This window comes from Drosophila persimilis, unplaced genomic scaffold (genome assembly GCF_003286085.1).
Source record: "Drosophila persimilis strain 14011-0111.01,24,50 unplaced genomic scaffold, DperRS2 tig00000606-arrow-arrow-pilon, whole genome shotgun sequence".
Classification (NCBI taxonomy): Eukaryota; Metazoa; Arthropoda; class Insecta; order Diptera; family Drosophilidae; genus Drosophila; species Drosophila persimilis.
Genome location: NW_020825324.1, coordinates 380699 through 517417, shown reverse-complemented (window position 1 = coordinate 517417; position 136719 = coordinate 380699). Strand labels below are relative to the sequence as shown.

General features: G+C 42.9%; 9 protein-coding genes and 2 long non-coding RNA genes across 19 annotated transcripts; 6 read left to right on the top strand and 5 right to left on the bottom strand.

Moving 5' to 3' along the window:
• Positions 1 to 22325: 22325 nt before the first annotated feature.
• On the top strand, positions 22326 to 23781 carry LOC113566199. The gene is made up of 3 exons (XR_003408981.1): positions 22326 to 22378; positions 22440 to 22748; positions 23745 to 23781. It is a non-coding gene; the product is annotated as an uncharacterized LOC113566199 (long non-coding RNA).
• A 30135-nt stretch (positions 23782 to 53916) lies between these two features.
• On the top strand, positions 53917 to 61463 carry LOC6597302 (zinc finger CCCH domain-containing protein 13). Its single transcript, XM_002022407.2, has 5 exons — positions 53917 to 54168; positions 56405 to 56712; positions 56782 to 57008; positions 58258 to 58946; positions 59019 to 61463. Exons 2-5 carry the CDS (start codon positions 56518 to 56520, stop codon positions 60911 to 60913), a joined length of 3006 nt encoding a protein of 1001 aa, XP_002022443.1. The 5' UTR covers positions 53917 to 54168; positions 56405 to 56517; the 3' UTR covers positions 60914 to 61463.
• On the bottom strand, positions 54872 to 56276 carry LOC113566186. Its single transcript, XR_003408975.1, has 3 exons — positions 55683 to 56276; positions 55097 to 55139; positions 54872 to 55027 (listed from the first exon to the last, which is right to left on the bottom strand). It is a non-coding gene; the product is annotated as an uncharacterized LOC113566186 (long non-coding RNA).
• A 1946-nt stretch (positions 61464 to 63409) lies between the features above and the next one.
• On the bottom strand, positions 63410 to 91507 carry LOC6597301 (moesin/ezrin/radixin homolog 1). 9 transcript variants are annotated; one of them, XM_026990803.1, is made up of 10 exons: positions 91400 to 91507; positions 84620 to 84711; positions 71637 to 71780; positions 67111 to 67290; positions 66440 to 66574; positions 66216 to 66242; positions 65338 to 66104; positions 64877 to 65264; positions 64168 to 64380; positions 63410 to 64106 (listed from the first exon to the last, which is right to left on the bottom strand). In XM_026990803.1, exons 3-10 carry the CDS (start codon positions 71649 to 71651, stop codon positions 63942 to 63944), a joined length of 1890 nt encoding a protein of 629 aa, XP_026846604.1. In that variant the 5' UTR covers positions 71652 to 71780; positions 84620 to 84711; positions 91400 to 91507; the 3' UTR covers positions 63410 to 63941. The 9 variants fall into 9 exon arrangements, with proteins under 9 accessions (XP_026846604.1, XP_026846603.1, XP_026846605.1 ...); XM_026990802.1 differs by lacking the exon at positions 91400 to 91507 and adding an exon at positions 84836 to 84926; XM_026990804.1 differs by lacking the exon at positions 84620 to 84711.
• A 544-nt stretch (positions 91508 to 92051) lies between these two features.
• LOC6597300 (uroporphyrinogen-III synthase) lies at positions 92052 to 93369 on the bottom strand. The gene has a single exon (XM_026990609.1). It carries the CDS (start codon positions 93083 to 93085, stop codon positions 92222 to 92224), a length of 864 nt encoding a protein of 287 aa, XP_026846410.1. The 5' UTR covers positions 93086 to 93369; the 3' UTR covers positions 92052 to 92221.
• Positions 93370 to 94592: 1223 nt separating this feature from the next.
• LOC6597299 (calumenin) lies at positions 94593 to 95584 on the top strand. The gene is made up of 2 exons (XM_002022404.2): positions 94593 to 95003; positions 95067 to 95584. The coding sequence occupies exons 1-2, from the start codon at positions 94628 to 94630 to the stop codon at positions 95582 to 95584; spliced, it is 894 nt and encodes a 297-aa protein (XP_002022440.2). The 5' UTR covers positions 94593 to 94627.
• Positions 95585 to 95654: 70 nt separating this feature from the next.
• Positions 95655 to 98294, bottom strand: LOC6597298. Its single transcript, XM_026990638.1, has 4 exons — positions 98107 to 98294; positions 97669 to 98046; positions 96946 to 97606; positions 95655 to 96877 (listed from the first exon to the last, which is right to left on the bottom strand). The coding sequence occupies exons 1-4, from the start codon at positions 98196 to 98198 to the stop codon at positions 95924 to 95926; spliced, it is 2085 nt and encodes a 694-aa protein (XP_026846439.1). The 5' UTR covers positions 98199 to 98294; the 3' UTR covers positions 95655 to 95923.
• A 367-nt stretch (positions 98295 to 98661) lies between these two features.
• Positions 98662 to 100531, top strand: LOC6597297 (protein MAK16 homolog B). The gene is made up of 4 exons (XM_002022402.2): positions 98662 to 98745; positions 98803 to 98849; positions 98914 to 99688; positions 100010 to 100531. Exons 1-4 carry the CDS (start codon positions 98731 to 98733, stop codon positions 100175 to 100177), a joined length of 1005 nt encoding a protein of 334 aa, XP_002022438.1. The 5' UTR covers positions 98662 to 98730; the 3' UTR covers positions 100178 to 100531.
• Positions 100532 to 102659: 2128 nt separating this feature from the next.
• LOC6597296 (protein enhancer of rudimentary) lies at positions 102660 to 104359 on the bottom strand. The gene is made up of 3 exons (XM_026990630.1): positions 104290 to 104359; positions 103558 to 103663; positions 102660 to 103505 (listed from the first exon to the last, which is right to left on the bottom strand). The coding sequence occupies exon 3, from the start codon at positions 103494 to 103496 to the stop codon at positions 103182 to 103184; it is 315 nt and encodes a 104-aa protein (XP_026846431.1). The 5' UTR covers positions 103497 to 103505; positions 103558 to 103663; positions 104290 to 104359; the 3' UTR covers positions 102660 to 103181.
• Positions 104360 to 106963: 2604 nt separating this feature from the next.
• LOC6597295 lies at positions 106964 to 114443 on the top strand. The gene is made up of 3 exons (XM_002022400.2): positions 106964 to 107028; positions 107157 to 107416; positions 114352 to 114443. Exons 1-3 carry the CDS (start codon positions 106999 to 107001, stop codon positions 114359 to 114361), a joined length of 300 nt encoding a protein of 99 aa, XP_002022436.2. The 5' UTR covers positions 106964 to 106998; the 3' UTR covers positions 114362 to 114443.
• A 6387-nt stretch (positions 114444 to 120830) lies between these two features.
• LOC6597292 lies at positions 120831 to 121238 on the top strand. Its single transcript, XM_002022397.1, has one exon. It carries the CDS (start codon positions 120831 to 120833, stop codon positions 121236 to 121238), a length of 408 nt encoding a protein of 135 aa, XP_002022433.1.
• The last annotated feature ends 15481 nt before the right edge of the window (positions 121239 to 136719 follow it).

Genomic DNA, 136719 nt, shown 5'->3' with positions numbered 1-136719 from the left:
CGGCGACGGCACTGCAGAGGCAGAGCAGTGCTACGCGCTGCTGCTGCTGCCAGGCGAAACGCACGCAGGTCGTCGTCGGCTCTTCAGACGACCGACTCGGCCCTCGCATCGGACGAGCGAAACGAGCGACGAAGCAACGACGAATGGCAGTCCAACCGAAGAGTGAGATCGCATGCGCGCAATCACACGCGCGCTCTCGCTCTCCAAGGCAAACACTCGCGCCAGAGTGGGACAACTAGCTGGTGCCGCCTGTCTGCTGCCATCTGCTGACAGCGCGCTCTGCTGCGCTGCTCTGCTCTGCCGTGCTCTGGCGCTGCTGCTGCCACTCAATGCCGCTGCCTACACGAAATAGCAATGGAGTCAGAAGAGCAGTTGCTGACATTTGTCGCAGTCGCAGTTGACTTTGGGCTGCGGTTAGAGGGGGCGTTGCTAAGCAACTGGTTTTTCGGTCGCATCGACGAGACGATGCGCAGCGGCGGCGGCGGCGGCGGCGGCGGCGGCGACGACGGTAGAGAACTTTTTTACTTCGGGGGTCGGGCTCTGGCAGGAGGAACCAATGGCATTTTTCAAAGTGACATTTGTCCGCTTTTTGCTTTTGCTTTTTCTGTGTGTTTTCTGTTTTTCTTTTTTTTGTTTATGTTGTTTTTGTTACAGTTTCTATCTCGCTCTCGGCTCTCTCTCGCTCCCTTCACCCCTCTCTCTCACACTCTCTCAAGGTAAAATGTCAAATGCTTTTCGACTGTCAACTGTTGGTCGCAAAAAAAAGTTTTCTTTTTTTTTGGTGTTGTTATCTTTAGAAAAACTTTTGCTGCCCGCCACTGCTGATGCTGCCCAGCCTCTGCTGACAGCCTGCAATTGTTGCTGGGGCCACTTGTCGTTAGCAGCGTCGTTGGCAGAGCGTCGACACGGCTGCGAGGGACGCACGCCCCTTTGGCGATTTTGAGCCTCTGCTCTGTTACGGCCTCTGCTGCTGCTGCTGCTGCTGGTGCTGCTGCCTACTGCTCTGCTTTTATGTGTGCATTTTGTATGCCGGCTGCGTCGTTCGCATTTCGCATTCAAACGGGACATGGTAATAAGCCAAAGATCAAGCGCAATAAAAATGAACGAAGGAACGAAAGGAAAGAAAGAAAGAAGGCGAACAAAACAGAAGGAGTGAGCAGCTGAGAGAGAGAGAGAGAGATAGATAGCGCGAGAGACAGAGTGTGGGCAGTGGGTGGCGCCCTCTCAATGCTTTCGACTTCTGTCTCTCTCACGCTCTCTCTCGCTGGCAGCATCTTCTGCCGACAAGGGTGTGCTTTGGAGGGGCTGAGGGGGTTGTATCGGTGGATGGCGGGGGGGTGGGGTCCAAAAGTATTGCACATTAGGGTGTTAAGCTGTGAAGTGCTTGTGGCCCCCCTCCCCCCACGCACACACACACACACACACACACACACACACACCCTCTACGGCACTGTCTCTCCTCCTGTCTGTCGTTCTGTGTGGCTGTGTGGGGGAGGGCCCTCTCATTTGTCTGACGTTTCACTTGTCACTGTCTCTGCCGCTGCCTCCCCCTCGTGTCCCACTACGCCCCTGTGACACGTGCTGTCTATGTTTGTTATCGAAAGGCTATCGAAATCAGTTGATCTACGCCATTCTGTGGGGTGGTGGCGCACGGGGCTACGTGGGAGGAAGGGTGTAGCCCTGTGGCCTTGAAAACAGTTTGCCCCAAATTCAAACAGAGTCAGTGTGAGAGAGCGAGAGACACAGAGGTGGCAAACATTTTGAAGGAAACTTTTTATTTTTGTGAAACAAACTTTTATGAGGATGCAATTTTTTGGGCTTCATTATTCCAAGGGGTTTTCGGGGGGTTGACTTTCTGGAGTGTGCAAAGTGCAAAGTTCACCGAAATCATCGCAGAAGGGGGTCCGAAAACTCTTTACTCTTTCAATGGAAATATACACATTTTAATAGTGTAAATCTTAAGAAGTTTCATCAACCAAGCAACGGAACTATTGACCAAGTGATGGATCCTCTTCTGAAAGGGTGTTTACCACAAAAATTGCCAAAATTGTGGGTAAACTAATGATAATTCTTCAAAGCTTTTAGGAAAAACTAATTTTTAGAGGTCTTAATCAGCACTTCAGCATCAGCACAATGTATCACACATCATGAAGAGCCTATCGTCACGTCAAATTGGAATAATTCTTCAGAAAACAGAAGTTTGGAAATACTAGTCAGGTCCGTTACCGTTCACCAGCACTATCGTTAGAGATCCACCACTAATCCTTGACTAAGTGATACACGAGGACGTCCTCCAGGATATTCTCAATACAAAACGAGATATAAAAACCCACAAAATGTCAAAATGTTTGAATTTTAAAACTTTCTTTAATAACATTTAATTTGTCAACAATTTTCATCAACTTTCATCAACATTTAATTTTTATTGGCTCGGTTGTGATACTGGTTATCGGGTTTTAATGATGTGCGGTCATTGATATCGAAAGGCAATCGAATTGCCTGGTAGAACCAGTTTCTGAGCGGTGTGTGCACACCATCAAAAGGGGAATAAATAATAATTGACACCAAATGCAAGAAAAAGTACAGTCAGATCAGAAACCGCACTCGAAGGGCACTATGTAGTCGTCAAGAATGCCCACTATGCGCAGCTTTCCCTCGGTATCGACACTCACTTGGGCCTCAAGCGCCTCAGCGGCAGCCGCATCCGCAGCCATTGCCGCCGCCTTGTGCTCCGACGACTGTTCCTCCTGGCGACGCACCACCATCATGCAACCGGCGGACGCCGCCTCGTGACGCAACCATCCGGTCATGATCCAGATCTGACGAATGCGCGTTAGGAAAGGGGATGGCTTCATCTTGAGTTTGTTTTTCTGCTATTGATGGATCAATATCTACATGTAGGGGTTATGCATTGCCAGTGAAATTCCAATACGCACCGCTGAAATATTTCGTGGATAAGTACTTAATAATATTTTCCAGACTCCTGCTCGTATCTAGCGTATCAATGTGACTGAATTTTGAATATAATGACTGATTTTACATTGACTTTGATGTTGCGTATTTTTCCAGGACTAGTATTTACGGGGGAATTTGTTGTAGCGAGTCAAAAGTATGCTGTGGGAATGTGAGAAACAAATTTCAATTGTCATTAGAATGTCATTACAGGAATGGTGCTTTCGACAAAAGATATATTCCAAAAACAAAACAGAATGGTAGCCATATCATTTAAGATAAATTTAAGATGATCGGGGTTCGTTTTCTATATCTTCTATGTCAACGAAACCCCGCAATACCCTTCTTCGACAGGGTATTTGCAGACACACAAGTGGGGGAAAGTGCCACGCCCACTGTCTCAGTATTTGGGAGCGGCGAGATGGGGTGCAAAGGTGTTGTTAGGGGTTGGGGCTTCGATGGCCACAATAGCAACAAAAACAAACACAAAGAGAAAAGCGCGACGAGTTTGCGACGCGCCATAAACTTTTGGCAGGCACTATGGAGGTTTCAGATGTGGGGATGTGGTAGGGAGCTGTATGGCCTCCTTCCACCAAAACAAAGGATATTCGGGAGTCCTTGGGAGTCAAGTGGTTGTACAGACACCCCCCAGCCCCCTACTACACTACACCCCGCCCCATGTACAGTCCTGAAGGGGAGGGGGAGGCGATGGCGATGGACCCCCCCTTGCGACCAGTCACGAACTGAACAAACAGCAAACGGACGTCGCCAACATGCCACAAGGAGGGGCACAAGAGACAGAGGAAGAGAGAGATGTGGGAAGTGGGGTCGATCGCAGGGCTCTGATATGCAAACACACGCGTTAGCAAAACCCCCATATCCCCACCTCCTCTTACCACTACAACCAATGAAAACAAAAAAAAAGGGGAAAAAACCCAAGAAAACAACGAAAGGAAAAAAAATGCTATGCCGCCATGTGGGCGGTCGATGCTCGCTGGGCGGCCACGCCTTAATGCGGGCGGTGGTGCTGCATGCAACACTAACAACAAAAACAACTGCTGCATGCAACAACAACACGGGGGTTGAGGAGGAGTGGCACGAAGCCAAAGCACAGCACAGAAATCTCTGCTGTGTTTCGGTGTCACTTTTGCTTGTTTGTTGCTGCTGGGAGAATACTTTTTGCAAGCAGTGTGTGTCTGTGTGTAGAAAGTGCACACACAGCAGGTTGGAGGGAGTACAGGGTGTCAGGCGGGGAAATACGTTGTATCAAGAGGGTAGAATGAGAGGAAAAATGGGTCTTAAGAGAAGACTTTTGAAAGAAAGAAAGAATCAACAATTAATCGACTGGAAAACCGATAGAAAAATCGATATCGATACTGATTACCTTCAGTTTTCAAACGATTTAAGTGGACTGTAGTTTTACAAGTGTTTTCCATTCCCTATCCCCTGCGATTCCTAGACCGAGGGGCAGTGCTGCATGACGTGCTGGCATTATTCATGCCTTTTTGGTATATTCCTCATTTTCAGCCCCTCTTTTAGATTACCTTTTCATCCTTCCCAGTCCCTACCTATAACATGTGCACTTATGCACATACCCATAATGATACCCTGCTCTACCATCTAGAAAAACTTTTTCCCCATTGCATTGTTGAAAGAAATTTTTCGTGATTTCCTTTTCTTATTTGTTTGTTTTCCCGTTTAAGGGGGCTACACGAGAGAGAAAGAGCTCTTGGGGCCCTTCTACCTCTCTTTCTCTCTCTCTCACTTAGTAGTCCCCCCTACTTTCTGGTGGGAAAACTAATTTTTTCCTTTACATTTATTCAAATATTATGCGATTTCTGATTTAACCAAAAAAATGGAGGCCACCCCCAATGCAGAAGCCCTCTACAACGCTACCGTTTCGTGCACTCTCTCACCCTCTGTGCAGCCCCTTCTTCTGCCTGCTTGTACCCGTTATTTTCCCCTCATTCTTCTCTTCTCTTTTCTGTTGCTTGTTTGCTTTGGCAACATGAATGTTTTGTCACTTGGTTTTTGCCAACGTTTCTTCTTTCTTCTGTCTATCGCCAACCTCCTACCCTTGCCCCTCCTCTGCCAACCATCCAATCCAATCTTTCAGGGATATCTTTTCTATTTCTGACATGTTGTCAACTTCACGGAATGTCAGAAGCAAGTTTCAAGTTTTTCTCGTTGTCTCTTTGTGACATGCATGTGAAGACCCCCCCCACCGCCCTCCCCTTTACCATGTCACTGTTCCCTTTTCAGACCCTATTTTATAGAGCACACAGGGAGGATGCATTCTGTGTTAGTGGCCACAATTTCAAAGCTAAGCAACTCTTTTTTTGTGACAATATATATGACAGCATTATCTATCGATTTACCAAAAATCATGGGGAATCTAATGAAAATTCGAAACAGTGTCCTTTGATTCCTTATAAACATTTGCGGAGTTTTCAAAGCATAAGAACTCCAGCAACAACTCCAAAGAACTTCAAAACCAGAAATCATATGAATCGGTGATATATTATCCTTTAATTCCTTAGATATTTCCCAAGGTATCTTTTAGTCGAGATTCATGATTGGTTTTCGTATGATTTTCCGTTTTTCCAGTTAGATTTTTTTTGCCCCTGATTTGCGTTGCAACCGCAAGAGAAAATAGTATCTGAAAAAGTTTCAGAGCTTTGGGATTGTGTGCCGGAACTGTTGTTTCTGGACATTTAAGATAGTTATGACATGACACATGCACATGCATACCCAAAAGATACCAAAATGCACTTGTATCTTGTTGTATCTTTTGTGCTATGTACGAGGTTTACATAAGAGAATATATGCATTTCTGGTTTCGAGTAGCTGTCTTGAGTATCTTTCTCATCTTTCATATCATTTACATTCGCAAACTGCTGCTGTTGCTCCTCCGCCTCCGCCTCGACCTTCAGCCGCAACGCCACCTCCTCCTCCTCCTTCTGCTCATATGTATGTGTATCTGTATCGTTGTATCTTTTGGTTTTGCATCTGCTTTGTTGAAATTAAACTGCGAACATGCCTCCTGCATCCCTGCCGGTGCTCTGCCACTGCCACTGCCTCGTGATTTGTGGTTCCATCCAGATTTTAAATGAAAATATGAAATGTGGTAAATGATTTTCCCAAAAGGTCCTCCTACTTTGTATCTCTTTGCATCTCCGGATACACATACACACACATCGCATTACTAGATCTATCTTCTGCTTAAATATTCCATAAAATTCCCCTCTTGACGACGGCAAACCGCTTACTTCTGGTCTTTAGGGATGTGTGTACATATGTTTATTTCGATTAATAATTTGAAATACTTTCCAGGAGCAAAGGAAGCCTCTTTTACAGCGTGGCTTAGCAGCAAAGGGTGCGTAAAGAAGAAGAGGCGCTAAGCTTGTAACTTTTTTATACCACGAAAACAATGTCCAGCGGTGGCACCTTCTATCGATAATCCCTCTGAAATCCCAATTGATTTGTTTCCACACAATGTACGAGTATGGTCATATTCCACGTTTATTTTCACATACAGAGTTACGAAAAAGTTGTGTCCGAATTTCACATAATTTTCGTTTTATTTCAATTCATTTTTTGCAAAATTTTCTTCGTTGTTTTGTTTTGTCGGTTGTTTTCAACTTTTCTGACCAACACAAAAAATAATGTAAAAAGTTTAATATGCATAAAGTTTCATTGGGTTTTACGCTGGGGACGGACTCCCGGACTCCCGACCAACATACCAACAGCAAATGGGGCTAAAACAACACCGTAACAGGGCTAAGGGGGGCACAGAGACGGTGGAGCCCCGTCTGAATAGTGGAATGGAAGGTGTTACAGCCGGAGAGCATAAATGTGGCCAAGATTTATGTTTTGCTGCTGGTTTTTGTCTGCTTGTTAGCCTAAAAGTTGTCTAAAGAGAGAAAAACAGAATGTAAATAACTGAAATATTTTGTCAAATATTTCGTCCTTTCATCCTTACGCCACTGTGCCTGCCGTTCGGGTTTTTTGTTTCATAAATTTCGGCTGTCCCAATGCAAATCCCTTCCAAAAAACTTGACAACATCCTCGGAGTCGCACCAGGAGCTGGATACCGAAGCACGAATCGAGTAGAGCCCACAAGTACCTCTTGAAAAATAAAGGAAAATCTGCGAAAACAGAGCAAAACTATGGCAATGGAAAATGGCAAGAGCGAGAGATGTCCGAAAAGTTCTTCCATGACGAAAATGGTCTCCCACTTCTGTTGTGAATCATACGAATTGTAATGAATTTTGATACTTTTCTTTTGAACAGTGTTAGATAGATATTGGTTCTGCTAGAACTCATTGATCGAACCCCTCACCACTTGGCATGTTATAGAAAATTGCCGGACGTTATCTGAGCTTATCCAAATCCCTGCCTACCCCTCTTGGTCTCCACTGCTTCTCGGTCTTTTGGCAAACAGAAAAATGCTTGAAATTTATGCTTCAGGAAAAATACAGAGAGAAAGAAGTGGATGCAACGGCGGGGAGAGTTGTGGGGCGAGTACGTGGGAATTATTGTGGCAGGCGGAATGGCGCTCTAGGAATGGATGAGCGCCAAAGGATAACACACGTACCGCACAGAGGGAAACAGGACACACTGGACACAAAGGGGGGACCGGGCAGGACGCTGGAGTGGCTGCATTCCATAAATAAAAACGGCAAAATGGCGCACAAAATGCCACACAGATACTGTGAGAGTGAGATGAAAGAAGACAGAAGGACCTGGACCCGGACCCAGACCCGGACCCGGACCCGGACCTCTGAGCGTGTGCAAGCGAGAGGAGCACACAAAGACCGAAAGAGCAAAGGAGAGGGAGAGGGAGAGGCAGAGGCAGAGGCAGAGACACGAAGCGAATGAAACCGAACAAAACGCAAACGAGGAATCATCATGAATGGCGAACGTGACACAAATGACAAAATATCAAGCAGAGACCAAAGGCAATGGCAACTGTCGTCTCTCGTTCTGCTGCTGCCTCTTGCCGCACAGGCAGCAGAGCGGCAGCCGAGGGGCCGCCGGGGGCGGGCGGGCATTGGGGGCATTGGGGATTTGTGGGATTCACAGACACAGAAAACGAAGGCCGATGGACGACTGGCAGCCAGGAGGTAGAAACGGAGCCACAGAGAATGGGAGGCATAAATGGGGGCCACAGAGCAGGGCAGCAGTAGAGAGGGGGCCATCAAAGGAATACAGGAGCGGGGGGTGAAAGGCAACTCCATTGGGAGGCTCCAGGCGGTTGAAAGAGAGAGGATCTGCTCCCTATTCGGTACGTACGTATGTAGGTCCGCCTGGCGGGGGTTGTAGGGGTCCTGTAGTCAACATGCTGAGTGCGGATTGTCTGTCAGTTTTGTCCCCTTGCCCCGAACATCACCCCCATCCGTACCACGGTGTGCGTCGGTTTCGGTATTAAGTGGCAACAACTCTGTGCAGCGTCAGCATTGTTCTTTCTTTTTTGTGGTTGCGTATCATGCCACAGTTTTCGGACGGGAAACACACACATAATATTTCCGATTTACAAAGCGTTTCGAAGTCGAGAAATCAAACTATATTGGAAAAACTAAAAAATACAACGAAAATTCCGAAGATTACAACAGAAATATACAAAAAAAAATAATTTTAAAACCGCAAAAATACTTTTGGATATAACAAAAATACAGAAAAAATACTCTAATGGATAATGGCAATGAAGAAACTATTGATTTTTAGGAATTGTTACCCAGTTGATAACCCAGTTGATAAATCTCAGAAAATACTGGAAAATACTAAAATCATTATGGAAGTAACGAATGGAAGGATGTACATACATATCTTCATCAATTTTATATAAAAACGTGCCATACAAACCTAAGTGCAAATGATTTTCATGCTTATATTAATCCAATTAGAAAAAAAGAAACATTCTTACCCTTACTTTAGAGATATTATTGAGAATCGTTTATGTCAGGGCTCTTTTTTTAGAGCTTGAGATACTTTAAAAATTGAGGCACAACCAACAATTTTGTAATACACCTTAAGAGGGAATCTTTTCTCACATTTATCAATATTCTACAGGGTCCTGACTCTAATATGTTTGCTCTCTTTTTTTAAGAACATAAGATGCCATATACACAACATCTGCTATGGACACTATTCGGCGTGATCTATAGGCTTATTATCCCCAATCCCCAACCGAAAGGAAGTCTTTGTCCCAGAAATAATGGTAATCCAACCGAAAATTCAGTTGAATATATTTATATGTATAGATTCGTTTTGTTTTCTGCCCGCAGATAAACGGCCTGACTAACTATTTCTGCTTTTCTGCTGGCCTTTTACAGCTCCACCTTTTGTTGCATCAATGGGGACAGTGGAATGCATTTTGGGAATTGTAGAAAAAAAGTTTATGAAGAGCCAGCTCTTATTTCACCATGAAAAATGTTAAAATTTGTATCTGCACCTTTGAGACGCTTTCAGATATATTAATACGCGTCAGGACCTATTGTTTATTTTAAAAATTCTCAAAAATATGAAGGAATGCAGTATTTTCGGGCTATTTAATGTATTTTTCACTGGTTTGGGAGTTTCCCAGTGCCCGTTAAACGTTATTGCATGCTGGTCCTGGTCCTGGTCCTGGTCCTGGTACTAGTCTCTACTTTATACTCCCTCTCCACAGCCAAATGTCACATCTCTCTCTCTCTCTCTCTGGAACCAAAGGACCCACCTCTTACTGGCGCTGGCTCTGTGGCTCAGTGTGGCTTTTATGGGATTTGATTTCTAATAAGCGGCAAGCGAGGCACGTACGACACACACCCAGCAGCACGTAGAGAGGGGCACACACACAGGGAGAGAAAGTGGCAGAGGCATGTGTGTGGGGGCAATGCAGTCCATTTCTAGTCAAAAGAATTCTCTCCATTTTTGGAGGCTCTTGTTTTTTTTTTGTACATACCCTTTCTAAAAGTTTGCTCCATTTGAGGCTGAAGCGAATAAATGTAAATGAAATGAAATGAAATCACAAAAAAAAAATAATAAAAAAAATACCAAAAAATACTATCAAATACCTATTTGCAAATACAAAAAAAAAACACCAATTCGAAAAAAGCTTGAAAGAAAAACCAATATAATAATCAAATTCGTTGGAAAAAATACCAAAAAATACTATCAAATACCTATTTACAAATACAAAAAAAAAACCAATTCGAAAAAAGCTTGAAAGAAAAACCAATATAATAATCAAATTCGTTGGAAAAAAATACCAAAAAATACTAAATTTGAGAAAAATGGGTAAATTTTGCAAAAAATATTGACTAAGTATAAAAACCCAAAAACTGAATGAAGAGAACCAAAGAAAGCTTACAAAAAAAAAATGAAAAATATCTTTAAGCGTATCACCTGCCTCGACTATGAAAGAAAGCCCCTGTCTCTCTCTTTCTATCTCTCTATCTCTCTCGTTGTGTCCCTGTCTCTGGTTTCTCGAATGGTGTGCCAAAAGAGGGGTTGCTGATGCTCCCCCCAGCCAGCCCAAACGTTGACAGGGGGCCTTGATGGCGATGTTGTTGTTGTGTTCGCATGCATGGAAGGTATCGCATCCCCATCTCCCTTTGTGTGTGTGTGTGTGTGTGTGTATATATATGTGCGAGTATTCAAGAGTATGTGCCTCCTGGATCCAAGTGGATTTTTCTCGTTTTTGGCGTGGAAAAGCAAGGAAAACTCCAACTAAAATGACATGGTGGGAAAAAGGGAAGGAGACAGAGACAGAGAGAGAGAAAAATACGATTTTCGCTTCATTTTTTCCTTCATCTTTGGCTCTATTTTTTTTCTTCTTCTGCTGGTGCTGCTGCTGTGGCTCCCATTTCCCTTTATTTTCCACATTCGTGTGTGTGTGTGAAGGTTGCAAAAAGCTAAATTGAGTTTTCCCAACAACAACGATCCTCTTCCATGTGTGTGTGTGTGTATGCGGGAAAGAGATAAAATACCAAAAAGCTGAAACTGCGATGGCAACGCGTCGTACGTGTTTATGGCCACGAAAAGTTGCCAAACAAAACGGAACGGAACACAGCGGACAAATGCAACAGAAGCAACCAAAAAGGAGTCAAAAAATACCGCAAAATAAAAAGCAAAAAATAGCCAACATTAAAAAAAAATGCCAACAAAATTTTTGATTCTGAGTATCCCGCATGGTAGGCACTCAGTAGCAGGCCCCAGCCGCAGGAGAGTTTGAAAAGGAAATATGTGAGCCAGGATGAAACGGAGCCAAGCATCAGGAAGCATAAGGAGCACAGGACACAGTCGCTCGACAGGACATTCCACTGAAATGCAACGCTTTCCAAAATAAGAGCACAAGTCATGGGAGAGCCAAGGATGTTCGAGGAGAGAAACAGGGGCCTAGCGAGAGCCAAAGAGAAGGAGATAGGTGCACTGATAGAGAAAGAGCATAAGAGAGTGCATCGTTCTGCCAGAGGGTCCAAGATCCATATCTCCGATTTTGGTAGAAAGTATACAAAACTACTATTAAAATTCAAACTTTTTTACTGAAAAAATACCATTAAAAATTAAGAAAACTCCTGCAAATTAAACTGAATTTAAGTAGAAAAATATATTTGTCAAGTCTGAGCAAGAATTCCCTAAAAATTATGTAACAATATTTACACCAAATCGAATATTTGACGAAATTGTTCAGTTGAAGTAGACCGAGAATTTTAATGTCATGGGATCTACTGGAAAACATTCAGTCATATCTCACACTTGGCCGCAACAACATCAAAATTATTTTCTCTAAATTGTTCTGTCTAAAACAATAACCGAAAATCTCTACATTTACTATGTAAATTCAAATACAACAGTCTCAAGATGTACATTAACTATTCGAAGGTTCAATATCTGTTAGTATTTGTCTATAATTTATGGCCATGTTAATGTTTTTCTTAATTTTTTTTTTTGCCAAGGTTCAAACCAAACCAAGCATCCAGCAATACCATGATTGAATCGTAGATCATGATTGTAATAGCCCACATTTGAGGAAAAACATAGCCTGTTCTTTGGAGGGAAAGAAGGATCTGACACAGCCCAAAGATGCTCATATATTTGATAAGTTCCTGGCCTTACATTCGTGTCTTTACTATGGCCATGGGGATTGTTGCCAAACAGCGATGGCGCACCGGAGGAGGATGACAGGAGGACAACTAAATAGAAATATAAATACATTATCTAAAAATAAAGACATCAAAGAATACGTCTATATTGAACTCATTCCCAGGCTCTTAGGCAAATAAAAAGGCCTAGATAAGGTCCTTCAAAAGAAGACCAACATTGCATTCGATTGAACTTCAAAGGTCACATACGTTTCCCAGATATCGTTGACAAACGCCGATATACCTCAAGAAAAAGTTGCTCTGCAGGGTACCAAAGAGAGAGACAGCAACACGGAGCCATCACTTGTGGCAGCGAGAAAGAGATGGTGCCAGCAGGAGAAGGAGGAGACACCGAAAAGTGTTTACTTTGTGCGCTTGGGGGCATAAAGTCGGTTGCATGGACTCCGTTGCCACAAAAAAAAAACATATGGATTTTTCTCTCTCTCGATTTATTTACTTACTTGTCTTGGAACTTTAACAAGTTTTTATGAAAATTATTTATGGAAAAATGCAGTAAAGAGAGGAGAGAGGAGGAGTCTCAAAGATACCCAGATACATATGTACGTATCTACGTGGATATTGTATCTGTATCTTTTGGTCTTTGGTTTTCGAATTTGCAATTTGTCTTTTGGCCATTATGAAAAGCATTCCTGCGTAAGAGATAAGCAGGCCAGAAGAAATTGTTGCCGACAGGCAAGAGGCAGAGGCAGAAGCAGAGGGGGCAAAGGCTACACACAGATACACCGTAAATGTGTCTGCATCTGTATTTGTACGGAATGTATCTCTACATCTGTCAATGAGAGCGCAAAACTGTAAGTACTTTGGGCAGCTAAATATAATTAAATATTTAAAAGCAACAAGCTCACACACACACAAACACACACACAGGATACGCAGCAGGACGAGAGTATTTTACCGCCAGAGGGGCCTTCAGGGTTCCAGGGTTCCGGGGTTCAGAAGCCTGCTCTTAATAATGTTTTAATGCGTTTGACAAAATTTTCCGGGCGGCAGGCAGCGCCAGGCCCAGGCGGACAGTATTCATTAAATGCAGCTGGAAAACGGGGGGATGCAGCAGGAGCATGGAGCATGGACCAAGGAGCAGCAGCAGCGGCGGTGGCAAGGAGCAAGGAGATGCAACAGAATCAACAACAAACAACCCACGCGGCAAGGACAAGGACAATGCTTGATGCTTGCCATGGCCCCGGGGCTATTGTTTTTCGGGAGATGAAGCGAAGATGGGATGCCCTTTAATTGGGGAGCTAATTTGGAGCCGTAGTGTCGGAAAAAGGGAAGATTATATAACGGGAAATCCAAGCGCTCACATTCGCGGATCTCAGGCAGAAACCGAGAGGAGCTGCTGTATAACGCGCTCTTTGCCTACCAGTGTTAAGTAGGATAGGAAAAAGCGGTACTAGCCCTTGAAGAAGATGCTTTCTTAGGGGATCTTTAGAGGAGGTGCAAGCAATTGCAGAGAAGTTTGTGGTTCCAAAACGTATGCAAGTCCCCAAATGTCCTGCCTTTATAGCTGGGGACAGGGTATGTATAACCAAATAGCAACAACGAGACGGAGGAGGAGCTTTAAGTGGCCCAAAAGTGCAATGTGATTGAAGTTTGGGGTCCACAGAGGGGGCCCCAAAGGATTGTCAAGAGTCAAAAGGAAGCACACAGCTCTCTCCCTCTCTCCCTCTCTCTCTCTCTCTCTCTCTCTGGGTCTCTATCTCTCTCTCGGTCTTTCTGGAAGTCCAGTGGAACCACACAGAAGTCGAAACATGACAGAAAATTACCTGGAGGAAATTTTATGAGTATCGGTGGAGCGGTAGAGAGGCGGCGGCACTTGAAAGTTAAACAGACGCTTCCATGGCCGAAAGGGCTTGTTGCTGTTGCTGTGGCTGTTGCTGCTCTGTGGCATGTGTGTGGCAAGCTGTGTGGCAAGTACATACATATACATACATATATCCCACTCGTTGTATCCCTGTGCTAATTGTGTATGCAACTTGTTGCACACAAACCGCTTCGTCCAGTCGTCCTTCCTTCTCGGCTCCTTCAACATTGTAAATGTTAGTTTTGTAATTAGAAAATGTAGCTTGCCACTGAAACCAGAGAGGGAGCGAACGAGGAGAGAGAGGGCGGCGGAGGCATGTGGCATGGCGCATGGGGTTATGGGGTGTAAAGTTTAGGGTCCAGGATCCAAGGGGCCACACACGGGATAGACCAAAGTTTATGTTGACATTTATTGGCTGCAACTTTTTCTATAAATCAAGCGGCAAACCATACACGGATCGGGGGCACGGACATTAATAGCGTTACGTGCCATTAAAAATCTCAGCAAGTCCATAAATCAACTTAGATATCGGATCTGTAGGGGTCATTGAGTCGAGGAAATACCCTTTTTTTCCTTCAAGAGCATTCGCATAATCCATTCGAATCGGTAGCTCCAGAAATTGGTTTCCCCGCTTAGGTGCCTCCGCCCAACTCCCTCGTCCCTCCTCGATTTCATTACACTATGAAAAGATGCCACAAAGGGGCATGAAAACAGGGTATAGAAGCAATCTATAATCCCAGGAGGTAGACAGAGAGATGAAGGCTCCAAGAGCTGCTGGATAGCCCCATAATTCATCAACGTGGGGGCCGCCTGACGAGCAGAAGCTGCCTACGTGTGATTGACTGCCACAAATGCTAGGGGGGAGGGGGAGTGTTAGTGAAACAAGAGCGCATCCAGGAGTGCACTGTGGTTTCCACTGTGTAGTTGAGGGGGCAAAAGGTTGAGGCTGCAACAACAAGATGGGGCGGCTACCGAGAGGATTCAGAGATGCAGAGAATGAGATTCTGAAACCGAAACCAGAACCAGTACCAGTACCAGAAAAAATCCCAGATCCAGACCCAGACACCCAGACCTCTCTCTAGGTTCTGCAGCTGCCTGCAATTTAACGGAAGTTGCAATTTGCATTTGCAACTTGACCAAAAGCTGCGCCCCAATCTCTTGGTCACGTGCGGCTGCGATGTGATGTTGTCTGCCTCTCTTTCTGTCTTTCTTTCTTTCATTTCTTACCCAACTCTCTCCCTCTTATCCTGTCTCTCTCTCTCTCTCTCTCTCTCTGAGAACAGCTGCTGCTGTGTCGGACTGGCGCCATTTGTGATTTGATGCCGACGCCTCATCGTCATCGTCGTGGCATCAGCAGCAGAAGCCGAAGCAACACCAGAAACAACACTTGCAACAACAACAACAATAACACCATGGCGTATGCGTAATAAGGGGAAACAACAATGTGACGCAGAAAAAACCATCTGTTAATCCCAAACCGGAAGGTTGGGGTGGATACATTCGCTACAGAGAGAGTTATACCATACCATCATTTCTACTGGTATGTCATTTTATTATTTAGTATTTTCTGGTATTTTTAGTATATTCTAGTATTTTATGTATAGTATTTTATAGCTAGTTTTTATTTAAGTTTTGTTTTAAATTAATTATGTTTTTGTTTTTGGTATTTTCTAGTATTTTAGATATGTTTTTAGTATTTATTTTACTAGTATTTTACTAATAATTATAGTTAAGTGTTTAATATTTTCTAGTATTTTTCGTAGTTTAGTAATTTTTATAAATAATCAAGAGCATTCCTGTAGCAAGCACATATTCGATATATTGTTTAGACGATCATTTGTTGATAAACAATAAACTTGAAAAGCTTGAAAAAACTATAGAGTATATGGCAGTTCGTTGTACATCAGATGGTTGAGGAGATTTCCCTGAATGTTTGAGTTTTTGGTTTTTATGATGGAACTGCTGCGCGACTGTCGATCGCCCGTGGGTTTTTCAATTTTCCGCTAATGTTCTACAGTCCGTTGTGCCCCTACCTCCTCCCACTCCCACTCCCCCCGCTCACGCTCTCGTCCCGGTGCCCTGTTGCCCCGTTGCCCCATGCCTCACCCGGTTTCCTTGCGCTGATATTGCATGTCGCATTGGCGGCAACGTTTTGCGTAATGCGCTCCAATGGCTACCGTTTTTATGGGCCATTTCGGAGCGTTTTGGCCATTTGTGATTTGTAATTAGAGTTCTGTCCCTCCACAGCCATCGAACGAGCGGAGGAGAGAGGGCCGTCGTTGCGCAACAAAGTGCTCGTCGACGCGACGGGACACCTCGTAAACGAGGCATTAACAATTGAAAATTCATTAGACGACCAAACGGCAGTAAGAAATATAAAAGAGAACCTACTGCTACTTGCAACCTGCTGCTGCTTTTGCTGCTGCCACCGAACGGCGCACGCACCGAAAAGCTAATTAGGCAAAACGCTCAAAGCCCAGGACTTACGACTGAAGACTGACGACCGACGACCGACGACAGACCAAAAAAGGCAATGAAAAGAGGTACCCCAGAGGCAGGAACACGGAGAGAGAGGGTTCCCCTTTTGTTCCCCTTCCCATAAAGAACGAAGCAAACTAATTGAAGATTCGAAACGCACTGCTCTTTCGTTCGGTTATCGTTTTTTGGAGAAGAAGCTTAACACGACATAAGAACTTAATTGTGGAAACAGCACCAAAGGATTGAGAGCTACGCATACGTATACGCATAGTAATAGAAACAGGAGATCTTCTCAGAGGAAGAACTTGCAATGGAGTCAACGAATATACCTTCAAGAACATCTAAGGCAACCAAAGCAGTCGTCGAGGCAGATGAAGGGCTGAGGATGGGCGGAGGATGGGGAGTGGAGTGCCATTGCCAATGCCAGAGCCAGAGCCAGAGCCAAAGCCACAGCCAATCTTGTATGCCCAATGCTCCAATGTCCAGAGAGGAGCTCCACTGGAGGGATAGAAAAAAAAGCAAACTTCCAGAAGTTATTCAGTTCGCATAACGATAAACGCCCATCGTTTTATTTTGATTTCGCGCCACTCCCCCCACCAGCCACTGGAGGATACGCAAGAGGTTGAATCAGGTATATACAGATATATATATATATATATATAGTTTATATGCTGCCCGGTTTGCCAGAATTATGTTTATGGCTGTGATGCTGGTTGCCGCCTCAATGGGGCTGAGGCTGAGCCTGTGGCTGTGCCACCAAGTGGGGCACAAAGGACTTTGCCAGGAGTTGCAGGAGGGGAAATTTGAATGGCACTTCTTCTATCCGCGCCACAAAAAGTTGCAATTGCTGCAGTTGCACGGGGCACAAGCTTCAACTCAATCTCCATTCCGAGCCAATCGAAGGGTATATCAGTTTGGGGATTGAACCCAAGGGATGTCCTCGGTTGGAGAGTGACTTTATTTGATTTAGTAATTGGAATGTTGAGGGCACCAACATCCACATTCAGTTATAGTTGAAAATAGTGCATTTAAAAAATACTTATTTAAAAAAAATAAATAAAAAGCATATATAGAAAAATCTGCAAATAATAAAATAGTCAACCATTTAAAAATTCTAACTTATAAAAAATTAATATGAATATACTAAATAATACTAATTTGCAAAAAACTAAAAATACTGAAATAATCAACCAGTTAAAAAATACCAAACAAATACTAAATGCTAAAGAGGAAAATACTGTAAGTAGATATTTAAAAAAAATGTACACCAAACCAATTAAAAAAAACACAATTAAAATTAAAAAATACTAAAATAAAATATAATTGAAAATACTAAAAATACAAAATACAAAAAAAAAATAGTTAAAAATAACAAATAAATAATAAAGAAAATAAAAAAGCTAAAAATACCTAACATGTAAGTACATAAAGATTAAAAATAAATCAAATTTATGCACCAAAAAAACGGACTTTTGAAAACAAGTTTCGTGCACAAATTTATAGGTAATCCCACCGGTCGATACGTCTTCGAGTTGGGCAGCTAAAAACCATTTGAAAATTTGTGCTCTGCCACAGCTTGAGTTTCAGATTTTAGTTACGAGTATTTGTACCTTTGTTTCTCCGTTGCTGCTTTTTGTATCTCTTGTTTTTAGTTTATTTTTTTTTTGTTTTTTGCTGTTCAAGCTTTCAGCATTTCAGGTGTAACCGCAACCGCCGCCCGGTCGCCGCTGGTAATCACACCGCTGCCGCCACCGCGTGTGCTGCTCACGTAGCAGCAGCAGCAGCAGCATTCGCGGTCGGAAAGGGAGGTGGGAGATGGGAGATGGGGCATGGGGCATGGGGCATGGCGATGGCAGGTCGAGCTGCAGGCTGAGGCGCTGGCGGAGGTGGAGGTGCAGGCAAAAGGCAAGCAGCAGCACCAGACGGAGACTCGGTCGGAGAGGTCCAGGTCCAGGTCCAATCCAAGAGGCACGTTGCCGTTTGGCTGCCGTTGTTGCCGTTGTTGCCGTTGTTGCCGTTGCCGTGGCCATTGCCATTTGTTGTTGTTGTTTTCTTCTGTTGCATTTTCATGCTGTTGCTGTTGTATTTCCTCTGTCTCCCTATCTCTCTCTGTTTTACCATCACTTCAATGAGGACATTCAGGCGCACGTTAAGTTCAAGCTTTGGGTTCGCTTCGAAAACTGGTAATACTGTGGATTGTTGCTGCTGCTGGTTGCTGCTGCTTGTTGCTGCTGCTTGTTGTTGTTGTTTTTGTTGTTGTTGTGATTATCATTATATCTGCAAGATTACCAATTATTTGTTGTTGCCGGTTGCACTATGCGGCACAACCTCCTTGGCCTCCACTGCTGCTGCTGCTGCTGCTGCTGTTGCTGCTGCCACTGACGCTGCTACGTTTTCAAGTTATTTTTTATAATTCACGTTAATTTTTCTTTTAAAATGAAATTGCAATGGAGCATCATCCAGCAAAGGCAGGAGCTGGAGCTGTAGCCGTTGTTGGAGCCAACTCCTGGCATGGCCTGGCCTGCTCTGGCCTGTGTTGTTGTCTCTCGATTATGTCAGTCGAGGAGTGTTGCCTCCTCTTTGATGTTGAGATGCTGCTGCTGCTGCTGCTGCTGTAGAAACATGATCCATTCATTCATGCAATGGGGCAGAGACCTGTTCCGCTCGATGTGGGAATTGTGGGGAGGAAGTCAACTGCCATTTGTACAAATCGAGCGACAATCCCCACCCCTTCGTAAATTCGAAATTGATGGAGGCATCAAGGGATAGATTGAGATCGAAGATTGAGGACTGAAGATTAGAAGAACGATAGTAAATTATATCTAAATTCTATCTTTAATGATTACCTAGTGGAGGTGCTCCCACCTATTGCTCTTTCCTTCAGTTATCCATTTCCATATCCTCATCAAAAAAACATAAATAATTGCAATAATTATTTGTGGCATGTTTACTTTTTTGCTGTATAAAATATTTACATTTTCCTCATATCCATTGGATCCATTCTGTCGATTATATGCAATATTTATGATGTTCCATCCATACATAGATTTTCCCATACATCCCACTGCCCCCCTACCCCTCTTTTTTTCGCCATCGTGTCGATGGGCAAAAAGTGTATTTTGTCATTATTCCCATAAAAAAAAACACACACACACACAACACAGCAAAAAAAAAAAAGAAAAGCAATATGAAAATATTTGAATTAACGACAACTGGCGACAATGGGGAGGACACTCGTTGTTGATGGGAGACCCAGACCCGACGACAACTACAACAACAATTACGAGTATTATAATAATAATAATAATAATACGAGTACTGTGTGTGTGTGTGTGTGTGGTGGGGTAGGGTAGGGGCAAAGAAAAACATATTTATGCATGTTACATGTTTTTTTGTGCCATGTTTTTTCAATGCAATCTTGTTGCTGTTGTTGTTACCCTGGACTACAAGCTACGTGGCTGTAACAGCCACGAGGATAAGCACGAATTGGCCATAGATATGGCCTCATTCACTCACTGAACGGCTTCATCCATCGGGATTCCCTTCACTCCAATCGCCATACCGTGAACATTTTGCTCGGTAACACCGATGTCGAGCCATTCATTTTGTTCCCATTTTTGCAATTACTTTTTATTCAGCGTTTTTTTTTTTCCAGCTGCAATTGTTTTTTTACATTTACAATAATAATAATAATATAAATATTTTGCGCCGCCTTTCCTCTCCGTTCAGTAAATATTTGAATTTTTAAGCATATGCCATATACGAAAACATCTGAACATTCCCTCTTTAGGAGGTTAAGCATATGTACACACATATGGATTTTCCACACTTTTCCCAGTCTTTTTCTACCTTGAATTAAGGCTTTGACTTGACTTTTGAATACCTCAAACAAAAGATCGTATGAATCTCGAAAAAGCCGAAATTTGTAAGCTCTTTTGGGTATATGCCATATCCGAGTACTCATGCCTGAAGACATTATTTATCGATCCATTATTCCAATAAGGCAATGCTGGCTAAAAGCCTTTTTGGCTGTGTGATTTCCTTTAAAGAGCATAGAATCTATTGAGCACTCCTCTGTAGATCTAAACATCCTCTAAAGATCAAAGCATTCTTTTTTCATACAACTATCTGCCTAGGATTATGCCCTATTTGCCCTTAAAAGCTGCTTCTCTACGGACGCGATTATGTGATGCGATTTCCATATGCGATTGCAGTTCGGATCGGGAGGAGGCTCTGGGCCATGTAAATGTGGTATGTGGCAATGCACACACACAACCCAATAATATATCTAGAACGTTCACATACTGGTATATACTGGTATATACTGGTACATACATACATACATACATACTCGTAATATGGCTGCTGTAGCTGGTAGTTTCATGCGCTTTTGGGATTAAATTGTAATTACTTTATTACTTAATAACAAAACCATTCATGCTGCTAAAGTTATTAAGTGTTTCATTTTTATTTTGTTTTTGCTGTTGTTGCCCTTACTTTAATTTCGAATATGATTTTCCATATTTACATTATTCCCGATTATAAATGAAGCGGAATGGCAATTGCAAATCGATTCGTTGTGGAAAGTTCTATGGAAAATACGTCAATCAAATTTCAAAAAGTGTTTCCGAATGAGGGTAAGACGGCCTACATTCCAGTTATACATTTTCCCATTAATTTTTTGCCTTGGGCAGGCTATCATCTGTCTGTTTTTGCCAGTCACATGTCAGCGTTGCATCATGAATGATTCATTATTCATTATTCGACTGTGAGAGAGATAGAACAGTGAAAAAATGGTGTCTAAATCATTGCATTCCATTAAAATTTTCATTTTTAACAAATGGGACAATATTTCATTTATAAATCATTCAAAATATTCCACTTCAAGGAAAGGTCTGTCAAACAGCATTGAAACATCACTCGTGATGTGACGGCGTTCAATCGATATATGCCGATAGATGGGCCTATCTGCCAATCGATTGGTTCCATAAATTAAACGCCTAAGCAACAAAATGTCAAAACACAACGCAACAAAGCGCCAAAGCAACGACAATATCTAAATGGAAGGCCATTTAAAATGCAATAATTTATGAGATTTATGACTTTTGCATTTTAATTGAATAGATTTCGGATAGCGGGGACCTATCCCCCAACCCCCTCGATTCCCCCAGTGCCCCCCGTTGGGGGGGCGTTAACAAGCAGCCGTACAACAATGGGGCGTGTCATGTGTTGTGGCATATGCATACGGGATGGCCATGCATACATATATGTATGTATACCTCTCTCGGACTCTGGCAATCAGTTAATGGAATCTAATAAACGTGCGCGTATCTTTTGGCCACATCTAATCGCTGGCTGGGGCACGCGAACGCGAATGCTAACGCGACCGATGCCAGGCAGCAGGATCAGCAGCAGCATACCGTATAGGGTACCCTGTAATTAAATGCCAGAGAGGCGCAGGCGAAAGAGCAAGCGAAGAGACGAAAAACAGAAGCCAAACACTGCCAGACGTAACAGCGGCACCGAGGAGGCGTTTCACTTCACCATGAAATATGTCAAATGGGGAGTAAAAAACCACTAAATATACAGACATATAAAATGGAAAACCAAAGAGTGGAAAGACAGGCTTTCGATGAAGATGCACAATCACAATCCATGCAGCATATTACCATAGAAGTATCCCTACTCCAAATCGCTGTGGCTCTGCCTTTAATAGTGTTTGAAGGCCAGGTGTTCAAAGAGCCGATCGCCACGAGTTTCTCCAATCTGTTAGATAAGATACATCTCTGATGCTCAGTCGTAAAAAGCACAAAATAAATAAAATACCCACGATCGCATTGTCATTATAGAACTGTACACATTCGTCAGTCTACAAAAACGTTGCCTTTTGGAAACTCCTCTAAATTTTTGAACCAAAAATATGACTAAATTTTATAAATTAGTTTCATTTGTGTGCGATGTGGGTTCCTTCTTGAAGCGCTTAAATTTGAGCATTGCTCGGGTATGCACAGCACTGTTAGGTCTTTACTTCTCCTTCTAATTTGATTTCCCCATGTGGCCAGCTGATTTTCCTGGAGCTTCCAAGTGCCACAAAGCAGTTTCGAATGTGATTCATGAATCATGAATGAAGGCCCCACCATAGACCCAACGGATGAACAGCAGGATCTCCACTTACCAGAAGACTTCGGCAGACACTTCTAATATGCGACCAAAATAAAGGAATTTTCTTATCAAATTAGTTTTGAACCATTTTAGTCCGCAAATTTTTAGTCCCTAAAGCCCAAAATCGTATGCTTCTGCAAGTATAGGATGCCATTGATTCTAGAATGATTATGGAATAAGATTCGCTGCGGGACTGCAATGGACATTCGGTAATAATACAAATTCCGAAATTTTTTACCGAAACATATTCCAAAAATATCAAACACATAATTTGTGTGCCTGTCAAATTAGTTGAATGTCAGATGGCGCTTGATTAGGCGGCTCTTCCTAGGAAAATTCAATTATCCACCGAAATATTCTAGTATTCCCAAAAATGAGGCAGCAAAATGACAGGAAAGAATGTGTGGCAGCTTGGCCATCGTTTTGACTTTTGGTTTGAGTTTTGAATTTGGATTTGATTTTGATTTTGATTTTGATGAGTTTTTCCGCTTCATTTTCTCTCTGGGTTTTTACCCATTTTCCAATGCTGCTGCCACAGCTGCCACTGCCTCCACTGCCTCCACTGCTGCTGTCGTTTGAAGTGTCAGTTTAGTTTCGTGTCCGTGTCACTCAAGCAGCGCCATCAGTTGGCCCTGTACTTCGGTCTTTTTTCAGTGTGTTTCTGTGTGGAGGGCATTGCGATTGGGGATTGCGATCTAAAACAAACACAAAAAGCGGGCCCTGGCATAACCGTTGACACTCTCCCCCACTGGGACTCCGCACTACTGCCATGTCTGTCCTGTCTCCTCGACATTTGTTTGCCGGGGCTGTCCATCTTTTTGTCACGAGAGCAAAGGCAATGCCTCCTGTGACACGCCCACAATGTCGCGAAATTGGTTTCGTCGGTCGTCGGTCGTTGCGGAAATGCGCACAGTGCACAGTGGGACAAACCGAACAAAAAGAGGGCGCAATCGACAGTACTTGGTGTGGCAGTACAGCTGTGACAGTACAGCTATGGTGTGGTTCCACTGCTCCACTGTTCTTGTTGTTGTTTTTGTTGCGTTTTCCGCTTGTTAATTAGCCTTGGCAACAAAACGTGGCCCTAAAAACGGTACCAACCAAAATCACAAGAAAAATCTATTGCCGTTTATTTTTTGTATATATATATATATTTTTTTTTTTGGCTGTCTCTCGTTTTTTACCATTTGTTTTTCGTGAACCTGAAGATGCAGCAGAGGCGATAACAGGCCCCAAAAGGAGGCAACATCATCGTCATCGTCATCATGAAACATGCAACAACAGAAACAACAACCACAATAGCAATTTACAAGCATGACAACAACAAGGAGCAAGAAAGTGGAGATAGTTCTTGGAGAGGGGCCAGATGCCGAAGTTTTGGATACCCTAGATATCAAAGTGGAGGGACTCAAAGAGCTGTCAACGGAAGCTGCTTGCATGAGGGATATCTGAGAGAAGAAGGAGGGAAGATTGGAATTGGTATATATTTTATGGTGGACTCAAGACATACATATACTCGTACTTGATGGTGGACTAAATGACTTGAAGGTACGTCATATCGTACTTTCCGATGGAAATGGTGGTGCCATATGGGGAGTAAGGGTAAAGATGGTGACTTCAATAGAACGATCATGAACGAGACTAATTAAGACTCGTACACCTGTCCGAAAATGTTCAAGTGTTCAAAGGCTTGGTCCTCTTTGGTCGTATGACCAACACGTAATGAAAACCAAGCGACTCGCTCTGCCAGATAGAGAGAGAGGGGGTGTACAAGAACAGAAGATAGAAATGGTTAGGGGCTTATCGAGGACGAGACCATCTCAATGACTTACTTAATCACATAGGGCAAATCTGGTTACAGGATATCCGCCCCATCCACAGGGACCACCTCAAGGAACGGAAGGTACATGGGTGTGGGTGTGGGTGGATAGGTAGGGACAGGGATGGATGGATGGATGGCTGGATGGTTGGATGGAAGGAGGAACGGGAGGCACACACAAATTGAAGCTCATCTACTTAACGCGCTTGCTCGCGGCGGCTGGCAGGCAGGCAGGCAACATCGTATCGTTGTCGTCGTCCTTGTCGTTGTCGTTGTCGTTGTCCTGCGGCACAAACAGTCGCCGCCCTCACACCTCTGCCTTCCTCCTGCTGTGCTGTGTATGTGTGTATGTGTGTGGGTGGGTGTGTGTGTGTGAAGGAGGGTCGCAGGGTCTAAGGATAATCTTTGGCATAATTATTACAATGTCACCATGTTTCGCCTGTCGTCGTCGTCGTTGTCCTGGTCGTTGTCCTGTCTATCGCTCTCTCTCTCTCTCTCTCTCTCTCTCTATATATCTCTGTGGCAATTTTTCTGTTGCTGCTGCTGTTGCGGTGTGTGTGTGTGCGTGTGGCACGTTCCCTTGTGGTTTTGCAGCGTGAAATAAGATTTTCCTAGTGGCAAGAGAGGTCCTCTCTGGTCCTTTATTATGATTACTTGCGCTCGTGTGCGTGCGTTGCCATGGTCAGTAGCCAAGGAGGAGCCGCAGGACTCCAGCCCTCCCATCACCCTTCCCCCGCCCGGGAGTGGGCGGTGACCTGTAACATCGCCAGGAGACAGGAGAAACAGCAAAGTGGAAATCAGAAGACGCTTCAGACGACGACATTTGCCCTTCCTCTACAGAATGGCTGACACTTGCGTCCGTCAGATGTCGACACTTGACACTTGACACTGGCTCCACCCGGGAGCCCGGACTCGCCATCCCCCGTTGCCACAGCCACAGCCACAGCCACTGCCAAAGGTCCTGGGTCCTCTGTCTCGCTTCCGGCGGCAACACTCCCAAGTGCATTGATGCGCGGCTCTGGCTCTTGCAACACACTTTCTTGAGCGAGATAATTACAGATAGACGGGATATACCTACATACATACATACCTACGAGATACAGCGCGCTCCCCCCCTTCAGATATCTCCGGCATATGGAATATTCGAAATGTGATTAGCTTCTCAGAGAGATTTCGGCGATAGAAGGTCTGCATCTGCCAACTAAAGATTGGGCTTGAAATGGAGGGAATTCTTCAAGATATTATATCATTTCCTTGTGAATGGAAGGCCTACGTAATGAGCCGAAAGCCTTGAATATAAATAAATATTTTAGCAATGGGAAAGAAGACCAAATAAAAAGCTCAAACTCGCACGTCTCTCAGAAAAAAATACCCATTGAAGGCACCTGCCAAAAATGATCTATTATTTATAGGAATTTGAATGCCACATGCCACCAGTTGGGTGTCACTGTGGCAGCCCAAGAGTCAAAATGAGAAGAGTCCCCCGCTGAAAAACATAATGAAAGTGACGGCGAGGGCGGCATCAGTTGTGATTTAAGATACCCATCGGATCGGATCGGATCGGATCCGTTTTGCCTGACGACAAATGATGATGACCGACCGACGACCGCACGCGCACCTTCAGAATCAACAACAATAAAGGGGACACACTGTGTCGTTCACACTTTCAGTTGTCGCTGCTGTTGCAGTTGCACCTACAGTCGTCACCGTGGCACAGGTACAAAGTGCAACATCTGGGCCTATAAGCTGTCGGCTTTGCCACCCAAAATCCACTCTGGCGCGGATTCAGCGTTTTCTTTGTCCCCGTTTCGGCTTCAGTTCTGTCTTTCATCTACGGCTTTGGCTTACGCCCTTTGTTCATGCCTTTTTTTGGATCGTACGAGTCGTACCTATACGCATGTGTTTCAGGGAGGAGGAGGAGGAGGAGTACTTAAAAGTCCCCTTTTGCAGCCTTATTTTTGCAGGTCAATGAAATGTACTGTCAGGTGCTTTTCAGATACAGATGCAGATACAGATATGCAATTTTTTGAACACTTTTATTGGCTTAAACGTAAACTAATAATTCTCTTTAGGAATTCTTTCAAAGCCAATGATATTCCTTGGCATCTGTCATCGGAAATCTTTAAGGTATGATTTTTAATAGATTAACAAAAGCTGTACCATCGATTCCTTGGTCATTTCAATGCTCTTACTGTCTGATCTGTTTGTAATTTACATATATCTTTTCAATATATGTATATGCATATCCCTCGGGGGTCAAAGGCAGAGGCCACAATGGAATATAATTCCATTTAAATGTATTTTTTCATAAAAATATCCTCTTATTTTCTTTTAACGATTTTTGTTCGTTTCCGTTTCCGCTTTTGTTTTTCCTTTGCGTGTTTTTCTTGGCATTTAATTGAAAATTGCATTTTGATAATTTCCTGTATGTATGTTCGAACATCCCGTCCCAAAATGCCTGAAAGCCTCGTCGAAACCCTGCAAAAAACTGCAGTTGACAGTTTAGACCGCGTTCAAAATCTCACAATCCCCCAAGGCCCTACAAAGCCGAACCCCGAACCAAACCGATTCACAGGTCAAAAATATTTATACACACATCAAATGCATTTTATTGGACAGATGAAAGAGTGCTCTACACCGGATCCGGGGATAGATGACTTTTCAATGCTCTCGAAACGTTTGAAGTCGAGCCGCGAAACGTGCCGCGACACTACGATTCTCTGTACCAAAGGAATAACAGATACAAGCACTTCCAATCCCAATTCAAAAGGAGCAAACAAGTCGAGTTTCGAAACAAATATTATCCTAGTTCATTAGTAATTACTAATTAGATAGCCCTATGTTCATCCTAAAAGTTACAATAATACCACCTTTTATAAGACAAAATTTGACCTGATAAAAAACAGAAGTGGTTTCTATGGTTGCGTTACAAGATTGCAAAACTCTGCGAATTGGTTAGGACTATCCGTAATACATTTTTCGTGATAATATCTTAAGTATTGAGCCTTAATTTTTCTAAGTTATTAAATGCGAAAACATTTTCTGTTTTCTTCCTAATTCCGTGGTAATTAAAGTTTAAAAATCTACCATTAGCCGAGACTGTGCCAATTATCTGGGTTTGTTTTTAGAAGGTGCAATATCTTCTAAAGACTAAAAGGAAAAACTTTAATCAAGTATCAACATTCTTATAGAAGATACTAGTAAAGGAAAACATGACCATGAAAGGGACAAAAAAAAAACCGAAATAGCAAACTTTTGCTTATTTTAAAAGGTTTTTAGATTAAAGTTAAGGAAATTATATGTCATTTGGTGAAATTAGTTAACTCTCAATAATAGAGAAGAAATGTATGATGGCATGGTGGACCTTTTCGCTGGAAATGCCCCTATTAGGTAGTTCCTTGAATATATTTCCTGTTTATAGCTAAAAAATGTATGTACTGCCAAAAAACAGATATAACCGATAACCAAAGAACGCCCCCGTTCGATTGACAGCCCACATTCGATCCCCATGCCATCCAGCCATGACCCATGACCCGTGCAAATATGTTAAACTAGGCGGCTGCAAGTCAGGGGTGGGGGCTTCTGTTTCGTCAGTTTGTCAGTTTGTCAGTTTGACGGCTTGTCAGTTCCTATATACAGCTCTTTTTTTTTTGCCACCTTCTCCTCCGATGGGTTTCTGCTGTAATGCCCCCCGCAGCACGGCAGTAGCCGTCAAATTGTCGCCACATCAAATATTTTGTAACCCAATGAACAGTTGCCACACGCCAATGCCATATGTGGCAGATGTGGCAGATACGACAAAATGTTCTTTGGGTTGTACATATATCGTATACATATATCTATTCTATGAGTAGGATGTGTGGGTGTGGGTGTGTGTTTTTTTTTTGTGCACAAAAATTATAAATAAAATATTTGCATTTTTATTGAAAATTAAAATAATTTCTGCATGCGCATCATGAGAGATTTTTGCTGTACAGAAAAAATATTCCAAATACATATACATATATCAAACATAAATGAAAATATATACAAAATGTAATAAAATGTATGTGTGTGGATATGTATGTATATTCTGGAAATTATAGAACTTGAAAGGACTGCAAATATGCACGGAGCAGGCCAGGTGTTCAAAGAGCCAGAGGACAGGCGCAGATTCGAGGACTGTTTTTCGGCATTTAATTTGTCCCAAATTTCTGGCACTTTCCTTCCGCAATCAAAATAGATGTTCAGTGGAAATGAAATATCAAACGGAAACAGGAAAGCGACAGATAGAGCCTCATGGATGCACAGATGCGCAGATACACAGATACATTTGCAGACGCAGACGCAGATGCAGATACAGGTACTCTGGTTGTGTCGTGTCCAACATTCAGCCAATTAATATTTTTGTTAATTTTAATTTCAGGCTCTCGGACTGTGGCTCGTGTTATGGTCACAACAGAAGAGGATTTTTCAGAGTCTTGCTCTCATTTAAATGTAGACAGAGAACAGAGACAGGGACAGAGAACAGACAGAGACGTAGACAGAGAGACAGAGAACTAAGCAAACGTCAAAACTTTTAAAATTTCAATTTCCGGTGCGGCGGCAAACGAAGGCAACGATGGGAAGGAGGAAGGGACTGAAGACGAGGATGAGGACGAGGACGAAGACGAAACCCGATTTCATTCATGAAATGGGATCGCTGAAAAAGGTATCGCGGCGATCGCAAGTGCCAAATGCTCCTCCGAGAGCGAGAAAAAAAAAAGAAATTAATTTTATTTTGATATTTGCGCAACAAATTCGCCAACGAAATTATCACAACAAGTTATTTTTCAGCGCTCGAGAGCCACAGCACACAAAAAGCATCAGATTTATCAAAAGCGACAGGCGTATGAAAGGAATCAAGGATCGGGATAGCTATTGGGCTCGCTGGGGGGATCGCTGGGTTTCGTTGGGCTCCTCCATGGGGCCAGCCTCTCGCTGGACCCTTTATCCATCTGTCAGTCAGGGGGATAACCTTGGCGAAATGTGTGCATATCCGTACGAGTATTCATATTCATATTCATATTCATATTCGTTATTCGCATTTGCATTTATTCAAAATTAATCAGAAAAGTCAGGTTCTTCTCTCTGTCTCTGGACCATCTTTGTGATTTGTGATTTCCTGCTGTGCGGCCTGAAAGGCGCTCTGGGGATGTGTTGATGCCTCCAGCCCCATCCAGCCCCCCGTTTGTTGCCCCCCATTAGCCGAGTATACTCGCAGGGACACTCATCCTTCGACCAGTCTCAATGGACACTTTCTAGCCTCTCCTCTACCTGTTCACATTTCCCTGAATATTGTATCAGAACTTTCAACGATTTCCATACCGGGGTGGCCCCGACCCCCGATCAATCGTTGACTAGAGACAAAAGCCTGAGAAAGAAAAGAGAAACGCACCCACTCGATGGCTGGCAACTGATTTGAACGCCCACAAAAAACTACATGGCAGGAGCACAGTAGTGCCTCCGAGTCTCCACGGTGCCACAATAGAGTTTCATTCATGGCATGACTCTGTCCGTCGATCCATTCCATTCATTTGGGAGCGAAAAACCTAATGTACCATGATCACGAGAGATCGAAATCGGACGAAACGCGAGAATGGTTATGGGAGCAGTCGATTCAGTCGATTCAGTCGCTCCAAAAATGAGTCACTGACTCAATGATGATGATGCTTGGCGCTCGATAAGACCATCGCTGAATGCATCGCTGGCAGCGAAGCACAAATAACCTTTTTGGGGAGGTACTACTACTACTACTTGATTTAAGAGACATTCCATCATATTTGTACAGGTCTCCCTGTGGCTTCTATACATCAATGGAGTGCCATTCATGTATCCAACGCAAAATTCAAGTTCAGAACGATGTACACCTACACCCTCCCACCTGGAATGGCGGTCCGTGTCCGTCCACATACAAAACTCCCGGCGGCGGCATCGATGGCGAAGGCTTTGGCCTAACTTTCTGGCCTGTGGACTGTGGACTGTGGTCCATACTCCTCCTCATACCGCCTGGGCCCATGAAAAAGCGACAAAGATAAACAAAATGGCGCCCGAGCGGAGCCATTGGCTAAGTTATGGCACAGGAGGACAGGGCGGACAGGAAGGGCACATGCATGCTGCATGCAAATGCAGTACTCCATCCGCTCGTCGGAGTCGGAGTCGGAGTCGGAGAGGAGTCGTTGCGTCTCTGGAGCTGACATGATATACGCTTTGATGTCTCGTTTTTTTGATAAAGTACTCAATCTATAAACGCCAAGAGCAAAAAACCCGAAGAGAGGCCCAGTCACAGTCGACAGTTCCATTCCCATTCTTAATCCCATTCCCCAATCCAGGCCTCTCTTTCGCCCCGCTTCGGTTCGGTTCGGTTCGGTTTCGGGGCTTGGGTCCGTGTCCATGGGTCAATGCGAAAATATGATACCCAGGACCCAGGGACGGAACTCGATTGGACCACTAAAAAAACGACAGACAGCCGGACAGGCAGACAGACAGTGAAACAGAGAAACACAACAGACGAGAGGCGAGAGGCCGAAATCTGAAAGAATGAAACCAACAAAAAAATGGCGAGTGCCTGCAACGCTTTAAAGGTAAACACCACTCCCATGGCATTGGGGCAAGGGCACGGGCACGGGCACGGGCATCGACATCGACTTTTGGCTAATTCGCGCTGCTCTGCTCCGCACACAGAGAGCACAGAGAAGGAAAAGGAAAACCCAAGGGACCAAAAGTTGCAAGTCGAGGCGAACCGAACACTCGAATACCCTCTAAATTGCTTAAGAGAACCATCGAATACCCATTTATTGGGTGAAATATATGCAACATATATTTTTTGTGGTAAGAATCGTTTGGAAGTGGATTTTTTTTTTACTTTATAAATATCTGAAAATATATGAGGAAAAAATACCAGAGAAATATCACCAAATTACTGTTAAACTTTAGAAAATACCAGAAACGCCTATTAAATACTAGAAAATATAAACAGACATACCGAAAAACCAAAACTTGGCCCACACTTCAGGAAAAAACCAAACTGGTCATAAAAAAATACTAAAAAAACAAAAACAAAAACGACATAATACCAGAAAAATACTACTACGTCTTGGGCGTACTAGAACACAAGATAAAACTATCTTTTAAAAAATACCACACTATAAACCCATAAAATACCGCAACACTCTAATAGCTGACTGTCTCCCATGTTGATGGCATGTGCCAGCATACCCCTCATACACAGGCCGTGTTCCACATTACAGGGTAAGTGAATGAGGCTGAAATGTCATTCATAAATCATACGCAACGACTACGTTTGCTCCGCCGCTGCTCTACGTTCTTCTGCTTTACGTTTTTTGTTTTTTTTTTTTTTTGTACGAATGCAGAGTATCTGTTGGTTTTTTTTTTTTTTTTTTTTGGTTCGTTTGTTTGTGTGTGTGCCCTACGTTTTCCGCTTGCGCTTTAAATCGATTCGCAAGCAAATTAAAACATTTCAAGATTTATACGCACAACTGTCAAAAATGTGTTCAAGTTCGTTTATCCGTGAGCGTATCGTATCCTTTTTGGCCTTTTGCAAAGCCACTTCCGGCATTCATTTGGCATAAGCGTAAGCGAGTGAATGTATCTCTATCTCTGGCATGTACATCTACAATATAATATACATACTACATATATATTCTCCGATCCCACATAGATATTTCATAGTTTTGCGGTTTTTTCGTGCTGCGCCAAGCCGCGGGTTATGTGTGTGTGTCCCCCTCTCCCCCTCTCTCTGGGTGGAAACTTTTGTGCGTGGCTCCCTCGTCCCTCCACCCACCAGCCTCAACCCGTGCCACCACAGAATCCAATCCTGGGGGCATCCAATCCGTGCTGCAATCGCGAGCGCCACACAAAAATTGACTAAAACTTTTATTATTTTCATGGCGAAAGTTTAAAAATTGTGCTCGGTGCGTAGCTATGAAAATGTTTTTCCAACGAGAACATGGCGAAAAACTCGAAATGAAATCATAATTTCATTTCAAAAATACAACAGGAACGGAAACTCTACTTATTTCGAATATACGGATCCATCTATCTGCCTTTGCTATCTTTCAAGAGCAAAATAACCCAAAAACAAATAACTTTCAAGGCACAAAAATCAGGAGAAAGGATCCCTAAGATGTCCCTTATAATGGCTCAGTCGACATCAAATCGGTAGCTCGCTCTTAGATATATTCTTTGTGCTCCAAGTGGCTGCAAGACCATCTAATTGGAGGGAAACAGCAGCCTTTTACCTCTAGTTTTCAAGGATCGTCCTTAGAGACTTTCTTCTCCCTCTTACACTTGAATAAAATGTAACACTTTGATTTCACAAAAGTCGAATTATTTAGATAGTAATATTATATTATTATATTCTTATCACTACATCACTATTTGTCTTCATAGCCTATGGAATGGTTGAGATATCGACTTTTAGAACATCTTGGTACCAATGGCAAGAGCTTTTTAACGATAGGTTGATGTCCAAGCTGAGTTGATGTCTTGGCTTCCCAGGCGGCGAATTCGACATTTTTCAAATGGTTGAAAGCTTGACTAACCCGAGCGAGTGTCTCGGCTAGCAGCTAGTGGAGACACCCACCGGCAGTCAGACCAAATACCGGTTTCTCTTCTGAGTCTCCTCTTTCTGCTTTACCATACTTTCGCACGTTTGTTTTGCGTTCTGCGCCGTTTGTTTTTGTTTATGCATTTCTTTTGTTAGTTGTTCGCGGCTCGAAGACATCGTAACCCGTGCACCCGCAACACTTCCAAAACAATCAAACGCATTCGTTCCTTTTTAAGATACTTTTTTTTTGTGTGCTGTGTTTTTATTAAAGATTTCAACAGTGGGTAAGTTTGAGACCCATATTTTCATATATATTTTATGAAATTAAATCAAAACCAAGAACCGCTCAACTCTGCAGGAAATTAAGTATATTTTACTCTTTGTGGAGCAGAGTAGAGTGTTCTCCGTCATCTAATTGGTAAGCACTCTGCAGAACGATCAGAAAGGCCAACATTAAGTTGGGTTTTGGCCTAAATTCGGGCTTGAATGTTTGTCAAGAAGCTCCCAAGAGAAGATTAGAAGAGCAGATGGAAAGATGTGGGCTGGGGAGAGCAGAGATGGAGGAAAATGTTGCCAAAGAGTCGCCCATTAGGCGTGCTCATAAGACATTACACATCGCAGGTTCTTTTCTTTGTCTGAAGTGCCACCACAAGGGTAATTAAAGCTACAACATCTGCGAAATGTTGCAAGAGAATATCTTTTATTTATGACTTTGACCGTTCACCTGAGGCCCAGAGCCCCAACATCGGCTCCAGGTGCAGGCCCATTTCCAGGCCTCTCCAAAATGATGCTGTGGCTGTGGCTGCGGCCGCGGCTGTGGCTACTGCCTGATGGCCCAACAAATTCATAAACAACATAGAAATCAAGTATACCAGCGGCTCCTTCATCTGAGGGATGCAGCACTGGGGGGAGCGGTGGGGCACACAATCAAGATGTTGGCTAGGAAAATTCTTTGCCTTCTCATCCGCAGAAAAATCCTCTAAAAGCCTCTGAAAAAAACACTGTCTTTGGGCAGAGGGTTTACCCTGTATTAATAGTATTTTCTGGTATTCTTCTGAACATTTTGGCAAGCACTTGCTCACCCTTTATTATTTAGGGTATATCCCATTCGTCGTGGCTCCTTTGATAAAATCATTTCTTGTTTAGTTTTCGTTTTCGTTATTTATTTTTATCTACAATTTTCTTTTAGCCTGAGACGAAACGAGTTTTCCAACATTTTGAGATTTTCTGTGGTCCCATCTCAGCTCCCCATCCATCCCCCTCTATTCCCCCCGCAAGCCATCTTTGCGCTTCGTTGCAGTCGCTTGGAATTTTATGCCACTTTGGAAACACTGCCGTCTACAGAGAGTGCTGTTGTTGCTGTTGCTGTTGCTGGTGCTGCTGCCATTTCCATTATTATTTGCATACTCGAAACATGGGGCATGGTGCACGGTGCATGGGTGCATGAATGGGATGGATAATGCCTGGTAAATCATTCGGTCAGCTGATTTCTATCTCTGGCGATCTGATCTTCCAACTTGTTTGATCTGCAAAAGGGATCTACAGTGAGTGAAGTAAGGAAAACATTTTATCCTATACATATGTAGGTTCTCCTAGTCTCCTGTTCTCTGCAAGTTCTGCCGTGGATTCTAGTAGTGTGGGGCTTTTGGTGTGGCTGTTGCCACCCCTGTTTCGTGTTGCTGGTCTGGTGTCTTCGGGAATGTTGCCTCACACGCGCCTTAATTCAATTTGAATGCCTCCGGGCGACTGCCAGCTTGGGGCTCATTTTCGGACGCTTGTGCGTGAGCGTAAGTTTTTAAGTTTTAAGTATTTCTCATGTCGGAGATGTCGAGAGATTCTTTTCACTTTTCTCTCTGTCGAGAGTGTGAAATCACAACAATGGCACAGCACCTGTGCAGCACGCAGCAGCCAGAGGTTCCACCAGGTGTGAGTGACAGACAGCTCCATGGGTGGAGTGTGGACTGTGGAGTGTGGAGTGTAGAGCAGGGAAGAGTGAGGGAACATCCATTGTTCGATTTAACTTTCACTGATTGCCCGTTGACAATGCGATGGGGCGGCCAGACAGACACTCTGTTGCTCGTTCATTCGTTGCAAGGTGTAGGTCGAGAGAGACAGAGACAGAGAGTGAGAGTGAGAGTGAGAGAGAGATAACACACTGGCAGATATGTGGGTCTTGGCAAAGCACTCCCCACTCCCCCCTTTGGGGATGCGAGATTCCATTTACTTTCTATATGGAAATATATTTTGCACACACACGAAATGAAGGCTAGACGTATCCAAGTCGACGGTTTGTATACCCCATACATGTTACTCATTACAAAATAAAGGGTATACCAGTGGTCGACTCTATGGACATTTGGTGAGAGTTGAGAGTGTCCTCTGCCAGGGCTCGCATATGGCAGAGGGTCAGTCCCGGGAAATGGTTTCCTTTCGAACATCTTTTCTTAAGGAAAATACCATTAGAAAGGGTATATAGAAAGTTTACACCCAGAATAAAAAACATCTAACACGACAACTAATTTCGAAAAATTATGGTTTATAGCGTGTACGGAAGTTGTTTGCTAATTAAATGATTTCCCGACGTGAATCTTTGAGAAAAACAGAGGGCGAAGGCCCAAGCTAATAATTGTTAGTTTTAAGAGAAGGAATATTGTGCAAGGATTTGTGCCATACACTCCAGCTCATTCTTTTCGTTTTCAAAAAGAGGTATTACCCCACGTGCAGTCGGAAAACCCATGGGGCCTGACCTCCCCCCCTCAGGCGCCGTTCAAGAGTTGAAATCTTGAGCTTGAGGCCCGCAGATCCAGAGATCTGTTTGCCGTCTCTAATTTATTGAAGGTGAACGGAAATGTGCGCTAATTTTTCAATGATTAATGGATGTCTACGGCTCGCTGTGCAGGCCCCCCACCCAAAAAAGGCGATTTACTTTAATTAATTAAATACCAGCCGCAGTGGCAACATTGAGAGGGTTACCAGTTTCTTGACCTTCACACGGGGGGCATGGATTTTCTTTCGTGTGTGCCGCGACGGCAACAGCAACAGCAACAGCAACAACTGATTCATACATAACTCACGACTTTCGCGACAATTTTCACCTATAACTCATCCAAATGATAAGGCAAAAAACCAACAAAAACGAAGAAGAAAAAAACCAACTTCTCAACCAGTTTTCCCCTTGGCAAGCTGCTGTATCAATCGTGGCTAAAACCCCAACAGGAAGGCTGTTTTTGGGTGGCTGAAAGGCAGTGCACTACTTGGGCGAGCGTCGGGGTTTTCCATTCCATTGATTTTCATTCCACAGAACAGGGCTCCCTTTGTCAGAGTCGCGTGTGAATTTCCATTTTAGTGTTTTTCTTTCGCCAAATCCTTAACGATTGACCTTTCTTGAACTCCTCTTCCTTCCAGAGCTCCCCCTCCCAGGCACCCTTTCGCTTTTATTTATGTTTTTGCGGTGAAAATCGTTTGTTAATTTGCATTTAATTTTGCTTTTGGAAGAAATATTGACCATAAAAATGCTCAAAGTTGGGAGGCAACAGCATCCAGACAGGCAGGTCCCCCGTGTCCGTGTCTCAGGTGCCCCTCATAAATTGTCCATTGCTACCGTTGCCGCTGGGCATCGTCTCTCTCTCTCTCTCTCTCTATTTGTGGCAGCAACACCGCACTAAATTGATTTGAGCTGCGATTTTGTTAACCATTCCTCGAAGTCTCTCGCTCTCTCGTTAAGAGAAAGGCGATGGCTGGTGGAACCAGTATCGAAGATGGAGAAGAGCGTGAAAGCCCACACGAAGCAGCAGATACTCTTTCGGATTATACATATGAGTGTATGTAGAAGGAATATAAAAGAAGAGCAGAGGAAAAGGTATGATTTTTGCAAGAATTCAATATTCTCTTTCACAAATTAGATACGATTTTTCAATACCTGTCCATACATATTATCAGAATCATAAGACCCTTGGCTGTACAGGGTATGCATACAGCCACACACTTTACTTTCTAATGATGCACGTTCAAAGAGTAACGAAAATAAAAATACAAAACCCTCAAAATAAAATATTGCCAGTCCTCTAAAATCCGTTTTTCATTTGCAATAATTCAAAAAAATACAAAAATGTCAAACGGAACACTAGTAGATGGAAGGGGGTCTGTGATCTGAATATAATGCAGTATTTTTATTATATCCTTTATTGTATGCATTTCATGGATGAACTGGCACAAGGAATTGGTTTCTCATTGAAGAATTTTTATTTAAAACAGTCGAAAAAATACCTAAAATAAAAAACGCTGATAAATACTAGAAAAAAGTCCAAAAAGACCAGAAAAATACCAGAAAAATACTAGAAAATGTACCAAAAAACGGGAAACATTTTCAACAAATAAATAAAAATGATAGAAATACAAGAAATAAACTACGATACATACTAGATAAATACCAGAAAAAGGGCGAAATATACAACAAGAAAAATTCCAGAAACACTAGAAAATACCAGTAAAATTATAGATAACATACCAAGAAAATAAATATTAGTCAAATATACAAAAACACAAATTTGAATAAATTCCAGACAAAGGTTCTATTTGTTGGCTTGCAAAAAATGCAGCACACCCCACAGACAGACATTTTTCATTTCATTTAAACGATTCCAACAGTTCACGTGGTATTTTTGGTCGTTGCTGAAATGGAAACCTGTTTCACATTTGCAAGTGGAGGGAAAAAAAGCAAAAGAAAAGTTGAAATGAAAATGAAAACGACAACGACAACCACCGCGAAAATGTAATCAAAAGATATCTGGGGTGCTGTAGGGAGATCTTGGGCTCAACCTCAACACTGGTTATGTGCCACACCCCGTGCCAAGACAGCCCCAAAAAGACAACGCGACTGACCGCCAAAATGAAGTACTACTCGTATACGAGTATCGTTAAACAAAACAAAAGGCACTGGGACTGGGACTGGCACTGGCACTGGCGAAATAATAATCATAATACTCGTAATGATACCAGAGAGACCTGCTCTGCTCCAAAAAAAAAAAAAAAAAAAACACACCAAACGAGACAGAGATTAATGTCGCATGACAATCATGACGGAAATCTGAGACCCGCGGAGTGGACAACATTTTCGTTTTCATGAAAAGTGAAAAGTCGTCGCTTGGTCGCAAGAGTCGCAGAGTCCCAGAGCCGCAGAGTCGCGAAAAAAATTGACAGCACTTTCAATTGTCGCATGTTGCTCCCCAAATGAAATTTCAGCTATTTAATGAAATCAAAAGTGAAAAACAACAAAGAAAGGTGGAGCCATTTTTAAGGGTCGAAGCTGTAGATACCCTGCCACTGGTGACAATCGCAATGGAAGAAACTCTCTAAAAAATACTAGAATAAAATACCAGACCTTTGGCCTTAACAATATATTTTTCCCCACTCTGTTTCTTCTCAAAATCGGTACAACTTTTGCTTTAGGGCATCAAAAAGAAGAATGAAAAAGAGATGGCATTAAAAATTAATTAAGGCACAATGGTTCACAGAATTAAAATGGATATTTTTAACACTAATACGTCTGGTTTTGGATATTAGTCGCTCTGGCAGTGGGCCATGGAGCGGTAGAGGCGGGGGCTCTGTGTACTACTTTTCCCTGGACTTTGTAGATTTTCTTCCGGAAAAGTCAAGCTTCGGATTGTGCTTGTTCATAGTTAAAAAACTTTTCCTCAAACTCTCATGGGCATCACTTTCCAAACAATATCGCTGCCTTTCCATTGAGTGCATACATTTTCACACACAATTTTCATGCCAAGAATATCCAACAATCCCACAATCCAAAATGCATTTGGGTTGGCCCAGAAGTTTTCCACGTGGGAAACCGCAACGACCTTGCAGCCAGCCAAGAAAAATCTGGTTTTCATAAAATAAATAAAAAATAGATTAGCGGCAGAGATGAGCAGTGTAATTATTCTTTTCATCGAGATGACCCTCGGTATTAAACCAAAGATCGATTTGCTCTTGGGCTCTGAATTTGAATCCGCATTTGAGGCATTCATTGTATTCGTATTTGTCTGAGTTATGGCTCCAATGACCCACTGACTCGTTGGAAGTCGATTTTGCATTTTGCATGCTCCATATATTGGCTGTGGATATTTGTAAGAGTACACGACAGACAGAGCCATTAATAATTTATTTGTTTGGCTGGCGCTTTTCATGAAATGATTTCCTACTTCCGCCATTCGAAAAATCTACGGCCAAAAAGCCAAAAAGCCAGAGAGTCATGATTCATGGGCGAGCGGTAGTTGCAGATCCATACAACATATTTAATAAACGTGTTTAGCGTTTTTGCTGCCACAACAAGTGCCACTAATTGTGTGGCAAACAAGAAACACAATGAGCAAAAATAAATTAAATATATTGTGGCTTTTACATGACGAATTTAATTTAAATTCAAATGGAAATGAAAATGAAAATGAAAATGTAAAGTGGGAAGTGGGAAGGATTCCTTGATACAATTTTTACACTTTGCCTGAGACAAGACAATCTCAAAATCGAATGAAATCCGCCAACATTCAACTTTGACTTTTGCTTTTGAGCAGCAACAAAAATTTAATTATTGAAACAAAAGAAAAAAAAATTTTAATAATGATGATTTATAGAACTTGTTTTCAGAGGTTTGTTTTTGTTGTTGTTGTTGTTGCTTGTGCGACCTTGGCCCCAGCCACAACAGACGATCGTCGTAATCGAAAAAGTTCCCAGAGAAACCCAAAAAAAAAAAAGAAACATTACTCGTAAAATCATTTCCCCGTTTCGAATGCACTCCCAAGGCTAAAACCTTTCAATGGCTTCTGAAGGGTGTATGATATTTTGTCAAGAAATCGGTATCAACAATCCCCACAAGCCACCGAAAAAGAGACTGCATGAAGGTCATGCAGCAGCAGCAGCAGCAGCAGCAGCAGCGTCGAAGCATCGTTGAAATCCACCAAAAGGCAAACAAAAATAAATAAATGAAAATAAAGCGTGATAAATAATTGGAATAAGTGGAGATATACTCGTACTCGAATCGAATCTGTGTGTATGTGTGTAGGCCCATGATATGACAGAAATAAAAGCACCGAAAATTATAATAATTTTATAATAATTATTATTAATCATTTGGTTATTAAGAGAAGCACTCTTTACACATTCGGTGCCCATTTTCATGCTTCGTTTCAATTGTTGTGTGTGCACAGCTCTTAATAGAAACCCCAAGAATATTTGGAGAAGCACAAGAGGTGCCATAGGGGGTGCCATAGAAGGTGCCATAAGAGGTGCCATAGGAGATGCTAGTCAGAGGGGAAGATATGTTAAGAAGATGTGTAAGATATGTAAAAATATATGTAATAAAAGAAGCAGCAGAAGAGACCAGGAAGAACCGCAAGAGGAAGAAGAAGGTGCCATAGGTGGTGCCATAGATGGTACCATAGAAGGTGCCATACGAGGTGCCAGCCAGAGGGGAAGGCATTCGAGTATGTACCCTCAGAAAACATTCTACTCTTTTGGCGTACCTTTCTGCCTTCTTTGTACTCTTCCTGCTGCTCCTGCTGCTCCTCCTCTTCGCCCTTTCCCAAGATTGTGTTTTGGGTAAAAATAAACTTGAAAATCGTTTAAGGCAAAGGATAACAGCACCTATCAATGCCATATTCGATCATATTCGATTGTCACTTCGGAAGCAGTAGCAAAAAAGAGATTCAATTGGAAAAAAAAACTCTACGGAAAGACTTTAATGGCGGGGTTTTTTTATGAGCCCTAACAAATTGATTTTACTAGTAAATGCGACTAACATTCGTTAGCGATGAGGGGGGGTATGGTGTTGGTTTTTTTTATTGCTAAAAAGCGCGTTTGATGGCATGACATAAAATTGAGCAAAAATTAAAAGGAAGCCCAATGCGCCGCCCTGATGTCTGGGACGGGCTGGGGTTGGGGTGGGGGTTGGTTACGTGGCAGTGGCAAAAGTTGCATCATCGTCATTATAATCGAAGACCCACAAGAGACAATGGGCACTGTCTATAGGGTCGGGTCGGTCTCTGTCTCTGTCTCTGGCTCTGTGCCTCGACACCTCTTGCTGCAGAGGGTTGCACGAATGGAAACGCTTGAATGGGAATGGAAACGGAGTCATGTGATAGCCCATGAGCTTGCAACTGGAACTGCCTGCCCGATGACTGACTGACTGACTGAGTGAGTGAGTGAGGAGTGGGGATTGAGTGGATCAAACTGATGATGACTGGGTCTGGGGTTTTGCTTGACTTCATATCTGCCTCTGACTCTGCCACCGATTGCTGTTGCTGTTGCTGAGATTGCAATTAAGGTTTTGCTGCCGCCTCGACTCGAATCGACTCGCTTCACTGCACTGCATATCAAACCCCATCCCATCCCATCCCCATGTCATATGCAACGAAAAAAACGAAAAATAAAAAGGGGGAAGTACTTGTAATCGATAGCCCAAGTAGCAGGTATCGAAGCAGGTATCGACGCAGCCAGGCAGGCAGGCAGGCGGCACTCTCCCATGCCATAATTGTCTAGCATTAGCCGCTGCATTCAACCGACCGCAGACACATTTGTTTCGATCCGATCCGAGGCCCAGGGATTCGCATTCGATGGCTGGTTATTATGTCACACTTTTCGCTTTTCGTTTCCTGATGGGTCCAGCGCCACAAATGTGATTCGTGTGCTCAATAATTGGAAAATAATCGCCACCCCAAACGCACGACACGCTACCCAACGATTTTTTTTTGGGGGGGAAGCCTTGCCGGTCAGCCGTTTATGCCGCGATTTCTCTCAACGATAGCCTAAACGTACTATCATTAGTGGACCCATATGATTTCAATCTACAACAACAGGAAACGGGCTTATTTTGGATATTTCTGAATTTTTCAATGAAAAAACTTGAAGAAAAATTAAGTATTTTTCATATATTTTTGGACTATTTTTGGGGATTCAACTTTCGAGTAGCTTTCGTTAATATTTTATAGTGTCGATTGGGATCTGGATACCCCATAGTACCCTATACCGCATCGTTGCCTCTCTTTGAAAGACTCTCCTGGCCCTCCCGCTTTTTCATGCAAGGAAATACATCTACTATATTCGTTCTAAGTTCATGGTCTTTCGGAAATATCCCATAAGTGAATGGCACCTTACCCCATACCACATTGTTGCCTCTCTTTGAGGCCCTCCCGCTTATTCCCACAAGGACTCACATCTACTATATTCGTTCTATGTTCATGGTCTTTCGGAAATGTCTCGTAAGTCAATGGCACCATTCGAATGAATGGCGGTCAACAGTTTTCTCCCCATCTTTCAGATGTCTTACCCAATCCGAAATTAGTGCCTCGCGCGTCTGTCGTTTGTTACCCTCGACCAATTTCTGCTTGAATTTAATTAACACTTGACTTTTAATTACTGCAAAAAGAAACCCAAGCCCAAAAGCAAGCCCTTGGCCAAAAATCAAACATCACACATCAAACAAATCCCAAAAGAAAGCGTGAAGCAGAAAGAGTCGTAGAATCAATGTCATAATCGAATAATTTGTTGTATGTTTTCCATTGGACTCTGACACACATTTCGAGGCGTTGTTTAATTTGATAGGGGGCGTGGCACCACTGGCCATAGAAATCAGCGCATGGCTCTATGGCATTTTTTTTTTCTTTTTACCCACGCCACAGAAAACAAAAGACTTAGGAAACGAACTTGCCCCCAAGACACAAGTGATGCAAAGAGTGAAGGCAGTGCCAGAGATACAGAGCACACACAAAATGTGGCACACAAAAAGAAAGGGTAGCTCTTGGGGTCCACAGACTTTGGAATACACTTCAAGATCTACGAATCCATATACTCGCATCTCTTGGATTCAAAGCGACATAGGGTGTTGAAAGTCCTCCCATAAATGCCAGAGAACGCGGCTCTGTTTCCCCAAAAGGAAAACCTTCGTCCTGCTGCTCGAGAAAACCGTGATACCCTCTGAGGTGGCAAGGGCATGAGCAGCTGGGCGAATTAGTTGCTCGCATTGTGGCTGCTGCTGTTGTCTGGATTTTGTTGCCAAGATTGTGGCCTGTCGTTGTCGTTGTCGTTGTTTCTGGTGTTGTTACAGAACAAACCGCTCATTAGGCCCATTAAACTGCAACTGTGAATTTTGTGTGTGTTCGTGTGTCTGTGCATGTGTATTTGTTAGTTAGTTGCTGCTGCTGGAGATGTAATTACCTGGGAAGGGGCTTTAACTTTAATGTTAACACAAATTCCACATACTCTCCTCCGTGCCCAGACTCGAGTGTTGCCATGGAAGTTCTACCAAAAGGAACGAGCTCTTGGGCTTGGGCTTGGGCTTGGTGATGCAGCAGCGCCCCTCGGTCGTCCACAACTTTTCGTGTAACCCTCTGGCACATGACGTGATCATATGGAGACCTCAGTGTGAGAGACTGTGTCAACCCGGCAGTGGGTGTGTTTTCAGGAGAATGGGTGGCAACGGGTGTAAAAGGGGGGTAAAAGTGCAGGTAAAAGTGCAGAGGCGCATCTTCCCGGCGTCTCACGACACAACCAGAGGCCCCCAGAGGCAGTGAAGAACAGCCGACAATGAGGCTGCAAATGGAGCCATGCCGTTGCCGTTGCCGATGCCGATGCCGATGCCGAGGTTGTGGCATTGTCTCTCTCTCTCTCTCTGGTGGCATGACATGAGAATTAAGCGCGCAAAAGCGCACTCAAGTCGGAAGAGTCACAAAATCTTTGCAACTGGGTTGGGGATGGAGATGGAGATGGGATGGGTATGGGTATGGGGATCCGAGCCCAGATCCAAGCCCAGCCAAGACACAGTCTCTGTCGGTGGGACTCTGTTCGCGACTCTCCGAAAACGTCGCCTCGAATGTGTGTATTGGGGTAACGTTCATCACGTTTGTCGATGCAATTTCACAGATAACTGTTTTTCCATGTGACCAGAGTGCGGCCCCAGAGAGGGAGTTCGCGGGGAGGGGAGGGCCAAAGCCTGGCATTGCATAATCCCCGCCACCAGCTTGGAAAACAATGCACAAGCGCTTTTCAAATGCCGCAATTATCCGGCAAAAGCCAGAAGAAGAAGCAAAGCCAAAACCAGAAAAGGAAGCCGCTTCGCTTACCCAGAACCGAACATTTTGATACCCTTGAAAGACATGGATATGGGCATATCCCCAAACAGCTGACAAATGCTTACCCATTATGGTCTTTAGACGCTCGCTGGCTGCTCCCTTTGGACCCTTTTTAAGGTCCTTTGCTCTGTAGTCGTGGACTGTCTCACAAAATCAGTTGGAACACCGTCGTGTTTTTGTAACCCTTGGGAAGGGTATACTCCAAAAATCAGACTTCAAAAAGCACCACCGAAAACCGAAAGAAACATTTTTGTTGGCTTTGGGGTTTTCCTTTTGTGGGTCACAGCAGCCGTGGTCTCCACTCCACTCCACTCCACTCCGCTCCGCTCCTTCTCTCTCTCTTGGTGGTTTTTGTAGAATTTTATTGTTGTTGCATAGACGAATTTTGTATATATTTTTGTTGTATTTTTTGGTGTCGCATTGCCATTTAGCGTTTAGCGTTTGGCATTTCAATTGCAATTTTATTTTATTTGTTTCGGCATCTGTCGGGGGCTTGTTATGACATTTTTTTTGGTGCCATTTGAGCGATTGTCTTTGACATTTGCTTTTGTTTTGTTTTGTTTTGTTAACAGATTACAATTTTGTTGGAGCATTGCGCAATGTTTGCATTTCCTTAAGCTTGAAAAATAACTCCAAAGCAAATACTTTAAATGTCATCGAAACAACAAAGGAATGTGTATTTATGAATGCATTTAGCATGGTTCGAATGGTTTCTTTTTCCAAACACAAAAACTGCATCGGACAAAATGCAACAAAAGGCCACGCCACCGCCTTGGATATCACGTACAAATATTTGGAATATTTAATTGGCCCGCCAGTAGAAAGCCACAGAGCCACAATATCCGCCAGGGCTAAGTGAATACTAAAAGGCGGTCCATAGATGCACTTTGCATCCGTACAGATTGGGGGCAAACGGAGCACTCTCGACACGGACCTTAAGTGGACATCAAGTGCTGCACTTACTGGCAAACTGCACTCCACTTAGCCTCCACCATTTGGCTCCACTTGGCTCCATTTTGGTACTATTTGCGGGCAAGTGTAGGAGCTGGTGCTCGAAGAAGAAAATGAGAGTACAAAGTACAAGTCGTTTTGTCGACTCCAATCAAACCATTCAGCAGGTCCTAAAGATCTGAGCGAACAATTTTCGACATATTTTACAAATAAAATCTACAACAAATCCACTAATATTAAATCAACCGGTACTGATGTCAATATCGGCGCTAAAAAAGACAAGGTTTGTCCGACTTCTGAAGATCTCAAAGATATCCCATCATATTTTCACTTGCTTTTAGCAGTCTTTGAGTCTACTTTAAAGCTTAAACATTACCAATCATATGGGATTATTATTTCGAATTATTTTCTATCACTTTAAGCCAGAAATTGCCACCACTTTCCGCTTGGCTGGCCGCAATTTGAGGCTAATTTGATAAGCAAATCTGTGACAAGAGCCAGAGAGCTTCAAATTGAAGTTGAAGCCTCTCTTAGCTTTCCTCTCATGTCTGCCCAATTATTTGTATTTTAATTTCTTTCAATTGCATTTTAACCTTCAGCATTTCTCAATGAAATCGGGCATTGTGCAAAAAGAAATACCCGTACGAGTAGACCTGTCTGTCTGTCTTTCTGTCTGTGGATGTGGATGGCATTTCTGATTGACATCGGGTACGTCTATCTGGAATGGATGGCTGGCTGGCTGGCTCTGTCGTTGGGGTCTCGAATGGTGAAAGTTGCCTGCCTGAAAGAAACATTTGAATGTTTAATTGTTAATTGTATTTCAAACTTGAGCTTCACTGACCTTTTGGGCAAACGTCCTTCAGATCTGTGCCACCACAGATCTGTGCAGGTGATGCTTTGAGACTCGCACGGGCTGGTGGCTCCTCCTCAGCTCTTGAGGCCTTCAATGTTGAGAGTCTGCATTTGCCTTTGCCTTTGCCTTTGCCTGTGCCTTTCTCCTTTTCGGCCGGCTTTTTGTGTCGTTGTGTTTTGCCACTTTTTCATTGGTCTTTTGTTGCCGTTTTTGGCATGATTATGCGAACATGCGAGCATCGACTCCCTCTGCACTTTGCCTGTGACTTTCATTGATTCCCATACCCCACTCCCCATACCCCATTCCCCATTCCCCACTACCAACCTCCAAATACAAAACGAAATATCTATCGAGACAATTTCACTTTTCATTGTCTTGTCAGCGCGCGGAGGAGGTTGAAAAGAGCATTGTTGTTCCTTTTTTTGCTTGTATCCTGGAAGCCTTTGGAACATTTTTTGGCCATAAACATTCCCAATTGGATCTGTACCGGGGTGAATGTGCTTTAATTGGGGTTTTCTTTGAAATAGAATAGAAATACGTACCGCTTTTCCATGCCAATGTGCAGAATATTTCCCATGTTTCCACAGTTTTTGGGAGTTGTTCGAGTCGTCGTGACGTGACCGTTGGTTGGGGCGTTGGGGCGTTGGGGCGTTGGGGCGTATGCTAATTTTGTGTAAACTGATTGATTGGAAAGGTGTGCGCATGCTCACAGACCACCACAGACAGCCGTCCAGCCAACCATCCATTCATCCACTATTAACCTTGATTTGTGTGCGGGTAAGCCAATAAGCAAACGCGGCTAAAAGGGGGGACCCACACAAACACAAGCAGAAAGGTAAAAAGTAACAAACAACAAGAGTCGAGTCGAGACGAGTCGTGTCGTGCAAATGAAGTCATTTCGAGGTGGTACTCGTACTCGCCTTTCAATTGAGGGCAAATGAGGGCTTACAGAAAATAGGCACAGAGCCAAGCATGACTGCGGCTGCCTGCCTCTTGGCCTCCTCCATTGGCCATTCTTTAAGCAGGTGCCTGGGTTAAAGTTCTCTATCGTTCTTTCGTTTTCTTAAGCGGAAATGGAAAAGACTTTTATTGCAGCAGGAAACCCCTGTACACAGAGAAACCTATCCCATACCATTTAACAAGTACCCGTGTATCTGTATAATGTGTCTAAATATCAATACATTCAACCACATTTCGTTTTGTTTTTGTTCTTGTGGGTTCTTTCAAAACTTTCCATATTCAAGGCGAAATTTCGAATCGGTTTTATCGGGTTTATTTATAGCACTCTGACCTCAATTCAAAGCTCTTTTTGGTTGGGGTATTAAATTATTAATTACCCCGCAAGAAGCCAAACGAAACGCCAAACCGGCTTCGGATCCTGACATGACATCAGCTGATCACCATCTGATGTCTAACCATCATCATCTTCAATCGATTTCCATCCAAGCAAAGCCGCTAAAAGAACACACAATCCTAAAAGTGTCTAAGAATTCTAATTAAATACGTTTCTGGCAGCCGCAGGCAGTGGTTATTTTTTCTTTCTAGATTCCTCTGCCGGACGCTAAGATTCAGTAAGTCTGAGACGCACAAAAGCCAGCACGAAGAGTGCGAGGGTTATTCGAATTATTACTATAATTTCTAGTAGTAATATTACTAGTATTACCGCATTGATTCGGAGGCGACATGTCTCTACTTTTTGTCTATAAAATATGTACTTACCAAGTCTGGAAGCTCTATATTACCACCTCCTCAGTTCTGCGCCTTGGCTCCCAGGTCTCTCTTCCTTCCTGCCTTGGGAAGATGTCTACTTGCGGGGTTCCATGGGTATAGTTCATTAGAGTCGCACGTCATCTAGCCGAAAGTCGAATACAACAGATCCTCTGGCTCCTTGCTGATCCGAAGGAGAGGGCAAAGTAACGAAGACCCATAGCTGGATGTCATTACAGATCTACAGAGAGTCTTGGTCGTGGGCTTGTATTGACCTTGGTCTTTTAGATCCAGAGGCCAAGGCCCCCAGCACACTCGCTTCGCTCTTTCGTGCCCACACTTTTCCTATAATAGAAAAATATACATAGTCAAAGTTGTGGAGAAATGTTCAAGAGATATATGTACCTAGGATAGAGCTAGCAGCGAAGAGAGAGGGATACAGATATCTAAATGGACTGTTCATCGATCGACCCTCGTTGGCATTTCTTTTGGCACTCTCCTGAAGAGTTCTGGTGTTCTGGTGTTCGCATGTGTGTAATGTACTTATGTCTGGCATTTTGTGTGGTATCATCTCCATTGTTGAGGCCCCACTGTCTTCTTCCCAGTGTCTCTTCCTCGCTGAAGCTCTTTTCAACCGCTATCTGGGGGCTGTGGCTGGTGCTGGCTTCAGGCTTTTGTCAATTCATTGTCAACAAGTCAGTGAACTTGTGTATGCCCCAGCACACAGCACACAGCACACGGAGAAGATCCAGCAATCTAAAACCCAGTGAAGAGGCGGAGAGCGGAGAGCGGACAGCGTGGAGCGGTGGCTTGCATGTGGCTCTTTCTTTTTTTCAAAATAATTAACATAAATTAATAGGAAATGAGTAGAAGCAACGCATGGCGCACCGAAAACAACAGTTAGAGGCAGAAACCCAGAAGGAAAGGGTGGCATTGCGATACCCTTTGCACATGCCACATGCTGCACATGCTGCACATTCTGCATAGGATACCAAAACCCAAAACCATCAACACGAAATCAGAAAAAGAAACCAGGAAAGCTAGTTTTTGTTGTACTATTTTGTTGTTTGTTGTTTGTTTTTGTTTTTGTTTCGATCAGCGAAACCTTACATAAGCCGCAGAGGGGAGACGGAGACAGCGGTTGGAGTCTGGAGACTGGGAGCCAAGCCCCAAAGTTATTTATGGCACACACGCACCCAGAGAGAATGACAAAAAAAAAAACGCAAGCAAACTTTTGGCATTTAAATTGCGGCAAATGCAACTGCATCTGAGCATCGCAGCCGCCACAAAGTTGTTGAGTTAATCAGCACCTGTCATGGGCTGGAAAGCAATCAGGAAGCAAAGCCACAGCCCCAGCCACAGCCCCAGCCACAGCCCCAGCCCCAGCCAGAGCCAGACCTAAGGACTGGAGCTGAGGCCCTCCTCTGGGGCTGCCAATGCTCATATGTTGATTAGGTTTCGTTTCTTTCGCCATGGTCTTGCGCATAATATATTATGATGTAACTTATGTATTTTATAGGGGTACTGCCCCTCACACTCTCTCTCTCTCTCTCTCTCTCTATAGAAGGAGGCAATCGATGGGGGAATCGATTAAACAGTTTTGAAATGGTTTTTTTTTAATTTTGAACTAAAAAAACTACGACTAAATATAGTTGGGCGTTATTGAGGCTTACACAGGATAATGGTGGGGCTCGAGAATCAGGCTAAAATATTAGTTCGAAAACATTATTACTCAGAGCCAAATCTTTTTTTTTAAATGATGTGGAACGAAAGAAAAGAAATAAACGATAATGAAAGCCTCCATTTAACACACTATTCAATGATTGAGACCCAAAAGCTCCCTCAATTAAAGTTCTATAAATTCGGAATTTTTCCATCATTAAGAGACAGAATTTTCTAGAAAGCATCGTCCGTATTTCTCCCTAAAATCAAATATTATCTGAATGGAATATATTGGTAGATATCTGGAAATATTATTCGAATTCTTGAGGAGGTTTCAATGGGGAGTTCTCGCTTGGAATGCGAAGATTTGTATATTTTCTGTTCAGCTAATAATTATGATTATGATTTGTTTCAGAGTACAGCGAATACAATGCAAATGAATGAATCAATAAATACGGAGATGCGGAGGAGAAATATTAAACAAATAAATGTGAACACATTTACTTATCGCGTAAATAATTGATTTGCGTTTGCGTTTCGATCGAGTGAGTGACCGACCGACTGCACTTTCACTTTAACATTTTTTAAGCAAATAGAAATCTTTACCCACAGATCTCTCTCCCTCTCTCTTTCTCCTAGATGAATCATGTATTTACCGCAAAAATCGAACAAATTGTTGGCAGAAAGTTACCAAAAACTAATACATTTAATGGAAAGATGTATTCATTAGCCAGCATTCGTTACAGATCTTTGATGTTTGAAGGTGGGGCCACACCCAGGGCCCAGGGCCCAGGGCTCAGGGCCGGGTAGGGCAGATACTGGTTAAATAAATCAATTTAGGCCCAAAAAAATAAACATCAATCAAGAGCATCGTTTAGCCATTAACCCAGAGTCGGAGCCAGAGTCTGAAAATAGTTCCCAGCTCCGATCCTATCCGATCCGATTCACAATCAAATTTGGACAATCTTTACGCGGTGTTAACGCTTCGTAACTTTGCAATTATATGCCCAGAGTTTTGGGGGCCTCAAGCACAGTCTTCGCGTAACCGAAATTAAATGATATAATTACACCGTACTGTTCCATCACTCCATCAGCGACGGACGGACAGACGGACGGACGGACGGACGGACGGACGGACGGACGGACCGCTAGCTCCAAATGTTTTTTGTCTTGCTTCAAGAACTTTTTCGGGCGCGTGTCTGCTGTGGGTTTTTCTGGGCTGTTCTTTCTCTTTTTAGAGACAGCCATTACTTTTGGCTTGGCTGAACTCTGGGCTTTCCAGGAAAAGCCAAGACCCACCAGAGGCACACTTTGCGCACATAATTTATAGCAGGAGAAATAGAACTAGAAATGGGGGTAAAAAAAACCACAAGAATGGCTGAATCAATAATCGAAAGCCAAAGTAATGGAAAACATTCCAAAGACGGCACTTAATAGAAATCGTCATCATTTTTCCACATGCAAATCATTCAAAATGATGAATCGCCCCGAACACACGGAACTCGTTCGAGAGTCTAGCAAGGAGCTGCTTGGGGCACGCCTTCGATTGTGGCATGTGGCCGTGATCGGCTCGTTTCGATGATGCTCCTATGACACACCCAAAAGAGCTACTCGTACGTTTTCACCCAATCTCCAATCTCAAATCTCCAGTGTTCAATCTTCAATCAATGAATGCCGACAGACAGGCATCTCCTCTCCTTCTCCACGCTCCAGCCTCGAAAGCAATTTATATTGCCGCTAATCACGTGAAATAGATCAAATTTCTTTTGTCGGGTCTCTCTGGGGCTCTGGGTTGATCGGGGAGTGGCCAAAGCCAGCCACTGATGAGATGAGATGAGATGACAGTAGGAGGCAGAGGTGCCCCAAGTGGAGCAGGGGAGGGAGGACTCCCAGTTCCATAGAACCAAACAGAATCAACAGAATCAATCGAAAGTGCGACTTCCAAGTGCCTCTCGGGAGAAATTCGCTTTCTGTTTTGCAAATTGAAAGTTTTTGTTGGTTTTTGGGCGACATATTCGTGGGAGCCTCCGGGGGCTTAGAAGCCATCAAAATCAAGTGAATTTCACTTTAATTTCACAAATCCCCCACGCGTGTGCTGGCATTGGAAATGTTTTAATTTGTATCTTTTCCATTTCCATTGACTTTGTATCGCACTCTCACCAGAGGCGAGGCCTCCTAATCAGACACAGATCGCGGCAGACAGTGAGTGCCACAGGTGGTTGGGGTACGGGACTGTGTGGCATAGTGATTGGTTTTGCCTCTGCTAATGATGATTACCCACTTTTACCCCAAGCACCACATATACTATATAAAAATCAAAAGCGGTTTAACGCGTTTCACGACAACTTGACTTCTCTTCTTGTGGCATCGCACACCACATCGCACCATTGCTCGATTCAATTAAAAACGCTTAGCTCTAGACGCTGGGAGAGGAGGCCACAACTTGTTGTCGCACCCAAAAGAAAGCCAGCCACTTGTTTCCATCCACAGATCAGTTACTGGAGCTTTCTGGGAGATGGCCTCCGGCCCGAGGCGTCGTCTTCGTCTTCTTCCTTTTGGCCTTGGCCATATTTATCTTTTCGGATTTCACAAAAAAAAATCAACGATAAACAACAACAACAAAAGTCCATGATATATGTGTGTAGACCTACTATAAATATTTAAGCAACCAGTTTTTCCCAGAGCCGTTGAAATTTAATTGCAAAAATTGCATCTCCATCTTTTAGTTTTTCCATCGACGAATGAAAAGTGAAATTCCATTTGGCAATTGTTTTGGCATTGGATCTCTCCCCCTCCCCCCTCCCCCCTCCACCGCTGCCCCTGCCCCTGCCCCGGCCCCTGCCTCTCCTTTCTGCGCCTTTCTTCGCCTTTCTTCTCCTTTCCATGTCATCGGGTTAGCAGGGATATTTGGCCAACAACCTGTACAACAGTGCGGCTGGTGAAATCTTTGGCAGCCAAAAAACGTGCCGAAATCGCATTTACAGCAAGGGCTGCGGACTGCGGACTGGGGGCTGGGGCGGCACAAGGTCATTAAATCGGTATTTCTTAAAGGTATTTACAGTATTTTTTCAACCAGTATTTTTCGACGTTTGTCACGCTCTTCGGTGGGGGAGGGGCTGGGGTGAATTGCTCTTTTATCTTTACAAATATGATTGTTACTAAAGAGCCAACAATGACCCCACCATAAATAGTGCCCCATCATGGCATACATTCTGTCGAAAATGAGTTCCACCAAAATGCATTACAAACATTTCTTATAGACCACCTTTTCTGTAATTGAGGAAATGTTTGGTGGATGGAAAGGGCTGTTTAGGGGGAAATATAATGATAATGAACGAGCCTCTGATGAAGATACAAAGATACTAAAACAGGAAATTCGTTTACAACAAAATGAAAAATTGGGAAAAATCCAATCAAAAAACATACAAATGCCACCTTTTTGTTTGTGTTTCCATGGCGGATCTTTAGGTGTTCAATAAGCCCCATCTAGATATCAATTGAGGCCCACAAGTAGTACGGATATCCGCTAAGACAGCTTTCTATACGCGTTTTCGGTGCCAAAAATTAGAACACTTTATCTGGAAAATGTTGGAGTGCTTTTCACGTTTGCAGAGGCGTCAGGCCGGGGCCAAGGCGAACATTTTATGAGAAGAACCAGTTGCGATTGGTGGGGGGGGGGGGGGGGGGGGGGGATCCCTGTGCCAGCCATCAATCAATCTGTAAATATCCCAAAAAAAATATGGGACTCTTGACTCTTGAAAACTGTGCCAAAAAGTCTAAAGAATTGTGCAAATACACCGACACCTTGACTAAATCATGAGCATTTCCGTTGTGGCCGGCCACAAGGAGAGGAGAATTACCTGTAGATTTCACTCGATGGCTAAAACGAAAACCAAAACAAGTTAAATGCCAAGTTTTTCAATCGGTTCGGTGTGTGTACAGGTCTTCGGTAGATGGATGGAAAACTTGTAGAATGCACGGACGGCTTTTCAAAAAACAGTGCTCAATGCTATGCTCGTATCAATAGCACCACCAACGACCAACTGGCGGCACGGCACCCAACAACAATAGCGTCTGCGTACACCTGTCTAAGCCAAAAAAACCAACACATTGGCCTGTGCTGCGCCAGGGCCGCGACTGCGCCCAAAAACCCAACAACTTTTAATTTCAACACATTCCAGCACAAGACACTCCACACTCCCCCGAGCCCACCAAGCACCCACCAAGCCCCCCCCCCATGCCCCCCGCACTCCATAAAGTCCACAAAGACAGCAGCAGCACAGTGGTACAGAAGAGTGCCTGCTGGAATTGGTTGCGGATTTGGAAGGCTCTTAGAGGCTTTAACGAAAGCCAGTCACAGTTTTGCTTGCGCTTATTCCGAGCTCTGTGGAAAACAATCATAGTATAGCTTAAAAACTCTTAGAGTAGATCCCTTTCAGATCTTCCCGAAACCCACTAAAGATTTGATGCATTCTTGGGGCACTTTGTCGACACTGTATGCAATATCGCGACTTGACTTTCTTTGCGGCAACAGCAAAACAAGTTCGGGCTCGGCTCGGCGCACAAACCGGGTCTGCGGGGCAGAGACCACACCACGCCAGACCAGACCAGACCAGACCGAGACCGTCGACCAGGCCAAGAGCTGGGCTGGGAGTTCGTTCGTTCGTTCGTTCGTTCGAGCCAGCCACCACAATGTTCGCTGGCAGGCAGTGAGACAAGTCAGTCGATGGCAGGCGGTCAAAGCGTTGGGACGTTGTCTTTCACAAACAACCGCGAGTTGGAGCTCTCTCACGGAATACTAGTTACAAGTAGAACCGCTGCGCTTTTTGTTAACGCTATTTTTTGTTTTGTTTTTTGTTGCTCTCTCGCCACACGATATATACGATATACGATACACGATATATATAAATATATCTGTTGCTGCGGCTCTGCTAAGGTGTGTGTGTTGATGGCAGAAGAAAAGATGAAGCTAGAGAGAGAGTAAGAGAGTAAGAGAGTAAGAGAGTGAGAGACTCTGAGTCTCTTTGGCGGAGAGCCATTAACCGTTAATCAAATAAGTTTTTTAGAAATTTAAACGCTCCACTTCTGTGCGAGTGTGGTGTGTATCTTGTGCATCTGTGTTGGTGTCTAAAACGGTTCATTGATCGAGAGCTCTGACTCTCTGAACAAATTGGAGCAGAAACCCAATGAAACAACAACAAAATAGTAGTGCAAGTGCCAGTGCCAGTGCCAGTGCCAGTGCCAGTTCCGATACGATTCTTAAAGCCATGCCCCCAAACGCCGCCCCAACATTCATCATCATCATCATCATCATCATCATCATCATGTGGCATTGTGGCAGAAAAGGCGCTTAGCCCATTTTTTAGACAACAACAAGCAAATCCAATAAATGCCTGAAACGAGAACAGAACAGAACATACCATCAATTGGTGGCAAGAGTTACATGTATCTTTCAGATACCACTCTTTCGATCTGGTTTGTACTTAAAGCATTGGCCAATACAACTTCTTCTTCTTCCTCACTCGCGTGGAATTATGGACAGACGATTCTACAGATAAACAGAGGGGGGAACAAAAAAAACAAAAACTCATCGCATAACAAAAGATCTGTTTTGCAAATTGTTTATTTGCTGCTTGGCTGATCAGCAAACGGATTGTTTTATGCAAATATCATCTTCAAAACGGCAAACGGCCGACACGAGTCTTTCATCACACGATGGGGGCCGGGCATCCAATGGTTACCTTATATGTATCTATGGCTCTGCCTCTGTTTCGGACTTCTTTTTGGCTCCAGACCTGTTCGGGAGCACAAACTGAATGAACTATTCTTAAAACAATTAAAATCAAAAATAATAACCAACTAACCTTTAAGAAAGCCCAAGAAAATTCCAGTATTGGCAGCGGGTTTCTACAAAATCAATAAAAGAATAGGAAATATAAATAATTACTATTAATTGCCTATTGTGTACGTTATTCCATCAATCACAACCATAGGAAAAACAAGTTTTTGGCCGCACAGAGAAAAAACCCCAAGCGGACATCCATCCATCCACCTATCTACTTCCTCAAAATATTGAGGTACCTCTTTGTACCTCACCAATAGACGGTATGTGATCACTTCAATGGGGAATATCTGTTTACATTTTGATCTAATACTTTAGAGAGGATTGCACTCATTGCATGCCCCTATCCCACTCTTAAGTCAATTTACTGATTGATACAACAATTAGTATTCCATGATATGCCCAGAGTCACGTATTCTTAGATATTTATAGAGTTCTGTCATCGTAGTACCCACTCGTTGGGTTGTTTTCTTCGTGTTTTTTTTATCGTTTTGTGATTATGCATTCCTCGTTTCTCGTTTTTTAAATTTAAATCCGTTTTGAGGTTAATACTATCGTTTGTGTACGTCTGTGTGTGTGTGTGTCATATGTAAATTTTTTAAGCATACCTATATATTGATAAATATCTGACTGGCGCGTCTTCTCTCTCCTCATCGTCTCTCGCGTTGCGGTTTTTGTTGGCCTTTGTGTTGAATGCATAACTGAAAAAAACAAGATTCTTTTGGCCTACACGACGGCGAGGCCCCGAACGAACGAGCGAACAACAAGTCACACAAGATCATCGATTATAAAAGTTATTAGAGGAGAGAATCGGATACACATTCACACACAGAAAACGACAGACAACGACACCTGTATGACGGGTTAATACCGTTTGTCTCTGGTTTCTCTGCTTTGATTTTGGTGGGATTTTGGCACCAGTTTCTGATATTTCTGCTCCTCCTCTGTTCGGTGCTGTGCAGTGCCGTGCTTCACACAAATTATGACACATGACGAGATGGTGGTCCGCTGGTCTGCCCGTTATATGGCACTCGAAACAGTTGCTCGAAACATTCCAGTTTTGTCGTTGAAATCCTCCATTTGGTAACGTTTCCTCTTTGACATTCAAGAGCTTGGCTTGGCAAGGCTTGAAGCCGATTTTGTGGTGTGATTTACCATTTCTGTTGAGGCCATCTTCCATTCTCTGTCGATTCTTGGCTGTGCACCTGCTGTTGAACAAATCAGATCATTACTCAGACGAATCTTATCATAATTAAACTATTTCAAGGCAGAGCAAGCGGTTTGTAGGGTATTCTCTAATTCTTACTTCCTTTTGCTCGTTTTCTTGCAGATGTTTTCAACGATATAGTCCGCATTTAAGCCCAAATTCATAGACGATAAACCGTTATACAACATATTGCTCCTTTGAGACGCACACGCACCCATTTTGCAGACACGGAGAAGATGGCGTTGCGCTTGCGTCGAGACGTGCAGAAGGCCTCGTACTATGTGTGGTTCTTGGGCGCCGAGGAGGCCAAGGGATTGCGCGGCCCACGCGTAATCAATTCGGTGCTGCCGTATCTGGTGGACAGATCGCGCGGCCAGGAGCCGCTGAAGGTGACGCTTCAGGTCTCCCACAAGGGCATCAAAATCGTGCAGGTAAGCGCAGCGTCCCACGCATATAGATTCATCTGGTGCTTAGCCCCACGTCTGCTGGTTTGTTTGCAGGGGGCATCGAAGCATCTGATACCCCACAGTGCCATAACCAGCTCCGTGCAGACCGACGACATCGTGGCCTGTGTCCTTCTGCTGTACAATCCGGCCACCAAGTGCCCTCTCCATGTCCACGCCTACCGTTGCGACTCGGAGACAACGGCGGAGGCGTTGCACCTACAGCTGCAGGTCCTCATCAATCGTCCCGACAATCAGAAACGATTCGAGGAGCTGGAAACAAGGTATGTGTATGTTTTCATTACACAATTAATGTCGATGTGTGTGTGAGTGCCTGCGAGTAAAATGCTTGGGCCCCAGTCCCAGTCCCCACCAAAGAAGTGGTTCTGTATGTGCGCCCACACCCCTGCCAAATGTCAGCGCACCCATATCCATAACGAGATAGCCCGCACACTTCTTTTTTGTCGGGTAAACTATTTTTTGTATGCACATTTTACAGCTTGCTTCTGGCACGTAGCTTTGCCATTTACCGTTTGCCCCCAGAGTTGTCTTGGCTGTCGCCATCTTGGAATGCTGGCACGCTGATATTTGGCAAAAAATACATTTACATATGGTGGAAAATTGAAATGGGGATAAGACTAACCCAGAAGCATTACAACTATTCGCTGTTGTTGATTAACAAGCACTAAAAAGCTGCCATTCTTTAGACTTCCATATTGTAGCGGTAATCACCTTACGCGAAGCAAACACTTCACACACTTAAAAAAAAGCTAAACCTCTGTGGCCACTGGCCAGATAATGCACCAATTTCCATATCAATAACATAAAATGGCGCAAAGGAATCCGTTTTTAAACGCGGGCGTAAAAATCGCGCACTTTATTTACTACAGAGCAGTATGACCGCGGATTTATCGTTAAAATATACCGACCGACCCTCAGAAATATACCGTCTCATTTAAAAAATATACCGTAAATATACTGACGAATTCAAGTTCTGTTATACATATTCCCCGATTTTGATATTCCGTGGCATATTACTAGCTTGATAGATCTCTCAGCCCTGCCCACATAATTTTATCCAATAAATGAATCTGTTTTTACTTGACTGGCTTATTTTAAACACTTGACTTTGATTGTTTTTGCCAAAATTTGGGTTCGTCAACAACAATATATGTAGCGTCTCGTATGATGGAAACCCGAACTTAGCCCGCTTAAGCCCCCTCTATTTAAACAGTTCAGCTACTTGAGGTAAATGGCGGAAAATATTAACGATTTTAAATTCTTCTTGTAGATTCATGCCATCCTCAGGTGATGCATTAAAATTATTAAATTTTTTTATTTGAAATTCCCCCTTGGCTGATAATAGCTTAGATTGATAACCATATTGCTCAATTTTGATGCTCCGTCTATTATTACTAGCTAGATAGAACATTTAGCCATGCCCACACAGTTTAAAACGATCAATTTTCCACTTAACTTGCTTCTTTTTTAATACTTGCTTTTATTGGATTTTAACCCTTTTGTTATTTGCAGATTGGGAATCCTGCCGCCTCTTCCAATCAGCAATAGCAACAACAACAACCATCACATTGGCAGCAACGACAAGCGACACGAGTCGTCGAACACAAAGTCCTCCCAGCATCACCATCATCAGTCACAACAATCGGCGTCCTCTGCTGGATATGCGGCCCACCAGAGCCGCCGCCACGAGACATCGTCGCCGAAGCGCTTCAGCAGCTCCCTGGGCAGCGACACCGGCAACAGTACGCGCGAGTCCGAGTGCAGCGAGGAGCACGGCGTGGCAGGTTCCCCTGTTTCCCGGTCGCCGCCCCACGGAAAGCACCATCCTCCACAGCCACACCCACATCCGCTGCACCATCCGCCACTTACGCCGCAGCAGAACAGCGAGCTGTTCGACTCCCTGGCCGCCGAGCTGCGGGCCAAACTGAATGGCAATGGACCGCCACTGCTGCTGCCGCCCCGCGACTACGACACCGTACACCGCTCCAAGGGCAACCTGACGGCCATCGAGCTGCGTCGCTGTCGCAATGCATTGATTGTGGGTGGCTCGCCCAAGGGTCCAGCGGCAGGCGCCACGCCCCAGCCACTGGCCACGGCCACGGCCAATGCCAATGGCAAGCAGGTGTCCTCGAGGGGATCCTCGGGCATTGGCTCCGATCTGGCGCCCAGCCCGGAGAGACAAGAGCTCAATAGCTCCAGCGGTAGGTGGACTGACATTACATTATTAATTGATTCTAGTTTGCTTATTCCGATCGATGCTTCTCCACCCGCAGATGACGAGCACTGGTCGAATGAGGCCGACAACTCGGTGATAGCGCTCAAACCGTCACAAATTGCTATTCCGCATCATGTGCAGCTGAAGCGGAAGAGTGCCGTGCAGCCGCCCGAGGATAGTTATCTGAGGGATCTGCCGGCCAAGCCGTATCAGCCCAGGCCGAGCGATCGAGAATTGGAACGGGAGCGGGAGCGGGAGAGGGAACGCGAACGCGAGAAGGAGAGGGAGCGAGAACGGACCAAGACTCCAGCCTCAGTCTCAGTCGCGAACAAGCCCTGGAACCGTGAGGACGACATCAAGCCGATCATTATGCGACCAGCCGACTACGATGCAAAGTTCAATCGCGTCATGCAGCAGGAGCAGCCACCCCAGACGGGGCCGCAGCAGCCGGCCAAGCTGCGGGACACGGACAAGTACAATGAGATCAATCGATTGCTCAACAAGAAGCTATCCAGCCATGACAGAGAACGCGACCGAAAGGGACGCTCGTCCCGACTCGATGAGAATCTCGATGACTTTGACGATTCGGATCAGGGCAGCGGGCACGAGAAGGTGCCGCAGCAGCAGCACCATCACCGCAAGGAGAACCTCACGGACAAGCAGAAGTTCATGGAGTACACATCAAAGAAGCAGCAGCTGCAGATGCAGCAGCAGCACAGCCACCATCAGATGCACAAGTCCTATGCGGCTGAGGAGTCGCAGCGGTATGGCGGCAGCCGTCATCGCTATGTAGAGCCCTCGGAGCTGCCGTTCGAGCAGTCGCAGGGAGGTGGTCCACCAGGGGCTGGGCACAACAAATATGCTGCAGTGCATCGGGGCTCGGATCTGGGTCAGCGAACAACCGAGAGAAGGCATGATCGAGAGCGCGACAGGGACAGGGAGAGGGAAAGGGAGCGCGAGCGGGAACGTGAGCATTCCCGGGATCGGAATCCATATCGCGAGGCGGAGAGCCTGCCATATATCCAGAGTATGGAGAAGATGATGAAGTCGACGGGCATGCGATACGGCGAGCCACCAAATCCCGATCCACGCAAGCCCCGCTCCGAGCGGGAACGAGAACGGGATAGGGATAGGGGAGACTTTGTGGCGCCACCTCCCAGCCAGGCATCGCAGAGGGACCGCTTCCACGATGCCAAGGACAAGTTTCGGGCCATGGAGCAGCGCTCGGGCAGTCGCTATGACCTGGATGAACGCGAAATGACCGCGCCCGTCTCCCCGTCCGTTCCCGATCCCTACAGATCCTCATCTCGTCGCAGACGCGGCTCTGTGGAGCCACCAGCCACGTATGAGCAGTGGAGCGAGGAGGATGAGGTGGTCCCCAATCCGCATCTAGATCGCAATCAATTGAGCCGATCCCGGGCCCGTTCCCGCAGCGACTGGGAGCCGGAGCCGGAGCCACAGCCACGACACGTACCCGAGCGACGCGACAGAGAGAGGGAGAGGGATCGAGATCGTGACTACAATCGCCGTGGTGAGGAGATTCCTCTGCCCCGAGAACAGTCCCGGGACCCCTATCGCCATGACAGAGACCGTGAGCGCGAGCGGGAGCGGGAGCAGGAAAGGGCGAGGGCGAGGGATCCGCACCAGGGTCGCCATCAGGTGCGGGCCCATTCCCGCGAATACTTGCAGTCGTCGGAGACCAAATCGAGCTCGGGCTCCGCCCGGGGCCACCACATCGAGCGCTATCCCTCGCCCGCACCGACGCCAAGCAGCAGCAACGGCAGATCCGTTGAGGGAGGCGGAGCAGGAGTAGGAGTAGGAGTAGGAGGCTCATCGTCCGCTTCCGGCAAGCCATTGGCCAGCATGCCCAAGGGCTATCGTCACAGCTATGCGGAGCCGGTGTTCGCCCGATCCGGCGGACGCGTTGGCCTGGCTGCCGTCAATCCCTACTAGCAGATTCGCGTAGGAGCAATAACCGTGCAACGAAATCCATACTAATCGAATTGGAATCAGATCAGATCACATCACATAAATATATATATTCTATATTCTAAGAGACGAATCGAATCCATTAGGGGATCACCGAAAACCAAACCCACACCAAACTCCTTCCCCCAAACTTTTCGCCGATCCCAAGTCAGACACAGACACAGACACCGACATACATATATATACTTATTATATATACTATATATACATATATATATAAATATAAATTGTAACTAATATACTCAATTCCTGGTCCCCAGAAACCCCTTCTTGGAGTTCGGCGATAGACCACGAACGGAGTGCGCCTTAGATGGGCCGCCGCCCAGCCCCTGTAATTATGTGCCTTCAGAGAGAGAGATATCGTGTTTTTATTATTATTATTATTATATGCATAATACTGAATTAGCCTACGATTGTCGTATTGTATATGTGTGTGTTATCTAATAGACGAACAAAAAAAAGAATAGCAAATCAATCGGATCGGATCGGATCCATCTCGTTTCTTGATATTTGATATTTAATTTTTTTTTATTTTTCTTTTTTTTTTGGTTTTTTTTTTTGCTACCTTAAGTTGCGCGGTTGGTTGGTACTTCCATTTCAATTTTTTTTTTTTTTTTTGCTATACAGCTCACATATGAATGACATCTGATATCTGATACCTGTGTGCATATAATATAGATAAATACATATATATACATTTATACATACATAGCTGATGTATCTATTGTTATCAACTTCTGATATTTGCATTAATAAAGCGCTAGAACAAAAATTAGACAATGATATTGGATTTTCGATCGATTTGGGACGAGATTGATTTTCTGAGATGAGAGGCTTCTATTGACTGGCAGAGCTGGGAGTCTTCTTCCAAAAACACTTGTCGTTCAAAGTATATCTGAGACTCGTTTGGGAAGGGGTACGGCACAATGAACAGTCCTTTAAGTTTCGGAACCATCATTCGTAGACTTCAAATGTTTTTTCTGTGCAAGAAGCGAGGGAGTTCTATGGAGGGTCTAAGGGTGGAGACAGAGGTATCCATCGAATTTCTGCTCGAATCTATACTTGACAGAAGCGAGGACCATTCAGGACACATGGCGCCTTCTAGCAATCCAAAATGACTGCAGGGAGGACAAAGATGGAGTTTGGTTCGAAAAATGGGAGACCTCTGTCTGGAATTTGCCGCTTCCTAAAGCCGGTCCCGTCTGAAGATTGAACATTGCCGTACTTTTGCGATGAGATGGGCCATCTTTATGATGGATCGATCGTCTTAGCGTGTACAAAGCTATGATCGGACTATTTTTCGGTAAGAACTTCTTCTAAAACCCCAAAGAAAACATGAAAAAAGAATAACAGTTATTCGTTGCGAGAGTCGCGCGAAAAGTAATGTGCGGGTGCTTTACCCTTTAGCGGGATAGCTCTGCTCAGGGATTGGTTGTGTTGCTGCACGAAATCGAAGCTTGAAAAGGGCTCTGGGCAGAGAAATATAAGCGGCCGACCGACTTCCATTTTATTTTCCCGTCGCGATGCGCCGCTAACACAAATTTGCACGTGACTCTCTGCCGACGTCAGAAGAGCTTGTAAAACTGTGCTGCCCTGAAGCGAATGCACACATACGTACGGACTCGCTCTCTCCCACATGGCTTGGCTCTCTCGAGAAGCAGAGCAACGCAAGAGTAGTCGAGCCCGCTCTTCCGCTTGGGATGGCACTTACACTATCGGCAAAATATCGTGTCCGTATGTTTGCTGCCTTTTCATATATCAAATAAATCATTTCGATCGAGCGATTTGTATCGCCTTAATGAGTTTATTTAATTTTAAGCAAAAAAAAAACAACAAATTAGTGGACCTTCCGGCGTATACCATGTTAAAAATACTATCGTATGCTGTGGAATCTAATATGCTCGATATATGTAGTGAAAACTCCCACGATATCCACCGCCACAAAGTGCCTAGCCTTCCCTACGATTTCGGATTATTTCATCCCCAATCCCACCAATGAAAAAATAATGATATTCTTATCGATCCGCCATACAGTTCCCAGAAGGCTTTCCAAAGCAACAACACACCTTCGTGGCAGGGGCTTTCCATTCCGATTTCAATCGAAATATTTGTTTGTTGTTTTTACATTTTTATTGTTTAATTTAAAAACTTTTTGTTTGGTTTTTTTCACAATAGTTTTTGATGGTTTTTCTTGTGTTTCGTTTGTTTGTTGTTGTTTTTTTTTTATTTTTTGAAGAATCTTTTTTCTTTCAAAACAAAAATATGATTAAAGAAGAAAAAATATTTTATATAATATATTTTTTGTTTCTCTGTTGTTGTTTTTTGTTTGTTTTTGTTTTGTTTGCTCTCTTCTCAAGTTATTTTTAAGAAACAATAAATCAAGTTCTTATTTAATTATACAAATTTAAAAAAAAATAGTAATTATATAATAATAAAAATAATAATTATAACGGGGGAAAAAATGCAAATAGTTGTTTTTGTTGTAGTTGTAGTTGTAGTTGTATTTGTGGTTTAATTTCTGTTGTCTGTCGCGTTTCAAAATTGAAAATATTCTTGATTGATTCTAGTGATTGTTGTGTTTCGACTGTGATCTATTGATTGATTGTCCCTTCTCATAATTGTGTCATCGTCCAGGGCGTGTTTTTTGTCTGTCTCTAGGGTATCTCTATCTGTATCTGTAACTATATCTGTGTGCTGTGATTTCTTTTCTATACAAGCTTCTCAGAAAACAAAGAATATCTGAAGTTTTTTTTTTTTACGGATTTTCAGGATAGGAGACTTCTGCGGATATTTCTTGAAGTTTTTTAGGGGGTCATCGTCGCAACGACCGGAATTATATTTGTTGTTTCTTTCTCTTCTTTCTGTACTTCTGTTCTTCTGTTCTGCTTTCTATATCTTTCTCTTTCTTTTTGGAGACTCCTCTTCGCTGTCCATCTCTCTCTTTTCTGAGAGTCCGAGAGTCCGGGGCATGCGGTGCGTGCGTGCGTTTTCCTTACATGTTCTCGAATTGATCAACACGACGCTTTGTGTTGCCCTTACGGATCTCACGGAGCGTCTTGTACTTGTCGCGTCCCTGACGCACATTCTCCCGATGAATCTTATCGTTTGCCGTCTCTTTCGTCTCATCCCGCGACTGCGCCAGATCTTGTTTCAGGGCCTGCCGAAGAGAATATAATTTTGAATAAAACGAATTTGGAGACTTTGCTGCTTTTTCAGACCTTAAGCTGATCGTGCAGGCGCTCATTGCGCTCGGCCAGCGTGCGTCTGTCCTCGATGGGATCCTTGATATGCTCGTCAGTGTCCAGGTCGCGTGATACATCGCCACCGGCATCGCCGTTCGTCAGCTCTTCCTCATTCTCATTCTCATCCTCGGCCACATGATGATGCTGCGGCGTTGTCGATGCAGCCAACAATGCAGCAGCCGCTTCAGCCTGAAAGAAATGCAATGCGTAATCATATAAGTATTTCGATAGATAGACTCCAGAGATGGAATGAATACCACAGTTCCTTTCGCTTATGGGACATTTTTACAGGCAGCTCTGTACAGAAAACATGCAGGGAAAGGCAAAATTTTCAATGTTTCAGGGAATGAAATGTGCCTGAAGAGCAATCAATCAATGATCGTCCCAATGTGCATCAAAATAAGGCAGATATTTGTGGTCTTTCAAAGAAGCGATTCTTTATGGGGAATAGGTATAGTATTTTGGGTAGAAGCTTCTTGAATCTGCGCCCTTTTATCGCTTATCGTTCGGCTATACAGGCAGTGACTGTATAATGATCTAACAATCGAGTTATCGCAATGATTTTCTTATCAAATATGGCCCGATTGCCTTTTTGAACCCTTGATTACAGGGCTTATCAAACTGGGTCAGACATTGGATACTAAAGTAGAGGAGAACCATGGCTATTGCCCGCTGACAGACTGACCTGCTTGCGTCGTGCCTCTTCGACTTCGTCTTGCAGACGCTTGGTCTCCTCGTCCTTGGCATTGACCTCGTCCTGGATGCGCTGCACCTCCATTTGCTTGGCCATGATCTCCTCCTCGAGCTTGATCTTCTCGACGGCCTCCATGTTCTTGGCCTCCTCGAGGCGCTGCAGCATCGACTGCAGCTCCTTTTGGCGCAACTCGAGCTCATCCTTGGCGGCCTGCAGCTGCTTCAGCTGCTCCTCCAGCCGACGGATCATCTCCTGGGCCTCGAGCAGATCGCGCTGCGAGCGCTCCATCTCCTCCTGCATTTGCTTCAGGCGATCCTCATACTCCTGCTGCTTCTTTTCGGCACGTTCGCGAGCGGCCAGCGCCAGTTGAAGCTTTTCGCTAGTGAAGGTTAACAAGGAAGACCGGAATCAATTAGGAATCGAGTTCAATTCGATTTGAGGCAATCGCTTACCGCTCCTGCTGTTTGGCATTTTTCTCTTCGCGCGCCTGCGCCTTCATTTGCTGCACGTCGATCGTGTCGGGCTTGCGACGACGCATGTACAGCTCATGGTTGCCCATGCAGAGGGCCAGGATCCGCTTGTTGATGCGAACACGTGGTGCAAAGAACATAAAGTCAGGGGCCTTCTTGTCGATCGGCTTGATGATGAACTTCTTTTCGGAGAAGGAGATGTTCCGGATCTCGGACCAGGGGAAGCCAATCTTCGGCGTCAGTCGATCGTCCTGCTCGTAGATGTTCAGGCCGAGGGCATCGACGCCCAGCCAGAGATCGGTGCCCTTCTTGTTCCTGATCTCAAAATAGTTGACGCCGTACATCTCCAGATCCTGGGCGATCTTCAGATACTCCATCATGGCATCCTCGCGCAGCATGCTGCGATGCTCCTGCCACCAGGTCATTATCGATTGCTCCCACTCGTCCTTGGACATCTTGTGCTGATCGATCACCCGCTGCGGCAGCAAGCGATCGTTCGCCAAGAAGCCGGCTGTGTGGGTGGTCTTGTTGTGATCCCCGTGACGTGCCTGCACCGCGTACGAGGCCAGCAGCACGGACGTCTCGGGCGGACAATAGATCTCGTCGGTCAATATGGCATTCTTCACCTGCAGATAGAACAGGCGCAATGTGATGTCCTGTATGAGCTCCTCGGCCACATCTTCCGGATAGAATTTGGCACGGAATCTGAATTGCAATGGATTCTCCTTCTTGACATCCTGATTCATGACCTACAACAAACCAAAACAAAGCATATCATTAACAAGAACGGATCAGAACGGCTGGCGATCACTGGGGGAATCTGTAGGAAGAATGGATGGATGGATTGACTCTCTCGTTACCCATGTGGAAAACGGCATTGATCCAGTCTTTTTTTTTAGGCAGCATGAATAATTATACACAGACAGAAGATGTTATTAGTAAACAATAAAGTAGCGGCATCTGTTCTGTATTCCTCAAGCAATAGTCTACATAAATCTACAGAAATCTATTATATTCTATTCTAGCAATATTTTAGGGGATTCTCGCTTGGGGGTTCAATAGATTCGATTTCTCTTCTGCCCACCATATCATCGGCATCGTCATCCTCTTCGCTTGTCTCCGAATGATGGACTCCATTGCTGTCGCTTGTTGTCCGCTTGTCCACATATTTCTTTACGCGTTTCAAGTACTTTATGGTCTTTATGGCCGGCGATTCGGGCTATTATTATATACATTTATATTTACATTATTATACATAATAATTACAATTATAAATCCAAAAAACAGTAAGCTATTTATCGTATAAATCAAGTGCATTTCAGAAATAATTAATTAAACAACTTACTGGGTACATGCTTTTTTAAACATTAGTACGAAATATTTTTTTTTTTTTTTATTTTAAAAATATTTATTTTCGTAGTTTTTTTTTTCTTTTGTAATTTCTATTCCAATTTTTTTTTTTTTTTTTTTAATTTCTGTTGTAATTTAATTTTGTTGTATTTTCTATTCTAATTTAATGTTGTTTTCTGTTTTAATTTTTTTAAAGAAATTTTCTTACATATTTTCATCTAAAAGTGCATTTGATGATTGACATTTACTGAATGTATTCTTTCTACTGTATATTTTTGTTAATTTATCAAGAGATACTATTCCGGGAAAGGGTCTTGCCTCGTCTGAAATGCACTTTCCCTCTTTCTTAAGATTATCCCTGTCATCAGTTATATTGTATCATCGTTTCGTTTCGATTTGGCTTACCTTTTTGTACAGCTTAATCCATGTGGAGTCGCCTTTGGAGTCGGTATACTGAAGACCAAAGAACCAAACCTCACGCAGGCCGATCGTCTTGACCACCTGATCGAACAGTTGTTTGCCCGTCGTCGTCGACTGGATGGCAAACTCCAGTTCGGCGTCCATGGTCGTGACGCGCACATTCAGCTGCAAAAACGAAGAGGAGTTTAGTTTGGGATTCGATTCCATTTTTTTTGATCTGTTTGAGGTGGGGGGTTTAATTGTCGGATTGCATAACAGAGGAGAGAAGTACAGTTGCCACACAGTTTGCTAGCTTCACGCGCATTGACCAAGTGCCTTTCGCTCACTCTCTCACTCTCTCTCCCTCTCTCAACCCACTCACCTATGATCTGTGCCCCCGCCCCATACCCCCCCAGGGGGGGAAATTGGTCAAGTGACAAAACACACACACACACACACACACAGATACCGTGTGTATGGCTGTATGGGTGTTTTGCCAACTTGTATAACCCGCGTGCTGTCCAGTCGGTCGGCTGCGTCACCCTCTTTCTCGTACGTTCGTTCTGTTGCTGGCTTTGGGTGTCATGCCTGATTGATTTTTTTTCTTTTTTTTTTTTTTCTTTGCTGTTGTTGCTTTTCCCTCGCTAGAGCGTGATTTTTCCGCAAGCTTTCCTTTTGCGCGGCTCGCAAAAAACGTGCGTCGTTCGGCGAATGCAGCTTTTATGCAAAAACGCAAATCGCAACCAATTCAAACACCAGACAATCCGTATGACACGTGCCACCAAGCCACCAAGCCACCAAGCCACCATGCCACATGTTGTACCACGTCAAATCCCGTTAATCCGCGAAAGCAGAGCGACATGACACTATTATCGATAAACGACAATTCGATTCAAAGCCAAGAACTTGTTTGCAAATACGAATGGAAAATGGGACATGCTCGCTCTCGCTCTCTCTCTCTCTCTCGTAGGCGGACAGGTGGAAAACTTCAACAACAGAACAGCCAAGCAAGTTTTTCCTGGAACTCTCAAGAGAAAAGAGCTAGAGAGGAGGGAAACTTGTTTTTCCCGTATTCTTTAAGGGATTTTCAGCTCCGTTTCTTCTCAACTTTGGGAGAAGACTTCAATCATTGATCATCATTGATCTATTGCCTTGGATACACGTTCAAAGAAAAGGCTTTGGATGCATTCCTAGAACTTTGCATAGCCTCCACTCCACTTCCGATTTCATCACTGAATGGCTCCCCCTTCCCTCTCCCTAATGTATCCCTTCGTTTTTGTGATTGTTTGTCATCGTTTGTCCCCCTGGTTTGTTGTGTTCATTCTTGCCTTTGTTTTCCAGTTTGTGAATGCAAATCAAACGTGACACAATGCTAGGAAATTGAAAACGTTTTTCATTTCAATCCAATTAACGTTTTTGGGTTAATGCAACAGCGTTGCGTTGTTTCCCTCTGTTCAGTCAGTCACACCCCATCCCTCTCTGCCCCTCTGGTCTGGTCTGGTCTGGTCGGCCAGCAGAAACCGCCCCTTCCCCTACCACGAAACGGAAGTCGGGATCATAACCAGTTCTTTGTTCGAGTTTAAACAAAAAAAAAAAATGCATGACTTGATTTTCCCCATATACCTTGTAAGGTAGGGTATTGGGACTTTTGGCAAAGAATTTTTGGTGGGTGAAAAATCTTTTTCTGTTTCTCTAGAGAGTTGTACGATTTTCAGAATTATCAAATTGTAAAAAAAAAAAAAATAAATAAAATAAACAAAAATTTTTTTCTACATTTATATTTTAAATTTTCATTTAATATTCATATTTTTATGTTTTCAATGTTTAACTGCCTGCATATGTAGGGTTTTTTTTAACATATATATTTTAATAAATATATATTTTTTTCAATTTAAACCTTTTAATTTTTTTTTCAGTTTAAACTTTTTTTAATTTCATTTTTTTTATTTGTTATTCAAAGGTATTTAGATTTATATATATATTTGTATTTGTTATTCAAAGTTATTTAGTTTTATATATATTTTTGTATTATCTTTTGTATTAAATTTTTTAGTTTTATATTATTTTATTATCTTCAATTTTGTAAATGTTATATTCTTGTATAATTTTTTAACTTTCTGTATTATTTTTCCTCTTTTATTTTTTAAACTTGTATTTACATATTTCTTTCTATATTTTTATTTTTATAGTTTATTTCGTATTTTATTATTTATAGTTTATTAAATATACCCTTTTTAATATATTTTGTATATTTCCCGTTAGTTCTTGCCCTCTTCGTCACTTGTTTTCAGTCGCAGTCGCCACTAGTCGATCACTAAATTATATATGGATATATATTCCCCAATCGATTTCCTCGTCTTCGAGTACAAAGGGTATCTACAGTTTCAGTTCTTTCATCTTTCCTTAAAACGGAAACCATAAAAATGCAGTAGCAGCAGCACTCAAAAAAACAGAAACAGAAACAAAAACAAAACAAAACGAAGAGAAGAAAGGAAAAGGAAAAGAAAAACACGAACCGTTTTCCGCTTAACACTGACTCCGCCGTAGCGGGGCATACGGACACGGCTGTCGGAGACGACGACCATTCTGGGCGCGAAAGGGTTTCTCAGTAGTTTTTGAATTTTGATAGCTCTTTGTTTCGGCAAAAAACAATGTGTCGTGTGTCGTGTGTCGTGTGTCGTGTGCCGTGCTTGGGGTCGTTGGAAAATGCCGTGGAAAACGGGGGGAAAAACAATGCGCGAATGCAGTGCAGCGACGTTCGATACGGTTCTGTTGTCCAGCGGCAACTGAGGAAAATGGAAAAGTCGAGGCACGTTTTGTAAGCCGAAACAGAAAGAAAACACAGAAGGAAAGCCGTGCACAAGAAAATGCTGGAAAAACAAAAGCGAAATAAAATTGAACTAAATTTGTGTTTGCCCAAGGGGGAGTGATGTGATGGGTGCCCAGAGGGCATCGTCATCGCTGTTCCGTTTCTCAAATTGCATGTTAATTATGCATCTAAAATTAGAAAAAAAAAACAAAAGAAAAAAGTAAAACCTGACACTGCCTCAACATTCAGCATTCTGACTGGCAGTTAAGTGTCCGGCCGTCCGTCAGATGGTGACCGCAGAGGTCAACATAAAGATAGATAGAGCCCGCAGCCCCAGCCCCAGACCCATGAAGTAAGGCAAACAAATCAGCGTCAATCATACGACGCGTTGTGCCTGTCAGTTCGATTTTTTATTGAAGCTAGCAATTACCCCCGCCCCAACACACACACATCTAATATACATATATTTATATATATACTCGTTATAGAGAGTGTTGGATGGGCAGTGGAGAAAAAGGGGAAAGTTATGGTTCCACTGCCATTCGGCGGGGGGAAAGCGTTTTCCTCGACAGATAAGAATGAATCAACTTTAGAGATAGGGTATTGCCCAGAAGCTAGTGGCTTATATTGAAAAGATAGCGATTACCTAGAATATATAGATAGAAATAACACGTGCAATAGTTAGATGGAGATTATCTTTAAAGAGGGAATAACCTATAGATACCACTCATAGGGTTCCTCGAAACCCCAGACATGTCGTGTGCTCGACTCGAGTTAAGGGCTAAGCGTAAGAGTTTCTTGTTGTTTTTGTCATAGGAAACAATCCCTAAGAGAAAGAACTTTCCCTTTCCGTAATCTCCAATCGAAAATTAAGAATATTTACAAAAAGTCGATAACCGACTGTCGTGTGACTCGATAAACCCAAATAATTACTGGAAAGTATAGAAATTGTTGGTTGCCTTCTTCACTCACATGATCACGTAATGGGGAGCTCCCATTAGAGCCACGTAACAATCCATCGCTCCCATCACTCAACCAATCAATCAGTAAAAGCCTTGTCATCGTCTACCAATAAAAACGAATCCCCATGGAGTCCATTCCTTCCGTTCCCATCCAAAGATCTCTCCAGATAACTCTATCTGCCGTCAATCAAAAGGAAAATAAACAGGAAGGAGAGTAGTCGGTTTCAGGGCCATGGTCAAATGTTCTCTCAAATGTTCAAGTGTCTGTTGTATCAATGACGTCGTCGATGGGTTATCTTTCCACCGAATCAATGAAAAATATGGCCATTAAATTCAATTAACAAGACGTCAGTCAGTGCAATGACGTCTTCATGTCACGCTTTCAATCGATTGCTGAAACTTCATTTAGAGATGGATCTCCTTTGACGACAATTGCAGGCAGGGGACGTTCGGTTCGAGTGTTTTGATAACCAGAACCAGAACGGAGCAGAGCACCTGATGGCACCTTCCGTAATCTATAAGAATTTACTACAAAATATGAATTTATTCGTTCTCTATCGGGTTTCCGCTCTCGAAATCAGTGCATGGTGCTTCTGTCTTCTGATTTATGGTTTAGTTTTCGTTGATTATTTAGGACAGACATATCATGGAATAGTTTCTTGGTTTTTGGCTATTTTGAGACATACGAGGGGCCCCAATTCTGGCAGTGGCCCTTCACCTATGGGAATACATCATATATCATTTCTTTGTGAGGTACTTACCGCTTTTGGAGACATTTTCCGGCTTGTTTTCCTTTACTGATGGGGGGAAAGCGAAATGCTGTTTGTTGGGGGGAGTCCTCTTGGAGGTTTCTTCGCGTTTGGCTGCTTCGTTGCTTCGTTTAGTGCTGGAAGGTGAGTCTCAAACTGTAAACAGAAATCAAAGAAAACCACTTTGATTAGCGACAGAAAACGAAAAGCACCAAAGACCCGAAGGAACTGCCACCAACTGTTGCACAAGAGAGTAAAGTAAACCTTTTTATATGATCTATAGAGCGGTACTATTACTCAGAGTTCTACGAAACAAAAGAAGATAATCATGCGATGAATCAGTCATTGCATTCCCTCAAAAGTTAATGAAAAAGCAAATTAGTTCTTTGTTTTCTTCGCTTTCCAGTGTTGTAAAATGAGTGACAATATTGGAAAGCACAAAAGAAATCTTTGCCTCTTCGGTAGATGAAAGTACTGAAAGTACTCATACTTTTCTCATTTATGATCCGTTTTTCAACGTTTTATCTGCCCAATTTGTGTGGGTTCAAGGGCATGCAAGTCGAGATACTTTTCGTGATATTTTTTGAGACATTTGAATCGCCCAACGCCCATGAACCTCTCGACCATTTCCGCCCATTAGGAAGTGCTCTGCTCGCTTTTATCAATTAAAGAACCCAACGACGAAATAAACGTTTGACGGTGGAGAAACTTTGAACGCCACAGCGAAATATAATGTACGTCCATCATGCCACCAATCCATCTGTCACACGACATCAGACATCAGTGTGGGGGTTTCTGTGCGGTGCATTTTGTTGTCAAAATGCCAGGTGAAATCATAAATATCATTATAGACTTTATTATTGGCCCCCCAGATACAACCACAAAGGAAACACGTGATAAATATAGACATGTATGTATGCATATTCATTTTCATTTATTAATGCGGAATTATAGTAAGAGTGCAAATTTTGGAGAGGTTTCGGCCTTCAAGAATTTCGTGAGCATTCGATTTGCAGCTGAACCAGATTCTTCTTCCTTAAACAAGACTTTAGAATCATTTCTTCACGTCAAAGAATGTACTCGATGATATACAATACTTTCAAATAAATCCAGTCCCAAATGGGCCCTAAGAGACACTAAAGGCTTGAGCTTTGCAAGTAAAGGCTTTTTCCAACATTGTCGCACATTTTGCAAAACTAATTCAACTGCTAGTTCTTATCACAAGAATTAAACGTTGTGCAACACCAGAAAATATGGTTTTGCAACACTGAAAGCAGCTATTTGCAACACTGAAACGAATGAATCCACACACAAACCGCCATAAAAGGTAAACATTCTATTCAACGTACATATGTATGTATTTTTCCATCTTTCGAGTATTTATTTATTTGGCTTTACAAAGTGTTTGTTCCCCCCCACCATTTTTGGGTAATTTGCACTTGAGGCGCAAACATTCTATTTTTGGGGATGGAGGAATATGGAATATGGCCTCCCAAAAAACAAATATGTATGAAAATCCAATTAAATCTCGGACACAATTTGACATTTAAGCTTATGGCCTGTGGCCTGTGGCTTGTGGCTTGCCCCCGAACCTCTCTGATCTCCAATCTCTGTGGGCACCACATGACGTCAATGGCAGTTGCAACAAATCGTGTATCCCATAGAAACAAACCAACGATAGGGTACCGTCTTCCTTTCTGCTACTTCCCATGAGATGCAAATAAATCAAATTATTAGACGATGATTTCTTTGGGGTTTTTGGGCGCACAAATATGATGATATCATGCGGCATTTATTATCGCCAGCGCGTGAACTTGAAGAGGGCTTTAGCGGCGCAGCACACAACACACAGCACTCCGCTCCAGTCCCCACCGCGTGGCACACCGCATATCGTATCCAAATAAAAAACAAATAAAAAAAGTAAACTGAAATGAGCTCATGCTGCTGAATGGTGTTGCTTTTGGCGTTCGCTGTGCGCTAATCAACAAGCCACAAAAATTCCTTTGGCCTGATTCCCGAGAGAATACCGCGGGAAACGTGTCTCCCGGCCAAAAAGTAGCAGTTACGATTGCGCGTTCAATCGAGCGGCGAGAGTGAATCACAAAATAGCCCAATTCAAGCCATGAAACAACTTGTGTGATTAAGTGCATCCTGTAGTCTCTCTCTCGCTCCCTTCGCTGTTGTTGGGGTGCCGTATCTTCGTTTCCTCGAAACTTAATTGCAATTTTATTATTTATTTAATTTAGAATTTACTCTCCCTTCCCTTCCTTCCCTCCGTTCTCCCTCTGGTATCTTTTATGTCTTGCCGCTTGGCCGGAAATGATTCTGTGAGTTTATTTCTATCTTTTAGTTTCCATTTCGATTCGAATGGCGTGTAAAATGTATGATCATCGCTCTTTTTCGCATGGCATGCATTCTCTTGCTTTTGTCGCTTGACAACACTGAAAATTGTACCAGAATGTCACTCAACAGCAGTGTGTGTGAAAGGGTAAGCGGTATGCCCTACCACTTTATAACACTGAAAATGGAGACAACTGTACTTTTGAGTACTTCAACTTTCCTGCGCCACTTCACAACACTGTGGCACAAAGTCACCTTCATTTAAGAAGTTTCCAATAAACTCGACAGTTTTCACTGCTGTTTGTCACTTAACAACACTGTTCTTCATAGGAGAATTGATTTTTTCCTCTGTCCCTTTAAATCACAACAACACTGGGTAATGGCTATATTCTAAGTGAAGCAGCAATCACACGTTTTTTCTCACTTCACAACACTGTAACCAAATGCAATTGAACTGTAATAATGCGGTCAATGCGCTGCAGATGTCCAACTCTTGCGTTATTATAATTTTTGGTTAATGAATAGCTTTACAGACCATTATTCTCCTGCCCTCCGTTCCGCCTTCTCCTCCACCTGCTCCTCCTTCTCCTCATGCCACAAAAATCGTTCATTCAGTTAAACACAAAAGTTTACATAATAATAATTGTTCGGTTTCTCTCTCTCTTTCCGTGTCTCTGTGTGTGTTTTTTGTGTCTCCAAATAACGAGATCGAGAGCATTGTTTTGTGCCGGTTTGTGTTTAATATCCATTAACTACATTAATGAGTTCAACTTTAAGCAGAAATGGAAATGGAAATAGAAAATACGGAGAGCCAACAGAAATCACGTTTATTGTTTGACCACCGGAACACAGCCATCGCTCCGATGGATGGCACACGCACACGCACACGCATGTGTACGCGCACACGAAAAATAAACGCCAGCGACAACGACTGGACACTGGGCTGGCTGGATATTGCGTATGCGCAACGCAACGCATTTTTAAATCCATTCCATCACAATGCGAGTAGCAAGTAGAGTCCAAGCACACAGCCATCATGCCATGGTATCCATCTCTCTTTCGGCTTTTACTTTCCTTTGGTGTTTCTCGTTTTCTCTTTCGACCAAAAAGCCCCATCATAATAAATGAGCAGCAAATAAAATTATTTCTTCATCAACTTTGGCGTTCATTTTCTGTTTGACTTTTAATTTTCAAACAATTATTTGTCGATCCACAAAGCGGGTACTGCGACTATCAACTGAAAAAAGGGAGCTTTCTTCATTCGTAATCAACAGAAGAGAACAGGAGAGTCTTTTGGCTCCAAAGAGTCTTTGCAGTGTGGACCATTTAAAAAAAAAAACCTTTACATAAAATAAACTTTCCACAACTAAACAAATAATTTTAAGTTTATTTATTATTTTCTTAATAATTTTAAATTTTTTATTTTTAACCCTTTTTTTAGTTTTTTTTTTAAACCTTTTTTATTTTTAAGCCTTTTTTAGTTTCAAACCTTTTTTTATTTTTAAAACTAGTTTTTTTTTAATTTAAAAACCTTTTTTTTTTAATTTAATTAATTTAATTTTTTTATTTAAAAACTTTTTGTTTTTTAAAAAGATTTTTTTAACTTTAATTTTTTTTTTTTTTGTGTCACTTATTTTTTAGTCAGAATCTTTAGTAAGCTCTTTCACTTCTTTTTTTCCAGTCACAATCGCCACTATCCGATCACTATATGATACATAGGACCGTCAGAAACAAATCATTCCAAAAACAAGAGGAAAAACTTCAAAATCTATAAATCTTCAAGTGTATCCCAGACTTCGATTCGATAGAGACCCGCCTTATTTTCTGGTTTGATGGTATTTCTTGTGTTTTTCATGGAGCGTTGATTTTCCCCCTCCCCACTTTCAATAATTAAAATGCACAGCCACGAAGGCAATCAAGCGGCGGGATACACACAGCGAATAAATATAAAGAAGAAAACAAAAAAAACCTGACCAAGTAAACTATATTTTGTGTAGGATAGAAGATATATATACTTTTATGAATGAAAATCCGAGGCAATGGAAATGAAAACAAAAGCGCACACAGCAGGGAGAAATCTTAATTACATTAGAATGGAATATACGAGTAATCTAAACGCCTGCCAGCTGTTCATTAAGCTCTAACGATGGAGCACACACAAAATTACAGGGCCATTCATCAACTGGCGGCACTTTCAACAGCAGGCAATGGAGATCTGGAATGGAAAATACCTCTGGTATGGAGGAACATTCCTCAGATAGCGTGCTCATGCTTATCCACTATTCCGTTTAGTCGAGCATACCCAGCAGAACGAGAGATCATTCATCAGTTTGACGTCAAGAAAATAAAAACATAATAACAAATGTGACAATTTAATGAAGCAAATTAGACTTAAATGTTCCAGATACCGTCGACAAACAGAATCGCGCACGTAAAGAAAATATACTATGTGCGACAGAACCACCGACAGGCCGACAGACAGACAACAGAGAGAGACTGAGAGGGTGAGAAAATATTATGATGAGGAAACACCACCTTTCCCGTTGAACGGAGGGGAATCGGAATCAAAAAGAAAGACATCAGACATCGCTACATCGCTACATCGCTGCCCCTGCCACAATTAACACAGCACGCAAATACATTAAGCATTTCCCGCCTCGGAACTGATCCCCACACGTACGTGTGTTTATCTACGGGTTCTCGTTCGTCACGAATGTGTATTTTCTCTTCTTTCTCATGATATTATTTTGCCAACTCATAGACGTAATTAGACTTTGGGATTTAATGGTGCGCTTCTCGAAAGATTATAGAACCAAAACAGAGTCTTCCGTTGCTTAATCAACACTATGGATGGTTTTTAGCACTGGTAAAGGAATGCAGACTGCAGATTGGAGGTAAATGCAAAGCGATATTGATCATACCAAAAACTCATCACTATCGAAACTTTCTTACATTTTTTTGTGAGTTTTTGAACACTATTAATATTCCTATGACATTTACCAACATTTTCAAGAACTTATAATGCTGTAATCTGACGATAACTCAGAAACTATAGAGAGAACAGTATGAACTTTATGCTAATGGCATTTACCAACACTCTCCTGACTATAACCAACACCTAAAACTCTCTTGCAAAGTTTATTCGACTAGAAGACAGAACTTGAATAAGGTATGGTTCAAAATGCATGCAAATGAAATTTACCAACACTTTCTGACATAGACCAACACTAACTCAAAGAAGATCAGTCATTTACGTGTTCAACCACGTATAAAGTTCCTCTTAGCCGTACAATACACATTATTGAGAGTATGTATCGTATTTATGACATTTACCAACACTAGATTAGCATCTTTTTGGCTTTAATCAAGTTTTTAGTTCCCAAAAAAAGACCAAAAAGGCCTCGATCATCCCATTCCATTTCAATCCATCCTCTCAACAATTTTCATGGCTAAATAATACTCGTATTGTGTAAGCTCTCTATCGTATCGATACACGATACATCCCGTCGATTGCCGCTAATTGTTATTGTCAATTGTCATGCAAAAACACACGCACACCCCAAATTTTGCCCGAAAAACAAGAGAGAGAGAGACTCGACGGACAGAGAAAACTGTTTGTTTTGTTGGCTTATCATCTGGTGGTGGTGAAGGGCATTTAACAAAAATTTTCGATGTTTGGTTGGTTGATTGTTTGGTTGGTTGGACCCAAAGTGAAGAGCCAATCAATGGAAAGTTTTAGGGAAAACTCCACATCATTATTTTGTGATAGAAAAGAGTAGAATACTTCATTGTTAATGATTGAATTGATAATCTCATTTGGAATATAAATTACAGTGGCAATGGGGCATGTGTATCCTTTCGTTTAGGCTAAATTTGTACAGCGTAATCATTTCCTTTTAGTATTATTTCCTAATGGTATTAAGCCTCATTTAAAGCATTTTATTTCAAACAATTTCCAAATGATTGATATGCCATATAATTGCATTCCAACTTGATTGACCGCCACAGTTGTGTGTGTGTGTATCGGTTACCGATTGCGTATTGCCGATTGCCGATTGCCGATTGCTGTTGTGGCGGCAATTAAAATTAAAGTGCACGATTTGTGTGTCGCTCGACAGACGCACAAAAAATTGTAGTCAAATTCAAGTTAATGTTGTATCAAAGCTACTTCCGCTCCCCGACCCGACCCGACTCCGAGACTGCGTTTACACACACACTCATTGCGGGGGAAAATCATGTGCATATCTTATCTTTTCGGAAAAAAAAACACACACACATTCGTGTTTCGTCTGGGTCTCTCGCATGTGGCAATCGGCCTAAAAATATTTTATATACCTCATACCTCGCATAATCAGAAGAACGTACGAACCCACACTCGCACAATCGGAAAACAATTAGAAATTGGCAAACAGACACCAAAGCATAGAACGTACTCCTCCTCCTTCTTCTTCTGCTTTTTTCTTTTTGCTCCTATCACTGAAGCGGGCAGATATTTTGTACTACATAACAGTACAAACACTACAGAAAATTCAGTACAAATAAAACACGAATGGGTACATTGCGAGCGTCAGGGACGCCAACAATTGGGTCGCTTGGTGGCATGGTGTTGTCTCATCGAGGAGACATCGTCATCGAATCGATAAAGAGTCGATGGCGGCACATGCCGGAAATCAGAATCAATCAGAATTCTTTCTTTAGTGTATTTACCAACACTTGTGGGGTGTTTTACCCAGCACTTTTCGATTGGCTGAAAGTGGGATCTCCAGAACATCGACCGGCTTCAAACTTGTCATTAATGGCATTTTGCAACACTGATTGCCTGACATTTACATAGTTTTCCAGTACTGACTGACTCTGGCATTTATCGAGCTTTCCAACACTTATTTGCCGTTGTTGGGCTTTCCAACACATGTTAGAATGTATAAATGCCCTCTAGAATGAGGTGGAACCATTTTTCCAATGCAAACAAAACCAAAAAAGCATTTGCCACTAAAAATATTGAGTTATTTATCCCAAAGCCACATGCAATTAGTGAATACCAAGCGGAAATTCCCATCTTAAATGCCACACATGCATGTACATTGCCCAACACCGGCAGCTGCAGCACACATTCTACAGGTTTGCCAAATGGAAATACTAACGGGTATTAATCATCGCTAAAAACAAAATTCCAAAAAAAAAAAAAAACTACAACTTGCCGTATCAGCAAGAGAAATAAACAGCAAACAAACACACAAGAAACCAGTTATCCAGCGGCCCCCAGAGATTGTATTCTTTGGATGAGTACTCCGTACGGGAGAGGTACAGTCACCACCGGCAGAGGCCGGAGGCCGGAGGCAAAGGCGACATGGCATGTAAATTACTCATCCGCGGGCACTTGATTTATTGGGCCACAAAAAAGCGTCGGCCGACTTGTTGGGTAAATGCTTTCGTTTTCAATTTTTGACAATTATTATTACGATTCGCAATGGAATGAAAAGACAATCCACCGAACCGAACCGTTCCGATCCCGACCGATCCGATACGATACGATCCGATCCATGGTGTATTATGAAAGATAGACAATTTGCATGCACTATGTGTGCGTCGAGGCATGTTTTATGATGCAACAGAGATACGAAAGCGAAATAAACACACACACACAGACACTCAGAGTTTTATGTCCCTCGTTCGTATATTATTTGCAACTTATTTATGACAGACAGAGACAGAGAGATGAGAGAGAGACAGCCTTTGCTTGTTAGCTAATTTCATTTCATTTTTACCTTCCACAAAACACTCGTGCAAATATTATTAGCAGCACTAAACGACTAAACGACTAAACGACGATGCGGAGGCCCCCAACCAAACCCATTCCCGTTCCCCGTACCCGTACCCGTACCCTTCTCCTTTTGAAAAAGAGACAATAGATAGAGATACGACTGCGACTACTCCACTCCGCCTGAAGGTAGAAGAGTAAATAATATGCGTGACATTGAGCTTTTGAGGCTATGCATACGTTAATGTGCACTCATTCACTCGTTCCCCCCTCTCTCCACTCCACTCCACTCCCCTCCACAAACATCCAATTGTTATCTTGACGTATGTATAAACTTTATTTAAAATAAGAGTCATGCGAGTCACAGCATAGATCACATTGGATCACGTCAAAGTTTAGCTGTGGAATTCCATTAAACGTCTAATATTAGCCTCATTGTCGATTCCATGATTCATACTAGAGTTTATTCATTAAATCAATGAATGGAATGCCCCACGTATAAGGAGCCAAGATTCTTTTAATAAACAAACAAATTGATGCAATAAGGCACTGCAATCGGTCATATTAATCGTTAATCGATAGCTGATGAGCCGATACATTTATTGAGCATTTTTACACTTGTTATCGATACTTTATCGATCAACGATACTCATTGGCTGACTTTCTATTTAATCGCTACTCAAACCATGATGTTCTTCGAAATGCTTTCATTTATTTGGTTTCATTAACCGATCATTTTGCCTCTAGAATTATTTAGATCACACAGTTTCGATTGTCTGCAGTGTTCTTCCCATAACGAATAATTTAGCCTTCAATTAAACATTCCTTTCGCCTGCAAAAGAAAGCAAAAGTAGTGACAATTGGAATACTATTTATCTATCAATCGAAAGCAGACCCGACACACACATCCCATTTGACCAATATTCTGTTGTGATTGATTGATTTACGAGCGAGTATATGCCAGAGAGCAGGAGGCCGAGACCTAGAGGTCTCGAAACACAAAAGCCATTAACGAAATAAGCGTTAATGAAAATGTGCACACAGGCAGCAAAAAAGCAAAGCAGCAAAAAAACGAAACGAACAAAAATAGTTGCCATTAAAACTACATTAAAAATAGTAAAACAGCACAAGAGCCATGGCAACTAATTTTCTGCTGCTGAAAGATGATTACATTTCGATAAAAAACAACTAAAAAAAAATACAAAAAATGGGTGGAGAACCGCAGACACAATGACACAAGGTAAAACACAAAGAGAGAGAGAGAGATGACAATGCAATGTGCAGTGTTGCAAAAGCAGCGGAAGTGTTGATTAATTGCATGGCATATCCGCCGTTTTGCCATTTGCGATGATCATCTATCGGTAGGTCTCACTGGGAAAGCGGATAAGAATCATCGAGATACAGCGTAGATACTACAAATGTAATTTCGGATGATTTCCTTTAGAAAACTTCCTTTTTTTTCCTTATTCCAAACATTTAAACTCTTAAACTCGAGATCTTAGATGTTCCCCTTTTGGGGAAATATTAAAGCATTTGCGCTCTCGCCTTAGTCTTCATTCTTAATATTTTGTCGCTTTAATTTAAATGAATTCCAGAGAGAAGAAAAAACCCCACCTGACACCTGACTCATTGCCTCTAAACAAGCAAGATTCCATGTTCAATTCGCAGTTAAAATTAATTTTCGAAGCGACTTCCACTTTACCTTCGAGCAAATCTCAAATCAAACAATCAATTGCACAATTAGTCATTTCTTCAATTAATAATTGACTATTTTTAAATGTGTGCGAGACGATGATGACGATGATGATATGAGGCTAAGGCTAAGGCTATGATGATGATGATGAGCTCAGATTTTGAGCAATTTCTAAAAAGGCATCAACGACGTTATTAACGTCACACACACGTCTCGTACTTTGGAAAGATTTATCGTATTTTTTACACCTTGAACTTTGACGCAACACGAAGGCAGCGTCGCGTCGCGTCGCGTCTCGCTCTCTCGTACAAAGCTCGCTAACGGCTCTCTCTCGCCGATGGCTTGGAGTGAAAGAGAGTACGAGTAGAAGGAGAGCGAGAGGGAGGAGTAGCGGAGATATCGGATTAACATGAGAGTTAAATAACAAAACGAGTGTAAAATGCAATATGAGTCTGTGGCGGGGCGATCTTCTACCTAGCCACGCCTCCTCTTGTCATTCGCATACGTGAAAACGTGCTCATACCTTGAGATCTATAAACACTGTACCTTTCTGTAATTGTAGGCAACAAATAAACAAGAGAACACGACGGAAATACACTGAAACAAGAGGTTGGGGCTACGTGTAAAATCTACACTGTAGATGCTGCATAAGGGGGAAAGAGAGAGAGAGAGAGCTAAACCTTTCGTCTGCAAAATTTCAGCAAAAAAACAAAAACCGAACAGCGCGAAGAACAAGGTGAAAATGATGGAAAACGCAGGGTGTGGATATGTGGATACCCTGGAAATGTGTGAATATATTCGGTATATCTGTGTAAACCCCTAAATATATACAAAATAATCGAATAATAAATAATCAAACTCATAAACAAAAATCTGTTGAACAAACTAATATACGATGAATCTTTGATGGGGTAATGGGTATTTTTCTGTCCAATTTGTCGTCTCTCATTCTTGTATTTTTTCGGCATTGATTTCGTGCTAATGACAATATTAATAAAAACAGAAGAATTGGGGGAATGGGAGGAATGGGGGGAAGGGGTTATTGGCTTATGCTTCTTGGCTTCTGGTGATATATAATATTTTGGAATTTTTCAAGCTTTCTTCTTGGAAATAATACAAGTTTTTTCCTACAAAAAAGAATATTTTGATCTGAATGAATGGATATGCTGCTCCTCTCTCTCTGTCTGTCTGTGTGTGTGTGTGTGTGTGTGTGTGTGTGAGAGAGCGCAAAGAGGGGTAGAGGTGGGAAGAGTGTAGGAATCTATGCAAATGAGTTAACAGTTATTCAGAATCAATGAAGCGTCATCGCACCGCCACCCTAACCTCCCTCTCTCCACTCTTTTCTGTCCTCTCGTTTGCTCTCTCTCTCTCTCTCTCTATTGCTATCTGCCTTGCCCATCATCACAGTTACGTTGACCTTCAGAGATCGTAGCGTACAGAATTCTGCCGTTGGGTGCGGCCGCGCAGCAGCAGCTTCAACTTTTTGGAGGCTGAAGCAGTGACAACGACAGCGGCAGAGAGCGAGGGGCACGCACAAAAGAAAGCTGGCAATGGAATTTTAGCAATGCGGCTGCCCAGTGGATACACCCCAGCCCCCTCACTAGACAAGTCTCCACTCCTTCACTCACTCTCTCTCTCTCTCTCTCTCTCTTTTGGTCAGCTTCGCGGAGAGAAAGAGAGTATGGGGGAATGGGAAGAGCTTATACACCTGATAAAACACGAGATATAAAAAGTACATTAAAAATGTTGCAAATGTACGTTAAATATGCATTACTCTATTATTTTTAAACGAAAGAAAAATGAAAAACAAAATTAAAAGCAAATTTAAATGCATTGAGACACGCGCGATACATCAGTAGAGGCAGCGGCAGAGGCAGCGGCAGCGGCAGAGGCAGAGACAGAGCGACAGACAGACGTCGCTGTTGGAGCGGAGTCCTCTCTCGTCTTCTCTTCAAGCTTTTGAAGATGAGCTCGACTTTCGCGCAGGATTAAATGATGACATTTCGAATAGATTCGTACTTTTTCTTGGGATAAATTTAAAAATACTATAGGATAGGGCTCCAACTCCATAAGGGCTCCATAAAAATGTCGTATCACCTCTACATATTGCTGCGATCTATGCGACTCATGAATGCTAGGATAACGATCCTTTACAAAAGAAAATTTGAAATTCCATAAAAAAATGTTGGCAATGAATACAGTATGAAAATATTCATAAAAAATTAAATCTGAAATTTAACCTTGAGATTTTTCACTGAAATATCCTTGAGATATGATTTTTTTCTCCCCCAAAAATGGCCAAAAAGAGCTATATATTTTTTCAAGGATTTTTGGTGTGAATATTAAGGATGATCCAGGAAAATCAGAAGCCACTTTTCCGCTCAATAAAGATGTAATATGCAGTGTTGAAAAAGGGAGAACCCAATTCTGTTGAGGCCACAGAATGCATATTATTATATTATATCAAGAGATTAAAGATATGAAATGATCCCATTAAAAGGAAGTAAAAAGAAAACAAAACTTTGCGGCTCTTATCGATTAAAATGAATTAATGGAAATGGACAAATTTTATCGCGTATTTTCCGTTTTCCCCCAAAAAGAAATCTTATTTATTTGGACATTTTTCAACCAGTTTTCAATATTTGGAGATTTCCTTTTCCTGTCTGAATTCTCTTATGGATCTTTATCCTTCCCGTTTTCCACATTTGGGTATATTTTTCTTTCCCCTCTCGTATTCCCATTTTCCTGCCCGTTTAACCATTTTTGTATCTTTTTTCCCCGTCTTTTCCGCAAAATTGCTGTACATTGATGGCATTTTTTACAGTTAGGTTTTGGTCAAAACGAGATGCACCATCCGATCCGCCACAAGGCGCGCGCGCGCGGGACCTGTTGCTGCCTGCCACCGCCAGTGTCAACCATCTCTGCGGCTTTGGAGGGAAAGGGGGAAGCAGGCATGTAGGAGGATGGATAACTGCCACCTGGGGGGACCTGCTCCCTCGCTGTCGCTCGTTGTGTTGGTCAGAGATTTGTGGCTTGCGTTTTAGAAAGTATGTCAATTTAGAAAAGTCGTCGACTGTCCACCACACACACACACACACACACACACGCAAAGAGAGGGAGAGAGAGACGCCGCCTTTTGCATACTGGGCGCAAGTGTGAGCAGATTTAAGTTTTGAATTTGAATTTTAGAATAAAAATACGAACCGCAGTTTCTGTTTTCTTCAATCCACATGTGCAGAATACACCTACACACACTCACAGAAAAATAAGGACACCGGCACACACAGACACAGTCACTGTGAAAAAAAAAACGTTAAGATCTTTTTTTTTCAATTTTTTTTTTAGCTTAAGACTTTAGGAGAGAGAAAGAGTTGTTCGTTCGTTTGTTCGATCGATCGGTTCGTACGGTTTAACACTCACACACACGCATATACGCAAAAAAGCACTCGGGAGGGGTGTGGGGGAGGAGAGTGAGAGAACAAAAAAAACTTCGCGTCTGCTTGAAACGAGCGCGCCGTCGCGACTGTCTCAACTTTGGGGCGTTTGGGGGCTGTCTGCCTGCGCCAGTCGCTGCGCCGTTGGTCTGCGGCTGCAGCTTTTGGCGACGCTGCTGCCCGCGCGAGAGAGCGCGCTGCTGAGGATGGTAGGGAGAGAGTAAACGGCATAGCTTGGAGAGTGAGTGGAGTAAACGGCATGGCTGGGAGAGTGAGTGAACTTCAAATTGAAATGGAAGAGTGGACGGGAAATGCTGAGCGTGGAGTGGAGTAGCGTGTAGAGTAGATTGGCGAGTGAGTGCCGATTACAGAGAGCGGAGCATAGTGGTGGGTAGAATATGGGCGGGGGGTGCTTTGTGTTTGCGCGCTTTTTGTCGCTACCCTCTCTTCCGCTCCAGAGGCGGCGGGACAGCGGACGCGTAAGCATGTAACACGAAACTCTCTATGGGATACCCTGGAAAATCCATCAGTTAAATTTTGCAGAATTTTGCATGCAAATCCCATAATACTCTCTGAAAGGGTATAAAAGGCCAACTAAAGCTCCAAGAAGAGAGTCCGAAGCGCGAGCGAGTGAGTGGACTGCGGCGAGAGGCAGTGCAAGAGCGTAAGAGTGGAGTGTACTGGAGAGTATCAAAGACGGGCGCTGTTGTTGCTACTGTTGTCGGGGGCTTAAAGATAGGGCAGGAAATAAGATCTCACGCAAACACACACACACACACGCGCATATCTATGTTCTTGTTTGCCCGCTTACGTGAGTGTGTGTGTGTATGTCTCAATGGGCGCCTGATACCCTGTAAAAATAAAAAAACAATAAAACGAGTGGTGGGCATATTCATTATCGGTTGTTGCATTGGGTCAGTAATCGGTTCGTGGTGTTATCTACATATCTGTATGGAATCGTGTCATTGAATCAATCATCATTCTGCGATAAGATAATGCGTGTGTTATGCAATTCCGACAAAGTTTCATTCAACGTTTACGCGTGACTGGCAAATGGGGACAATCATTGCAGCGATAGAAGGGAGAGGCTTATTATAGGGTATCCTACTATCGATATGGAGTGGAATGTCGCCGATTGTGAAGCCTTGGACCGTACATTCCTACAATGCGATATGGGCCGACTATCTCTAAGGAACAACAACAACAACGACAACGGACGCACGCTCTCGAGGGCTTAGCCAAGTGCTGTTGTTCTGAGTCATTTCTCCCACTCCATTACTCTTCCCGCATTCTCCTCGCCAGGCCCCTGATGTCACCATCACCCCTTTGCAAAATCCTGCCCACGGCTCTGTGTGCTTCTGCAAAAGCTTCTCCAGATAGCAGCCACAGCAGCAGAGAGAGCTCACAAAACCAAAATTAGAACATTACGTATTCTCCCCCGACAGAAACGCGAAATATGCTGCTCTGCTTGAAAGAAATACAATAAAAAATAGTTTATCAATTTGAAAATTGATAAAACAAAAAAAAACAACAATTGTTTGCTGTTATCTTTTTGGAGTGTGAAGCAAAAAATAAACCCAAGAGAACACAAAAATGAATTATTATATAAATAAATGAAGTTCCGGATGGGTAATCAAGGCTAGAAGGAGCGCACAAGACGTCAGTCGCCTGGACCTAACGAAAACTCATCCAAATCCATCCTCTTGACTCAAAACTCCTTCCCAAAGCCACTCTGGAAATTTTCACATCTTTTAAATCTAGATTCCATTTTCAAAACACTATAATCTTAAGCACCAAATGATTTGGTGATATATTTTCCCGATTTTCTAGTAATTTAATCAAGAAAGTATTTCTCTTCACGAATATTATTATTTTCCAAGTTTTCTAATAATTTTTCGATGCGTTTTTATATGATCTTTCGCTAGAATGGTCGAAATCAACGAAGGATGGCCGCCTCTAGGGTTAAGCTCACTCGCTCTCTCTTTCTCTCTCTCTCTTTCACTTTCCAGAAGACTGTCGCAGCAGCAGCATAAAAGTAAAAGCCCATCCATGGCCAAGTGTTGTGCAAGTGCAAAAGAGAGAAAAAATAAGATACGATGGTTGAGAGAGCGACAGAAAGAGAGAGAGTGATGGATCGTCTGGGGGGCGGCTGGAGGTCGAACGGCTGCCCCTGCGGTTTGACCCACTAAATGAGCAGCAGCAGCCCCCCGAATACCCATTCTTCTTCCCCCCGGATAGCCGAATGCAGTTTTGTGAGTCACGAAGCTGATTAATTTCTCACGCGTCGCCGCTAACGCTGGCGCTGACGACGCCGCCGCTTCGCTGCTGTTGCTGGAAGTGGGTGAAGGGCGGCAGCGGCAGAGGCCAGGCTGCAAAGCAACAACGACAAAAAGTTACTTACGTGGGAAATTCGGAAACAAATAGCCGCAAAAAGTGCACAATAAAAAAATAGGATTTTTTGTTCAGGTGCCGGGCGTCAGGGGCTGCTCTCTTGCTCTCTCCCAGCTGATGCACGCGGTGCGGGCGCTACTGCTCTCACGACCGAAAAATAACCGTTTTTGTGGATTCTTCTTTACGCTGCTCTCCCACTCTCACACTCACGACGATGTTTGCGGCGTTGGCGGCTCTCTCTATCTCTCTCTTGTTCTCTCAGCGGCTGCTGCGAACTGCACGTAGCAAAAGTTGGATGCGAAATGAGTGGAGTCGAAGCTGTGGCTTGCGTCCGAATGCAACGATGGATATGCCCAAAGCACGAGAGAGAGAGAGAGAGAGAGAGTGATGAGGATGATCGGCAAACAAACAAACAATAAGCAGACAGAGAGAGAACGTAGCAGCAGCATCAGCAGCCCAAAAAGCAAGTCACGCGGCTTGAAAGATATGGTTGCGGGGAGGGGGGAGAGAGAGAGAAAAAGAGAGACAGATCCAGAGAGCGTAACAAGTGTTTTTTGGAGGAGGGCGGGATGCTTTATATCAGGTGGCAACGCCGGCCGCTTGGAAATTTGAAAGCATCACCGCATTTTAACGTTTTTTTCTTTCTCATTACGTAACGTTTGAGTTACTCTCTTTTTTTGTGTCTCCCCCCTCCCCTTTACACGCGCCGCTGCCTCCTGCCACTGCCCGCCCGCTTAACTAGTCAAGCATGAAACGAACAACAACAAAAAAAAAACACCAACTCGTTTTTTTTTTGTTAATTAACATAAAAACGGTACAATAAAACGACGCCGCACACTTGTTGCACACTCAAAAAGTAACCAAGGAAAGACAGAGAGCAGATCATCGGGATACCAAAATTTTTCAATGATATTTTAGTATAAATCGGTCTTAAGGATAGGATATCTTATTAATATTATCAATTCCATAGCGATGTATTATTGTCCGATGTCCAATAATATTTCAATATAAGGATCCTTGGAATATTTTTGTTCTAGAAAAATTGCATTATTTTTGGCAAAAGATCTTGTCTGTCAGCTCTTTAAAATCGCATTCACTTTCCAGTGCGCGCATCGACCTCCTGTGCCGACTTTCCTTGAACAAAGATTTAAAGTTCACGAAAGAAAAAACAACAACAAAACCAACAAAAGTGCAAGTCCAATGCAAAAACATTTGCGTAAAGATATACAGCTGTGCTTTTTTTCTCGGTTTAAATAAATAAACAGAGAACACGAGTACCATGAGAAAACGATTGGCGGCAACGGCAGACGATGACGTCAGTGCCATGACGAGCGCGAGGGCGCATTTTGGTTCGATTCGGCTTTTGGCTGTGCAAATTTTGTGTATTCAATGCCGGAATCCGCCAACACACAACACACGGTGGCACAACAACAGACAGACAATCGCGGCGCTCGTATGTGGGCGCGCTCAGTGATGGGACACCATACACGATGACAGCGGGGGAAAAAAGTGCATCAACGGATGTGGTATTGCTCGGAATAAAGCTTTTAATTTTCAAATAGGTTTTGAATCTGTCACCAATCGGTTTCGGGTTCTGAATAAATTTATTTATCGGTTCTGAAGCTGTTTCGTTTGGGGTCTAACTGATTATCCATAATTCAAATATTTTCTCCAATGATCGTGTCACGCGCCTCTCACGCTCCCATCGCTCGACGCAACGGCGGCGTCAGCGTTGAGGTGCTGCTGCCTGACTACCTGGCTGCCTGCCTTTTTTCTGCTGCTTCTGCCTTTGCTCTTCTTCCGTTCCACGCTCCCTCCCCAACATAAGGGACAAGGGGAGCAGCCACTAAGCAGCTACGCAAATTTCACAAAAAATGGCAACACTGGCAGCTAAACAGGTTTCCAATTTTTCTTCTTTTTTTTTTTTGGGGAGTCGCATCAAAAATATGCAAAAGCCAATAACAAAAGTCTTAGAGAAATGTGTTAATTGAGAAAGGGGGTGAAGGTGAGTGGGGAAAAGGGGGCAAGCAGTAGAATTTCCAGCCATAAATCAAATAATGAATGAACCGAAAGAGGGCAAGAGAGATATGGGGAGAGAGAGAGAGCGGCGAAGAGAGAAGTGTAAACAAAAGCAGAGGACAGCAGCATCCGCTCTGGCAATGCCATCACCAGCTTCAGCAGAGCGGAGAGAGACAGAGAAGAAGAGCAGAAAAGAACAGAACAGAGACCGATCTTAGCCCAGTTATACCAGCTGTGTAAGGACTACGGTACTAAAGGGTGTATCGGTGTATCGGACCATGTGACATTTCAAGAAAAGCATCAGAAAATCATACCCCGAAGAAAGCAATTGATTTAAAAGTTCAGTTCATTTCCTTCAGGGTATGCCACAGGTCGATCATCACATTCCAGGCCATGACGAGACCTGATCAATAACTTGTTTCTGGCTTATTGAACAGCATTTATTAGAGACAAAAAAAAAAAAGAAGTGGAATATGAAAAGGAGATGGTGGTGAGGAGAGGAGAGAAGGAGGGGCAACAACTTTGTCGCCGCTGCTTTCACAAGAGTGCCACACAAAACCGTTACAAATTGGCTTGGGAATGTGACAGAGGCAGAGCCCAAACAAAAAGCCCAAGAGATCATCAGCCAGAGAGCTGCAAAATAACAGATCTTCGTCGAACCCGTTTAATGATCAATGGAGTTCTAACTGGAAGGGAAGGCAAAGTCCATGGAAACATGGAAGGGAACAAATATGATAGTAAGTCCCAACGGCCGACAGTGATGCCTGATCTGATTTGCAATTGCAGCTCCAACTGGAGTGGAATCAATGGATGGATATACAGTAATTTAATCCTCGCTCATGCTCCTATTTCTGGATTTGATACGCCGCGCCGGAGGACTGAATGTGCAGAGGTTCCAACTGGAAGGGACTTCATGCTAATGGGATAAATGCCGATGGAATGGAAATGGTGCTTGCTAGTGTCCACACCACAGCACCCATTGCCTCCAGTCGGATAAAGACGGAAGTGAGCGACTCGCGAGACACAAAGAAAAGAAGACAGTAACACAATACCTTTGCTTTGCCCTGAGTGTGTGCACGAGTGTGTGAAAGGAAAAACTTTGGCTGGAAAAACGGTGGTTGGAAGTGCTGTAAGTAATTTTCACACGCTTTGGAGGGCTCTATGCGCGAGGGACACAAGCACAGACACAAACACAGACACACACAAACGTTTGTGTGATTTATGAGCAGCTGCAGTCGAAAATTATCACGTTGTCTCGCTCTGTAGTCCAGCGGCCTTAACTGATATTTTAATGCATCGCTGTGTGTGTGTGTGTGTGTGAGTGTGCGTGCAAAGAAAGAACCGCAAGAAAGAGCAATCTTTTATTGTTGCTCCCTTAAACAATTGTTAATCGGTTTTTGAAGCAACAAATGGCTGACGCCCGCCAATACCGCCGCTCTCTGCAGGCCGGTTAATGACTCACACTCAGAAGTCTCGCTCGCACTCACACTTCACAATCTCCAGTTAAAGTCTCACACACATACTCGCCTCTCCAGTCAAAGTCTCACTCACACTCAAACACTGGCCTATACCGGTATTTCAGCATTACGCTACACACTCACACACACTCGCGCTTCGCTTCTTCCAGTTATTTTTTTTATGGCTGCATGATCGTTTGCATAGAAAATTAATTGTTAGAAATTGGCAAATAGAACAACTAATTAACGCACCCCGCACCCACCCACCACACACATGCACCTGATGATAAACAAAAGAAAGAGAGAGATGTATGTAAATAATAACCAACTCACTTCCACACACAAACGCACGTATGCACACGAGAAGGCCAAAGAGTCGACGGGTCTTGCCTTTTGTTGCTATTGCTGCTGCCGGCTCTATGTATGAATCGTCACAAATATATTTCGAGATATATAGTAATTTGATTGTTGTTGGCGGCACACAGAAAAAAAAATTACTTCGTTGTCGTCGCTGAGCAACACGAAACACGAATAAAAAATACGAAAAACTACAGCGCCTGGTTTTGCCGGGTGGCCATTGTGTGTGTTCGTGTGTGCATGAGTGAGAGTGGCTATGTGTGCGTGTGGCGGCGGGTTGCTTGTTGCGCTTTTTTTCTACAATGCGTCGGAATTTTTCAACTTACAATTTCTTCGTTGGGGAAACTCTTGGTGCACGTAAACGGATGCTGCACATTAAGTTTTTCGGCTTCTTGATTTTCCCAGTTGGGCGGACAAATCAAATGAAATCAAAAAACGCAAAAAAAAGGAGCGAAACGAACGAAACAAAAACTGTTGGCGCACGGGGGGAAGGGCGATACCGATGACAAAAACGAACTTAGCCCACTTAAGCCCCCCCTATTTAATCAGTTCAACGACTTGAAGTAAATGGCGTAAAATATTACTGATTGTAAATTCTACTTGTAGATCCATGCCATCTTTCCTCTGAACTTGAGAAAAAACCACGATTGAATGCTCATTAATTTCGGTGATGTATCAAAATACCCCTTGGTCTGCAATGGGTTAACTGTTCTCCTTCAAGGATAGGAAACCATGTACCTTGATTTTTGAAAATTGTTGCTCGCAACAAACTGCCCAAACAAATTGGATGTACTCGATTCAAAGAGAGCGAAAGAGAGCAGTTCAGCCATCGATACTATCGACTGATGCGCGCCAAATCGATAGACATATTTATTATAGGCTCGCGCCAGCACTGCCAGATGCAGAAAACGAATTGTATTTTGCCTTGCCAAATTCAAATTTGACCCACAATCCATAAAGCGAAATCCTAATTTTAGATTTGGATTAAAACAAAAGAAAACAAAAATTTATTTCGATGGGAGGTGAATGATTTTCGATTAAGAAACAAACAAAACCGCGCACAGCATTCAATGCCGGGCCCCGGTCATTTCTTTTTTGTACATTTTGTCGACGGACAGTCACGGCTATAAATAATAATGAATCAGATCCTAATTGTTTTCCAGGGCAGCGGCGGCGGCGGCCGCAGCCCGTTCGAGCTCCTGCATCTGCTCCCGCTCACGCACCAGCCGCTCCCTGCTGTCCTGCGGATTGAGCAGCACCTTCACCAGATGCTCCACCGTCGGCCGCTCCGCGGTACAGTAGACCTTCTGGCCCTGCGACTCCAGGGCACGCCGTGTACTCGGCCCGATGGCCACCAGCTTCCACGGTTCCAGCGAAATGTTGTGCGCCCGGAAGTACTCCATGGCACAGGCGACGCCCGAGGGCGAGAAGAAGGCCAGAAATTCGACGCTGTCGCCGGCCTCCTTCAGTGCCCGTTCCACGCACTCACCCAGCTGGGGGCTACACTTCGTTTCGTAGACCTCGCAGGCGTCCACACAGAAGCCGTTCTCGGCAAGCTTCGAGAGCAGGGTGTCGGTGGCCAGATTGCCGCACGGCAGCAGCAGCGGCAGATCGCGCGACCCATCGAACGTGTCCACAATGTACTCGCCCAGGTTGCGGGCATTCCCCGTCTGCTTGCCGTGCGTGAAGAGCTGCTGCAGCGTGCTGAGGGCCAGGTTGTGGGTCACCTCGCCGACGGCATAGTTATGCAACAGCTTCCAACCACCTGGCAGTTCGCCCAGCAGCAGCGCCTCGTTGACGGCCTCCACGCACCGTGGACTGGTGAAGATGATGCCCGCGTATTTGTCCGGCGTCTGTAGCTTGTTGCCCAGCTCCTGCAGGTTCTTGAAGCCGAAGCACAGCGTCGGCACGAACACCGGATTGAAGTTGTGCCCCAACAGCGTCTCCGCGTACACATCGGTGCTATCCGATTCCGATTTGAAAATAATCACCGTCCGCTGGCGGCTCGTCATGCTGCCTGTTTGTGTTTCTGTTTGGGGCTGTCGATATGGGATTCGTCGTTCGATCAGATTTATTGGACGATGGGCGCGCTCGCTCGACGCCGGCCTCGTCGAAATAAATTGTCGCTGCCGAGTGTTACTGCCGTGCCGCTCCCTCTACTCGGTGTGCTGGGCCTGTTTAATTTATTTTTTTCGGCTATTGGCTGGCTGTCTGCTGGCGGCAGTGACCGAAAATATTTGCATTTACTTTTAGCCTGCCGCCGCCTGCTGCTAAAATTGCACTTGCACTTTTGTCACCTCTCCCTATCCCGCTTACACTCATTCTTATCACAGCGGTGAGGGGGATGCCAACTCAGCTGGTTTTGATTGTCTGCGCGGCGTTGCCAGGCCTGTAATTCAACTATTAATTCAAATGTGTTATATTTTCAATATATTTCCTTAAATGCTTAATTAATGATTTCAAATTCACAACTTATTGAATGACTGACTTATTGCAGCCAATCTCCATGGCCCATTTTGCAGCGCAATATCGATACTACGATAACCAAAACAAATAGGAGTCTAGTGGTGGCAAAAAGCTCGAGTACTCCGATTATGGTCAAGCTTACATTCAAATACGTCATCACATCAGACCAGGCCATACCGTCATTCCGCCTATGCCTCATTCTGAGAGAGAGACTGTTGGAGATTGTATATCAGGAGAGAAACTGAGAATGCTGTTGAAAAAGATAACCGAAATTCAAGAGAGTTTCAAACAACGGCTACCGGCTGTATCGGGAGTCCAGGAGCTAATGGAACCTCTGGAAGCCCACGAGGAAGATGAGATACATAATATCTAGTTAGCTGCTTAAAAACCAGTTCCATCCGTATACAACTTATATTTTGGATTTACATACATAGATCTATTATATGGTGTATAGGAAAAAATTTGCATTTCGGTGTAAATATATTTATTTGCCAAGGACGCTGCCCTGTGGTGCTATAGTTAAGGGATAGCACAATGGAGTGAGTCCATTATCGGCCATAATCAACCGATATTTCTTTTCACGTTACCGTTACAAAAGGAACATCTCCCAGAAGTTGCAAGGTGTGCGACCTGGAGAGGGTACTAAATCGAACGGGTTAAAAGGACGAATTCTTTCACTAAATAACAAAAAAAAAAATGAACAAACGAGCGAGTAAATTGAACGGCTTTCAGCCAACAATATTTATTGTCGTTGCATAGATAAACTGGGGGATACATACATATATGTACCACCCAGCCAGTTGCTGCGGTACTCATGTCATGGCTACCCACTGGTAGGCAGGCCTAGTGACATATGGACATACCAAAGAAATTCGACCGACTAACATAATTTTCGAAATATAATACGGCTAAAGCAGATAACTTTTTACCTGATTTGCCAAATAGCTCGATGGTTTTCAGACATAATAGACTCTGACTTAAAAAACTTCAAACATACAGCACTGATTTTAGATGAAAGTATCATTCTATTGAGAAAACAAACGGAAAAATTAGTTTTTGAAGAAAATTTTAAAGCCCGAATCGAACGAATGTACGCCCGGAATATACAGAAAATGGAGTGGCCTACAACTGGGACTTTGTGGCTGCTGCTGGTTGTCGCAATTGCCGCCGAAAGCGTCGCTGCTATTAGCTCGGAGGACGACTCCTCATCTAATGTCGAGAAGATTTTTCAGGGCCCAGACCCCACCTCGCAGGAGGAGATCAGGAAGCGCTTGGGCCTGCTTGTCGATCTCATGGATGGGGACAGCAATGGGATGGTGACGTTGGCAGAGCTGAAGGATTGGATCGCCCAAGCATCGCGACGGTACATCGAGAATGATGTGGCACGCCTCTGGAAGCGTCTGAATCCGGAGAACAATGGCAACGTCACCTGGAACGTGTACCAAAGTACCATCTACGGTTATGGTAAGTGGCTCTCAGTGGCGAAGAGGAGGTTCACATAGCATTTAAGGGGTCTTTCGCTTTCAGACTTGACTGGCTACAGGAGCCTGATAAACCGCGATCGCCGCCGCTGGAAAGTGGCCGATAGGGATCGCGACGATAGCCTATCCCACGAGGAGTTCTCGGCCTTCCTCCACTCCGAGGACCATACCGTCATGCGTGATGTTGTCCTCAAGGAGATGTTCGATGACCTGGACCTAGACCACGATGGCAGAATCTCCCTGGCCGAGTATGTGCTCGACATGTACCAGTCGGAATCACCCGATGAGGAGACACCCGAGTGGGTGGGCGAAGAGCGTGATGTGTTCGGCAAGTTCCTCGATCTGGATGGCGATGGGTTTCTCAGCGAGGCGGAGGCGCGCCAGTGGATAGCCCCCCATGGCCCGGGCCAGACCGATGGCCAGGCCCTGCGTCTGTTCTTGGCGGCCGATGCGGACGGGGATGAGCAGCTGACCAAGGCGGAAATCCTGGACAAGTACAACAACTTTTTGAGCTCCGCGGCCACCGAGTATGGCGGCTCCTTGATGCGGCATGACGAGTTGTAGACAGACAACAGTCTCCCCCCAAGCCCCCCAAGCCCCCCGACCACACCCACACACTAAAGAAATTATAGAATGTTTTTGGTTGTAAAATTTGTTAGTTGTTCTAAAGATATATATCCAGTGAAATGCAGTAAATGAACACAAGTCCTATCCATAAACTTAAAGCTAAATGAAACCATATGTATCCGGTTTATCATCATCATAATAATAATCAAAAAGCGTCTAATAGATCAATAAATATGTTTAAACTGTAAGCGTATATCCTTCTGGCAGTGAGAGGAAAAAAAAATAGTAAAAACAGTGCTTTCGTAATCACCATCTGTTCATCTGTTCATCTGTCCATCAGTGAAGCTGTGCCCTGCCCTTGCCCTCCACCCAATTTCGCAGCAGGTCCCCGGGCTGCAGGGTGACGCCCTCGCGGCGAGTACGTTGTCCAGGATAATCCCAGGCGGAGGGTCCGGCAAACGAGAGTCCTGGCGATGGGGCACCTGAGGGTGCATAAAACTGCAAAGGATTGGCTGCCGTAGGAGTGGGATTCCATTGGGATTCCGGTCGTGTCTGCGACTCAAAGCCCGAGGACTGCGAGGAGGTGCGTGAGAGCTGCTGCTGCTGCTGCAGCTGTTCCTTCTGCTGCGACTCTTTGGGGCACTGGTCGTAGGCATTTGGATTGATGCTGTGCGTGACCACCCAGGCGCCGACATCCCGTTCGGTCTGTGGCACAGGCAGCCGCGAGGGCATCAGCAGATTCTGCGTTGATCGGCCGTTCATCTGATGCATCGTCTGTCCGTTCAGATTGGCGAGCCTGTACCAGTCCGTAGCAGTGGATTGCAGCGGCTCGTTCCATGTGGGAGCGGCAGGGGATGTAGGATCAGGAGCAGGCCGCCAGGTGGGAGTCGAGTAAACAGTCGAAGGGCCCTGCCGGCTGGACAGATGCAGCGATTCCATGGACAGACCGGTGGGCGATTTTCCGTGACGTTTGGCCAATCCACGCCGTCGAAGGCTGGTGATGCCACTGTTGGGGGAAATGCGCGACAGCGACAGGTTCCTGACGCTTCCATTATCTAGGAAGGTCTGCTGTTGGAGGCTGGTGATGCCACTCGAGGGGGAGCCAATGCTCCTGGCGCTGCAGGTGCTCAGCTGCTCGGTGATCATGCCAAAGGTTTCCTCATCGGTGATGCACTCGTCTGTGCACAGCCGATGGAAGCTCTCGCTGGCCGACTCCTCTTGGCTCTTCTGGCTCAACAGATTAGCGCGATTTGTGGCCAGCAGAATGAGGGTCATCACACTGCCCAGCAGCTAAAAGGAGAGAGCAAACACAATAAAAGATCAGACACCTTACCTCCTTTTCTGCGTCGTTTACTCACGATGAAGCTGATGCCATCGATGTAGGGCTGCAGCAGGGCTGTGCCCATGGCAAAGACACTCCACATCAGCAGGATGAGGGTGAAGCGGGTCAGGCGTAGGCCATTGCTCACTTTGTGGAAGAAGCTCAACGCGAGCATGGCATACGGATAGAGGCCGATGAAGCAGGAACTGAAGGTGGCCTGCTGCAGCTGCTGCTGGCTGAGCCCGCCCGAGTACAGCAGCAGCTTGCCAAAGGTCCGGGCATACAGCAGCAGTTTCGTCCGAGCGACGACTGCCCGCTGTTCCAGCATGTCGCCCAGAGCGGCGGACGTCACACGAAGCAGGGCCACCACATGGGAGTACAGGTAGAACAGCGTCGTGCCCAGATGTTCGCCCAGAAAGGCGTGAAACTGTTCGCGTGTGGCAGGCGGTAGACTGCAGAGCAGGCACAAAATATTACCCGCAGTGAGGATGGCCATCCACAGCTGATAGCGTTGGAGTCTCTGCTGGCGCTGGGCGCTGGCCAAACGATTGAAATGCGGCTCTTTGAGCACTGCCGCGCCTTTGATCAGGAAATTTAAGATCTTTGAGCTGAGAATCATTTTCTTCTTCTCGTGGAGGACCTTGTTGACATGCCGCTCACAGCTGCTACACAAACGGAACTGATGCTCCAGTTGTTCTCTGTTTCGGGATAGATTTTGGGATGGTATAAAATATCAAGAAATTGCTTTTTTTTCACTCACTTGTAGACCTTGAGCTCCTGATCGTAACGAGACTCGTTCTTGGGCTCGAACTGGGCAAGTTTTTCGATCTTCAGACGCTGCGACTCGTTGCACTGGCCGCACAGGCCATTGTTTAGGGATTGATTCATGGCGGAGGAGGGTATGGCGCCCGAATAGTAGGAATTCGCACAGATATTGGTCTCCTGCGTGGAGGTGTTCTTCTGCGAACTGGCGCCACTGGTGTCGCGCTGCAAGGACATGTCCCGATTGTAGTCGCCATCCTTGGTGAAGCCATTGTACTGCTCGCACTTCGGACAGGTCCATCTATTCCGCTCCACATACCGCACGCGGGCATTTTGATTGCAAAACCAGCAGTTTACTGTCGCATCAAAGCGGGGTCTAGCATCAGTATTATAATCAATTAGTTATTGTAGATACGAGCTTGGGCACTACACTCACCGTATATTTTCATATAGTCTTTTTACGATGACTCTGATTACTAGCAGGATTCCCAGAACTGGGAAGGTAATCATTAGCACTAGCTTGAGCATCTTTCTGGACACCTTCTTCCCTCTTTGTCGTTGCTTACTTTTGACTAGTAATTAACTAAATTGACTATATTTTAGCTATAGTTAAATGACGCCGGATTATCGACTCACTGTTTTTCGCGCGCGGAGTACCATAACCTCACTTTTGCCAATGCGGTAATCGATAGTTGCAGAAATCCAGCGCATTGTGGTGGTTAAACTGGTGGGCATTCTGACTATCGGATGACGTCAGATGGTCACATTGTAAGTTAGTCGATAACTATTTGCGCTATTTGCGTGGGATGGTCAGCCGTAAAATTAAATCGTTATTTCAAAACAGAAAAAAAAACACGTGCAAATTCCCAACAAAACATTTATTGCAATAATATCGCAATATGACAGTCGATATTATGCATTTATCGATACAACAACTTATCGGTAGCAGGCCATCACTGTGTGTTTTCTTTTTAATCGGCGCATTGCACGTGTTTCAAGTTAAAATTTGCAATTTTGACCGCGTTTTAGCCAAAGTAAAGCCTAAAGACCTGCCCTCACCATGCAGCACGACGATGTGAGTACAGATATGGTATACCTAGGGCATGTAATAATTTGACTGCTTATATTACAGGTTGTTTGGAGCATTATCAACAAGTCCTTCTGCTCGCACAAAGTCAAGTAAGTGTTGCATGACCCAACAGCGCAGACAGAAATATATTAATGAATTAATCATCCTACGCAGAACCGACACACGTACCTTCTGTCGCCATGAGTATAATCTGACGGGTCTGTGCACGCGACGGACCTGTCCGCTGGCCAACTCCCAGTACGCCACCGTCCGCGAGGAGAACGGCATCATCTATCTGTTCATGAAGACGGCGGAGCGGGCGCACATGCCCGCCAAGCTGTGGGAGCGCATCAAGTTGTCGCGCAACTTCAACAAGGCCATCGAACAGATCAACGAGAACCTGGTCTTCTGGCCCAAGTACATCATATCCAAGAACAAGCAGCGTTTCCTCAAGATCACTCAGTACCTGATGCGTATGCGACAGCTGAAGTTGCGCCGCCAGAAGCTCATCGTGCCGCTCTCCACCAAGATCGAGCGCCGTGAGACACGTCGCGAGGAGAAGGCCCTGGTGGCGGCCAAGATCGACAATCATATCGAGAAGGCTCTGCTCGATCGTCTCAAGCATGGCACCTACCGCGACATCTATAACTTCTCACAGACTGCCTTCAACAAGGCCCTCGAGGCGGAGCGCATTGAGGACGAACAAGACGAGGAAGAGGACGAGGAAGAAGAGCTGGAGGTGGAGCGTGAAATGGATGTGGACGAGGAAGCTGCCGAACTGCACAGGGATCTGCTTAGCGAGGAGTTTGTTGAGGCCGAAACAGACAATGAAGAGGATGACGACGATTCCCAGAGCGAATCGGGCCAGCGCGAAGAGGTGGAAATGGACAGCGATTTTGGCCATTCCGACGACGACGACGATGATGATGCAGATGCTGATGATATTGAGGTAGCTATAGGCGTTTATATCTTCACATTTGTTTTCGGCAATTGCGGCTTCCATTGCGAGCAACAATTGGTATTATTTTGTGGCTTTATTTGCACACAAAACAAAATTACCATAATTAGAAATGAGAAACGAGTTCCGGCCGAGCCAAGCTCTGTGCAACGACTGCAGTTGTGCGCCGTAGAACGCTTCTGTTTAGAATGTTTTTTCCATTCGTTGACGAATGGCGCGAGTGCGCGCTCTGTCCGTAGCCCAACAAATTGCCGAAAACAAATAGAATCGCTTCCTGGGAATCGAATCTCTTGCTAATATTTTCAATCACAGGACATCAAAGTGCCAGCCAAGAAAACAAAGTCTAAGAAAGCTTCGGATACGGCTGATGCTGCTGCTGCTCCATCATCAACGAAACGGCGTCGCGCCAAACCCAAATTGGAACTGGAGTACGAGTATGAGGTTGAGACTGGGGCGGAGAGGGAGAAAGTGCGCTATTAGCCAGGTACTGGAAGAGCCCACAGAAACACACCCAAACACACACCCTCCCCTTAGGACTTTACGTTTAATGTTTATAGCTAATTAAAAAGAAAAGAAACTGTAATGCCGCTTAAGAATAGTATTTAAATAATTGCAAAAATTCAAACAAATTTTGTGTCTCCGAATCAGAGCGAGAGGGCCATACATGTGCACTGCACATTGTGCAGTGTATGCTCTCTCTCTCTCCCTCTCTTTCTGACCCGAAAATGACATTGAAATGTGCGTGAAGGCGACACGGTGATACGACATAAAGAGAGAGAGAGGGAAAGAGCCCCGGGAACCAGTTTTATAAATAATCAAAAAAACTACAATTATTTTTGCTAGAGTTTTAGTTTTTGCCATACCCATACCCTGTTGGCGGGTTAGATTAGGCGTATATTCGGCTGGCAGTGGAAGAGGAGATAGTACAGCAGGGCCAAAAAAGTGTATAGCAATCGAATTCGAAAGTTTCTTTTGTCTAGAAAAGAACTAGCTATGCAAGGGGAGAAATTAAAGCCATTTCTATGATATTTAGATCTTTCATTCTGCTGGAAACGTTGCATTTTGATGGTTTTAAACTTTCTTTTGAGACTATTTCAAGCATATTTTATAATTTTAAACGTTTCTTTCGTAATGGAACTTTTTTCGGTGGATCTAAAAACTTGTATAAATATATATTATATGTACATTGAAATGTTCATGGGTTTTAAAGATATAAATCTTGATAGAAGAGAAATTTTGGCATTGATCTACCCTTTTCTATGCTCTCGTTGTCTTGTTCGAAAAATGATGCTTTGGTAATTTTATAATTCTTCAAATATTGATTTGATTTCTCTCGTAAATTCTCTATTTTATATTTATAAATGATCTAAGCCCTCTAAAAAGTGACATTCCACTATAAAATGATAATTCTTTTCAATATTTTGCGGAAACTTTAAAGAAATTGTACTGTATAGTCTTTAATTAGTTGGCATCTGCCTAGTCGAGACTCGAACTATTTTTAATAACTCGCTTCTGGCTTGTTGTTGTTACATATTAAACAAAATGCTGAAGTGCTGGCTTGTTGGCTAATTAAATATCGCATGCCAAGTTCAATGCAGCGACACAGCCGTCGCCAGCCGCAGAGCCGTTCCATACCCATAGACGTCTCGATCAGAGCCAGACCCAGACCCAGACCCCAAGGTCGCGTATGTCATCGCGCAATGGAATGACCAAAGGTTCTGTTTGGTCGCAATCGATTGAGCGCTTACCCCCTATTCCTGCCCCGTTAAAAGCTGAAAGGCTATAACTTTATGGAGCCATGGAAAATCGTGAAGGAAATGATATGTGATTAGAGACAGTAGACAGGAGGGGCTTAGAAATATAATTTAAGATTTCTGCTTGAGATATTCCACGAATATTATTATAGATTGCATTTTTGTTTACTATATTTAAGAGGAAAACCATTTAAAAGTAGAGTTTTTCCTTCTTTTTTTTTAAAGAATTTATGATTAAAACTATCGAAAGTGTTTTAAAGGAGCTATGAAGCTTGGTTTTAGGTTTATTAAGAACTTAAATTTAGTAGTAGGCATTTTTGTATTGGAAAAACTCTTGGGGTAAAAGGGAATACCAAAATGATCCATGTATCAATACCTCTTTCAGATGGCACAGGTAAATTTTTTATAATTTCTAATGCACTTAGAAACCATCAAAAAAAAGAAGAATTGAGCACTATAGGAATGCTTGTCCTTGTGGTAGAAAATTTTCACTGAAATACCCATGGGAAATTACGTTTATAAGTGTAACGCGCCATGCGGCAGGGCCCCTCGGTTGGTTTGATTGTGTTTTCTGCATCTCGCTCCCATGATATAGCGAAATTTCAATGAAAATTGGAGTTCCTTACAACTTTTCACATTATATATTTCCATATCATCCATTCAAATCTATGGCAAACCCCACTAAATTAACTTAGAATCCATGGAAAAAGTAATATCGCTTGCTTTTTTTAAACTTTTTATATTATATTCCCTAATTTTAGGAAGATTGCTGCACTAAAACTAATAGATTTTGATGGAGGCCACTCTATATGCTTCTTAAAACCCTCTCAATATTATAAACTCCATTAAAATCCAAGGAATTCTAATGGAAATCGCTTTTATACGCCTTGCTCCGTGATATAGTCCCGTATTATCCATCAAAATCTGTAGGAAACCCCCTCTAATCCCATTTCGCATGATATACTCCCTTAAAATCAATCGAAATCTATGGAAAAACCGATCTACATCTTATTCCTATGATATAATCCATTTTAAAAGTCATTCTTCTTTATACATTCCTGTATAACCGTCCCTAAATCACTTTTATAAGCCTTTCCATATCATGTAGCCAAATATAATCGATGGGGAAAACATATATCGATGCATAAACCATAGGAATACGTATCTATATATATTTGGCCACCCAATAAATCATTACACAAATGCCGTTCAGTTATGTGTATAGTATATACATTATATTAGTTGTTGTAAAGTAAGGATTCAATTTCTAAGCTTTACAATTCTCTCTAGTTTCCCCATTTTGGGATGCGGGAGCACAGTTTGTTGGTTTTCTTTTTTTTGTGTCGAGTGTATTCTTTTTTCCTCTCGATGTTTTTGTGTTGTAAATCTTAGGAGATAGAAGGAAATTATATATATATCTCTATAATATAAATTTTTTGTTTTATGATCAAAGTCCTTTCTCAGGATCACGACACGATAATGTGCGTGTTGCATGAGGCGTCCCCATGCAGATCCCCAAAACAAAATATTTTTTTAAAGTACTGTGTTTAATGAGTGTTTTTTTGGGGTTGTATTTTTTGTATCTGCATCTTCTTTTGGGGGTTATTGTTATTGACCGTCTGTGTATCTGTATCTCCTTTTTGGGCTATTGTTTCCCTCGCGTTGGTATTTCGTGTTTTTTGGTTGGATTATTACCCCGTTTCCCACCCAATCGCCCGTGTGGATGCGCTTTAGGCATTCGGACTGAATGCCGCCTGACGGAGCAGCACGTAGATCTTCTCCTTGATCCACTCCTTGTTGTAGGGGGCATAAGTATTGGTGCTCTTCTGGTACACCATGCAGCTAATGTCCATCAGCGTGTCGATGAAGTCGAACAGCTGGCTAATGTCGTAGGTGATAGTCGGTGTGTTCGGATTGCGGCGCTTCAGATGCTCCTCGTAGATCTTGCACACACCTTCCATGCACTCGTTGACGCTCTCATAATCGCAGTAGGTACGGGTCTCCGGGCGTGCCCCAGGCTGCACCAGCAGTATGGTGTGCGACATCTTTAAAGTCTGGAATGATTTCAATTAGTAATGACATCTGAGGCGCGGTACTCCCACTTACCTTTTTTGTTTTTCCCCTGTTTTCGAATTGATTCCGAGACTGTGCCCACGCCTACGGCTTGCTGCTGTTACGTTGATTTACCAAGGAATGAGGCTTCTGGCCGATGCTGCAATGCGTTAACCCACAAAATATTCATTAATAATGGTCAAAATAAAGGGTTCCGATCGGGTGCCGAACCTGGAATACCCTTGACGGTACATATTGCATGGCAATGGGCAGGAAACGAACAAATTTTTCATTTAACAAGTACATTTTGTGCACGGCAAAGGTATCCCCACGCTGTGGAACGAGAATATAATTGTTTTATGGCACTTTCTCTTTCCGGCAGTGTCCACAAAACAAGCAACCCTATGCGAATGGATACCTCGTACAAAAATCTTTTGGTTCCTCTATCGCACACACAAACACACGCGCGTATGCATGCACACAATATATGCGCGGAAATGTTTTGCTTTTAGCGGATTTTTTCACATTTTTCATTTTTCATTAGAAAAAAATATCTGCCCCACTGAATTGGGCCTTTCATTAGCCAAATGCTGTGCATTTGTTTAAATTATAGTTATTTTTGTAAAGAACTTCGAAAACTATTTTTGCCGCTTCACAAGAAAACGCACACATACCACACAAACAAGCACACACAGGCAGATCGTCTGTACAGCGCCCAACAATTTGTTGTTTCTTCGCTATTTTTTGTTAAATTTACAATTTAATTAAATTTTATTGTTTCCTTACCTTGTATTTTTTGACAGTACTTAAAATGATTTATGCCGGCTTTTCGACGTAAATTTTCGCGTTCACGCTTGGTTTTTTTTATTTTATTTTTTTGGTCACATTTGCTACTAAGCAGCGGACTTATCGATAAAATATACCCGACCGTCAGAAATATACCGAAACATACCGTCTCATTTGAAATATACCGTAAATATACTGACGTATTCAAGATCTATTTTACATATTCCTCATTTTTATTATCCGGGGAATATTAATAGCTATATAGAACATTTAACCATGCCGACATAATTTCATCCGATTAATGAATAAATTTTCTACTTGACTGGCTTACTCTAAATACTTGCTTTTATAGGATCTAGTCAAAAAATAGTTCACGCAAAAAAAGGATTTAGTGAAATAGGTCACACAAAAAAACGAAAGAGGATAGTCGTTGATATTGTTCATTTTTTATATTCCGTTGAATAATTCTGGCTGACTAAAACAATGCCGACATAATTTTAGGCCATTGATGAATAAGTTTTCTACAAAATTGGTTAGTTTTTAGTCCATGCTTTTATTGTATTTCGACTACAACAAGGGTTAAACAAAATAGTTCAACAAAAAAAACAGTTGCGCATAGGCCTTTGTATACCCTATTTCGTTAATTTTATATGAAGATAAAACGTAATTTATAAAGACCTTTTCTAAATTGATATGTTTTAGACGTATTCATGTATATTATAAGTATTTTGTATATATTTATCTCGATCCTGATACCTACGGAGCCAGGGCTGACAAACATTTTCTCAATTCTATTATATCCTTTTACCTAGGGGGTTCCTTAGTGTTAGAATTCTTGGGATTTGATATTCCAGCAAATATTACTAGCTATATAGATCTCTTAGCTTTGCCCACATAATTTTATACGATTAATGAATCAATTTTCTACTTGACTGGCTTACTTTAAATAATTGCTTTTATTGGATTTCTATATACCGTTGAAAATTAAATTTGATAGATTGATGAAATTGAAAAAATGTACCATTATATACCTAATTACCGTAAATATACCGTCGGTACAATTTTGATCTAAAAAATACCGAAAAGTAATAAATACCAGATACGGTCACCCTGCCACTAATGGAAGGAAAAAGAGGGTATGGATAATGGGCAACACGAACCATTAAATGCAATGTATGCAAGGTGAAATCCACCCCACTTGCCGAATATACCATGAAGACGAAAAGCCGATTTTGTCTTCGACACTCAGAAATATACCGAAATATACCTGCTCATTTTCAAAATATACCGATGAAAAAAACGAACTTAGCCCTTTTAGCCCCCTTCTTTTTAAATACTTAAAAAAACATGAGTGAGGCCGCGGAAAAATACACGGTTTATAAATTCTTGTAAATCCATCCCATTCTTCCACTAAACTTATAAAAATAAACCACGATATCTATCACCTGAATTGCGCTAAACTTCTTTAAGTTTCAAAAATTTCGTGGAGTGTATTTTAATGCCCACTGGTAGACAATAGGCTAATCGTTTTCTGTACATGATCGGAAATCATATTCCTCGATTTTGAGATTCGGCTTAAAATTACTAGTTAGCTAGGGCTCTTAGCCCTGAAAGCATTGTTTTACCCAATTGATGAATCTATTTTCTACAAGATTAGCAGAATTTAAGGACTCTTATTTATTGGGTTGTTTATAAAACATGGTTTAAACAAAAAAGGTCAAAGCTTAAACGTAGGTGTGTTTGAAATGCTAGCTTCAATGTGGCTGGTTTCAGCTATGAGTATGGACATTTTTATACCCTATTTGCTCTAATTAATGTTGAAATTCTGTTTTCCAGTAATGAGTTTTTCCTATATTGACATTAATTGACCTATTAATGCAATTGATTTGATTTTTGTGAATATACATATAGCTTTAAAACAGAGACTTACTGATTTCTGCATGCCTGCAATTATTGTAAAACTATTTAATAAAATATTCTCCCTGTTGTATGGAGATACATTAATTCCAACTGGAGAATTCATGTAGCGGGCAATTCCTATTGGAACAAACCATGGCTGGGCAGAATCTTTTTCCTTTAGTCTGGCAGCTCTATGATGGGTTCTCGCGCTGCCAGATCGGCGAAACTCCAGCTGTTTATTTGTTGTATTGTTTTTTCCATCGTACTGGACCAATTGGAAGACCGCCGACGGACGCCGCTCAGACCAACGACGCGATCGGCAAAATAACGACGAAATTCCGTGGTTTATCTATAATTTCAGCAAACGCGATCGGTTTTTTTTTTGTGTCCCTCACTGTTGTTGCTGTTGCAACGAGTGAAATGTTTGGTGCAAAGTAAAGGCGCAGACGCAGCCGCCACTGTCGCCGTAGTCCAATTGTGCAAGTGTTGTGTTTTGTGGTTTTTTTTTTTTTGTTAACTGTTAATTGAAAAGAGAGTCTCTCGCGCCGCTATCCACTCTCCACGCACGCGTGTCGAAATTTTCGTGACCCTCTCTCTCTCTCTATCACTCTCTTGCTCTCTTGTTCTTCGTTTACTGTAATTTACATTGGCGTTCTGTAGCGGGTTCTACGGTTAATCCAATCCCTAACACGTATCCGTTCTCTCCTTCCCCACCCACCCACACACACAAACCTATGAGTAGATCCGTGTTTGTTTTTGTTGTAATTCGTTGTTTGTGTGTGGTTTGAAAGTGTGTGTGTGTGTGTCCTGATGTTCTCTGCAGCCAATGGGAAAATCAAGGTGTGCACTACCCCTTAGAAAACCTAGAATACCCCCGTAGTACCCCCGTAGTACCCCCGTAATACACCCCGTACCCCCGTGTATGTATGTACAATGTATGTAGTAAATCCTTGCCCCCTGTCCTGTAGCTGCCTTCGGAGGACACTGCTCTGGTGACTTCCCCACTGCGCTGCCTCTTCAATGGACCCTTTCGCGATCTGCACTTCAATGTGAGCGGCGACCATCGCCTGATACCCGTCCACGATGTGGTCTTCCTCGATGACTTTGAGCGCAACGTCAAGCCGTTGATCTACAGGCCCGTGACGTCAGAGACATCCGGCGGCGGGGTTCTTCTAGCCAGCGAGTCGTCTGAAAAGCCGCCCCCCCACACCTATGCCGCTGCCAACAGGTGAGTCAAAGAGCTGCAGTGCAGCTTGAAGCAACCTTGAACTTGTTTCGATCACTCAAAACCCGTTAGAACCGCCGCAGCCGAGAGGGCCTTGGCTTTCAGATATCAGGTTTTTCTCTGTCTTCCCACGAGATTCTCTCGCGTTGTGATTCATTGCCTCGATTTGGTACCAAAAATGGATTGCACGCGTCGATGAACATCGGGGGGGACTCGCCAAGCGTTGCTTTTTAATTATGGACAAACTTGGACTACAAATTGTTGAATTATGCGAAATTCGGTAGCCAAAAGTTCACTAAAAAACAACGCAGGGGGATGTAAGAAGTGCTGAAATCGATTGAGCTGCCTTTAAGATGAAAGAACTGATTGTCAGCTGATTGAACTGCTTGAAACATGCAAAATCAACTGCTTGCCTACGGCATCACCTGTTAAACGCTTGGCAGCAGCTGATTTGCCTGCGAGCTCCCACCTGTTTCTGGCCTGGCTATAATTTGTCTTGTTTTACGCTCTTTTTCCAGAGATGTTTGCACTTCATGGCTCTCCTCTCCACCGCTAAGATAAGACCATAGGCGCCCCTGCCGTGCGATCTGATGAAGCATTATTACCCCTACTACTATCTGAAAAGAAAAGTAAAGAAAAGTTCTCAGTTCTCTCAGCTGGTATGCTGGCAAGTTCTTATCAAACAAGCGCCATTCTAGGCCTGTTTATTGACTTGCCTTTTGCTGTTTTAATTGTTGCATTTTACGAGTGTTTTCTGCTTGATTTTTTGTACCTTTTACGGGTGTGTTTACTGCTCGAAGCTACCTCTTTTAACGCTTCCGAGGTGTCATCATGGTTGATGCTGATCTTCAGATAAACAAGCCACCTCTGAAGTAATCTTTATTTTGTTTCCTTGTGGCTCCTCTTCGATTCTAACATCCTCAAATTCTACATTATATTTTTAAAATTTTAAATTAAAGAACCTTTAACCGGAGGTGCCGTTTATTCTATGAATTCTTCAAAATCCATTTAAATTAAGTTCTCAAAACATGTAGATTGCTCACGTTCTGGGTAGATCATCTAGTCCCACGATGATCACATCGAAAGTAAACAAACGAGTGCCACCGAGACAGTACCCAGAAGCATTAGTATATCACTAATGAGGAAGACAGTGATTGTCTCTAGCCTCATCTGGAACTTGCGGAACGAATTCTTTTGGGTAGTTTCTCGTTCATCATAGAAAGAAAGGCATGTATGGGACTGGTCCTCAGTAATCTTCTTCTCTGCATTCAGACTTATTTGAAAACGAAACGAATTGGATTCGGATTTGACTTCTTCTGTCGTTGAAAAGGCTTCCTAAAATTCTCTGTAATATAAAACCTCTGTCAAAATCTTCAGGTAAAAAAAAATCCCATCAATCGTTTTGGATATCGGCTCTGAAAATGGCGAGTGAAAATTGAAGATCCCTGACCTCCCAAAGTCCACAAATCATTGAAAGTACCAAAAAAATGCCTGAAAGAAAGCCCTATTTATCAGATCATGCCATCATATAATTTCCATGCTAATTTCTCGTGTTTTTCGCTCGCTGCTTCCGCATTTGTTTTGAGTTTTTATTTTGTTTCTGTTTGTGCGTATTTCTTGTGTATTTGAAGGTTGTGTCTGTTTTTGATTTTTGGTTGAACGGAGCTTTGATTCGTTTCGTTTCGGTTCGACTGTCTTCTGTCTGCACGTGGCAGCGGCGTCTCGCTTTATTGCCTCACTGTCCTCGTTGCCGGCAAAAGTGAGTATGTGTCGCCCTTGGCATTGACCGGCCGTCGTCTGGTTGTTCGTTCATTCGTCTTTCGCATAATTAAAGCCACAATTCCGTTGTCCGTCGCCGGTTGCCAGTGCAACGACTTCAATTAATGTGCAACACCATAATTGGCAGAGTGACCTCCTGCGGACCCATCGGACAATACCCATCGCAGGGGAGTAATTATATTTTCGCTAGCACCCCAAGTAAACGCTTAAATCAGGTCTGTGCAGAGGTCAGAAGGGTGGCCACCAGCAGCAACATTGTACAACCAATCTTGGGCGAAGGGATTGTAGAAGTAGTCTTTGAACTCGGCTGAACTATCAGCCAGAATACGCTTCTGTGATTGATCGTTAGATGTGGTAACGCCGCGACCGGGAGCAACCAACTTCACGCCGCTCGTGACAGTGCTGCCAGATGGCTGCGATTGCGGAAAAGTGCGGACCGCCGGCAACCTCTTTGAGTTTTCAAATTGGAAATGTTGTGGCGGTGCTGTTTTTGCAAATATACAGTTATAATGAGTTGAATGATGGGCTTTTGTGGCCAGGTTTGGGTCTACCATCATCAGCATCAGCAACATCAGGGGGAAGCAATTGCAGAGCCTCAGCGGCATTGAAATGGCTCATTAAATCTGACTCGTTGCGGTCCTAACTCATTTGCATTTTTATGGTTCGACTGGCGCTCGATGGGGGAGGAGCACCGGAAGCACTGCCAAAGCAAAAAACAGATAATAATTGTTAAATATTTTGTTGTTGAATATCACGCGAGTGCGAGTATTCCAAGCAAAACCCCCAATCGATTGGGCATTGCAGAATCAAATCAATGCAATTGTTTTGGGGACAGAAAGTCGGTGAGCAGCACGTGCGAAGGGCTTCCTTCCTATCGCCACAATGTCGCCCCCGAAAATCGCTGACCCATTTTACGTCTAGGGCTACGGTTACGAGTGTAGTAGTCGTTTTACGGACACAAGAGAAACAAAGCGGAGGGCAGGGTAGAGACACAGAAGAGTCTTTGAGTGACCGTCCCGTCCAGTCCAGTCCAGCTCTTGCTCTTCTTGTTGTATACCCTGTAGAGTGTGTGTAGGGAGAGCTGCTACCGCTGCTGCTAAGCCACACTGGGAAAAAGAGCGCCTGAGAGACAGAGAGGATGCTTGTGTGTCTCCTCTCTGGAGGGTATCTCTTAGTCGTGTACCCTGCTGAACTATCTTTGTATCTGCTACCTGCACCTCGGCTCGGTTATCTAATTGAATTAGCCCGGACAGAGCCGCCGTCCGCTTGGGGACGCGTCTAAGGTCTCGCGATGTGAAGCCCCTGAAAGTCGCACCACGGCGGCCGTTCTCCGTTTTCCGTTTCATCCGTCGATTGCGATTTTTCAGTGCGTTCGTTGCAAGTCTATGCGTAAGTCGAAAGTCGAAACACAAGTCCCATAAACAATTACTTTATTAAAAACATTCTTACAAAGTATTCAGAGTGGGTGTTTTTGTTGTTGTGTTGTGAAGACTGATTTAAACAAAGGATTTGAGCAAAGGAATACGAAAAGTTTTGATACAATGCCAGAGCGAAGGGTCAGTCAGCGCGATGTCGATGAGATTGAGATCGAGAGCGATGAGGAGGAGGAGAATCTTGAGCAGGGCGTCGGTCTGTCCGTTCAATCCACACGCAATCGGCGTCACTCCCCGCCCCCCATGTCACGGGGCGGTCGTCGTATTGCTGGCAAAATCCCCAACGGTAACCAGAATGAACGGACCCCCGATCGCCTGCATGACGACGACGAGGATGCTATCTTTGAAGACCATGGAGAAGAGAACGATGACGATGAGGTGGATGAAGGCGATATCGAGCTGCTGGACTAGTAAGTACATGACGATTGATTGCCGATTGATCCCTTCCGATTGCGTTCCCTGGAAACTATTTTCTATAATTGAAAGACGTTTGTCCGTTCGATGACTCACTTGTTGGCCACTTTCTGGCTAGTTGTGGCTTCTGCAGTGCTCAAATTCCACCTTAAACTGATTTTAATTTTGTTCCTATTTTTGACTATCATTTGATGTTCTATCGAGCCACATTTGATGGGAATTTCAATGACTCAAAGATGTTTTGAGGCCCAAAATGAGGTTCAAACAAGGAAGGTTTGTTGTAGAACTGGCCCTAATAAAAATACACGTCTGGCCCTTAGGAAGGACTGAGCCTGGACTGCCTTAAAAATGAAACTGTAGGCCCCAGGAATTCTGCAGTCTCCTTCCATCAGGCAAGGGATCTGACACTCGGGCATGTCCTGGACTGTTGGGCGCTTAATTAAAATTAATGAAGTATCCTTGATGGAGGCGTCAGCCATCACCTGAATCAGTCGCCGACTGGAGCGTGGAGCGTGTAAATATTTACAAATTTCGGGTTACATTTCGAGCGGGTTAATTGTGCAGAAAACAGAGAGCCCCCGATGCACTCACAGGCTCCGCGAGCCCCTTGTCTGTGTCTCACTTCACCATCGAAGGATATTAATCACTTGGGATTTTGTGGCGAATGCGAATGCAAGTCGACCTCCAAAGGCGGTGATAACAAGTGAAATATGAATAAACATTTATGCAGAAGAACCCAAAAAGATACCGCCACAGGAGGCATGCCACACACAAACACAAAATGGCGGAGAAGCCACTGATGGCCCTCCATGTCGCACAGAACAGCTTTAATGCATGTGTGGAGGCAGGAAGCAGGATGCAGTGCTCAAGGGGGATTTCGTGGCATGTGTGGGGGGTGCCGAAAAAGTCAGCAGGCCAACGACAGCGACAGCTACAGCAAAATACTAAAGAAATTTCCACTAAGCTGCGTAGAAATTCGGAGCTTTGAAAATGGTTTAAAAAAGTACCCTTCCCCCCCCGCACCACGCCCCCAAAGGATACGCTTTAAAAAGTGTTGCGGAAAGTACACTTCATAAATGATCAAAAGTATCTCAGATGCGTGCAGAGTATTTTCATAGTTTCGTCTCTGGTCCCATCTCTCGAGGGTATCTTGTGCACCCCGGCGCGGGGTGTGGAAGCGTACTTTTATTGCTGCCTCGCCGGTTTTCTTTTTTTTTTGTGGCTCTGAGAAATACTCCTACCGAGTCTTCTGGCAGTGCCACTGCCATGGCCACACGTTGTACATTTTACGGGATTTTACGGGGGTTTTTTTTTCCGGGGAATTGGTGGCCGAGGGAGCCTGCGAAAATATTTGATGCTTGCAGCGCATCGCTTTGGCCGCATCTCGACGATGTTGCAAAAGGTTGCTGCACAGCTGCTATGCTTATTATGCGCGCCCCTTTCGGAGACCACCCCCCCTCCCATGCCCTCCTAGGGGGGAAAAAAACTCCTGCACATGCGAGCGAGCCACATTTCAAGTGAAATTGCCCAGAAGCACGGAAAACGGTAGAATACAACAAAAATACGCATGCATATGCATTGTATGGTAACAGAAGCACCGTGTACCCTGTAATCGGTTGTGGCTTGGGTCTGCATTCCATACCATTCCATTCCCATTTCATACAGCATTCGATACTTCGTTCGGTATGTCTTGGACACCCACCGATCGATACATCATGCGATCCTACTTTCGATACCAATTTTGATACCACTTTCGATAAAACTTTCGATACCACTTTCGATACCATTTTCGATATCACTTTCGATATCACTCTCGATACCAATTACGATACCACTTTCGATACCAATTACGATACCACTCTCGATATCACTTTCGATACCGATTTCGATACTAATCTCGATACCACTTTCGATGCCACCGTCTCGATACCACTATCGATACCACTTTCGATACCACTTGCGATATCACTATCGATACAACTTTCGATACCACATATAATACTTTTTTTTCGTTGCCATGATTGCAATCTTTTTCGATACACATGCTATAATTTTATTCCGACATTTTTAGGAAAAAATTCCTAATTAAACCGATAATTTGGTCGATAGAAATTTCGATAAGCTCTTCGATACCTTATCTGTGGATATCACATTTCGATACCTCAATCGATACAGTTTTAGGTAAATTACGCGAATTAAACCGATAACTTTTTCGATAAATTGTTCGATAACTGTTCTGATACTTATCCCTCTCTCCCGACAACACCCCCTTTATGCCCCTCTCTCTCGCTCTCAAAACCCTTATCGATAGCTCTACATCGACATCTCTCTAGATATTGCTTTGTCGCTTGATACCTTTATCGGTAGCTCAATCGATAATCATTAAACCCCCCCTTCTGCCCCTTCGGGTTGATGGATACCTTATGCACACACATCCTTAAATTTGTCCAAATATTTCGAAATTTTAAATTGAGAATCTTCTTGGAGATGGTTTGATGGCTGCCCCTTTTCTTATACCCCAATTCAAGCGCTTTTTCGGTGCCAGGGTATTCATATTTCGCGTTTTGTGTGTGGCGTGTGTGGCCCCATGCTTTCGCTGTGCCAGAGGGGCGCCAACGCCGGATGGGGGCGGCCTTCAATGGTCGGAGGGGAGGCTGCTGCATTTGCGTTTGAGCGCTGCCTGCGGGCTGGACACTGCCGTGCATATGTGGAGAGGGTGTGGAGCGTGTGGCGGGAGGGAGCGCGTGTCCTGCTGCCGGAAAAAGGATTCAGAAATTCTATTATGCCCCATGCCACGTCCTCCAGGCATCTGCCGCCTGCCGCTTGCTGCTTGCTGCTGTTGAGGCTTTTGATGCATATGCGGTTTTCTATTCGATTTGCTTGGACGCCGATTCGGTTACGCTTTTGTATATTTCTTTATTCTTTAAAGAATTTTTGTTGCGTTCGTTTTTCTTTGTTTTTTTTTTTCCTTTATATTTTGTTGTGATTTTTCACATTTTAATCCTATTTAAACAGGACGCTTATTGTCGGACAAAAGCAAGCATTTCTCCATAAGTATCTATCTATAAGCACAAATTCCTCCGACAAGAACGTTTCTCTGTATTCTTTTTTTTATTGAAGAACCATACCATATTTATTCATGGATCTCAGATCTTTCTCTCTTTTTTTTTTTTGGCATTCTGAAACGCACTGTACTGTGCCCCAAAGACCCTTCCGTTTCCCGTCTACTTTAATATTGATTTTCTCCATTTTATTCTTGCCATCACTTAAACGGCTTTTCTTTTATATTCTTTTTGTTCCTTCTCGTTTCAGTGATACGTGAGTACAACCCGAAATTTGTCTGAAACCCCACGAAACAAAAGACGCCGCGTTGCTGCCACGCCGAGTGTGTGGCACGCTTACAAAGGGACCACAAAACATGTGGCGGGTGGGCGGGCACATTCCGTCAGGTATTTACTTTTCCTTCATTTCGTGGGTATCTGAATGCAGTTCCCCTTTTGCTTATTGTGCGGCGAAACATAATTAAACATTTGATTAAATAATACAAATAGTCAGAGCCTTTGAATGTGACACAAATAGAGCCGAAAATGTTGTGCAAATATATTAAGAATAATGGTTTATTTATTATATGCATATTCTTTGTATTTATATTATATTTTAAGGTTTAAATTGTTGTCTTTAAGTGGAGTTTTTGATGTTTCCAATTCTATTTAAGATTTTTACTTTTGGGGATGCCATCTGTGGCTTTCTTTCGAAATTTCAGGGAAGGAAACGAGCCATAGAAATTCATTTCTCATTCAAAATGTGTAAAGAATAGAGATCACAGCTCTTAATTACAGAATATGTATAGAAGATCATATTTATACGTATGCAAAGAGATGCCATCTGGTGGTTAGGCGTTGCCACCTTCGATTGCTTCGATTGTCAGAGATTATCATTCATTAAACATTTCCCAAGCTCCTGCTTCTCATCCTCTGGACGTCCTTGCCCAATCCTTGCAACAATCAGGGGCATGGCACGTTTGAGACAAAAAGAAGACAAATGCTTACGTCTGACGGCAGGGATACCCTCGAAGGGGGAGTGTACCCTCTTGCCATCAATAATTACAGCTACTCGAATGCCACTTCCCCTTGCTCAGTCGCTTGTACAACCACTCAGGTTTTGCTACACGTTTTTCTAGGGAACTTTCCCTCACGGGTCCTGTGCGGAGCGTTACGTAGATGTACGTGAAAACGTGTCTTTGCCGAAAGCTAAATCTGGTTTGGGGAATCTCTCGCAGGAAAAAAAGGGAAAACGGATAATGGCAACAATGGAAGAATGTAAAAATACTCATAAGAACGAGTATATTGGAAATGAAATGTGATATGAATGTTATACAATGCGGCACACACACACACACAGACACACAGATACAGACAAGGACACAGAATGAATCCAATCCATGCGAAGCAAATCGAATCGGATCCATAAGAGCAGTTGATTTTACGAGCCTTAAGCATGACACTGAAATTAACTGCGAGGACGAATGCATACGCAGATTTTTATGACAGGCCGCCACCAAAAAGAGAGTGGCATTGCGGATGCGGTGGATGGATCCGCAATCCGCAATCCACGTGGAAGTGTGGAATGGAGCGGAATTTCCGCTGCGAGGCAGAGGAGATGCACTCGGTACTCGGTTATCCCCATGTGTGTGGGGGGGGTTTGAATCAACTCCTCAATTCTTTCCAGTTTTACGAGCATTTGCTTGCTCAGTCCAAAACGAGTATGCGTGCATCGATGATGGATGTCGATGGTCGATTGGCCCAAATGACAGGATATAACATCAATTTGTTGAATAATAAACGCACAACTATGGCAGAAATGATTTAGAAACGTTTTTGGTACAATTTCAGCTTCGATTTGTTATCGATAACATTATTTGTGAATCTAGACCACAAACCGAACACATTTTACGTGTAGATAAAATGTACATACCGAAAGGATAGACTCTCGAGTAAAATACATCGATATTTCAATCGATTTTCGTTAGATTTGTAATCGAATTAATCGATTTCGAATTGTTTTCCTAACAATAAACTAAAAACTTATGAACGATATGTAGCCGATACTTTATTATCTTTATTGATCGATTATTAATCGATATTGGTCGATATTTTGTTTCCCGAAGATTTGTTATCGATAAATATACTTTTTTAATACAATTTAAACGTCACCGAATATTAAAGGACAACTTTTTTAGACAACTTTTCATACCAGTCATAGCCGTTAAATCGATATGTTAGTCAATCGTTGTTCGATTATTAGTCGATAGACCTTTGGAGTCCACCAATCCTTTCGCTTTCTTCACTGTACTGCAGTTAAGCCCCTACTTTCTGCAGGGTATTCGAGCAGCTCCAGCTTTGAATGCCTTGACCATTCACTAGTCATGAAGTTCCGGCCTCAACGTGGACTGTGGACCCCGGCAAAAGGCAATCAAAATCTAACCTCAGGGTTTTCGGGTGGTGGAGGGGGGAGGCATATTGCTGCTGTTGCATGTTGCAGCTTCTGTGTGTCAACAGGTTTCGGTGTGGCCCCGTCGACTGCATCGCTGATTTCATTCGCTCTTTGCCCCTGGGCCTTTGTCTCTCCTTACTTTAATTTTTCCTCTAATTGACAAATGGATTTTGGGGCCCAGGAAAGAGCACGGCATGAATGTGGTGTTCATAAGTTTGCTGATACGCTGGGCTCTTGAAATGATATGAAAATTCGCGTTGAGCTCCCTACCGCCGCCCTGTAAATGTCCTTCGGGGGCTTGTAAATCTCCACTCGACTCCACTCGCCTGCTGTTGCTGCTTCCGCCTGTCTGTCTGTCTGTCTCTCTGTTTGGCATTAATAATGTAAACGTTTTAATATTTAATATTACGCATACGACATGTTGCGCCATTTTTTTTTTAAGCTTCTTAACATTGCTCTGACATTTAAATGAATTTTCAATAATTTCGTTGTAGGCTTTTCGGGGTGTTTGGGGGGGGTTTTGGCCACCGAATAGAGTTGTTGTTGCATGCCACCAACAAGCACTTAACGCCTAGAAAGAAGGACCCTCGTCTACCCACTTCCGCATCCACAGGAGGCCCCCCCTCCCCACCCAAAAAAACGTTATGGTGTGATGTTGGCGCCAAAAAAAAAAACCTACTCCCTGAAAATGCCATTTGTGCAAATCTAATAAACAGCGAACCGCATTAAATTTAACACTGAGGTGTGGGATGAATGGATGAATGGATGGATGGCTGGCTGGATGGATGCTCACTCGTATACATATACGCGGTCGGGGAGACGTGTACATTTTTGAGGGTAGCAGCGCTACAATGGCGATACTTTCATTATAGTCGCCGCACAAAGGGAATCCGCCGTCGTTTTCTTTTTTTCGGCTGAATAAAATGTCTATTTGATTGGGTAATGAAAAGATTCATAGCCGATGCATAACCGATTCAGAAGTAATTCAGAAGTGATTTTTAATCGACTTAAAACGGGTTGATTTTGAAAAGATTAGTAACCGATTCAAATCTGTTGCATAAACGAATCAGAACCGATTCAGAATGTGTTGGTATTGAAAATAACCTTTTCATTACAGATTCTCTATCGACTTGGAACAAAAGTATATTACAAAGATTCATAACCGATTCAAAAGCGATTCATTATCGCTTCGTTTCCAAATTATATTTGCGGTACAAAATTTTTTTCTTTTTTAAATAGTAAATAATAAAAATTCTGATAATTAAAAAAAAGTACAAATTAAAAAAAAAAAAAAGATTAATCAAGGTCGACGAATTTGGAGGGGACTATTTTTGGCTCAATTATCTGTCCAGGTTTCTAGGGTAGCTTTAATTGTATTTTTTGTTGTTGCTTTTTGAACAGTTTATCGAATTATTCGATAGCTGAACAATTAACCAAACTTCGATTTATAATCGACTGCATTTTGGGCTCGCTATGGTTTTTATGTTAACAGTAAATAAATAGAAATTCGATATAAATACGATATATTATCGGTTTATAATAATTTTTCAAAACGAAAGGGTACCCTTTTTCCACAATTTCCCACATCTTTCTTCTGGGATTTATCGGCCAAAGGATGCTTTCGTTTTCTTAGCGTCGCAGCGTCGTCCTTGCCTCGTCGTTTTGCTCGACTTGCCACTTTGAGGCGCGCGCGACCTTATGTGTCTATGTCTGCGTGGGGCACGGGGCATGAAGCCTCGGCCTATGGGCCATTGACTGGCTGTCGCAGTGAGGCCTGCAGTCAAGTCTTTTTTGTTTGTTTTTGTGAGCCCGAGCTTCATGGTTCATGGCAGAACCTTTAGGAAGAATTAGCCTTGTAAATAGAAACTCAACCGCAGGGGCCAGGCGAGGCCAGAGAGCCGCTTAAAGGCGTGTTCCTATGATCTTCATTGGTATCATCGCTATCCTCGCTGTAAAAGACTGCGCTGTGAGACGACTCGTTACCTTCTTCTGACTCCACCTCGACCTCTGACTCGACCACAGCGTAGAGACCGAGGACCCACAGACGATACTCCACAGACACCAGCCCGGCGGGCAAAGCCATGCCGAAGGACCATGGGATCCATGGGATGTAGAACCATTGAGAGCTGGTGGGTCTCCTACATCGTTGCCATTTTGTTTGGCTTTCTCTACTGCTTCTTGCAACGTTTTAAGGGCCAAAAAAGAATGTCAACCAACGGTTTTTACACTGCTCCTTCAATCTGGCACGCCTTAACCCTTTTTCTCCCTATCTCTCTCTTTGTCTGTGTCCCTGTGTTTTTCACTCCGTTTTTCCGGGGATTTTTCTCTTCATTCAAATGATTCATTGTATGCCATGAATGCAGGTAGTGTTTTCGCTTCGATGTTTGTTTTTAGTTTATGTTTGCACCCCGCACAAGTAGAGTGCGAAAGGGATATGTATTTCCCACCTCATTGCTCTCATTGCAAACCCCAGCACAGGGTAGCCTTTAGTCTTTAGTCGTGTACGAGTATCAACCCTTCCCTCATTTCGTATTAGTTTTGATTTGTTACATTGGTTTTTGTTGCTCTCCGGCACTGTTCCTGCTGGTAGAGTGGCAGGACAATAAAAACCATTTCATTTGAATAATGTGAAAACATTTTGTTGGGACGACACCCCCACTAGCACCCCACAGCCATCCACTGTCATTGTCCTGAATTTCCCATAGTTTTTGTTCTGGGTTTTTGCCTTTTAAACTGCTCTCCAACTGGCATGCCTTTGTCTGCAGACAGACATACAATCGCATCTTATAGACAAGCCACTGGGGCCATTGATTGCCAATTGATGGACAGATGAAGGGCAAAGGCGGAAAAATGATTGAATTTTCGGCCTTTAGCTGCACGAAATAGTGAGAGACCATGCCATTTGTATGGCACATGCTATCGATAATATTATCGATTATCCAATGATTTTTCTGTACATTACTTATAAATATCACCCGAAATAGAAAATATCTATATAAATGATCGATAGGTTTTATCTATGATCGATTATTAACCAATAACTCGATCGATATATTACCTTTTTGGCCGTATATATCGATATTTATCGATGAATTTCGATTATTTAATGCATATTTTAACGTTTTCATGTTTCTGTGCGTTATGCCCAGAAAATGCAGCAAATATTATCGATTATAGCCCATATATATCGATCTTTGCCGATACATTTTGATTATTATTAGATAATGTTCCAATTATATCGAAAAATGGCAAATATTTATTAGATGGTAAAACCATTTTCCATTTTATTCCATAAATAATACAAAATTACTACAATAGGTATAAAATTGAATTTATTTATTTGCAATTCGTTGGGCGTTTTTCCCGAAAAACAGAAGCAACTTTAATCGGCGTCCGATGGGAGAGGCAACAACTTGATTGTCAGCTGGTGGGATTTTCCAATATATGTATGATCCAAAATGAAAGCCCCCGACCAAAAAATCAACCGCGCAAGCCCCTAATTATGGGCACTTTTCCTTGTGCTGTTCGTGTGGCAAAAATGAAGAATCGCTGACTTTCGGATGGCAAAAGGACATTCAATCATTGATTGTAGGGCGGAACTTTTTCGCCTAAAAGTGTGCCACGTTGTCCGTGTCGAAGAGATTATTGCTATTTGGAGCATTTACCCGACATGGAGGAGGACCTGGCTATACCGGACACATATAAATGAATAATTTGTTATTCAGGAGAGTCCGTCCCCTGGTTTCCCATCTGCCTCATTCGGTGGCACATATAATTGCCATTTCCCCAATGGAAAACATGTTTGTGGGCCACTCGCCACAAGAACGTCTTCATATTTGATTAGATTAGTGACTAATCAGCAGGCGCGTTTCGGTTTCTCGATTCTCGATTCTCGATTAGTGGCCTGCAATTAATTGAGAAGTTCTCAAGGGTTTAATCATCGGCGTTGATTGATTTAAATGGTTTGTGGGGCATTCCTACACACGACCTATGGCCTATGGAGCTATGGCTATTGACAATCCGATAGCGATAATTTTATGTGCTTTTTGTACTTAATTCGATTATAATTCCTATCGATAATATTTCAGTAATTTCTGATCAATTTTGAATTTTCCACGATTTTTGAGATGGTTTTCTCTACATTACAGATACTAGAAATAATGACATTCAAAAATAGTTTGTGTCGATTATTTTTCGATGATTATTTTCTTTTCAGTAGGCCCTGCCGTTTCGTTAATTCTTTGCAGTTTAGACCTACATTTTCTCTCAACTTTTGATCTCGACTTATAGCTAAAACCATGGCTGATAAAGTGTACGCAAATCCGTTTTACCGAATCGTTCAAGAGCAGTCCAAGGTCTTTAGTACAGCCGTAGATGATTTATCCATTATCGCAGATCGCGAGTTTGTGCGGAGGATGCATCAGAGGGTCCTTAAGTGCTCCACGAAGTGCTGTAACAACACCAATGACAGTGCCTTAGCTGTGGAACTCTGCGTTGATCGTCACTTGCCCAGGCCATTGCCAGCGGAGACTGACATCAAAGGGACTCTAACAAAGTTCATGATTCCCATAGTGGACTGCATGTTTCACTGTCGCTACACAGAGAGCTCTTCCACGGCTTGTGCGGTTAAGTGTATGAAGGAAGTGCCGCAATTGATAGAGGACATGTTTGGCGGAGAGAAAAAATTAAAGGGGAAGCATAACTAAATCCATTTGTACACCCATCAAATAAACAATCCTGTAAGGCGAGCACAAAGTACCAAAATGGGGGTTTCGAACACGGAAATATGGAAATTACATCTGTGAAATGTCCTTGAAATGTACCGTTTCGTAGTGCACGCTTCTGGCTTTCTTCTTTCTCTGAAGAAGAACTTCTCTTCTGAACTTTTGTGGGGTATTTTTGCATAAAAGTCTCTGAATGAAAATCCAGTTATCAGGGTATGGATATTTATGAATATTCTTCCCCCAAATGTTCCGCACTGCAACCCGAAGGAGAAGCAACAGATTTTGGTATAAATCTGAGCCTTAGGCAATGAAAAGCCTTTTTTTTCGCATATTTCATGGTATCGATAATTATCGATTAACCACATGCTTTTTGTGGGCAACTGTACTTCAGTGCAATGCACAGCATCGGGAACGCAGCAAATGATTTGCCTGGAACCAGAGACGACGCCAGCAACCAGTAGCGCTTGTAGCTCTCCCACGCCGCCCCCGTGCGCCGTCTCCTCCGTAATGTGCCAACTGTTGAGTTTCCTTCCGCTTCCGACGGACGCCGACAGAGGCCTGGCAGAGAGTGGGACAGCGTCAGCCAGAGAGTCGCCAGCGCGAGCGAGATGGGCGCGTAGGCGAGTGGATGAGGGAGAGAGACGGAGGGACGGAGAGGAGCCTGCCTGATATGGCCTTTTAGCCATTATCTATCTCTCTCTCTGTCGCGCCCACCCACGCCGCCTATGGCGCTCTCTCGTTCTCAGCGCCCAGCCGGCAGGCCTGCCTGCCTGCTTACAGGTGTTTATCGTGTGGCCCTCTTGTGTGCGCTACTCGGCTCCTAAACCCGAAGAGCTGGCTGGCGGCCTTCTCTCGACTGTCGGCTGTCGACTGTCGACTGTCGGCTGTCGGCTGTCGGCTTTCGGGTCCGTGGGTCGGTGGGTCGCGTCGCCTCTCGCCGGCGCGTGTGCTTGTGTGTGGGATTGCGCCGTTATATTCCTGGCGTCGCTGCGCTTTGGCCTCAGTTTCATTTGAACAGTGGACAAGGCGCGTTGTGCCGCCAGCAGCGAACAAAAAGAAACACTGAGACTCAACTCCAAAACTCAACTCAAACCAGAACCGAAAAACTCAACAAAAACCGACACGGAACCGAACTCTCTCTCGCTTCACCATCGCACACCCACACACGCACGAGTGCATCCTCGATTGCGCATATAACTTCATTCCCGACTATCCTCCTTGACAGACATCGAAACGCTCTGAACAACTCAACATCAAAATTTCCAAAACCTCAAAACAAAAGTCTTTCAAACTAATTTCAAACATTTTCAATCAATCTTTTTTTTTTTTGTTTCTGTGAGTGTTTGTGCTTCAAAAATCTTTCAAAAATCCAAACTTAACTTCTCAATTGGCAAACAAAAATTCTAATTAAAATTTAAAACTCCACGAACCATAGGAAAACACACACAAAGAAAAAAAACCTATTTTCAAAAATAACTACAAAATATTGAAATATCTGTAAGCTTAAGTTTGGTTTTTCTTGGCTTTACGTTTATGCTTCTGTTGTTTTCGTTTTGTGTTTCCTGTGAAAACTAATTCGATTCTTTCACGTACAAACATGTGCACAAAATTTTCGCTGGATTCGAACGACTAGAAAGTGCGTTGCGTCCGTTAGAAATTTCGGATTCAAAAACAGGTAAATATTTGAATCTTTACTTTTGGAATATTTCCCACAAACTTCAACTGTAAATTCTTGACTAAATTCGTGAGAGTGTCGTGTGAATGGTGTGTGTGCTTTTTGGGGGTTTGAAAACAAAGCTGAAAAATGGTATTCAATATTTTAGATAATGAAGAAAGGTGCAAGGACAAATTTTTCCAAATTTTCACAAATTTTTAAAGAAAAACTTTCAAAGTTTCAGAATTTTAATATGGAAAAATATAATAAAACATGCTAAGAACCATAAAAAAACTTTGAAAATTTTAAAAATTTATTTTTTTAAGTCGAGGATTGGAATAACACAAACATTTTCTTAAATTGCAAACAAAAAGTGGTTATAAATTTTAAACCCATCAAAATTGAGAATATTTAAATGACTCTTTTGCAAAATCTTTCAATAATTTCCAAATGAGAAACTAAACAATATCCGTAAGTATATCCGCATGCATATTGCACTTAAATGTTATTGAATATTTTTCTGGAGTCTCCCTGTTTTTACATATTACTGGATTGTTTTTCCTTTTGCACTTGAAAGATGTTCATTTGCATTAAAATTTTTAATTTTTCTGTGAAGGGAAATTTTTGGCTAAAGAGCTAAAAAGAAGAACCGCTTGTTAAACTCCGCCATTTCCGTTGCCATTTCCACCGATTTCCGACTCCGGCCTCGGATGATAGAATGGTGGAAAAAACTGCATGCAACAAGAGCCACTCTTTTTGTGGTTAAGGATCTCCTCTGCTCTCCTCTGGCGGCATGTGGTGGACGGCTTCGTTAACCAAACTTGTTGCCACATTCACGCACACACACATATGAGGGGGCAGGCAGCATCCTCCGCCGTTCTGGTCCGTTCAGTACGTGTCCTTTTGCTAATCGCTGCGTTTAAGGAACTGCACGATGGTGTCCCCCACTAGCTGCAGCGCTAGTTTTGGCGCGTGACCAGCGGACCTTTCCGCAAACGGAGGTCAAAAAAAATTCTTTGATTTTTCTCCGAAGCAGCAACAGGAAAACGCAATAGCGGTGTCGTATACGTGATATTCCTGTTTCTGTTTCAAGGCCATCCTTGAAGCAGATGCAAATGCAAAGGCCCAAAAATAAAAAATAAAAAATGGTTGCAATTTGAAACGGAAATCTATGCAAATAATATTTATTCCCTGTCGTTGGCTAATTTAATTGCAATTTTATTTTAATTGGGCTTCAATTTAATTGCCTGAAAATGCCGGCCATTACGGCAGGGGAATTTTTGTTTGTTTTTGTCAGTTTGTCACTTAATTAAAATTAATTTTGGAAACCGATTTTATTGAGATGGAATTTCAATTGAAATATTTTCTGAGGACTTAATGAATTCGTCCTGCTTATTGGCAAAAAAGCGTGGGCTTTAAAGGGTTTTTGTACGGGAAATGTAAGTTGAAAGATTTTTTGGAAGAAGTTCTACGTTTTTAATAGATTTAAAAATCCATTTTCCAACTTTAGAAGTCTCTAGAGTTCTCGTTCGTTTGAGGTCTCTTTCGTTGGAGTTTTCATTCGTTAGAGTTAGGTTTCGTTAGAGGAGTCTCTAATAAGGCTACTCTCTCATTGGAATACTCTCTCTATCTCTCTATCTCTCTCGTTAGAGCTCTATCTCTCTCTCGTTAGAGCTATATCTCTCTCGTTAGAGTACTCTCTCGTCAGAGGTCTCTCTCGGTACAGTACACACTCGTTCGAGCTATATCTCTCTATCTCTATCTGGTCAGAGCTCTATCTCTCTCTCTATCTCTCTCCTTTTTCAGAGCTCTATCTCTCTCTTTAGAGGTCTATCTCTCTCGTTAGAGTACTTTCTCTCGTTAAATCTCTCTCGTTGCACTCCCCTTCCTCAGGACTTGCACAGAGTTCTATATCTGCTTATAGACGTAGGACTTATCATTCGATAAGTGTCCTCCTTTCACTACCTTGATTGATGGTTAGAGACGGCAAACGGAGTCGTCGCGTCGGTTACAGAGGAATTGTATCTAGAGAGCCATCGTATCCATCGCTGATGATGATATCAATCGCCTGCGCTATCGCGCATCAACATTGTTTTCCACTTAAAATGCCATCAGGTATTTTGGTATTCGGGCTGGAACTCTGATACATTTGCCATCATACGCATAATATTTATTTAGCCAAAGGCCCCTGCAAAGCCCCCTCTTATCAATGCGGTGGGCCCTCTCTTCTCTCTCTCCCCCCCCAAAAAGGGGCACCAATGAGCCAGATGATTGATTGCCCGGAATGTCGCTTTGCGGACTGCCAAGTAAATTACAGATTCGAATGCACATTCATGTCGCACATTTTACCCCCCCCCCCCCCTCCCCCCTCAAAAAAAAAATCCAAACAAAATATCTATTAATTAACAGCTCGAATCCTACGAAAAAACAATCTGCAATCAAAATGTCCGTGCGAATCCGAAACCCAAGCCTCTGGAGTTATTTTTCAGTGTTTTTTCTGCCATTTTTTTGGTGTAGAACCCATGGAAAGAGAGGAAGAATTTTGGTATATTTCTGGTCCAAGGAAAAACTTGTTATGCCCAAAGATATTCAAAGCCGTCGAAGCACTACAATATGATATGATATGAAGGACTTTAGTCTGGAGTTTAAAGCCTATAATTATCTTCTATTCGGAGCTCTATTTCAGAGCATTATTTAAATGCATTTCCACCTAAATCCTCCAGGCATTTATCATGACTAATTGAGTGTAACCCGAAGATATCTACGGATCTCCCGCGGTAACAAATCCTTCCATTCTCAGATTTTTGGTTTTTTATTGGATTTTTGATGCACAGCAACAAAAAAAACACACAGAAAAAACAAAAAATCACCGTAAAGAAAATGAAAATTGAATATTTCATGTGGGAGTCAAACAAAAAGAAAAGCCAGAAGCGGAGAAAACCGAAAAAAAGGCAAAACATTGAAATTTCCGAAACAAAGAAATTTGTTTTCCCCGTGTTTTTCCGAGGCTCGGCTGCTCGGCCGCAAAAATGTTGTAGAAAAAAAGGAAAACCAACAACAAACCCACCCGAAAGCAGTATAGAAATTGAATACACAAAAATATTTTTAATTGAAAATGATTCAATTAAAAAATTTAATAAATTGCCAAACAAGGCGAAAACCCATTTATTCTGTTAATTGTTTGTCATACGAAAAAGGGCTGACATTTATTTGACATCCAATGGAGATTTTTCATGATTTTCTAGCAAGAAAATCGGAGACCCATCAATGATCATCCACTCTGCTGGAGAGTTGTATCTGTATCTCTGTACGTCCACCTGCAAATATGATTAAGTGAATTTGATATGAATATCCTCGAAAGCCGCCCACTCGGAGACCTCTGCAAACACTTTTCACTTGCTTTTCTTTCATTTCAACCCGAGACGAAGAGATGAAGGGCAAGAAGGGCAAGAGGGGCAAGAGGGGCGGGGACAAAAGGCAGGCAAAGAGTTACATAAGTGATTGCTGCAGGAGCATCAGCGGATTGGCAGGCAGCAGGGCGATATCCAAACAGATGAATAGGATACCAAAACTGACAGTTGTAGACAGTTGTAGGCAAAACATCATAGAATACGAATAGGAATCGGCATACACACACGAATCTGTTTGGAGCCCCCAATTTCGGGCCTAATTTTGGGTCTATTTATGTTCTTGTCAGGGCAGGGCACACAGACACAGCCACAGACACAGCCAGAAACAAACATTAAAGCAGGAAACAGGAGCTGCTTTCCTGTTGGCAACGCCAGTTATGAGCCTTTAACAGGCAACACACAGCCATTGGGCATGGCCCTGCATGGCGGCAGTCGGAACTCGAATTTGGGGCAAAAAGTAACCGTTGCCACGATGCCTCCTACCATCTGTAATAACTAACGTAGTTTGCCTAAGCAATTTGGCACTTGTGCGCCTTATGCGACGAAGCACATCCCAACATGACCTACGACTTAGGTCGTGAGGCACAGTGAACACAAAATCGATGGAAATGCAATGCGAAAACATTGGAGGAATATTCCTGGTTCTCCTCTGTGTGACATCAACTTAAAGCCACTGTGCCGAACAGGTAGCTAGCCCCAGCCACAGCCCCACTAGACGCCCCACCGATGGGGCAATATCTGCTGTAGACAGAGAGGACGATGTGGCACATGTGCTTAACTGCCAACGCGGGGGCCCCACCATGTCTCTGATATATTTGCATGCAAAAGTGTTGTCATTGTTGCCTGCTGCCTGCTGCCGCCTGCTGCCTGCTGCCTGCCAATGATAAATGCAAATAGGTGGAAGACATCCCGTAGAAGAAGCAGGGCCAGTGGGGGAGCTCCCAACCCAAGAACGGGGGGATTCTAAGCTGCAATCTGCTGCTGATTGAGAGCGTTAATCCAGTAATCCATCGCCAAAAGCGATTGACAAACGATGTACAAATACACACATTTATTTGATCAGAACTTTCGGACTAGAGGGAAGGGAAAGGAGGTTTTCTGATCAATCAAACTATGAAACAGAGGTATACACAGGTGTTATCCATGAGCCCACGTTTCGCATCAAAAACTATATTCAAAAACCTGCAAAATAAATGAAAAAATCTATTAAAAAGATCACAAATTAAAATGCATAATTTTAACAAAAAACTAAAAATTTAATTAAAAATTTAAATAATAAATACAACATTAAAAATTAAACACAATTTTGTATATTTGATATTCATTTCATATTTTTATTTTTTATTTTAGAAAAGGGTAAAAATAAATGAAAAATCGATTAAAAATATTACAAAATAAAATGCTTATTTTTATTAAAAAACTAAAAGTTTAATTACAAATTTAAATAATAAATACAAAATTACAAATTTAATACGCTTTTCTATATTTAATCATAATATTTAAAAAAAAAAAAAAAAAAAAAAAATAAAAGCTATTAGAAATTTTGAAGTTGCAATACTTTTTCTACCTCAAAAGATACAGAAATACAGCAAACATCTCCTTCAAGTCGTCATATCCTTCGCTTCTCTCTATAGCGTTTGGCCAATGAAATAAATTTTGACAAGCAGTAACTGCTGAAAGCTGAAGGCAAACCCCAGCCCCCCCAAAAGCCCAAACACCCGCGCCCCAGGCCACACATTTAACCCATTCAGAAGCCACTTCTGACGGTGGGAGCCCCACATTTGTATTACTACTACGACTACGACTACGACTACGACTACGACTATTCGAATTGTTATTTGCTTTGGAGTCATTGACACGCGCGCCCTCTGCGGCAGGACTCTCGCTTTTTGCTTTTTCGCCTGCTCTTTTGTTTTTTGGGGTTTTGACCAAAGACAGGGAAAATACCCAAAATAACCCCCCACTATATTCCATTTTCTCGTTTTTTTTTTGTGGCATTCCTTCAGTCATTTATGAAGGAACTTTACGAAAAAAAATGTCTTCAAAGTCTGGCGCAAAAAAATGTCCATCTGGGCAAACAAAAAATGCCTTAAATTTGTTTTCTGTTTTGCGTTGCTGTTGCCATCAGCAACAGATTTTCGTCATGCATGAAAATCCAAATGAAAATGGCATAAAAGAATGATGGATGTGCCCCCGAAAAAGTGTGCGGAACGGGGCGGGAATGGAGCGGCGGAGTGGAAGGTAAATCATCATCGGCAGCATCATCTGTAGATTTGATTTCTTTATCGAAATTACATGAATTTTTACATGAATTTCATTCAAAGCAATTCGTATGCACATGTGTCTTTGTCTTTGTCGTCCATGCATTTGGGGGTCTTAATTGCAAGGCTGACACTTGACCTTTTGGATGGGATGGATGGCTGGATGGCTGGATGGATGGCATGAATAATTGAAGTGAAAGTGTTGGCCCATGTCCGAGTCCGTAGCCCTCTTCTTGGGGCTTAAGCACACGATACGACAAGACACTTGGCCACGTTGACAGCTCATAAAATTTGCATATAAACTGCTTAGCCCAGTAAAAGACTCTAGTTGGCCTTTGCTGTTGCTTCCACTTTCCCCATTTCTCCCTCTTGCCGCCAGCCTTGACCACGCCTCTGCCCCTCTCGTCTCTCCTCGCCTCTCCTCTCGTCTCGTGGCAGGCTGCAACTTTGCTAATTAGTCGGGAATTAGCCAGCAATTCGAGCAACTTGAATGCTGAATGCTTATAAGCACAACTCGTGATGGAAGTCCGAAAACTAAGTTTACAACTGTAATGAATAATAATGAATAGCATCGGAAATTACATCTATGTAAAATTGTTGAAATTGCATTTTGTGAACAATGGCAAAGAGAGAGAAATGTTTCGTAGATCATATTTGATTGGAGAAAGTCTTTATTCCAAAAAGTCTCACATCAAGAAATAAACAACAAAAATATGAATGGTTTATAAAATATTTAAATATTTAATATTCAAATATTCAAATATTTAAAAATATGAATACTAAAAATAGTAATAAAAAAGGATAATACGAAATAATAATACAAAATAAGAATAACAGAAATATCAAAAAATCAAAATACAAAAAATATTTAAATATATGAATATTAAAAATAAATATTAATAAGAAAACAATGATAAATAATAATAGGAAATAATAATAAATACAAAATAATAGTAAATAAAATAATACAACATAATAATAAACAAAAATATTTAAGAATATGAATAATACAAATATTAATAAAAAAAAATGATAAGAATTAATAATACTAGCAAAAAATAGTGACAAAATTTTCTATTCTATTCTAATATCGAAATTAGCAATAAAAAACAATACAAATAAATCATACTAGAAAGTGCTACTAAAAATCCTTTCATTTGGAAAACAACATATTTAATTTCCAAATAACGTTTCATTCGAATTGGAAAATGTACAAATATCCCTTTGTTTTCCCCGAAAACCCGCATTGGAGTTGGTTTATCCATATTTTTCACTTGAATTGCGATAATGAAAAGTACGACCAATGCAGAATAACAATACAAAATTAAAATACAAATAGAATAATAGAAATCCTTGCATTTCTTCTGTTGCGTTCATTTCATTAATTTCCCAGAAATCGTAGCCATTTATTTTCCTTGGATTCAGTCAATTATTTGATTAAACGGACACCGCATTATTCCTGGTAAAATGTGTGCAAAATTGCTTGGATTTCCCTTGAAAAAGGACTATTTTCGTACTCTAGAAAATAAGAAAATCTCCATGCAAATGCAAAGAAAATCTCCTGATTTTCCTGCTGGAAATACTTTATAGAAAACAATTACAATAATTGTCATAAATGCAGTGTAAAGTTTTTTCTTTGGGTCGATGAATATTCATATCGATGCTGCAGCATTTTCACACATTTTCCCCTTTTCCACACAAGTCTGACTCTGTCTCACCTCTCCTTACAGGTCGTTTCTAATCCTTTTTTGGTTTTTCATATTCTTCTCGAGGCACTTAAACTTTTTCGGCTCTTGAGCTGTCTATACAATTTCTGGGGGCAACATCCCAAGAGTTTCATTAAAGTTGCAGCAGCAGCAGCAGCAGCGGCAGCACTCAGTCCTCAAGGACTGTTTTGAAAATTGAGTTTCGAATTCGGAATTCCGAATTGTTACTGCAATACAAAGGCGGCATCTGACAGTGCGACAGATGATGTTCTTGGGGAGGCAAGAGTTTCATAAATCTGTGGGGCAGTCCTCCCTTCGTCCTAATACGCTCCTCCGATAAATAAGCCAAAGCTTATTCACACTTGAAGGCCCACCAGCCACGTCCGAGCCACACTCCCATCCCATCGGCCCAAAAAACACTGTCCTCCATCCTCCATTTACTGTCATCACAAATTTGTTCTTTTGCGGGGCGGGGGGAGCCATCTATCAATGGGCGCTAACTGTGCGACAGCTGTGACTGTCGCTGCTTCTGGCGCTGCCTCTGTTCGTTCCATCAGGCCACTATTTAGGGGATTTGCCAACCCAAAAGAGCGGACAGCGGGGCTGGGACTCGCATATAAAACGAAAAAGATTTACCAGACATTGAACTTTCCTTCGCTCTGTGCTCTGTGCTCGGTGCTCTGTGCTCGGTGGATCTCCCTGCGAGTAACCGGGCACCCGAGTATCTTTGTATCTTTGTGTCTTTTGATGGCTATTCATGGTGTATTCATACGGTTCTTTATTCTTCTTCAACTTTGCGCACTTCAAACTAACTGCAAATAGTCAAAGTTTTAATCATTAAAAGATTATGTTCTGGTTTCAAGTACAAGTATCTTTCGATGGTATCTCAACATAAATCTCAAGATGCAGATGCTATGCTGCTTTAGAATACTTAAATGCTTCAATAATAATAATTGTAATAAAATAATCAAGAAATATAATACAAAAATATTAATGTATTATTATATTAATATAAGAAAAAAATAGTAAAATATTATACAAAATAATACTAAAATATAATAAAAAATATAATATATATAAGAAAAAAATATTAAAATATAATGCAAAATAATAATAATAAAATATAATAATACAATAAAATAAAATAATAATAAAATATAATAAAAAGTAAGAATAAAATAAAAGAAAAAAAAACAATATAATATAAAAAATATATACTACCTGTAGTATGAATATATTACAAAAACAGTAAAAAAATTAATGAAAAAAATAGTAAAAACAAAAGCTTGTAGAAATTTTTTTTTAAATAATAATAAAATAAAAAAAATATTCTAAGCAAACGCAATGCAATAACGAAAATTAATTGAATATTCAATCTTAATCAGTAGTTTATTTAGTGTAATTTAGTTTTATTTTGAAACCCGTTAAAAACCACGAAAAATCGTAGCTCAAACGGAAACCCTTTTGGCCAAAAAAAGAAGTAAACGCGGCCACCGAAATAAGTGAAATGTGCAAAAACAATTTGGAAACATAACAAAAATAAACAAATTCGAAAAAGAAGAGCAGAGGGAATGCCCTGCCCGTGCCCTGCCCGTGCCCTCGTGTCTGGGGCTTCGGCTGCGGCTGTTGCCCCACGAATGATGCCCCAACTTTTATGGGGTAAATAGTTGTGCTCTGCTCTGAACTTTTGTGTTCGACAACAACAACACACAAAAAAAGCGACAGAAAGAAAGAAAGAAAGACAGACAGAGTGTCGGCGGGGGCCACGGCCATGGCCATTGTCAATGCCAAAAGAAATAGAAGGAAAAAAAAGTAATGACAAATGTGTTTTTTATTATAATGTGTGTAACATTTTTCGGGATGACGATGACGATGACGACGATGGCGGGGCACTGGGGGGCACACTGTTCTATCATCTAGCATCGTTCAATGACCGCTTCGCTTCGGCCATGCGACATGTTGCACACACAAAAAGCTATGCAAATTAATGATTATGAGAGCGTATGAAAATTTATAGATTGTATCTATAGACATTTTAGCATTGATTTATGCTGTCGAACAAACTTTTCGCCCCGTCGATTGTTTATCTTTGATGAAAATCAAAGAAGTTGCAAGGTTGCAAAGTGCCAGTGCGAAGCGAACTTTTCCTAATTAAAATACTCTCGAAAGTTGACGAAATTGCAGGGCAGGGCAGAGCAGCACTTCAAGTCTATCGAATATGAGTGTACCACTCTTTGCTTTACTCTCTGAGTGTTTTATTTTTTTGCCTCAGCTGTCATTCGCCTGGCTAGTGTTATGTGTGTGTTTGTGGTTATTTGTCTTGTGCTTCGCGTTGCACAACTGTCACTGCGATTGAATGTCGCGCACTCCTTATACAACGGAAACTGTACTCCCCACGTGTGTACCTACGTATGCCCCACATAAAAATGCCACAAATGGTTATATTCGAGACAAAGGATGAACAAAAAACGTTGAAGATACAAATTATCTATTCTACAGCATTGCCAGCCAGTCAATTTGTAGCAAAAGCATTGCCATTCGCCATAAGTGGGGGAAAAACAGCCTTGCCATGCCTAAATGATCAATTTAAATCTGTTTTCGTATGGAAATATAGACAGAGACTAAACTTTGAAGGATGTATTCTACTCGATGGCATTGCCAGCTGTCATTTTGATGAACTGAGAGACTGTACCTGCTTAATAGTTAAGAAAAAAGGCATTGCCAGCACTAAATTGGGAAGTGAACTCCATTATCCATAGATTTAGCACCAGAGGTGCCTGACCGTTTGACCTTTCGATCATTCTGTTCGATCCATCCATCCATCCATCCATCCATCCATCTGCCTGCCTGCCTGCCTGCCTGCCTGCCTGCCTTTCAGTTCTCTAATCGTTTTGCCGGCAGCCAAATTGCATTCGCATTCGCATTCACATGGTTTGAATAGTTTTAATGACGCCTGCCTCGAGCTCTATTAAATTGCCCCAAAATCCACTTTCGTGTTAAAATTAACATTAATTATCGTGCTCGGTGCACTGCACTCTCGGGATTTTCTACTGAGAATTGGCACAAGAAACGATCATCGTCTCGTTTCGTTGGTCTTTTTTGTTTTTGCTTTTGCTGAAAAGAAGCGCTTGAGTGACAAATCTAATTAAAAATTTGAGCAAACATCACAAAAGCAATTTGTTACAAAGGAAGCAAGCAAGTAATTTTTGAAAAATTTACTTAAATAATTTGAGCTGTAAATCCTATGGACACAATGTTGGCCAGGTGTTTAAATGTTGTGACGTGATTAGAGTATATGCCGATCCGACAGATGGAGGGTATGTATTGTGTTTATTTTTAGGCAAAACAATGCAGACAGATCGCTTCGATTGCGGCTTCGAGATGATGGATGATAGATGGATGGCTGGATGGCTGGATGGCTGGATGGGGCAGTAATTTGGGAAACAGAGAGGTGGATCGTGATGATGTGATTGGGGTGGCCCGCTGGAAAAATGTGTCTGCACACACACGTGACGTGACGTCTTATCGAGACCGAAATCGAGAGATCAATAATAGGAAATAGCAAAGCGATTGCGGCCGAATGCTTTTCTTCTAACCAAAACAATATACAATATCCATATATTATTGCTTTATTTTCATTGCTTTGGAATTTATTTCTTGGGCAATGATTTGTTTTTTTCTTTTCTTTTTGCTGTGTTTTTCGATTTCCATTTCAAGTAATGGCTATTTTCGTAGACTTTTAAAGCCCTATAAATAGTTTTGGTTGTAATTACAGTCAAATGGCAATGCCTAGTAGGTGTTGGCAATGCCTTTGGCGGGGAAAACTCCCATTAAGGTACCATCTAACCGTCTTATTTAAGAGTTCAAAGTACAGTCTCTGTCGGAGACTCATTTAAAATGATTGTTTAGCACTGGCAATGCTGTTTCTGCTTCAAAGCGACAGCTGGCAATGCTATAACCATTGTTGGCATCGTTAGTTGATGTTTCTCTTCATAACTAAATCCACACTCCAATTAGTTAACAGTCTTTTAGATTGTTTAGTGTTTAAATATTGTCTTTCCTACTTTCTGGCATTCGTTTTTCTGCGTTTCTACGTTTCTACGTTTCTGCGTGTCTGGGTAGACACTGGTTTTGCAAATAACAAAGTTGCCATTTGGCAAGCCCTCAAATGCACAGGCATGGCCAGTGGCAAACAGAATTAAGCGACAACAAGACAGGGGCTTACTTACACTGTGCTACCAAGTTGTTGCCTGTCTGCAACAGACATAGACAAGGGGACACCGCCCGACAGTCAGACAGTCAGACAGATGGAGGGACATCAGACGACAGACGACAGACGACAGCGAGGCGACAGGACAGCACAGTCCTCTGCAAGTGGAGAGATGGCATTGGAAAGCCACCAGCTTACTTGTTAATCACAACACCCAAAGCCAAACGGACAGACGGACGGACCAACAGAAACAGGACACGACAGAAAGTGCAATAACTGCAAATGGATGCCAGTGGATGACAGAACTAGAAATGGGGTATTTGTGGTGCCCGGTGTTGGGGTTTTGCTTGTTACAAAATATTTGCATCATTTATTTTTGGTTTTTGCGTTGCCAATAAACACGAACACCACATTGACTGCATCGAAAATGCACTGACAGAAGCAAGCAGTAACCGGAAAAGTGTGACCACAGAATGTTTGACAAAAAAAAAAAACAGAGAAAACTCGTATGATGGATAACAAATGAGTCGCAAAAGTATGACAAGGGAAAGAAGGAACGTCAAAAGGTATGGGATGGAAGGAGAAAGTGGAACAAACAGCTTTAGGAAAATATTAACAAGTAGCCAGAGGGGGCAAGAGGTGGAAAAAAGAATGACAAGCAGCCAGAGGAGGGTCGAAAAGTTTGATTAAAGCAAAAGATTATGCAAACAAGAACTAGAGAACTAAGGAGGAATGAAAAGCACGCAAGAAGATCACCAAAAAGTACGAGAAAAACGTAGGACAAACGAAAGTATAGTACATGTGACATTTCCAAGAAGAAAACGCATGTGACACCGAATGAAGGATTGCAAAATGTGTGATAAAAGCAAGCAGGGGTTAAGAAAGAATGATGTGTAAATCGAGCGGAGTAGAAAAGGGCATATTCAACCGAAAGCATGAGTGAAAGTAGCACAACAGAGAGACAAGAAAGTAGAGTGATAAAAGCATGACAGACAGGAAAGTAGAATGATAAAAGTGTGACAGACAGGAAAATATAGTGATAAAAGCATGAAAGAGAGGAAAGTAGAGGGATAAAAGCATGACAGAAAGGGAAGTAGAGGGATAAAAGCATGACAGACAGGAAAGTAGAATGATAAAAGTGTGACAGACAGGAAAATATAGTGATAAAAGCATGAAAGAGAGGAAAGTAGAGGGATAAAAGCATGACAGACAGGGAAGTAGAGGGATAAAAGCATGACAGACTGGAAAGCAGAGTGTTGAAAGCATGTTAGACAAGAAAATAGGATGATTAAAGTATGACAGACAGGAAAGCACGATGATAAAAGCCTGAAAGACAGAAAAGCAGAGCGATAAAAGCATTTTATGCTTTTATGCTGAGAAATTTGTGAATATCATCAAGAGATAATTAAGTATGATACACAAAAACAAAAAAAACGAGGAGAAATAAAAAATCGTATATAGCAAAGCAAGCAGTAGTCGCAGAAGAACAACACAAGTCAAGCAGCAGAAGCAATACTAAGAAAAGCATGATAAACAGCTAGCAAAAGTGGCTGAGAGGCAAAGGACAGGGTAGGACTAGGACTGGGACAGGGACATGGCGATGACGATGGCTAAAAATAACAAAGTGCTGCACTTGAGCCACAAATACATGCGACAGTCATGGAAACCAGTGGCTACAGCCACTTAAAGGATAGGGCCAAGAAAAACGCATAAGCAGTTGGCCAACGAGGAAGCTAAGATGACGCTGACGAGTGTCACCTGGAGGGAAGCACAAATGCTGTAGAATCGCGATCTTTTCAGAGTTGAAGTTTGCTTTCAAAAATATCCCGAAAGAGTATTCCCAAAGCTGTTCCCAAAGTGTTCGTGCCTTTCCGCCCACTGTCCATCTAATTATACTTTGCTGTCGCTTCTTAGCGCCTTATCCTCCGCGTGCACAGATCTTTGGTTTTACCCCCACGCCCCTCCAACCATTTATCTTTTGGGTCTCTGCAAAAATGTCAACTCGAGCGAATTATTTTCTTAGGGATGCAGTTGTGTTTGGCCTGGCCTGGCCTGGCCTAGCCTGGCCTTGGCCAAGTTATTTCGTGGTCAGCATTTAGTTGCAATCCTCCGCCGTTCTTCGTTCTTCGTCCACTGTCCCCATTCGTGTGGCAGTGCCACATCATTAAAAAAACTTGCTGACTGTCGTTGCCTTCGGGGGCTGTCGCTGAAATGTGAATGTT

Excerpts from the sequence above, each read along its gene's own strand:
- LOC6597302 (XM_002022407.2), top strand. The coding sequence starts at position 56,518 with ATGGCGTTGCGCTTGCGTCGAGACGTGCAGAAGGCCTCGTACTATGTG. Across the intron at positions 56,713-56,781 it reads AGGGCATCAAAATCGTGCAG|GGGGCATCGAAGCATCTGAT; the intron begins GTAAGCGCAGCG and ends GTTTGTTTGCAG. Across the intron at positions 58,947-59,018 it reads AGAGCTCAATAGCTCCAGCG|ATGACGAGCACTGGTCGAAT; the intron begins GTAGGTGGACTG and ends CTCCACCCGCAG.
- LOC6597301 (XM_002022406.2), bottom strand. The coding sequence starts at position 69,689 with ATGGTCGTCGTCTCCGACAGCCGTGTCCGTATGCCCCGCTACGGCGGA. Across the intron at positions 67,291-69,620 it reads TCAGTGTTAAGCGGAAAACG|CTGAATGTGCGCGTCACGAC; the intron begins GTTCGTGTTTTT and ends TCGTTTTTGCAG. Across the intron at positions 66,575-67,110 it reads GGATTAAGCTGTACAAAAAG|CCCGAATCGCCGGCCATAAA; the intron begins GTAAGCCAAATC and ends ATATAATAATAG.
- LOC6597300 (XM_026990609.1), bottom strand. The coding sequence starts at position 93,085 with ATGACGAGCCGCCAGCGGACGGTGATTATTTTCAAATCGGAATCGGAT.
- LOC6597299 (XM_002022404.2), top strand. The coding sequence starts at position 94,628 with ATGTACGCCCGGAATATACAGAAAATGGAGTGGCCTACAACTGGGACT. Across the intron at positions 95,004-95,066 it reads AAGTACCATCTACGGTTATG|ACTTGACTGGCTACAGGAGC; the intron begins GTAAGTGGCTCT and ends TTTCGCTTTCAG.
- LOC6597298 (XM_026990638.1), bottom strand. The coding sequence starts at position 98,198 with ATGCTCAAGCTAGTGCTAATGATTACCTTCCCAGTTCTGGGAATCCTG. Across the intron at positions 97,607-97,668 it reads CAGGAGCTCAAGGTCTACAA|AGAACAACTGGAGCATCAGT; the intron begins GTGAGTGAAAAA and ends ATCCCGAAACAG. Across the intron at positions 96,878-96,945 it reads TCGATGGCATCAGCTTCATC|CTGCTGGGCAGTGTGATGAC; the intron begins GTGAGTAAACGA and ends CTCTCCTTTTAG.
- LOC6597297 (XM_002022402.2), top strand. Across the intron at positions 98,850-98,913 it reads TTCTGCTCGCACAAAGTCAA|AACCGACACACGTACCTTCT; the intron begins GTAAGTGTTGCA and ends CATCCTACGCAG. Across the intron at positions 99,689-100,009 it reads CAGATGCTGATGATATTGAG|GACATCAAAGTGCCAGCCAA; the intron begins GTAGCTATAGGC and ends TTTCAATCACAG.
- LOC6597296 (XM_026990630.1), bottom strand. The coding sequence starts at position 103,496 with ATGTCGCACACCATACTGCTGGTGCAGCCTGGGGCACGCCCGGAGACC.
- LOC6597295 (XM_002022400.2), top strand. The coding sequence starts at position 106,999 with ATGTTCTCTGCAGCCAATGGGAAAATCAAG. Across the intron at positions 107,029-107,156 it reads CAGCCAATGGGAAAATCAAG|CTGCCTTCGGAGGACACTGC; the intron begins GTGTGCACTACC and ends CCTGTCCTGTAG.
- LOC6597292 (XM_002022397.1), top strand. The coding sequence starts at position 120,831 with ATGGCTGATAAAGTGTACGCAAATCCGTTTTACCGAATCGTTCAAGAG.